The sequence below is a fragment of the Paralichthys olivaceus genome, chromosome 17 (assembly GCF_024713975.1).
Source record: "Paralichthys olivaceus isolate ysfri-2021 chromosome 17, ASM2471397v2, whole genome shotgun sequence".
NCBI classification, from domain to species: Eukaryota; Metazoa; Chordata; class Actinopteri; order Pleuronectiformes; family Paralichthyidae; genus Paralichthys; species Paralichthys olivaceus.
In genome coordinates this window covers 13,841,861-13,949,182 of record NC_091109.1, presented here as the reverse complement: position 1 = coordinate 13,949,182, position 107,322 = coordinate 13,841,861, and the positions used below count along the sequence as shown (strand labels likewise).

Sequence of the window (107,322 nt, the reverse complement as noted above, 5' to 3'; positions counted from 1 at the left end):
CATCAAACTGCGGAGGATCTCCAGAGTTCAGTGCATGTCTGAAAGCAGCTTTGGCAAGATACAGTATCTCATTGTTATTGAGAACAGGTCAATCCAGTGTATTGTTCCACTTCCCTTTCTTGTCACTCCCTGTGTAGCATGCTGAGCAGCAGATGGGGGCGGTGAGAGTAATCAATACAAATCCCCCCATTGGGAATGTAGGAAAACGGAGCCTGCTAGTGGGGAATGAGCAGAGAAACGTGCATCCATGCAGCCAATGGAGCGACAGGAGTCCTCAGCAGTGGCGGATGAACGCGTGTGAGGCGATCTGTCAGGGACGTGTTTTAATCAGGAGGATAACTCTCCCTGTGAATGAGAACAACAGTTGTCTGTCTCTCATTTCCCTCAGAGAACTTTTATATTAACTTTTACATTTCATAGACAGCAGTTGAGCAGCAGATAGGAGCACAGGGAGTGATCAGTGAGCGAATCCACCGACATGCTCAAATCTCTGTGACCACAGTGGAGCAGTTGTCACATGTTCACCTGTTCAGACATCCCAGCCTCGACATGTTTATTACGATAATGATGCTCTAAAACTGGAACTTAATCCCAGTATTGATTCCTTTGACTCTGACCAGCCTGAGGCCAATATCTCATTTGTTAGAGGAATTGACTGCAGGCTGTTCTGATGTTGACTGAGCCTGTGGAGTAACATCCAGGCTCATTTGGATCCATCAGCTCAACTGATTCTGCTGACGCGTGTGATAGGAGTGCAGCCAGAAGACAAGCTACCAAACTGCAAGTGACACACGCACTCCTGTTACAGCCGTCTTTTGAAAAGAATACACTTGAACTGTTTCTAGTTTCATCCTCGTCTTTTCTCTATCTTTACTCCTATATTTTTCACTTTCTGTTGCTATTCCTGTACATCTTCTTTTGTCTTTTTCTCTCTCATCACCTAGTGCTCACCCAAAATGTTTTTGTTTGTTTTGTTAAGCATCAAATCCACTAATCTTACCATAATTCTCTTTCATTCGACACGCCGCCTGTTCATCGCCGCTACAGCGTGCAGTTTTACCGTTGACTAGTTGCAGCCAATAAGGGTGCACATTCATTTTAAATCAGCTTTATCAAATTATCATCGACTGACTAATTCCACAGACACCTGTCGTCTGCCAGTCTTTTGAGAAGCTTGTTTTGAGTTCGAGGCATTTGTGAACGTCACACTACTCTACCTGGCGTCTGGACCTGGCTGTTACTGTTAAAAACTGATCCAATAGTTTAGGGGGGCTGTCCCCTTTGTGTTTTGGTTTTATAATAGTTAGATAGGATCTCTATTTCCATTTCTGGTTACTGTTTTTTTGTTGTTAATTAGTTAGCTCTAGGTTTCGGGTCCTCTGTTGGTTATATCTATCTCTATCGCCTCTGTCGTTCGCCTCAATTTTTTTATTCTTGTAATCCTAGGCCCAGTTTTTTGTTCAATGAATAACTTACATCTGTTTTTTATGTTCCCTTCCTCTTCTGAGCTAAAGGTTGAAACAATAAATCACACACGTGAAAAGTAATAAAGCAAATTCAGTTTGTTTTTATGAAACATATTGACCATCAATAGAACGAAATAGAATGCCGTTAATGTCATCACACAATGAAGCATGGCGATATCACAGCAGCTACCACTGAAAGGTGCATTTAGTAAAAAAATATAACAATAAAAATAAACATGTTTATAGGGAAAAAAAAAGTTCAAACTATACAAAATATTGCAAAAAGAGGTGCAAAAGGAGGTAGTTGTGGTTATCTTCATTGCAGATAAACCAGCTAGGATGAACACATAGTTTTCTAACTGCACTGTAGTGATCAGGGGATGGAGCTGTGCTATCAAAAAAACACCCGATTGACCAATCACAGGTCAGTCTCAGCTGTCAATCATTTTGTTTCTATAGCACCAAATAACAATTTACATCCAAACTTGAAGCATGAACACACCCATCCCTGTGATAAGAACTACATAAAATGACAGAAACTATCTGTCAGTTTGGTCCTTTTCCCCTCTGCTAACATGGAGGAGGCGGTGTTTATGAAATTCTGCAGTCAGTACTGTGTTTATTCTACAGTCTGTGTTTTTCAGTATAAAATACGTATTTTACTCTTGTATTTTTTTCTTAATGGGCAACATTCCAGCCCTCCAGCTCAATGATATACATTCATCACTCCCTGGTGTTTTAGAATTTTATACTCCATAAATTCTCAAACAAACTAACAATTAAAAGCCAGTGTTCAAACAATGACCAATGATGTGTGTGTAAGGTGGGGGCAGAAATCCAAAACAGGCATCTGAAATCCTTGACTAACAAGATAACAGAGAACTTGATACCTCGATCGAGTGAAGTGAGGATATCTGTTTTATTACAAGGGTGAACTGACATGTAAAGGCGACCCCTGTGTTTTAACCGTGCATTGTAAAGGAGAAAGTACGTGTTAGTCTGTCAGAGTGACCATTACATGACCCAAATGCAAAATACTCCCCTGTGAGTATTTCACATCAAAACTTTTCACACCAGCAGAGTGTGAATCTGTGACGTGTCCAACACTTACGAAAAAGGTTTTTTAATAGATTTGCATCAGCACATTCTTCAGGGAAGAGAAGGGATTCAACGTCATCCTGTGATTAGGATCTTATCTTGACAAAAGGTTTAGGTTTAGGGTAAATTCCATTAGAGAAAGTGAAGGAGAGCTGCTCCGCAGCACAGAATGTCGGTGGGGTAGTGGAAGACTTGCTGGGGTTGTTGGTTCTTTATCGCAGAAGGCAGAAATTTATCTCAGGGCTCTATTGACCCAGAGCAGCTTTTGGAAGTGTGACATGATGTAAGTTGTTGTGCAGCTTAAGCTTCTATTATGTTCAGTCATTTCCTTGATGCCTTTACTCTGAACTACCTTCTGAAAACATAATCTGTTGCTGTTATTGCTGCATAATTTTGATTGAAAGTTGTCATGGCAAAAACAACGCTTTGAGGAAATGTATTTATCAATGGCCCCAGTGTGTATGGAGAAGTCTTTTACAATTTGTTACCGCAGCCAATGGAGGAGTTAATCTTTTCTCCCTTATTCCTCTGTTTGTATTGTTTTCTTTTTCAATTGGATTATGCAAAAACTACAGAATGGATTTCCATGGAACTTGGTGGAAGGATGGAACATGAGAAGCTGTTGAAGGTTGGCATGAGACAAATTGGCAGAACCAAGTTTTTTTTTTTTTTTTAATTGATTTGACATTGCATTTTTACATTTTTTACATTTTCACAAATTTCCCTGAGAATATTTTTGCCATTCACCCATTCACACACATTCATACAGTGCATCTATTGGCAGCACTTTTTTTTTTTGTTCTCTGTTGCAATTCTGGGTTCAGCATCTTGCCCAAGAACACTTTGGCATGCAGATGGGAAGACTGGGGATTGAACTGCTGACCCTCTGGTTGGAGGAGGACCACTTCTGAGATTTTGCACTTTATCCTTTGAGCAAGGTTTGAAAAAAATAGAAGCATCTGTGTCAGAAGCCTGTTTCTGAACCTATTTTAAGTAAAATCTCGTATTTTTGAGTTGTTTTTAAAGATTTACATGTCGAGTAGGAAGCTATGGGCTGAGAGCCACAGACAGAGCAGGTAGTGAGACACAGACTGGCAGGTGGACGCAGTCGGCAGCCACAGCCTGAGGGTTGGCTGACATGAGGAAAGTGCACTGAATGTAAATATGCTGTGTGGAATCAAGTCTCTCCATGGACCAGTCAATAGATCATTCATATTTATAACCATAATTGAACATTCAGTAGAACTGGGATCTCAGTGCAGTAATAAATGATTCCCTGTGTCTCTACTTCTTCTGACTGACAGGATTCCTTGAAGGCTAATGCAGAGTGTAGTTTAATTCACAGAATCAATGCTGCCACTTATTTTTTTCTCATTTAATATATGTTGTCTCATCTTTATCAAACCTAAAAAGCAGCAGGGCAGCGGGATTAGAGTGCATCAGCAGATCTTGACCTCCTCTGCCTCTCCATCTACAGCTTAAAACACTTGTCTTCCCTCCTCTCCTCACTGTGTCACAGCTGAGGCCCGGAGCAAGCAGTGGGAACGAGAGGTCAATAGCAAAATGAGGAAATCGATGCAGTGAATCATTAAGCGAGATGTGGCTGCAGAACCCCCCTCACACGCTGCAGTGCTGTGGTGCCATGTGCAATCTCGCAGCCATTGAGCTCAGCGCTGCAGAAGCAGCACTTGTTAGGACATGGAGTGAGAATGCTTCTAGTACAGTCCATCCTGAGCAGGGTTCCATGTGGAGCCAAATGATCTGTGCAGGGTGTTGCAGAGATTGGACAGATTTTTCCAGGAGAGAGGAAAAAACTGATGCAGGAGATTTCTTCACGTGCTGTGTATCGTGAAATAATATGCAGAAGCACACCTCTGTGTCCACCTACATGCATGTATGTATTTGTGGAAAATATCATCGCGTGATGTCGCATTCCCTCCACCCATTACCCCTTGGTAATACTAACCATTCCCAGTTCCCCTCACAGGGCGCAGGGTGCAGCAGCCCTCATAAATCATTGACAAATGTCTGATAAGGGCTCTGACACTTGGAATCATCCTCCTGCAGCTCCACTGCTTCTCCACTGTACATCTAATGATGCTTAAATTCCACCTGCATTTCACTGCAACACTTTATCTGCCTGAGGGAGGGGATGTGGTCTTAGGTAAGTTGCCTGTGAAGCACAAGGCGGTAGTGTGTTTTCCTCCTGCGTCTAAGAATAGCCTGACAGGCTCTCTGCAGATCGACAGTGATGTATGGCTGTTAGCTTGCTGCTCCTGCTGCTGCTGCTGCTGCAACATCTGTCTGCAAGCTGAGGAGCAAGGACTGAAGTCTCTCTGCAACCTTACTGAAAAATAAACTGAAGTAAATGCCGCTGATGCAATCATATTATTTTTTCAATGATCGACTGTTTCACGAGTCCTGTGCTGTAAGAAATAGATGTGAAACAGTGATTATGCACCATCTACACAGACTCTCTACAATAGTCTTTTTTCAGTGTTGGGTGAACTTTCCCTGCAGTTGAAAGCATTTCAGTACAGAATGGAAATCAATCAGTGGACTCTAAACTTTCTGTTGTGTAATACATCTCAGAGAGTATTTCTTCATTCGTTCATTCAACTCTGTCACTGTATAAAAATTCAGTTTAGGAGAAGAACAAGTTTGCACAGCATCACCTCAAAGCCACAATGTGACATTCGCAGCAGTTAATCCCGCATGAACATTAAAGTTCATGTTGCCTGGTTACTTCTTAACATTTAACGGTTGTACCTTGTGTTTGGTTTATTTACTGGACAGGTGTCTAGCTCTCTAAAACATATGCTCCTCTAGGTCTCTGACAGTCAGCATGGTCAGATTACATTTGTCTGTTCCTCTTTCAAACAGTGGTTCGTTAGTTAAATCAAAATCATTTTATGGGATTGAAATACTGAAAAACAATAGATGCCTTGATGCAGTGTGTTTCGAATCGGACGTTGTATTCTGATGGGTTATCCCTGCATTTAATGGGCGCCACTAGCAAACCACTCCCCAGTGATCTAAGGGGTCTCGCAGGGTTAGATTGGACTAACATGTCTGTCAGGTGTTTTCCACTTTCTATAAAGTTTGGTTATAACAGTTTGCAATAATCACCTCATTCCTCTCCTCTTTCATCATTGATTATTGATCTTTAAGGATAATTCCACTTTATGACATCAACCCCCTGACCCTGCAGGTCGGAAACCCCTGGTAGTATTCTCTCTTGTCTGTTTTCAGCTTCACATGTTGAGTGGAAAAGCATAAAACAATGAAGCTATGGAGGCTGAAACTTTGCTTTATTTCCCCTCAAGCTGAAGGTTTTGTCTGCTCTGACAGGAAGTGATCTGCTCTGTAGGTAATGACTCTTTAATTAATAATAGTGAATCATTTGTTTATGACCCTGCACCAGTCCTGGGTCCGGAGGTTGGAAACCTCAGACTGGACTGTGTAAGAAACAGATAAGATAAGTTAAGATAACAACTTTATTGATCCGATACAGTCAGAAGGAGGTAGACAAATAACTATGAAAATAAATAAAAACTGAATACGTATGTAATCTATAACTGCAGAAATATTGTTGCAGTCATGTCTCCGTCTTGTGTCAGGCTGACTGTAGGATGGGGGGTTTATTGCAGTTAGAAAAAGTCACCACTGGAGGGTGTGCTTCTGTCCCTCACATCAGCACTGCCAGTGTGTTAAACCCATAGACTGTATATAGGAGTTAAGCCACACTTTAGAGATGAACATACAGTGAGGATTCACCCAGACCACAGCTTTGTGTCTGTAAAAAACACTCAGGTCTAAAAAAGTATAACACTTACTCAGTCAGTCCTGAAATCACCAAACACGAAAATGTGTTTGTGTTCGTTCAAACAGAGCCGAGTGCTGGAGACACTTCTGTCTTCCAGTTATACTCTCCTGTAACGGGCCCGACAAACAGATCTTTAATCTGCTCTGATGCCTCAGAAACAAACAATAATATCTGATGTAACTGAAGGAAATATTTTCAATGATTCTTTAGTTTCTTTTCATGACTAATACAACTAAACCTACTCCAACAATTTCTTCTTTAACAAAACATATTATATATATTTAATTGGGATATGATCCAAGAGTATCCATCCATTTTATTTATTGCTGAATCAATATTTGTGTCACTTTCCTTTTAAATAAATAATTTGTTTTCCATTTTTACTGTATTTGTTCTCATTTGTTTTAATTTTCATCATTTGTTTTTATGCTACTTTTGTCATTTTTAAATATTAATATATATACATATTTGAAACACCTCTTATTTTATGTTATATATGTTGTGTATCTTTGCTTTTTTATCAAAAGCAATGTGCCGTGTTAATCAATAACTTATTTAAACCTCACCCATCCTCAAACCTCCCTTCTGATCCCGGAGCTCTGCTGGACCACAGTCATTCACAGCCACATTTCATCTGATGCAGGATATTGAATAGATCTATTTTGCAGTTATTTGCTCGCAGACCTTCAGCGCTGGTCCAGCAGAGAGGGAATGAAACTAAACTACACAAAGGATTTGAGGAATCATTTTGTTCAAGTGTGACTGCTTGATTGCCGCGGTCAGCAGCACTGTAACCTCAGTGAGAACCCAGATCAACACGGCAAACAAAAACGACCCATATTAAACAAAACCACCGTTCTGAAGGGCCAGCAAAAGAAAATATCCAGACAATAAACTCCACAGCAGAGCTCATACACAGGAGAAAAATGAAGGTGGAAACTAAATGGCAGCTCTCCCCTACAGGGCTTCCTTCAAACCACCTGATCAATAACTGAGAACTGAAGTATGGGTAAGTGGTTCCAGCTTAAGCCCAACACAGTTTAAAACAGATGTAATGTCATCAAGTGTAGCTGTGGACAAACAGACAGGGACATATCAGGAGAAGAGACAAACATGCAGCTCCTCAGTCTTTCTATTGTCTCAGGTGGACTGAGTGACAGCAGCTTATCAGATGCACCAGCTAATAACATGAGGAGGGGGGATCCAGGACTTTCTTTCACATATGGGGAGATGTGCTGTTGTTGCAGCAGGGCTTCTGTCTCACAGTATGGGCCCTATGTCATCATTCTGTGTATGTGAGGTTCAGTTCTGTATTTCATTTTAACACAGTCACCGTCTTCGTTCCAACCTCAGTCAGTGTGAAGAAACCCAGTGTGGTCCAGCGTAATTCACTGTGGTCAAGTGTGGTCCACTCTGGTCCACTGTGGTCCTCTGTGGTCAAGGGTGGTCCAGTCTGGTCCTCTGTGTCCCTGTGTGGTCCACTCTGGTCCTCTGTGGTCCTCTGTGGTCCTGTGTGGTCCACTCTGGTCCACTGTGGTCCTCTGTGGTCCACTATGGTCCTCTGTGGTCCTGTGTGGTCCACTCTTGGCTACTGCGGTCCTCTGTGGTCCTCTGTGGTCCTGTGTGGTCCAGCATAGTTAAGGTTTGCTCTAATTATCAGGGTCATAGTTTTTGGAAAAAATACATTTAATTCATCCTGTGGAGAACAGCAGTTCGGGGCAGAATGGAAAATGATGAGTCAGCATGTCCATGACGGTCCATAACCCCCTGCTCTGCTGCAACCAAAAATACACATCCGCTTCCACCCCCCACCCCTCTTCTCCCTCTCTCTTCTCTCTCTCTCTCTCTCTGGCTGTATGCTCCTTCTTGGCGGCAGCTCTTCTGATATGAATATGAATGGAGCAGCAGTCAGTCACCTTCATTTCAAGTTCTTTTCAGAACAACAGCTCCTCCTAATATGTATAATCCATATTATGTTTCCCCCTCTCTCCAGTGCCTAATCATCCGTGACCAGTCTTGTAGAGAGACGTGCGCTCCATCAGTGTTGCTGCATTTCTTACTTGTCACCGACAGAGGTCATTGACAGATTACAGTTGTCTCGGAGACTTTTCTATCACAACATGTGCAGAAAATCACACTGGTGCAATGGAGACACCTGAATGTATCGTCAACCAAAGGAGTGGTAGAAAAAGGCAAAATGGATGAAAATGTTTTGTCGTCTTGTTTTAATTATGTCAAATCGTATTATGCATTCAAAAATTAAGTGATCGAGTTGGATGTATTAGATTGTAATTTTGTTTTTTAAAAATCAATTAGTGTAAAAGGATGTAGGAGGCCATTCAATGACAAGCAGTCCAGTCATTCAGCTGCTTTAAATGTATTGATTAGAATACATAACCTGGACTCAAAGGGAGGAGGTGATGTTGAATAAGAGACATTCACATCATTCACATCATTCTGGACACTGTTGTACTTTTAAATAATGTGTCCTGTCTGTAAGTAATGTGCACGTTGTATGAATATTGCCTTTATATGTATATTGTCAATATTGTGTATTATATCTTGTCAGTGTATTGCAATTACCCTTTTTTTTGTATTATTGTCTATATGTTGTATCTTTATGTTGTATTGTACATCACATTTGCTATCATACTGAATATTAGCTATATATTGTCATGTGTATTGTCTATATATTCTATTCTATTATATATTGTCTATATATTCCATCATATCTGATCAATATATTGAAATGTATTTTGACTGTAGTGCTGTTGTTGAAAAACCTCTGTGACCACTGCAGTGAATCAGTTCCACACGGAGCTCTGACTCCATCATTAGAGCACCAACTGTGTTTTAACCCACGGCTGAAAAACGCCCCAAACAAGTAACACTTGGTAAAAACTCCAGGGAGCAGCTGTGAACTACCTCCAGTAAAATTACTACGTAGATATTAGAGAGCCATTTTAAAAGAGTTACGTCTTCAGTAGGAAACAAAGGGCGTGGTCTTTGATCTGATCTTGTTCTGGGATTTGTTGAAAATGGCTGAATGTACACTTATCTCTGAAATAACACATATGCTGTGAGGCCCTGCGAGACCCCTGGAGACCCCCCCGACCTCACACGCTGAGAGGTGCTGTTAGAGGGGAGGTAACATACCTGATCAGTTCATCCCACTGCAAAGCTCTCAGACGACATGTGGTCTTAAATGTACTGGCCCGGAGAGGGACCACTGGCCAGGGGTCACTGTCCTACTGTGCAGTTTAGCAGGCGACCCACTTTTCTCTCTCTGATTTATTCCTGTGTGTGTGTGTGTGTGAGAGAGAGAGAGAGAGAGAGAGAGAGAGAGCAGCGGTGGAATAAAGCTGGTTATCCCCTCGTAAGGCTGCCAACCTCCTGCGTCATGTCATCACAGTGACAGACTAGTTGCCATAGTGATAATCTGTGTGTTACTTTGATCCCAGCGGTTGTAGACAAGGTGGAGCTTGTTGAAATGGAAGCAAGTGGTGGGGAGCTATTGATGAATCATTTTCTTTTCACGTAAACAGCCACAGCCCTGTGAACACAGTGTATAATAAATATCATTCTCAACATAACACCATTACCGAGTGTTTGACATGAGGTTGTGGCCGAGGGTGTAGAGTGGGTCGTCTACAGAGTATAGTCTTAGTGGTTCAATTCCTTGTATGTGAAGTCCACATGTCTAAGTGTCCTTGGACAACACTCTGAACCCCAAGTACTTCTGACGACTGTGCTGACAGCGTGTGCTGCATTTTTAGCCGTCCAGACTGTAAGAATAACAAAAAGGCTCTTGAGCTGCACTTATGTTTGCTTGACTCTCAACTTCTCCAGTAGCTGCTGCAGATGCCGCTGGGTGTTCAAGCTCTGTTAAGTCTGCATGAGTTCAGCTCTGTCACAAGGTTGTTGACCGTCGGCGTCATCATCTCGGTGTCACCCTCTGAAACTGACCTCGCCTTGGATTATTGTAATTCTCTCTTCACCACCAGAGCCCAAAGAATCTACCTCGGTTACAGCTCAGCTAAAATGCAGCAGCCAGCCTCTTCACCAAATCTGCTGAGAGGGAGCATGTGAATCTGATTTTAGCTTCTCTTCATTGGCTCCCAGTACATTTTAGAATTGCTGTTATGATTTTATTGTTGACTGTTAAGGCCCATTCTGGACTTGCACCTATACAATATGGATGTGTTGACACTAAATGTGCCTGATTAAAAATTGAGGTCCTCAGCGAAGGCCCTACTCAACATTCCACACAATTGCTTTTTAATTGCCTCTTATCCTTTGCCTTGAATTTTCCATTTTAACTGTGTTTTGAAAAGCTCTATATAAGTGAAGTTTATTATTATTATTATTATTATTATTATTATTATTATCATCATCATCAATATCGGGGGCTTTAGCCTGATTTTTTGTTTTTCATCAGAATGGAATCAGGGAAATAAAAATCTTTGGAAATTACACTGCCATCCAGGCGCTGTTCACTCTCCCTCGTCCTCCACAGGGTCTGGGAGCAGTTGAATCTCTCAAGGGCAAGGTCTTTCCCTTTTCTAGAGAAAGACATCATTTATATAAAAAAGCATTATCATTAGTTTCCTTTCTTCTTTTCTTTCTTTTGCTACCCTGTTTTTTCAAGTGCTCTAAAAATCACTCCCACACCATTGCAGGTTTATATAGAACATTCACATTTACACATTTACAAATCCTACACAGATTATACTGCACCTTCTTTAACACAAATCTAATATATTCATATTAGTATTTTTCCACCTGTTTGTTGTTGTTTGATAATTCTACATGGTCCCAAAACTAAAATTATGTAAAACAACAAAATATATTGCTATAATTACAATGCTGCCTTTGACTAGGGGCCTTATGTTTAAGTTTACCAAGCCAGACATGTTGGTCTCAACTCAGATCTAATTTTACCGCACACATACCTGTACCTGTACTGCAACATAGCAACTAGCTTGTGAACATATAGGCCTCCTTCACTACAGGAACATAACAACATGTAATATAAAGGTGCCAGCCATAAGTTTTCTCTGCTGCCACACCAGCATTTTCCACAGTAGCCCTGAGGCCATGATGCAAAGCAAGTACATGCAAATAGATACAACACGTACAACTGGTGAAAACATGTTCATCAAACTGAAAACATATGTGTGACAAAAAGAAAACAAATACAACACAACCAAATAATCACAACATGTGTTACATCTGCCCCTGGGACTTCTTCCACCATGCTCTCTACCTCTAGTTCTAGTTCACGTTCAACACAACCACATACTCACAACATAACCAAATACTCACAACATAACCACATACTCACAACATAACCACATACTCACATCACAACCAAATACTCACAACATAACCAAATACTCACAACATAACCAAAATACTCACAACATAACCAAATACTCATAACACAACCAAATACTCACAACATAACCAAATACTCACAACATAACCACATTCTCACAACACAACCAAAATACTCACAACATAACCAAATACTCACAGTATAACCAACAGACACAGACACATGGACACAAAGCATTTTTATTTGAATGTTATATTTTGGGGTGATGAGCGTTAAACACTCCCAACACAACTCTCTCATGATTGCATCATTGGCTTTCGAGAGATGCCAGTTCTCACACCCATCACAAAATAAGGTTTATCGAACGCAAATGTTTTTCAGGATCACCTCGATTCCTGATGTATAAACACAGGATTCCACGAATGTAAAATGAAATACCCATAAAGGAAGGAATATGCTCACACAGCGCTTCTATTTGTGTGTGTAAATGTTGGCGTGGTGTCTGTGTGTGTTGTGCTTGGCGAGACAGGCTGACGAATTATCCCCCATTGAGACGAGGTAATGAGCAATTTGAAACGCTGCCATAATTCCGCAGCGGCTTTTTGCATTTGGATTTCAGTCTGATCTGCAAAGCTGGATATGAAAACAAAACATCAACAGGGAAATTTGTCCCCCTGCTACTGCAGCAGTAGCTCGCACACGGCAGAGAGACGAGGGAAGGCTACTCAGGTACAGGAACATTATTTCAGCTCAAACACAGCGGGAGAAGAAGCTGAGCGTGCAGTTCTGGCCGTCTCCCGGCAAGAGCTGCGTATTGTTATGGAAATGAGAAGCGCATGTCACTGACAGAGGAGCAGAGCTGAGAGTGAATCCTTTGTCCCTCTGGGGCCACAGAGGAAGAGAGCAAATTATATTGTAATATATACATTATAATAACTTATGATCTGATAAGTCGTCAGCAATGTCACAGAGATATGTCTTTGCATGTGGCGATAGACATGAGATGTGTTTATCCTAGTTTAGCAAAGAGACTGGAGGGGGGGGGGGGGGGGGGGGGGGGGGTACATCCTGGACAGGTCCATCAGATGGTCCATCAGATGGTAAACAGGCAGTCACACCTACAAGCAAATTTACTAAATTGTGAGTGTTGTGACTGTGGGAGGAAGACAGAGTGCAAACTCCACAGAGAACAGTGCCACCTACATGTCAAAAATTGTTTTGGCCCAGATTGGGCCCACATCCAGTTCTTTTTGCCAGATCTGGGCCACAAGAAATGTATAGCAATACCACGTATCAACCAAATGTGCCCGAATTAGTTTGTGCAATTTGGGCCATATTCACCATTTACCACATGGGCCCCTTTAGGTTATTTCTTTTATTTATAAAACACATCTCCCAGAAGCTATGATGTAACCAGTGAAAACCTCTCCACTGTCCTGTCACTAGTCATTTTTATTAGTCACTCACATGTACTAACAATACTACCAATAAATAAGACTTTTCTAAACAATGTGCTTTAACACGTTTTTTTTTTATATACTCAATTGCAGGTGGTGTGTGTGATTTGTGTGAAATCCTTGTTATCCTGAAGAAGCTGTCTTCTCCAGGGTTGTTTTTGTGTTATTGGTTAAAGGACTCCGTACATTTCTTAGATTACAAACATAGAAAGAAGGGATAGTTGGGTCTGACCCTGCATGACTAACCTACCAGTCACCTCAGGCCTTCTTTCACTTTATCAATATCATGTTTTCCCTTCCATGAATACCAGAGTCTGCCTCTACCTCGTTCACATATTTTCTCTGACTGAATCTTCTTCCTGTTTCTTTGTGTAGAGCCTCACACTAAACAATAAGAGGACAAGTGGAGTGTGTATTGTATTTTATAAATGTTCTGAAAAGCATTCAACGCCTCTTTCCTGACGTGATGTCTGTGGCTATTCAACATGCAACACCAATTAATTTAAAGGCAGTTTGGGAGACTTTCTTTCAGCCTCTTTCTGAAAGTTTACTAAATCTGTCAAAATTTGTATTTACAACATGAAGGAAAAATGTTTCTTATCCACCGCGGCTCTGATAAACCTTGTATGAGATTGCTGCAACTGATGAAACTCACAGATACACAGCATTATCTCTGCCTGCTCGCAGGTTTGAAGCCAGCCTCTGAGGGATTAGAACATCATTACTGCCCTTCATGACTCCATCAAAAACATCCCACTGAGTGCTGGATCAAGAGGGAGGAAGTTGAACACAAAAATGATTAGGGAGTAGCTGTTTATAGAAGGATGTTGTGAATGCTGTAAATCCAGCAAGTGAACCATATTAATTGCTCAACCAGCAGATGTTTCTAGGATGTGGCATGCTCTCCATAGTCCACTTCATCAAGCTCCTGGGGCTAAATGCACTGTGTTAGACTCCAGTGCATTCTCTGCTTTTTCTAGCGTTTGCTGTGCTCTAATGAAATGCATGGAAACCACAGGCTCTTAAAAACACTCTTCACGAGAATCAGGACCACCATTGTTCTTTCTACTTATCATCCACGACCACAATATTTTTTTTACTCCAGGATCAATCTTTGACAGCCGTACAAATAATTTTGTAATCATCATTTGTAAATGGAAGGCAATGACAATCTATTTCCTCATTTCCTTTCCTGAGTCTGAGATTTGATGGGATATCATCACAGGATATCCCATCAAATCTGGGGGTCCCCTGGGGATGATAGCATTAAGAACAAAAAATACTTGAAAAATTAGTATTTACCAGACCTCTGTAGCCCCCTCATCTATATACTATAGCAGGTCGTGGCTACATTATCATTACATTTGAATATCTCAGTGGCGGATATGGAATTTTCGAAATCAGGAGCATTTTATGGGCCACGATTTTAACAGAGGGCCCAATTATTATATGTCCTACAACCATGCAGACTTCCTGAATTCAGTAAGGTGCACGCTCAGTACTGGTTGTTAGCCCTATTGCTTTGAGCAAAATCACACATCATTTAATATATTTTGAAAATTGTTCCTTGTTCAAGATCATTGTGTACTTCAAAAAATTGAAATTGTCATATATTATCAGTGTTAGCAAAGCTGTCTGCAGCTGCCTCCACCGACGAAGTTGTCAGTGTGTTGTGGAAAATCACGTGAGCTTTGCAGCGGAATCGATACGTTACTTCTTGCCTCTGTCTGCTCCACCCAGCTGCTCCACCTCTCGTCTGAATGAGGAGGATTTGTTGGTGTTGTGAACGAGACTGTGCAGAGAACCTGCGTCTGTGCATGTGTGAAAGGCAAACTGCGGGCAAGGTCTGGACAGCAGGTCATATCTGAGTATGGCTTAATGGACTTTAAGACTATACTGGCAGGACAGGGGAACTTCAGGGGCCAATCAGATTTCAGCTGGGGCCAGTGCCCCCCTGGTGTGGCCCCTGGGATCCGCCCCTGGAATATCTGACTGAACTGTCAGGGATGGACACCGTTAAATGAGAAAACACAGTGTTGAATAAAAAATATATAATTCTTAGTTGCTGTTTGTTTTCGATGCTCCCAGGGCAGTTTGTCAGATCTCTGTTATTAATGTTTGCTCTCTCATTAACAGTGACTACTTTATATCCCTAACCGTATTCATACCATGCACAAATATATTTAATTTTTCCGAGAGCTGACAACAGAGATTTAGATCTTCATCAGCTGAGACAGAAAAAGCTCAACATTTAAAAATGTGTCTTATATATTCTATATATATAAAATAAGATATATATATATATCTTAATGTACTAAACATTCAACCTCTGTCAGTCTAATGCACCATGGAACGTTACAATAATGACATGTGCACACAGGAAATCAAATTCCATGGCACTGATTTCTTTTTTTTATTTTATTTAAAACAACAACACAAAACAGTCAAGAATCATCCACATGCAGCTGAGAGGCTTTATCCTTCATCTGCCTCACCCTGACTTATGTGGATAAGTCCCACTTGTTCAGCACATTCATTTACAGCTTGTCCATTTCCTGTGATGAAGAGTGGCGTGAGAGAATCAGACCAGATGAGAGAGTGGAAGCTTCAGTGGAATAAGGCAGCGGGTCACACTGATGCTGCTCTCCAGATTATTGCTGTGATCTCACTCATGGTCATCGTGGCCTGGTCTGTGATCTCATTGTCATCGTGGCCTGGTCTGTTTGGAGGAGGGAGATCAGGAACGCATTGATGTGAAGGGCTGGAGAGATGGAGCTAAAATTGTGTGCTGATGACATCTTTTGAATTATAGTAAATGAATAAACACCCAATGTTTGATGCTCATTCAAAGAGTGATACAAGAAAAGAGTGCTACATGGTGAAGCAGGAGGAGAAAGTGACATAGGGACAGGGGGAGGTGGTGGGATGTGTGGAAGGGCTGGGGGTGTGGATTTGTTGGTTATATTGCCTAATCCAGGCAGCACTGCATCACACACAAACACCATCTGTCACCATTCACATTTGGAGTCAGCTGCAGGGGACTGGACGTGCACTGGCTGTTACAGGCGGATACAGGCGGGTACTGGTGCGTACTGGTGGGTACTGGTGCGTACTGGTGGGGAGGGGGAGGCAGGGCTGGGTCCGCACACCTCCCGCTGCAGCCTGCGCTCTCAGACCGGAGCGGAGGTGGAGGGTGGGGGCGGCAGCACCCTGGTGGTTGGGTGCGCTCAGCAGCTCAGGCACAGAGGAGCGCGCAGGACGCAGAGGAGCGGGCAGGACGCAGAGGAGCGACGCGGTGATGCGGTGACACATGTCCGCCTGAGCACGCTCTCACTGCGGCTTCCACTCTCCATTCACCGCGGGGGGACACAGAGCGGGAGGCTGGACACCGGGACGCCGAGAGACGCTGCAGCCGGACCACCGAACACGATCAACAATACCGAACCAGCTCCGGAGAGACCGGGGGAGCTCCGACACTGCTGGTCGGGGAGTCCTGCTGATCATCGCGCCTCTTGGTAAGCTCCATCCTGGCTCCACCTGTCATCACCTGCAGTGTTGTAGTGACTCATGTAAAGATCTGTCTCATACTGCAATCACAAATACCATCTGTTTTCATTGAGGCGATTCAATCAGCATTGTTTCCACTTTACCTTCACATTTTATTCTATTGGCCACAATAGAGGTGCTGGAAAATTCTGCCATTTCTTGTGTTTGCATTTACATATATATGTTTTTTTTTATTTTATTTATATCAGCCATCAAATATAATCGGGGCCTGTATGGAAAGCTCAGCATTCCCAATGTGAAACCCAATGCCTTAATAATGGTCCACATGGCCTGGGCGGTTTAAATGAGCTTTTTTTTAACCTTATTTGCTTGAAAGTTTCAGTGAGCAAACTTTTTCTCTTCTTGTATTATGTGACCTGCAACTAAAACCACGTATTTTAATAGTAATAATAATCACCACAATCATAATTATCATTATGATGATTATTGAAAAATCTGGGCTGATTAATATTATTCAGATCCTTGGAAATATATTTTATATATTTAGATCAATGTTCTTTGTGTAACAAATAGTCACAGTGAAGTTGTATCAGGTATATTGTCTTCACTATGAAAGCATTTGTATTCTACTGTACTTTCTTAACCTGGAGTAATCATTATACTGCAGGGCTTCAAGTTTTCTTCTTAACTTGTCTTAAATTCATTTAGTTGTTCATGTAATGAAACGTAGTATACATGCCTATATACTTATACATATAAAACACATTTGCTTTATGAGGTGTCATCTTGTTGTAAAATGTGTATTTCCTGAAACACGATTGCTTTTCCCCTCCACAGTGTGACTGAGGGCTTTTGTCCCCGCTGAGCCTCCGTAGCCATGGGAGAGAACATGTCCAAGCGGCTGAAGCTCATCTCGTCATCAGAGGCGGAGATGGAGGAGCGCTCGTTTCCAAACCGCTTCCCTGACTGGGACCAGCGGGTCGTCACCTCCAACTCAGGAGCAGACGGAGACCGCAACGATCCGTTCGACGCAGAAGGAAAGGTGAGAGCGTTTGGTGTTCCCACCATGTTTGTTTTGAAATAAGATCTTGCTAACAGAAACAGCAGCTAGCTTGGTAACACGCCTGCGCTCGTGGCGTAGTTTCCAACATGCTTAACATTAGAAGTGCATATGTTCAAAGTGACATGTGAGTGTACTGAAGTGTACTGATCAGAAAACACCTCCATGCTAATGCACTCTGGACAGGTGATGATAAACACACAGTGTTGCTACAAGCTGTTTATTCCAGTGTGTCACAGTAAAGTGTGTCCTCAGCACCACAGAGCTCACTGGTGATGCTTGGTTTACAGAGAAACATATTTCAGTTCCAGTGTCATTGTTGCCAACTTGAAAAAATATCTAGTGTTGAAGTTGCATGTTGCAGCTGAACACCCCTCACCTCACCCTCTCCTTCCAAACATGAAAAAGAAACTGTGGCAGCTTCAGTTGTCATAAAAACTCAAAAGGTGTTTAGTTTGTTCAGTCTGGACTAATGTCAAAAACATGGCGGCCTCCGTAGAGAGGGTCCCCTCAATGTAAATATAAAGTATTTAAATATAAAGGACCTTTTCTGGGGTAAAGAAAACTACAATTCATACAATTTAGATGAAATGAACTAGTGAAAACATCATGAGGATTATTCTACAATACATTTCTGCCAATAGATCCCTTTCACCTAAATCTTACACACTGGACCTTTAAATCCAGTGTCTCTGTGCTCATTGTTCATTTACACCTTGTTATTTTCAAAAATCAATATCATAGTATCTGTTTCACTGTCTGTTATCGTCCTGTAAAGTCTGATGTCATCCTGCACTCATTCTGCGTCCAGTGATAAGGCTCTTGGGAAGTACTAGCTCCCTCCATGTGACTATAAATTGAGACAGTGACCAGCGTGCAGGGACCTACACCGTCCCGTTCATCGGCTGAATCCACAGGCATGGGCGAAGGGGGGTGGCGAGAATTCTTCAACGACAGAGAGCAGGCTGTCGTCATGACTTTCCATGTTGAGCTGCTGGTTATTGCTAACATGAGGAAGTGACACACATTCAGCACTGTTGGCTTCAGTAAACACCAAAAAATATATGTGACAATTCTTCAATATTATGTTCCTGCAATCCTTGAGGCTGCAGATTAAGCACTGCATTTCAAAGACCATACTTTGTATGGCTTATTCAAATATTACTTTGTCTTTTTACTTATACTTTTTAAGGTTTATTTCATGCAAATACTCATTTTGTTAAATTTGTATCTTCTCAGTCATTGTCTGAAGTTAAGGAGTAATATATTTTGATGGTACAGCAAAATCAGTTCATTATTCAAACCAATGTGCAGATGTGGGACTTTTAATTTGTAATTTATTAAATTTTATACAGTATGTGTTACTGATTTACAGTGTGGGTATTTTATGGTAGCTCAATTATCAGACTTGAAATCATATAAATAAACAATTTCCCCTGTACTTTGTATACTCTGTTAATATTCGACATTGAACAACAGATATCATTGTAACCCTGCATGTCAGCTTGCCTTAAAATGCATCGACCACAACGGCTGCTATACGAGGTCACTCCAAATTTAGGTGCATGTGGTTTGACCGTTTGCAGACATTTTATTAGTGAGCATGGGGCCTTTATGTGATGCTGCATTGCCTGTTGTGTTTAGCCAGATGACCATGTGTTGGCATCCGTGTTGTACCAGTGCAGCATTCACATTCAAATGAATAAGAGAACTGAGTTTATTTCCATACATTGCTGTTGTCTATAGAAATGTGTGTGTATTTTTTTGCTGGGTAAAAGATGTTATAAAGAATAAAAAAATGTGGGTTCCAACTAGCACCTCAGTACTGTGTGTGCACTCTTATCTCATAAATTTTGGATATATTGTTATTTCCCACTTGGCATCTACGGCACGTCTGTCCATCCTGGGTTTTTTTTCTGAATAAAAAAAAAGTAGCTTGTCGAGGATTAAGGGTAGAAGATGGCGCACCTACTAAGCCCTATGAGTCAAATTGTGACGTGTGAATACGGGCTATACTTGATATTTTATTAATTTAATGTATGTTTGTCTACTAACAACTAACCAAAAGGGTTTTGTGGACTCAAACACTTCACCCACCCCTCCAGTGGTGAGTGGATAAAGAGTGAAATTTCATTATTCCGTGAACTATCCCTTTAAGGTATTGGGTCAACATGTGCACCATGTTGGGTCAACTTCAATGCTGTAGGGATGAACACCAGTCTTCTGAAAGATCTCCCCTCGTTTGGTGTTTTGATGATGGTGGTGGGGAGCGCTAACTCTAACCTATAAGTCTTTAATTGGGTTGAGGCCATAGAATAATAAAATTAAATAAATACAATCGAAACCATTCATTGAGTCTTTGTGCCCTGTGTCCAGGTATCTGCTTTTGCTGTGTCTTCACTGTTTTATTATGTTTTATGTTAATTACTCTCTTCTCTGTGACAATACATTTAGAGGGAAGTTAATTAATGCCACAATCCTATTCTCTGTTTTAGCACAGATTACAGATTGTATTTCTGTCCTTACATGACTTTTTGGTTTAGAATATGCATTGCAGTTAAATGACATCTTAGAATTTCTTGATCAGTGCATTACTTGTGGTTTTTGGCAGATTTACCATCAAAACTATAAGTAATGTTGAATTTCAGATAGAGGCTGACAATAGCAGCTGCTCATTTCATTAGTGCTATAGTAGATTTTAACTGGTCTTGTACATCAGATGTGAAGGATGCTCTGTTGTCATATGTTGACCTTCATAGAGGTAGAGCGGGTCAACAACTGACCAGAAGGTTGATGGTTCAATTCAATCAGGTTGGCCCCTCCAGTCCACATACCAAATGGTCTTGATGATCACTCAATGCTCTTTACACTACTGTTTAGTCATCCACCCATTCACACACACACATTCTTAAAGTGCATTTATATGCAGCAGGACAGAACTGCTAAATGTAGCAGAAACTAGCACTCAGGATTGGCGTCCACACAGCGAGGACATGGAGGCGTGTGATCCTGAACAGAGTTTTGTTTTTCATGTGTCCTGTATCCCTGCGAACTAACTTGGTTGTAAATGTTGTATTTGTAAGGTAATCAGCTTGATAGGCAAATGTATGTATTTTACTTTGGAGCAGATAAAAACTTTGTTTATTCAGTTTCTTACACTAAGGCTGTTGCACAAAAAAGTCAACAACAAATTGTCTCTCCTTCTACTGTCCCAAGCTTACATTTAGTCAGTCAATGGATCGGTCATTGACAGCAAGTGCATAATCTATGAACACACATTTGCCAGAAGCTGCACTTTTGATGATTTGCTTCTTGTCTTAATTTCATATCAATGTATCTCAAATGACAATATTTGTCAGTTGCACCTAACCTTTTAGCCCATGATGCATTGAGTGGAATGGAGAAATCAATTGCAGTTGGCAATCAGCTTGTTTGAGGCTGTTTGCACAGGACCGAGTTTGAGCAGATTGAAAAACCTGTTCTCAAGTGGTTCTTGTTAATTAATCAGGCCAGTGAATTGAAGTAAATGGGTGTTAAATCCAACAAACATCAACAACAACAAATATCCTGCTGTGTGCACCCCCAGACTCCCATAGGTGTTAGTTTGAGGAGGTGACTCGTAAGAGACACTGAAACCTCTATGGTTGCTGTGATTCATTCAGTTCACACTGTAGTCTGAATGTAAATGGGCCTGTAGAGGATTAATTATCTCCATATACATGATCAAACCAGCCTTTGAAGCACTAGCTGACCTATGCCGTTGGGTCTGTAAAGGGTAAATAGAGCCTTGTGTAAAATTACCTTATTAAACAGCTAAACGAGTTTGGGTCATAACCTGCCTGAAATTATTAAGCTTCCCATGTCTTACAGCACACAATGGACAAACACACCAGCAGGCTTTTTTAGAGCCCAAGGCAGATGTAAGGTTGCAGCTCATTGATTCATTGAGCCTTCTTAGATTAAAATCTTCTTTTTCATTTATTCGATTGATTTATGCAAAGCAGTATGGGGAGGTTGTAGGTGTAATGAGTAAAGGTGACATTAGTTTTTAGTCGTAGGAAACAATCTGCAGTTGATGTTTATTAATATTGATATTTATTAATTGTAATTAATTGTTTCTGCTCCTGTTTCTAAATATGCTCTCTGTCCTCTTTAGGTGAACGCAGCATTCCAAAAGAAAGTCCAGAGTAAGATCAAAGATCTCCTCCAGCAAATGGAGGAAGGCCTGAAGACTGCTGACCCACATGACTTCTCCACCTACACTGGCTGGACAGGTCTGTCTCCAGCACCATGACATGCCAGTTCCATGAGTCAGGTTCAACCCAGCACTTATCCCCAGTTTATTGACCACTGTACATCTATTCTCTTTCCCACAGGTATTGCCTTGCTGTACCTGCAGCTGCACCGGGTGTCCCAGGAGGCCTCCCACCTGCAGAGGGCACTTGACTATGTGAAGAGGGCCATGAGGATCCTGAATAGCCGCAAAGTGACGTTCCTGTGTGGCGACGCAGGGCCACTGGCAGTCGGGGCAGTGGTCCACCACAAACTCAACAACACTGCTGACAGCAAAGACTGCCTCTCTAGGTGAGTGGCTTCCACTGCGGATGCTGGTTGGGATGTGATCGTACACGGTATATAAAAATGGACTTGGTCTTCAGGTCTTGGAAGGGAGGCCGATGTGGTCAGTCAGTTTCTGTAGTTTCTTCAGTTTCAAGTCTTTTTCAAGACTGCATGATGTTAAGCTCCCATTTTTAAATAGAAGATAAAGGACCTCATGAATTGAGGCATGGAAACGTTGTGACTGATAGCCACTTCTGTCCAATTGGTGCAGGTTGCAGGTATAGGTGGGCATGCAGTATCATGTTAAAGCTCTCTGTTAATGTGCTTTAAAATTGGAACGTGGAAAAAAATATGGATGCTGTGGACAAAATGTGTTTTTGCGTTAAGAGCCTTTAAATGACACAATTACACCTGTTTGTTCCAGCATGATAAAGAAGAGGAAAGACAAAGGATTAAGTGTGACAGGCATATAAATAATTTAAAGGAGACCTATTATGCTTTTTCAGTCTTTCCCAGTCCTCTAGTTGGTTGCATGTGTTTTTTGTGAATCTATTTGGGGTGCATTGGTCAATATCCTAAAGTCTGCAGCACAGAGAGCTCTCCGCTCCCACAGTTAACACTTTTATCACCTTATCTTAGATATTTCTACTTCGACTTCCGCTGTGCATCAACGTCACAGTTTGCCTATTTGCTAAAGCACTTATACATTTTTAAACGTACCTGAACTCATCACCATAAACTCTCTTAACATGTTCGTCAGTGTCTTATTTTCTTTATTTTTGCGTCTGTCTCATATCGGACACACATGCACCTTCTCTGGAGAAAATCAGAGGATCTGCAGAGTCCAGTGCATGTCTGAAAGCAGCTTTTGTCTTCTTTAAACCATATTGTTGTGTATTATATGGCAGCCTCATCCCTATCAGTGATTCTTGTGTGTTTCTGTCAGACTCCTCCAGCTGCAGAGGTCAGTGCTGAGTCCAGACTCTGAGATGCCAGACGAGCTGTTGTACGGCCGGGCCGGCTACCTTTATGCCCTGCTCTACGTTAACAAAGAGATCGGAGCTGACACGGTGGATGAGAGCACCATTGTAAAGGTGAGACACCACATATTTATGGATTCTTTACAATTCCATTATTGTTGGCTTTGGTCTATTTTTAATCCAAGTAACACAAAACGATGGTTATTTTTTTACGTGTAATGTTCACATTGTCCAGGGTGTCATTCCCAAATTATGTTTGAACAACTCCATTTCTGTACTGTGAATTTTCAATTTATATTCAAATACACACTGGGACCAATTACTCAATTTCTACCAAAATATTATTTCCTGGGCCAAAGATTTGAGATATCTCTAATTTAAGTGTTCTGAGACTAACGGTTCTAGGTTCTCAGTGTTTCACTGTTACAGCATCTCAGTCTAATAAATAATGTTGTGGAGGTGAATATTATACCTGTGAAAGCTTCTTTATCAAGTACTGAAAAATACATAGAAATCTATGTTGTTTTCTCATTGCAAATTCTATGTTGTCAATGAAACAGGAAAAATTCAGTATCCATTTTCCCACCGTAGCTACAGAAGCAAAGTAAACGGACAAAAACTTTTACCTTAAAACCTAGTGGTCAGAATTTCAGAATGTTCTGCTGTTATTAGGGTTTTTTATTTTGCCAATATAATGGTCTTCTCCTAAAAAAAATGTACCTAGGAACCGACACTTAATCTATATTTTAAATATTCATTAATTCAGTCCATCCTGACTATGCTTGTTTACTTATTCTCAGACACACAGAGACACCGACTCAGCTGAGATATCTGACACGCACAGTTTATATATACATTTAGATTCTCAGTGACACATGGTTGTTGTTCTTTTTTTTTTTTGAAGCTACCGCCATAATGTCAACGCTGCTCACCAGATAATGATAGATACTCTTATTTAATGAGGAATATCATCATAGCTGTGTGTATTCATCCATTCAGGTCAGTCTGAATCTGCTCGCTGTCTTCCTCTATCTCTCTCTCCGCCTGCACAAATTGATGATTGTTGGGTAGATGTGGCCGAATGGGAAATTGTAGCACATCGCCACCCTAGTTGTCATGTTTGCTGGCTTACAATGTTATTTTTGTTTCTTGAGAATAATTCTTGTGAGCATATTTTAAGTTGGCATATTTTCAATTGAAGAAAAAGTTATTGTGGAAAACCTTTAACTGTCCTGGATGTGTGCTGTTGCTGGCCTAATGCTGTACAGTTTTGATTATTCATTTGGCCACAGGTGTAGGCTGCAGTTGGCAGATGTGGATATGATTTATTAATGAAGGATGTGTTATCATTTTGGAGCCAAATTAGGACATTGACTGTTAAGATTAACCTGCATACTGTAGGAAGATCACTGTTGTATTTATTCTCTGCATAATTCTGTGCTTATTTAAAGACTATCAAAGCCTATAACTGAACTGTCATTGTTGTAGCTGTTGTTAATTTTGTCGAAGGGTTTCCACTGAAACTTGGGAATGAAAGAATCGAATTTCCTGCCTTTTGTCGATAATCACTTTTTCATGTCAGAAAGTGCTTTATTGTTTTTCAAATTGAGTGACACAGCCATTTTGAAAGCAGTTCAATTTTTTAGTTTCAAAGTAGGAAATCGATCAGAACAAAGGTACCTGGATTGAAAATGTGCACAGAAAGGTTCCTCAGATAACTTAAGTCATTTTTCTCAGTGAGGTTGCTGTAATAACCAACTGCTCTCACTGAGTAGGGACTTGTGCGCACACACACACACACACACACACACACACACACACACACACACACACACACACACACACACACACACACACAAAGTTTGTTTCATTATCTCGCTCTCCATGGTATTGTGTATGTCTGTCTTTTTTGCCCACATAGTTTTGTGCTCAGGCTGGTTATATGCACTGGATTTTCTTCTCTGACTGACAGCTTGCAGAGTAGGTAGTGTCTCTCAGTGCTGAAAAGTAAGTTTAGAGTCTGTGTCTTTCCATCAGCAGATTGTCTAAGGTTTGGGTTCCAGCAGACGCTGTATGTCTGCTTCGTGACAGCACTGCAATATGAGAGAAATAAAAAAAACTGCCTTTGTTGTCTTCTGCAGCAAATACCAAAAGTCTGTGTTCTCATGGTAAACATGCCTCATTTTCTCTTCATACCACAACCACAACTCAGGAGCAAAAATCTAACTTAAAAATGTAAAGAAATAATAATGTGATACTTATCATGATAATTATTGACAACAACTGATGTGAAAATATCTTGATATCATTTTTGGTAATCATCCAGCCCTAGCATAATGATTTTATAATATAGAAATATGCCCACAGTGCATTAAAACTGCTTGGTAATTTATTCAGCATATATTTGGTGTATACTTCAGGCTAGAAGAGCATGTGGAACAGCATTTCTGTGGTGAGACAGACGATGTCAATAATCGTTGCTGTTAGTCTAACTTGTGTGGAATCTGATCAGAAGGCTGCTTTGTTTCAAACAGGTGAAATTACAAAGTATAAAAATCGATCAAAAATCAGTTGAGTTGAATCAGAACAATGTCTCCGGCAAACTGAACTGTAAAAGTATGCGGTCGCTTACCCGCAGCACTCCAGCTCCAGCTGATGTCAGCATATATACTGACAGCACTGACGCACTATGAGTCTGGGACTCTGTCGCTCCTGTCATCAGTTTGGATATTGTCCTGACTCTGTTCTCTTTACAAGCAAATGAAAAAAGCCTTAACACTAGATTCAGTTAGTTATTTTGACTCTGATAGGCCAGTTGTGTTCAGAGAGATGAGAGTCAGCCTCCTTAAACCTCTTGGTGCTTCATCCCACCAGCTCTGGTTTGTTTCCAGCAATTAATTAGCACAGTAAAGAGATTAATTTCCCCTAAATTAGATGTTCTTCCTTTCAGAGAGACGGCTGATTGCTTATTGAGTTGTGTGCTCGTCTGTGTGTGCTTCTGTCGCAGCACACGTTGTGAAGAATCATTTATAGGAAAAAGAAGGGAGCATTTGAGGTGAACAGATTGAGGTATAGATGTATAGGAGTGAAGGGATTTGTAAATGAACAAACTGGTTATTAATCTGCTATGTCATATTACTGCTGCACCATATCTTGCATGGGGACTAATTAAACTGCTGACTCAGAACCCCCCAGCCCCTACACCCACACATGAATATACATGCAGTGCACACTGTATATAAACCAACCAATGGAGTAAGGCAACAATCTCCACAGAAACCTTGAGGAGGGTTTATAAAAACAGCGGAAACTCTAAAATGTAAAAATGAAACCAGCAACCAACCAAACAGAGACCCCACCGTCTGGTCCTCAATCCACGACCAACAGTCCTTTTTCACTGCAGAGATTGTGAGATGATATAGTTCATAAAGACTTGTGTTGAGAATCACAAAGGAATGTTCTCTGTGTTTACGGACTGCATCATGTCAAAATGGCTGCTGTGATTAATGTTTGTTGGATGAGTGAGCTGTGTCTCAATCCGAGGGCCGCTTCCTTCAGAGGCTGAGTTTGTAGACTCATTACATCACTGCAGTGCGACTGGACTGTCAATTTGAAGGATCTGACCAATGCAGCCGATAAATGCACAGCGGAGGCTCCACCAGGTGGACCCGGCTCAACTTATCCAATGATTCATTGCGCTTCTGTGACTTAATGTTTTTCAAAGAGGTAATGGCGGCAGCAAGAGAGGTCACAAACGTCAGAAGAATATATTATTTAAATGTTACTACTCAACCGAACAGCTAACAGTAGACCTCTTCTTTATTTACCTCATTATGGTTGAATGTTGCCAGTTTTGCACTGCGACTCGCAGGTGTAATCAAATCAAAGAGTGAAAAGAAAAAACTACTGAAGGGAAATTTATTCTGCCCTTTCATACAAAAGGATGTATGTCCATTTCAAACAATGGAACCGTCACTGCACACATACTTCAATACATCCTTACGTTGGCATGGTTGTAAAGTAATATATCCACTAGAGGGCAGTGCAGCGTTGACTGTTTCTGACCACAACAAATAGGAAGGAGGAGGAGGTATGTATCTGGGTGACGTATCATCATTTGTAGTCTCTTACCAACTCTTAAGATCTCACATCAAACAGTTCCACCGCCATTTCTTGTCTGTGTCTTATTGTTGTCCTGCTTGACCTATCGTCCACACTGCTCCCTTTGACTTTTGGTGGTACTGCTCCGTTCTTTAAGGTTTCGACGGCTTTCAGAAGACGTGCCCAAATACGGATGAAATGAATGCAGGTTAAAGACAGACGGCTCTGTCCGTCTCCATGTACATATCTAACATTTAGCACAAATGTCTCAAGCTTAACACAACAGAATCTCCAAATCTTAACCATATTGTCGAATCAAACGTAATATATTTGAGGCTCTGAGGAGTTCAAGGGGAGAGGATGTTTGGACACGGGTTCTGGGCCTCAGTTCATTGAAACAGCATTCTGAACCAACGCATCGGATTTTCAGTTACAGAAAACAAAATGGGTGCACACAATTTTGAAATTGGCATGTATAGTTGGTAGCGCTACAAAGACCTCTGCTCATTTGTGTCAAATGTTGGTCCGTCAAGAAGAGATGAGGTGTGCCTGTGGTGGTCCCTGTTAGTGGTCCTTGTAGCTGTGGTTCTATGAGCCTTTGTGTGTAGTTGCTGGGTTACGTTGATGTGATTGTTCCGCACAGTCCAAATAATCCAAACTGAAACACACAATTCAACAATGTCCAATCAATTAGCTGTAAAATCTCTGGTCCAGATTTTCTCCAGTTTGCTTTTCACACACGCACAACACAGCGAGAGGTTCCCCGCTCAGATGCTTTCACAACAGCAATTACATTTTCCGCAGGATTCGGGTGAGGGGATCTGCAGCAGACAGAAGCAGCATGTCATATATTTATTGCGCTGTGTTTCTGTTGCCAGCACATTGACACTTGGTCGGCTTTTATCACCAGAAACTCTCTTGACATCTTGATCTACGTGTATGGCTCTGCCTTTCCAAGAAGCATTCTAAACCGCCCCCACTCACTTGCCGTGAAGCCTGTGGGGAATCTCCTGCTGTGCTCGTCTCTTTCAGAGTTTCTCTGCCTGGCACCCCAGTAGAAACTCTGTAGAAACTCAGGAGGCTTTCACTCAGACATTTGCACACACACATACATGTCCTCCAGAGAATCTCTGGAGTTCAGTGCATTTTCCCCAGAAAAAGACCCTTTATATTCAAATACCCTCTCTACGGAGGCCGCCATGTTTTTTACATTAGTCCAGACTGGACAAACTAAACACCTTTTGAGTTTTTATGACAACTGAAGCTACCACAGGTTCTTTTTCATGTTTGGAAGGGTGAGGTGAGGGGTGTACCTTTAAGTGTTCGAATAATATATTACATATTCTCACCACTGTGCTGCATAAACATGAACAAAGAACAAAAACTGTTATGGCTCCAACATTGACCCCAAAACATATGTTTTATCAGTGAGCTTATATTAAGCCCACACAGGAAAGGATCTTGATCTCTGGCTCCTCTTTTTAGCTGTTGACATTCTCAGCTCGTTTGTTCCTCTCAGGGTTTGCTTGACCTTTTCATAATGGGAGCCACTGACGCATGTGTATTGGTCTCAGTTATATGGACTCAAATTAGGGTCAAGAATGTTTTGAACTTGAACAGGAATGTTCACAAATAATTAAATTAATGAAATAAAAAGATCTGTGACACACAGTGAATTAAAATCTATTAATTAATATCATGTCCAGAGTTGAAACGTTCCTTTTGCAGTGCAGATACTTCACTTAATAGCTGTCCTAATCTTTTTTCCTCTCAACATTTTAAGAGCTCTTTACACATACAAGGTAAATCTATTAACTACAGTATGGGCAAAATACATATAATTCCACACATTAGAGGAGTGTTAAAACAGCTTCATATTTAGTTCAAATTCAAAAGACTTTATTGTCATTGCGCAGTCGTACTTTGTACACGAGCACAACAAAATTGTGGCACAGTCCTCCTCCTCGATGCCAAACATACAATTAACAAGACACAGTCCACTACAAAAATTGAAATAAAAATAAGGGGATCGCAGGACCAAAGGCATTTAAAGAAGTGGATATACTATCAAAAATAAATGATTGTACCGATAATGTACCGATACATACAGACAATATGCATAAGTTTTTTGCACCATTATAAACAGATATTACACTAAGTGTTTTATATTGGAGAAGTGCAAACTGTAGAGAATAAATACTATATGCCGATAGTGTGCAGATATATCTGGATAATATTCAAAAGTGTTTTTTTGCACCGATAATGCCCCAAAAGTGTCCCACAGTGTTAAATACTATATATGGTGATAAAAAGTGTTTGAGCAGAAAAAAATCTAACATCCCACATCTGGCCTAACAATGCTTGTGTTGCAGTAGCTCCAGTGAGTCAGATGCAACGTGACAAACACACACTGTGGACATCACAACACCAACAACAGCCTCCTTCTGTCTGCCCAGCTAACCGCACCAGTAGAGCCAATAATGCAGCGCTGTTGCTGCGAGAGATGTGTGAAACAACACCCTGTAAATCCAGTATGGAATGCAGCACCAAGGCCTCAAATCAGTTGGGCAGAGAGAAGGACCCTCTTGTTGATGTAGTGATGAGTTACTACGACACAACCTTAGTGTTTAGGCGGTATGAATATATTTTCTATTAGGAGGTGTTGGTTAAATGTAGTTTTTAATACAGATAAACAACAAGAGGCATCATATCAACACACTAGTGGAGGATAGTACAGCGTTTTTTTTCATTTACAGCAAGTTTGGCAGGAATTAAGATTTTAAACTGTATAAATGCCATTTTATAATGATGTCATCATGACTTCACTCAACCAATATGATGATTGGTAAATCTAAATACTGTAAGCTGTAAATAATGTTGAATCTTATTAGTTGCAAAAATTGATTACTATACTATGTGACAACATTTTCAAACTTCTCAATGAATGCCACCATAAACTCATAAATGATTTTGTAATCCACATAAGCTCTAGATTGTACGCACAATAAAGAGCGAAAGAGAAGTTCTGCATGCGAGAGAAATTTATTCAACACCACTCATGTGTATGCAGCTGAAATTGAGGTCTGATTGTTTGTGTGGATGGTAAAAACTTTATGGACGATTGTGCGAGAGACCTAGAGAGCACAAGGCAAATAGCGCAGCAGAAAGCTTTACAAAGAATCGATGGAGCAAAACACTGACTTAGAGATCTCTTATGTTATAATGGAAAGTGTCAATATTTTGGTTCATTATGACGCAAAAAAATAATCATATGATTGGGAATCATTTTCTGATCAGAGTGTATTTTTGTGTTGAACTAGATACCCTCACATGTAACATCCCCAGGGAGTTTAAAGACGAGCGCACACAGACAGACACACACTCTCTCTCACATGTACATCAGATTCGTGCTTAATTACACAAAGTCAAACTTCAATATAGGTTTTCATTGTATTTTCTCCAGGTTGAACCAGGTTATATTCAGACCAGTCACTTAAACCCTCTTCTTTCTCCAAATTTCAGGTGGTGACAGCCATTGTGGAATCTGGGAAGACCATGTCAGCGGATCAAAAGAAGACAGATCGCTGTCCTCTGCTCTATGAATGGCACAAAAAGCAGTACATCGGTGCTGCTCATGGCCTCGCAGGAATCTATTACACACTCATGCAGGTAAGAGACAGGAAGTGGCTGGGTGGGCTGGTGGGAGGATGGTTGTTTCTTCTGTCTGAACAGCTAGGTTTTAAAGACATTGTTCTTGAGATTAAAGTCTGGCCACTAGGTCATAGCAACGATCACAAAGCATGAGTAAGACCAAGTACGTCTCAATATGTAGACTACATACTGGCTGCCATAATATTGATATTGTGTTTTTGTTTTTGGGATTTGTTGCATTCATGGTTTTTAGGACCATGATCTTGTGATAAAGACTATCATAAATAATAATTAGATATTTTTCTCTTTATGATAATGTTTCACAATGGTTATAATGCTCAGATGTTCTTTTCATAGTTGATCCTGACCAATTTATTGGTTGGCTCATTAAAAATTAGCCAAATGAACACCTCAGTATCTGTTCATATTTGCTGATTCAAAAACATTTATTTTAAATGCTTAATGGTCTGTATTTATAAAGCGCTTTTCTAGTCTTGACTACTCAAAGCACTTTATAGCACAGTTTACTATTACAGAACAGGTAACACATCTCTCTCTCTCTGTCTTGCTCTCTCTCTGTATATATAGATATCTATATCTATTTAGATGTGTTTGTGTGTGTCTGTCTGTTGGCAATATATTGTTATATATTTTTATTAATCAGTATCTTTATAATATCTGCCCCTACAAATCCGTAGGTGTTGGGCTTGACTTCGTAAAGGGAATTTCTTATCTTAAACCCTTTCAATCCTAAAATTGTGCACCGATTCCGCTTCAGTATTGGTTTTGATAATAATGGACTCACTATGAAGTCCAGCTAGTGACATGAATCAGTGGCTCTGTGGTTAAACGTCAGTGGAATGTGGAATGTTTGGAGGGTCTTATTGTCCTGGGCTGAGAGCCAGTAGAGCTGTTACGTCCCACAGTCACGCATCACAGAAGTGTTGTTGGCTTCACTGCTTCGCCCTGAGATCAGCAATGGAGGTGGATGAAGTGGATCTCTACTTGACTTTAGTCTGGAGCTACTGTAGTATGTACTATGAATTCCTCTCAAGTGAGAAGCCCCAAAGTGGAGTAAAAGGTAACTTACTCTGCCGTTTAAATATTTCTTTGCAACATCGAGCGGCAGAGAGTAGAGTGAGTGACGTCAATCCACACAGTTCATTGTGCATTGTCTCTGTTCTGAACTCATTGGTACTGGAGGGTTTGTGTGTTGGAAATAATCCTATTTATTTATCATATCATTTTACAGTGCTGCTTCAGGGTTTTGAAAAGTTTTCTGATCATAAAGTCTGAATTTGAATGAGGGACATTGTGCACAGTCAGCTTCTTTCCCCTCACCAGAATGCCCCATAAAATGAGCCCAGGTATCTTACTATACGAAATGGATGCGCTGACCTAATGTCCACTTGTCACTGCTGAGTTATGTTCCAGCTCTGGCTCCACTGGGCAACCAGTGCCCACCCACTGCTATTCAAGCCAGTGTGACTGGATATGTGACGTGAAAGTCTTACTCGCGGATCACGTGTGGCTTTTGTCCCCACTTCGATTTCACCAGATCTATTTTTGCAGAGAATTGATGCATGAAAATCACAATGTCTTTAAATGTTTGTGTTGATTGACAGGTGTAAAGATTCTCATGTTACTCTGTTAGTGTTTGTATATTGTTTCACCTTCTGGTCCTTGATGCATCAAGTCTACATTAAAATCTTCTGCATAAGACATCAGCTGCTGCCTGAGTTCTCCTTTCACCAGCTTCCATAAAACTTCCATAACAGTTACCATATCTATTATAAGCTAGAAGGGTGCTCAGAGAGTGCATACCTCTGCCGAGGCTTTTATGTTAAAGAAAGTGGGGGGAAAAAATTAAGCTCTCTCCCCAACTCAAAGGCTGCTTGGAGACATTTCAATCAAACTATCAACTGCCTCCACACCAACACAGGTGTTTTATTGATAAACCTTATACATGGCCATGCAAGCCGGTGTGTCTTCAACAAATATCCATGCACCTTGAGAGCAGGGGGATAATAAACATAAACAGTCTTTATACGATAGAGAACAGCAACCACCCACAGCAACCAGAATGCAAGACAACCACCTCAGGGGACATAATGATTAAGGGTCAAGTTTTTCTTGATCAGAGATCCAATTAAAAACAAAACTGAAATATAATCGAAGAGCTCTCAAAGAAATCAAATGTGTCTGTCGTTCTGAGAGGCCACATGTGAAGGCGGAGTGAAATGACAGCCATCACAGAGGGATCTTTTCCCCTCTGTGATAGCATTTAAATGTAGCTTAATGGCTATTCCACACCCATCATGCAGTTGTGTTGAAGTGCTCTGACTGATTGATACTTTTACTCTCCTGTCTCCTCTTCTGACTCAAACTGCCTCAACATGATAAAGATTAAAAGGAGGTATCACATCATGGTGCCAAAGTAGGATGATAGAGTCAAAGTGACCAGTAAAGAAGCTCTCTCTCTTTCTTTGTCCCATTTAAGCCAGGAGCAAAGGTCCAAGCAGACGTCCTATCTGAGTTGGTGCGTCCCAGCATCGACTACGTCCGCCACAAGAAGTTTCGCTCGGGGAACTTCCCGTCATCCCTGAGCAACGAGAGCGACCGGCTGGTCCACTGGTGTCACGGAGCACCGGGCGTCATCCACATGCTCATCATGGCTCATAAGGTGAGACAGGCTTATGGATTGTAGTGTGTGGTTCACATCACATAGCACATGTGTCTGAACCTATACAGTCTGAACTCACCAGTGGGCTAAGAATAATAAAGCCACGTGTTCCATCTCAAGCACGTGAACAGCGCTGGCCCCTTGTGGAAAGGCTCTGCACTACATGGACGGTGTGTGAAGTCACTGGCATGTTGAAATGTGTAGAAGGATTTTTCATTACTTCATGAGACGCAGACGTTATCCTGTCATCGATGAACGTGACTGCAGTTTATTACAATGCTACGTGTGACTGACTGAACACCAAGTCTTTCATTTCATTACACACACACAACACACACACACACACACACACACACACACACACACACACACACACACACACACACACACACACACACAGCAGTAATGCTTTGTAGGCTACTTTGTTCGCCTCTTGGCAGTTAAACAGCCACTTGGCATCTAATATGCTGCTATTGTAAGATTTCTCATTCCTCTCACTAATGCAGAGGCTCTTTGATAACACACAGTGGAAGACACTATGACTTCACACTGTCTCACTTTGAACAATTCTGACAATTCTTGCTGCAGGAGGATTTTTAGTGGCTGCATTTTCTCAGTGGAAAATCTTACATTAGCTGAAGTGTGTACCTGCGAAACGTCAATGCAGCCTTTCTGTTCCTTTGTTTAAGATACAAGTTTCAAAGATGTTTATTGTCTCTATACTCTGGTGCAGTGAATTATAATTTGATTTATAAACTTTTAATCAATACAGAAAAGATGTGATTTTATGTTGTAATTTGACTCTCTTTATCTAGTTCTACATGTTTTATTTCTCTTTTTTAGTATTTATTATAAAGTTTATGGTTAACACATACACACAATGCTGACATTTGCTGCATTTCAGACACGAGGCTTGGTTTTATCAAGGGAACTGACGGCACGGCTCAGAGACAGAATCGTTTCAGGGGCAGACTTTCACAAGAGCATCGTGAATGTATTATATTATTATAGTCTATTACAAGAAGTGGACTTGAAATAAATAGCACAGACTCGAGAAGCTTGAGAGGCCTTTGTGGTTTTGGTCATTGGACTTTCTTTACAGAAAAGGGTATTAACCTTTTTCTTTTTCATGGTCAAAATGGAAAGCCAGAATAAAAGATTGTTTGATTTTCATTTTGTACAGCAAAACTTTGGATTACATATCATCATGGATAAATCTGACAGAGAATATTACTTTGTTTTCACGTTGTACTTTGCCAAGGAAGATAATATTATCTATCTCCATTAGTTTCAAATCAACACATGTATGGCAGTCATGCAGTTCTCAACAGGAAAGCAGAACTCGACATATCACCTGTCTTAGAATATAATTTGGCTTTCCTTATTTTTTTTTTTTTTTACTTCTGTTGATTTCAAATAACCAATATTTTTTTTAAATCAAATAATTTTTTTCAGCTGCGTCTGACAGGTAATCTGTCAGCTCTTTTTTTTTTTTGCTGTGGATTGGATTTATTATCTACTAAAGAGTCAGGCATGACAGATCTCAGGATTTTGCGCCACACATGGCTTTTGTCCCTCTAACTTGTTACTGTGACCTGCTGAGCAGACCCATTGAATTGAATGATTATATACTTTAGGTGGCAGTAATGCAACTAAACCTATTATTAACCAAGAAGAAGAAGAAAGTGGACAGTTGGAGGAACAAATATGGAACATGGTCATTGGTTCAGTGTTATGAATTTGTCAGGTCTGTCAGTGTAAAGTCATTGCTGCTCTTATTTACATCATTTCATCCCAAGAACATGTATGTTGTGGTTGTTACAAACTGCTTCTCCGTCCCTGGTTTTATTCGGCTTTATATGTGTCTGTCTAGATCTTTAAAGAGGAGAAGTACTTGAAGGAAGCTGCAGAATGCGCAGAGGTGATCTGGCAGCGCGGCCTGCTCAGGAAAGGCTACGGCATCTGTCACGGCACCGCCGGCAACGGCTACAGCTTCCTTACTCTATACAAGATCACCCAGGACAAGAAATACCTGTACCGGGCCTGCAGGGTAAGACAAAGCATCAGCCAACATAGATTGAGCTAAAACACAGGAAAAAACAACTTGATAATATCCTATTTTAGGATCAGCCTTGTTAAATTAATATCCTGATGTGTTTCACATGAAAGTAATGTGAGAGACAATTGAGTTGATCAATCTCATGGACATGGGTCGCTGGTCCAAAAAAGGAATATACTGTATGTTCTAGCCTTAAATCTAGTTTCTCTTCTATGATGATCTGATTCCAGACATTGAAAAAAAGATTACATTAAAAAAATAAATAGATATTTGAATAGGCAACAATATCAATGAATCCATTTACTATTTAATCTACAACACAGATAATGTAGTGATTGGTTTCTGACAAAGATGATGAATAAAAAGGACATTCATTTGGCTCTTTTTCGTTTTCAAATTGGCCATCAACAGTTACATTAGTGTTTTATGCCAAGTCAGTGCCAAGAACTCTAAAGCAGTAATATTCAATATCAATTAACAGTCAAGGTATTATTAATGGTATATGGTAACGTACTGAAAAGATTAGAAAATAATAAGATGCATGTGTTTGTTTAACAGCCTCATAACCTGCTGGCATCATTATTTTACAAAGCAGTATTCTTTCATAGTTTTCTAATGGGACCAGCAGCCTTCACACAAGTGAAGTGTGAAATTAATGATGTCTGTTATGAAAACAGCAGAAACACATTCAAAATATAATTTTCCTCACCATTAGCTACTCAAAGCCTTAATGGTCTAGATACTATTAACTTGATCCAACTCTCCAAAATGGGGCAGATGTGGTGCTCTGGATATGCTGTTGTCGGCAATAATTTAATGAGGTAATTATTTGAGGTATAATGTTCCTCCTATTTTCCCAAACACATACAAATGAATGTCTATAAACATGTTTTTACATTCTCTAGTTTGCTGAGTGGTGTTTGGACTATGGCACCCACGGCTGTCGCATCCCAGACAGACCCTACTCTCTTTTTGAAGGTAAAATCTTTATTATTATTTATCTATTATTATTGTTTCATTATTATAATAATAGTAATATTGATATTTCAAATTTGCACCAGAAAGACTAATTCCTGGAACCTCATCATTTAAATCGATGTAGAAGCAAACCTGTTGTTTACATTGCAAACATTTAGTCTCCAGTTCATTTTAATCATACAGCAGGCTGAGTCACTTTGTCTGTGTGAAGGTAGAGTGGCCGAAAAAAAAAATCACGGTCTAGTTACTGAATATTGAAATCACTCCCATATTATCCCACTGAGACTGAAACATTATATATGAAACACAGTATTGTGGTTCATTCATGTGTCACTATCAGTGGCTCTTTCATCACCTGTCTTTTAACATCCAGGAGATGTAAGTAAACTTGCACGTCTCAATCCCTTGCTGCTGCACTCGACTGCTGTTTCCACCTCAATCTCAGCACAAACTTTACTATATACGCCCAAATAAATTCTGATGTAAGTGTTGTAATGATTTATACTGAAATCTGACATTTCAGTTTTGTTATGTGCTCATATCCTCATATGTGTAATACTGTGGCGGAAAACTATTTTGTAGTTGAAAAGTGACTTATATATACCTGTCTGAGCCTTTTATGACATGTCCATCACTTAGATACTGTCCGAGGACTTATTTCCTGTCTGCTCTATCTTCAGAGGAAACATACACAAATAAGTTTCCTGTGTCTTAATTCCTGTGTCAAACTGCGCCTACAGAACCAGAACTGGCTCAGACAACAGTCTTAGTTCTCCAATATAAGAAGCTTGCATTTGGCTGTTTTCCATCAAGGTTTTAACTGGCTTCGGTTGCCTGCAGGTAAACAGTTCACATGAAGAGCAAGAAGAAGCAAGCAACACATTTAATGAAGAACATCAGCTTTTTAATTTACATGTTTTCATATGCAGCTGTATATAGAACTTATGTGCAAATGAAATGCCATTTGGACCCTAAACAGCTACAGCTGTGTGTGAAATGTTCAACTCGTGTGATGAAAGAAACTGTCAGACTGTAAACAGTGTGCGGAGAACAGAAGACAGTCTGGGCCTGAATACCAGCTGTCTGCACCAGAATCCCCAAAATATTGTCTGTTGCTCCCAGAAGCACTCCAACCTTCATTTGTTTTTGACATCGTTAGGTTTGAATTTTATTAGTAAATGTAAATTATGAGTATAATTGGATGTGTTTTTCCTCCTCAGGTATGGCAGGGGCCATCCACTACCTTTCAGAGATGGCGAGCCCTGAAACTTCCTGTTTCCCTGCCTTTGAACTTTGACCTGCCAACTGACAGGACTGAGAGCGGTGAAAGGGGGACAGGGACAAACCGTTTTACTGAAACACTGGGCAGGGATATATCTGTGTTATAGCTTTTAACTGTGTTCATCATTGATTAGTTAACAAACTGGACTGAAGCTATGGATGAGACGGTAACTGAGCAGAGTGCAAATCAAAAAAATGTCCAGAAAGATAAAGGGAAGATTCTTTTCGGACAAAACTACAGGTTGAACGTTTTTGATCCAAAAGCAGCAGATGGATTGATCATTTTCCTCTTCTGGACGGTCACCTGCTTCCTGTGGGCCTATCATAGGAACTATGTGGGTCCCCTGTCATCCTCCTGCAGTGTACGGTGTTGAGACATGGACCCCATGAGCCCCCTCTAAACCCATTAGATTATTGCCAGGTGGCACGGACACAGAGGAACACACTCTAAGCCCCCAGCCTTTAATATCATAGCAACTAGGCTAAGAACAAGGGTGTGTGTGTGTCTGTGTGTGTGTATTTGTGCTTTTGTCTTTGTGAGGACCAGTTTGACCATGAGACCCTACATAGTGAAGACATTCTTGCTGGTCCCCACAGTCTGCAGCAGAGCTTCTTGTTGGACTTAAAATAGCCAGAATATCTCCACACTACTGAATTCCTCTGACCCTTCTTTTCAACAATGTCCTCATGTTTGGAGTCTTGGACTGTGTCCATTGGGGAGTCTTCTTCAGTACATATATATCAAGGAAAGGTTATTTTGCGACAATTATCATAATCGTGTTATCGTCCAGCCCTAGGTGAGAGTTCGGCTAACAGTTGGGTTCTGGCCTTGTGTTGGTTAGGATAAGGAGCTAGGCAATATGTCAATAAGTGTCCTCAGAAAGATACAAGTACCTGTGTGTGAGTGTGTATGTGTGTGTGTGTGTGTGTGTGTGTGTGTGTGTGTGTGTGTGTGTGTGTGTGTTTTTGTTGGTATCTGCCTCTGCATGCTCACTGTAAATGGTTTGTGATGCCTCATATCTCAGTGTCAGTGTAGTGATTTTTCCTCTCGCTGTATTTGTAGCCGTGCTGTTGCAGTTCTCTGGGTATTTGTCACATCGTGGGAAAAGGGGGAAAACGTTTCTCTCTCATCTTCCATTCTACTGAGAATGAGAAACCAGCTTTGTGCTGTTTTTGTGGAGATGACTACACATGAATGTGAAAGCCGCGGGGTCCCAACATAAAGAAAGTCAAACATTAACTGTCAGTTCACGACACAATATTCAGACTTGTTTGCTAACGTTGGCACAGATTTTCATGCAACATTACTTTTTGTGCTTGTTATTCACATATGTGCTGAGTCACGAGCAGATCGTGCACACTCACTGTCTTTTCTGCATTATCCAACAGAGGGCAGTGTGATCAGTGTCTCTCCTTTAAGTTTCCAGTGGTTGTGACAATGATTGTTCATATCGTCAAAAGTCAACAAATAGTCTTCAAACGCACTATAAATTGGATTTGACTTGAATCACTTATGGAGTCATGGAGGGGATGGCTAACAGAAGAAGAAGTCAAAACAGACACATGAAATAAGTTTGATTTAAACTTGCAATATCCAAAATGCAGTATAACAAAAGTAAAACGTTGATGTTGTGAAGTAGCATGGGATCATGGGAGTTCCAAACCACCATTGCCACAATTGCATTCAGCTTCTCCCAGTTCAGATTCCTTCAGTGTTCACAGTTCAACACGTCTGATGTAAAAGTGAGAAGAGGTACCAGGAAAAAGGCCTTTGTTTTCTATTGACATAACATCTGCAGAAACCTGGTTAAGATAGCTTCTAGCTTACAGCATGCTTCAGCTTTTGCTTTGGTATATACACTTGAATTTGGGTACAAGTGTTTATATTATGACTTGATGGATTAAATTTTTTTAGCGAGGAAGAGTAAAGGCCTTAAAGCCTTCAATAACTTGTTTCTTAAAGGTGCTGACTTTGTCATTGTTATTTCACTGGTATTGGCACAATCTTTTAAGTGTCGCACCCACCAGATGAGCACATCTGGTGGCTGCACGTTCATGAGGCTTTGCTAAAATTGAACAAGACACGGAGGTGTTGAATATTGGCCTATAAATCATTTGCTAACCTTATGACGGCCACTTATGAACATTAATATGAGCCCAGACAGTTATGCCCCCAACTTAACTGTTGTGTTTTAGGAACAAGACAGGAGGCAGGTGTGTGCACAGTCTTAATAATACTTATGATTATTGAGTAAAATATATGTTGTACTGATCATTCAGCATTACGTGTGGTCACCACTGGAGCATTGTGTAAAGCATTATTTTAAGTTTGAATTAGCTATTGTTAGCAGACATGATTAGACCCACATCAACAGCCAAAGTAAAGTTAGAATTGACGTGCACCTTTATTTTTATGTTTGTGTGTTTTTTTAAACATATTAGAAATTAAGTTGGTGATCAAATTCATGACTGTAATTATACTGCTTTTTTAATCAGCCTGCTCACATCAGGCATTTGAATCAGTTTGATTTAATCAGGGCTGTGTTAAAGCTTTGCCTAAAAGTGACATATGGTGCTCTGAGTTTAGATGCTTGCCATGGTTTCAACATGGAGTTGAAATGACGCCTGTACATAATATCCAATAATTCCGACAGCACATGAATGCACATAAATGCCTAATTCTCTTGCATAGATCTTGTGATGAATGTCATTGCATGAGGATAATGTCACATGTCGGTGTTTCCAGGTTCCCTGGTCCTGTTCAGTGTGTGTGATGGTGAATCGTGTCCTGGTCCCAGCAGAAGGGGGCATCAGTGGAGATGTGTTCAGTGTTTCACCTTTGCCCCCGTGTATGTATTTGATTTGAGCCTTGTTGTCATGATATAAATGTGTGCGTTTCTTTTTTCTTCATTAAGCTTGTTTGTCTTAATTGTTCTTATTACTTTCCTTTTGGCTCAGTGGGGAATAAAACGAATAGAGCACCTCTGCCACTCATTTCTGGTTTTATGAGTATTATTTGACAGAAAGTGAATGAAGATGGTCGCATGTTGTCATTGGTTTCTCAGTTCTGTGTGCAAAGGGGCAGACATGAATTGGATTTCAAACCGATTCAGCAAATTAAACTGAGAAACCTGCAGTCAATGTATTAATATGTTGCTTTGGGTTGAACAAACGACACCAAGTTCAGTCATTAGTCGGTATCATATTTTATCAGAAGTGAAGTTTATTTACATATTTCACAATGTATAATGGTATTATAAATTGAAATACTCAAAGAAGGGAGGACACAGGGTCAAGATGCTTTTGCAATTGCAGAATCTGTTGCATAGTTTGACATGATCAAACAGAATACATTTTCTAATATTGTGCTATATGTGAATTACAATATTAAACAGCCAGAGACCGAAAGAGACTCTGTTGCTGCAAATGATTCTAACACAGAGTCAATACAAGCTTGGCTGTTACATCCACATCTGGTGCCACAAGGGGGATTCCACTGGAGGACAGGCTGCAGTTATTTAAATGTGACATCCTGGTGGGAAAAATATACATTTCAGATTGTATGTGACAGAAAAAGTGATGTCAGAAATTAATTTAGATGAAGTGCTGATAAGCAGGTGAAAATCAGGTTTATAACTATAGGCCAGATGACTGCACTTAAATTTGCTGTTGATCCTGATATCCTGGTTCTCGATAAATGAATTTTCAATCTAATTCTGCCACTGATATTTTGTGGCCTTTTCCTTTTTACTTTACTCGATTCTAAGCCATCATTTTGACAAATCAACTCAAATTTGTAGCATCTCATAAAAAATAAAAAAATCATGAGAAACCTTCATAATTATGATAGTATGTAAATTATGATAAAATATATTGTTTTTCATAATTATTAGACACTACAGTTTTAGGTACCAAGTCACAGTAAGAATAAATATGACGTACATATTAATTAAAAACTTTTTTTTGTTTAAGCAGAATTTGTTCTGTAAAAATGATGAACGCTTGAATCTATTGTATCCACCTACTTTCTTTCTTTAATGAGTTTAACTTCATTTAGCTGTGCATCTCACACAGTAAACACACATTTCCATTAAAATATCAATGTGTGGTCTTTACTGTCAAAGCCTGTTCTCCAGAGGCTGTTGAACCTGTCATGGCCACCAGATGTAATTGAAAGTCCTCAGTCCACCCTTAGGAAAAATAGGCCTCATGCAAGAACCAAGCAGACCAACAGTTTAGTGTGACATGTAGTGGTGACAAAAGGGAACCTGTCAATCTATTTTTCTCATATTTACAACTTTCTCTTAAAGTACAAGTGAAATCCATCTAGAGATATTTTGCCTTCACAGAAACAAACACTTGTTTGACTTGAGACTCCTAATTCTAAATTCAATTCAATTGAACCTTTATATATATATATGTGTATGAATGTGGAGTTTAAATGCACAGATATTAACAGTAAAATGAATGTCTGGTGCTGTGTGATGTGTGTCATAGCTTGCTGAGATTCTTGGATAAGGCCCATGGTGCTTTCAGAGTGGTTGGTGCTTGTTGAGTGAGCGTGGCGATCGGATGTCGGTGAGGACAAAGCTACGGAAGCTTTCTGTTAAAACTACCACATCGTCATCATCCAAGTATTTATCGCAGCGCAAAAGTCCAAAAGAGAAATAAAGTCACTAATGACATCACTGGAGTAGTCGTCGTGTCCTTTAACAAAACATCACTGTGTCCATACTGGAGCTGACATGTTCAACCTTTTTACAAACACCGTGGAAACAAGTCGTCTCAAGATTCTCTAAACAGAAGCAATAAGGAACCATGAGCAAGCACATGTACAGTCAAATAGAATTAAAGAGATAAACGTCATGTTTGTTCATTCATGTCGTAGTTAGGACACATGACGTTTTGACAGAGGGAAGATTTTAACTTCAGTTGATTTGAGATTTCATTTACATTATTTATCCTCCTCTCATCTTAGCTTTCACCCCGACAGTCAAAATCATTTCCATTCTCAAAAGTACAGAGGTTTGATAAAAATCCTGAATAATCCAGTATGAAAATGTGTTTATTTACCATGACTTCACACTTTTGACTCAACTGTACTGCTCTTTTATTGTGTTGCTGTTTTGTGGCTGTTTGTCAGTGTCTGTCTGTATCTTGTTTTTGTCTTATTTTACCAGATTGCCTTCAGGATTTTATTGTATTGTATAGTATGAAAATATTTAAGCTTCATGCCGCTGAGTAATCCAGATCCAGGACCAGATACTAGTAAACTGCAGAACTGCTCGTTAAATGTTTGTTTATGTTAAAAATGGAGCTCATCAGAAAAAAAACATTTTCCTGATGACTTTAAAAACAGGGGCATGATTTATTTAAATAGATGACTCAGTGCTGCCACTGGTGGCCGAACGGTTTATTCCCAAAATTGCTCGTGATGAAGAGCTGGATTAAGAGTTACACTGATATTGTACAAGTATGAAGCTACAGCAAATAGCCAGCTAGGTTAGTTTAGCATAAAGATAATCTGCATCTCAATTCAGGGGCTGCATCCTTTGGAGGACGCGGTCTACCCGGCCCAATGGCCAAATTGAAAAGAGTCTTGTCTGGTCTACAGACGATTTCGGCGTCTGTCCCATCGTTATGACTGTTGACTAGCCACAGAGCTGAAGTTGGACATGCAGAGATAGTTCCAGTGTCCCATGTGAACCGTTAGTTGTGTGAATAAGTTGAAGCAGGATACCTGAGCATCAGTCTCGTCACATGCCAGAACCAAATGTCACTAAAGGGCAGTGAGTCCTGACATAAATTGCTCTGGGAAGAATCACCCGGTGGAGAATTACTTTCTCGGGAAAGGAAGGACGCATTTGAAGGAGCCTTCAAATAGGACAGCCTGGTCGTGCCGCTGAGACTCTGTCTGTCTTCATATGCAGCCTCTAAAGAATGCAACCCCTGAACTCAGACACAGCAACAGTGTGGCTCTGACTGAAGGCATTAAAAAAAAAATGAGCCTGTCAACAAAACAAATTTCAAAAGCAGATCTGTGACACAAAGATCTGAGAGTGGTCGTGCAGCCGTGGGTCAGGACTGCGCACGGTTGCTAAGTGGAAACTCGTGCTAAACACGACCACAAAGCGCACGTGTTGGAGCGGTGGATGTTGGTCGGCAGTGACGACAGCCTCTGAAGCTGCCGCCGCCTTTTTCACCCCACGACAGGAAGTCACGGACGTCCTGTGGAGAGCTTTTATCTGCTCTATATTCAGCAGCTGTCTGAGAGGACGACTGTCGCTCCCTCAGTCAGTGTCACTCACCACAGAGACACTGAGTTACTTCACACCAACCAACAGGTGCTCGTTTGAGCACCTCACTTGATCTCAATCACCATATTGAACTCCACTATCAAACAGAGGTGTTCACGATAAATCACACAACACCAGGGGGCGATAATGAAGAAATTGTTGTTGAGTAAGATAAAATAAACATATTTTACTACATGTTTTACAATATGAAAATGCAGCCTGACTAAGAGCATCATCAAATAATTTAATTAATATCATTTTTTTATTTTATTTTAAGAAATGTACATAAAATCCTGATTAAGTCCAGTTCTTATCATCATCCGTTCAGTTTGGCTCCTCTCTCTCTGATTTTTCTAATAACCACTTTGGGTTTGGTTTGCCTGAGCAGAAACAACTCTACAGTTATAAGTTTGAGATGTTTCAGCAACTTGGAAAAGTGAACATCACAACTTAAAGGTGAAATCAAGATGATGTGAAAGACTATTAAACCAAACAGAAAGTGACAGAGTGGAGCAGCTCATTCTGCACAGTGATCTCTAACAGGCGAGCTTCGGAGAAATGAGCTGAGTGACGTTGCCCTGGGCCACTCTGAGCTCGCTCCGTGTGCGAGGCTCTTGGCACGTAACACTCATTGATTCAGCAGGAATGTCACATGAGCGATATGGATCAGTGCTGCGTCTCCTACAGCAGCATCACCATCGACTACAACACCACGCTCAGAGAGCAGGAGAACGGCCATTTACATTCACCCCTCTCCTTCCTCTGTTCTAGCAAATATTTGAATGTGATTTCATTTCAATTTTAATGCAGAAGCACAAGTGCATGATGGTATGCCACTCTTGTGTGTGTCTACTATTAATAGAGTAAAGACCCTGAAACCCTTCTGCTTACCACAACCCTGCACTGTATGACTGAGACAACATACAGTGCTGCACAGAAGATTCAGGGAAGACGCATTCATAATTCAGGAAAAGTTGAAATAGGGACCTTCCATTTGAGGCAAAGTGTTTTCATCCACCTGTGTCTTTGCTCAACTGGTGTACCGTCATGTATCTTGAACTGTTTGTAAAACAACTATCACTGCCCGCAATTGAAATCCAACAAAATAAGCTCATGCAGGCTTTTTGAATGGAGTGAGGCCGATCTTAAATCCTCGGTAACGTGAAAATGATAATGTCAAAAGACTTGTGTCAAAAAAACTGTTGTGGCAAAGTTTATAGTACGCTTACATGGACACTATTAATCTGAATATTGACTGTATTCAGAATAAGACATTATTTAGATTATGATGTTTACGTGATATGCGAATGGAATATTATGTTCATATTCTGTTTGCATGTTAAGGAGCATAACCTGATTATGTAAATATGTCAATACATCCAATGTTATTCAGCCCGTTTTAAAACCACAACCTGAAATAGTTTATTGTACGATGCTAACGTTTTTACCATTTTTGGTGTTTTCTTTCTAATTTTGCTAAACCTACAACTCCTTTCTATTTTTTCCTCTTGCTCACAAACAGGCAATGTTACATCAAGCATTTGGTAACTGCTGTAAAATGCAAAATGCTGTGAAAACGTCAATAGTAAAGTATAGTGCAATTAAGACATGTACATGTCCACATATCTAAATTAAATTAATGCTTATTCCAAGTATGACCTTATTCAGGTAAAGGTAAATTAATTGATGTCCATGACAACGCAGTCTCTGACTCTATCTAGCTATCCATCGAACCAAATCTTCGACACTGTCAAAATGGTTTCCTGTTGCTTGTACATTAGTGAGTCAAAGTTTACTAAAGCTGAACTCTAGGCTGAAGAATTCTTGCAGACTTACTGCTCCCACAAGCAAATCCAGTGTTTCAACAACATGTGGATGTTATTAATGCTATAAGGCCCCTGACATGCAGTAACACTCCCGAGCTCAAACAGTTTTTCTGCAGCATACATGATCAAACTCTGCTAGTAACACAGGACTAATGGTGTTGCTGGCTTAATGCCACAGAATGATGATGACTGATGATCATGTCATCATTTTTATGTTCCAGAGTAACGTTAGGGTGAAAACCAACTCTTTTACACCGTGAGCCATTAGTGGTGGACCACAAGTGTCATTTTCATACGCAGGAGCCAAGACTTTGCATTTGACACTAGAACAAGAGCAGCACGCCATCATCACATCTCTGCATCGCTGGGTCCATGTCTGATGAGGTCAACGAAAAGCCTTAATCAGTGCAACACTCACTGCTGTAGTGGCTCATTATATCGTTATGTAACCGGACGACATATACTGCAATAAAAAATGCATCAAGAACTCATCATTTCGTAAAAAGCCCAGGCTGCGGTAAAATGCTGGATAGAAAGTAAGTCAGTGTCATGCGTGGAACTGGTTTTAAGAACCGTTGATGTGTTTCTGTAATAACTTTAAATCTAAATTATCCAACATAATGAGTTTGACAGCCATTGTTCTGCACAGGGAGGGTGGAGGGGACAGGTGGTAGTGGGTAAATCCAAAATCTTCACCCCAACGGGTCCATCATCACTCGTCCTCGGTTCCACAAGGCCGGCACGCTCACTGTACACACGGATCCACAACAAATCAAAAGTAAATGAGTCATTCGAATGAAGCAGTGTGCATGTGTGTGTGTCTGTGTGTGTATGAGGGAATGTGTGTGTTTGTGCTTCTAAAGTCCGGTTATTGTGCCTTTTGGTCTTTTCCACAGAACAACAGATTGTGTTTTCCAAGTTTTACATCCAAAAAAAGAGTTGCAAACATTTGGCAGGCTTCTTCTTCCTCTTCATCATCTTCCTCGGATTCCCCCTGTAATTCAGCTTCTGACCCCATTCTTCTCTCCTTCCCTCTTTCTAGTCAAGTTCGATCTCCTCAGCGGACTGCAGACGCTACTTCTTGTCGCTGTTTTGAAATATTTGTTCGTAGGACGGTGGTGGGTGGTTGCAGTAGGATGGAGGCGGAGGGTAGGAGCTCATCATCATATGGGCAGAGCCAGGCTGTGCTGCGTATGCTGGGTGTGTCATGGGGATCCCTGGGTCACCACCCGTCATCCCATTGACCCCGAAGCCCTGCATACTTCCTGGCTGCTGGGAAACTGGAAGAAAATAAGCCAAATGGTTAACATTTAGTGTCAGATTATAATCTAAAAGATTTCCGTCTGGCTTTCTTTGTCAACACCTGTGATTACTGGTGGTGATAGCAAATGTTCAGCCAAGTGCACATGACAAGTGTATTGACCATCGGGGGCAGCAAACACCCCTTGAGGAAGTACAAACCTGGCCTGAGATCTCACCTCAAGGCCCATGTAGTCTGTTAATAATAATAATCTCATGAATGAGGAAGGAGGAGAAGGAACTGAAGATGAAGATGTTTCTATTTGATATACTATGACCCCTCTTTGTCTATATTGGCTTTAGAGTTCATTCTTGAAAGTATGCAACTCAGAGAAAATGGAGACTTGAACATGATGTGTTGAATATAGTCTCGACTGTTCCGTCATACTGCTGCTACTGCACGACTGACGCTGGAGGTTTGGGGGTGGGCTAAGAAAAGAAAGTCTGAAAAATAATAGGAAAAAATAAGTATGTGTCAGAGGGAGATAGATAGTTACTGTACATTCAGCTGACCAGTGGCCTCTGGGAAACTGAGCTGTCTGCAGACATGCAACTGAACAGAAGCTGTTACAGTGATGAAGTATAAGAAAACTGCAGAAAAATCCATTGACTTAAAGGTCCAGTGTGTAAGATTTAGGTGAAAGGGATCTATTGGCAGAAATTTAATATAGAATAATCCTAGTGATGTTCTCACTAGTGTGTTTCATCTAAATTGTATGAATTGTTGTCCTCCACAAAGCAACAATGTGCATGCCCAGTGTATGTGAATGTTCATGGGATATGAGTTTTCAGGTGTGTTAGTATGTATAGAAATAATTCTTTCTGATACACAAGTAAAATCATTTATCTGGATGAAGACTTTTTCATTTTAGAATGTTTTAAATCTAAAACATATTAGCGTGGAAGTAGCACAGAGCACATCTTTTTGTTCTGTTTCAGTTTGTGGATATCAGTATCTGCAGTAATGTTTTCCAATATAAAATTGTGTATTTTACAGAATAAACAATGCAGAAAAGATGTGCATTTATATTTCCATTTTATGCACACAATTATATATATATTTTTTGAAATAGCAAGCCTTATATGCCAATATATAGTGATCTGAATTTTGTTTTAACCATATCTGTATATCTGTGAGAAAAACATAAATCATTTACTTTTATAAATATTTTATTACCAATGATCCAAAATGTGAAGATAAATATTTTCCTCATGCTGAATGCCCTGGCACATCCGCTCACCCCCCTCACCTCCACCACAGCACCTCAGTCTATCAGAAAACCTTGAGAAAATCCTGTTGTATCTAGTTTCCTTCAGAATAGACTTTGACTTAGAGCTTATTATGGAGTGCTCCATTCAATTTCCTGCTTGGCTGACTGACACAGAGTGAAATTCCATTCTTTTAATAGTGACACAATTAAAGACTTTATAGTAAGATAAGAGTTTTGAGTCTGCTGTACTCTGCAACAACAAGTCTCAAGTTTTAAATGGAACATTTCAGGCCACAGTGCTGATGAGAACAAAACTGAGGTTTGATTAGTTTGTAAGTTATTCAGTTTAAAACTAATTCACCTCGGCAGTAGAATATAAAACATGGTATTTTGAAGGAGAAATAAAGAATAATTTGAATAATGAACAAATGTCATATGCTAAAGATGTAGGCTCTGTGTTCAGTGTTTACCACACAGTTGGATTTCATCAGCCTCCATCACATCCATTGTCTTGAATCCTCCTTTTTCACCTTCACAAAAGAGATTTTTTAAAAACCTTGTGGTGAACATTTGCCTTATCTATCCAAATTAAACCCATTATATTCAAGTCCCATTATTCTACAGCACCTGCTTGTGCACACATACAAGGGCTTGAGAATCATTATCACAAGACATGAGGTCTCTTAGTGAGATAGGACCACCTCCTGTGAGTCTGTGGACATTTTGTTTACAGCAGCAGACACATATAGATTTATACGTCATCCTTCAGGACTCTAAATTCTTCCTGTAGCTTTCCATCCATGTCATCAAGTGCAGACTGATGCTTTTCATTAATCAGACTGTATATATATATATCCATCTCCATTTCTCAGCAACATGGCCAGTAGCAGCCGTACCATCTCCTTCTGGATGTGGACAGACGAACTGATCTACTGACATCGGCTTGTTGGCTTTTCCACCTTTGCAGCAAAGACTTAAAGGAATGATAATGAGTGAATATCAAAAATGATATTCACTCATTATCTAATCAGCACTATGCCGATAGAGGGGTTAGACAAAACAAAACACTTTTGGAGTCCCAGAGGTAAACAGCGTTGCAGCCAAATCCAGTACAATTGAAGTAAATAGAGACCGATTCCTCAAATGTAAAAAAAAACAACAGAAAGAAAAATGCCTCCGTACTGCTGCTTTGGTGTCATGTAAGTGTCTGTAAGCAAATTTTACTTGAAATGTTGTCATTTACATCATGTTATGAGCTGACATGTCCCAAACAGAGGAGGATATCAGAGGACATTTAGGCTAAAAACATGGTGCAATTGACATTTGTCAATTGTCCAAAAGTGTTTTGTGGACTCAACACTTCATCCATCCCTCCATCGGTATATTTGTAAGTAGATAATTAGTGAACATTCATTTTTAGGAGAACTATCCCTTTAAAGAGTTTAAGATAATGCATATGAGTATCACAGACGCCCTCCTACAAACTCAACATCATCAAATATCACAGAAATGATCAATAGATTTGATCATTAGATTTGAAGTTTCATAACAGCTCCAAATAATAATATTGCACATTTGATTCGGTCGAAACCTTCTATTTCGATGAAATTTCTTTTCTCATGAAAGAATCACTTTAATGAAGGAAATGTTTGATGGCTGCTCTATAAATAGATATTAGAAGAAATGAGGCTAGTTAAGAATAGACCTCATCAGATAATGTGTCATATTATCTGTGTCTGCAGTGTCTAAACACAGACGTGTTGTGGATCACAGCAGCTTCCATTCTGGGAGACAAAGATAATAAATCACCAAAACACTGGTGTAAAGAGCTGTTTTGTCAGTTGCATTGTTTTCTTTTTTGCAACTGTGTAAATGCTTCCTTGAGGATCATAATTCTATTGAGAAACCTCATGCTGCTGCTCTGACTGAAAGACAAGTACTTCAGTCAAGAGTGTCTCACCTCAAACTGGCAGATTGAGCTCCAAATAACAGAGAAATACATCAGACTTTATCCTTATTAGTTCAGTTCCCTTACAATATTACAACTCCTTATCCTTTATAAATCTCATTTTTTTATTGGTGTGCTTTGTCCTACTTCTGATCTTACCGTCTATTTTAATCATTTTATAATATTTTGTTTCAATTAGTATTATTTTTTAAAATCTTTTCTCATGCATTACATTTTTATTTATGTGCTCTATTGCTGTATAGTCTTCAAACTGAAGATTAACTATTCAAAATTAAATCTTATCAAATTTAATTAAATTGTTTCTTCTTGTTTGGTTTTAAATTAAATTAAGTTTTAAAATGTTCATTTTTAACTTTTAAAGCACCCTATAATTGTGTTATTACATAAATAAAGTTTTATTATTCTGTGAAATCTAAAAAATCTTAATACAATGAGACAAAGGCTTCTGTGACCTGGACTCATTGAACAACCCGGCAGAGTGGGCTGACTTAGCCTTAGAGTACCTGGTGAGGTGACAGGGTGCCTGGTGAAGGAGACGTTGAATGCTGGCTCGTCTCTCAGAGGGGACGGATACATCCGTCTGCGGATGAAGAAACCAGCACCACAGCAGAACAGCACCCCCATCATCAGCAGCACCCTGTTAGAAAAAGAAAGGACCTTTCACCAACCCAACATCGTGAGCACACCAGTGTCTGTCCAGCAGGAGCAGAGAGGACAGGTCAATCTTAGGCTGGGTTTTAATTCAGTTTAGGAGTTGAATGATTATCTTAATGCTTTGTGAGTCTACATCCACACTTCAGGCCAATTAATACCAGAAGTTAGAAACGTACATGGAAACAGACGGAGGCTTCAAGTCTGAACTTTGCTTTAATTTCGCTGCTGCAAACATGATGAACGTAGCAGAGATCGACAGTTCATGAATGTTGGGGAACGTATGAACCAAATTAACCGAGCAAGATTAAGTCTGTTAGAGGTTCTAAATGTTGGTGTCGATACATTTTGGGTTAATTGAACCACTCTATGAAGCAAAGCAACTTTTTAAAAAATGCACAAAATATGACCTTAGTGTCTTTATACCTTAGTGGCATTTTAATCACTTAACCTGAAGAGAAATCACTGGAGCTGTACAAACTCACCAGAAATACCATAGTCTCTGGATGGACAGGGCTCTCACACAGCAGCGAGTCCCACAGCAGTCCTCATAGGAGCGGCATCTGAAACAAAGAGGCACAGTGAGCCATGTGGTTCAGCAACAGGCAAGGGGAGTTTACTGGTTACTGGTTTACTTTACACAGAGGCCATCAGGACAAACAAAGGTAAGACATGAGAAAAGAAGGCATTTAGATAGAATTTACAGAGTTAAATTGAGAATTCAAAATCACACCGTAGATCAGAAATGTATTTTGTCCACAAACTGATTCAGTGCTTTATAAATCTACAGTAGCATTTTGACAATAATTCTTTGACAGACAGCGAGCCAGCGTAAAGATCTGGGAGCTGGAGTGATATCCACTGTCTCTTTGTTAATGAGGACTCAGACATCTGAGTTTTGAATGAGCTGCAGCTTTACGATTGATTTTAAACACATCATTACAATATTCAATTTGTCTGAAGATAAATGCATCAACATGATTTTCCAAGACCTTCTCTCCTCCATATGCTCTTAAAGTGGTAACAGGCTGATTATGAAAAGACAATTACACCATCAATCTCCAAAGAGAAAATTCTGGAAGAATCAATTATTGATTTATTAACTCCTTGTGATAAGGTAATGCATATTTGTGTGTATAATTATGGTAATTCAATTTAGTTGTTTTCCATTATCTGAGGTAGTGGGATGTTGAACAGTAGAGACCCATGGATGGAGACTTGTGGAACTCCACATAATTTTTGTCCACTCAAATGTGTAATTACCAAGTTGTCCCTGTCCCTGTCTAATAACACACAATAACACAAACCCAACAAACTGATTAAGACGGTTCGATCTTAGTCTTCCCCCTCTGCATGCCAAAGTGTCCTTGAGCAAGACACTGAACCCCAAATTGCTCCATTGGCTGTTCTCATAGAAAAATAGCTGCCCATAGATGCACATGGACACATGAACAGGAAAGTACAGCGTGCATTACCCACAGTTTGCCACATGAGGTTTCTGCACCTTGCAGACAACCTTGTGACAGAGAGACGTTCCAGATTAAAAAATTCAGTTGAGCGACACAGACCATATGTCGGAGAGGAGAGGTGGGTGGAAAAGAGGGGAGAGAAGAGAGAGAGAGGAGGGAGGGGGAGGAGAGGGGGAGATGAGGGGCTTCGTTGGTGTCACTGTGCTTTATACAAAGGAGGACGCAGAGAGGACACAGCCAGAGTCCCATCTCTTGCCCTGTGACCATATCAAAGGCTCTTACACTTAAACATATGTGTGAGCAATTTGAGGTCATATGTCATGAGTTCGATCAAAACTAAACTGGAGTGAATTAATTACATTTAAGGTACAGTGTGTAGAATTTAGTGATATCTAGTTTTGAAGTTGCATGTTGCAGCTGAACACCCCTCACCTCACCCTCTCCTTCCAAACATGAAAAAGAAACTGTGGTAACTTCAGTTGTCATAAAAACTCAAAAGGTGTTTAGTTTGTCCAGTCTGGACTAATGCAAAAACATGGTGGCCTCCATAGAGAGGGTCCCCTCGATGTAAATATAAAGTATTTAAATATAAAGGACCTTTTCTGGGGTGAAGAAAACTACAATTCATACAATTCAGATGAAATGAACTAGTGAAAACATCATGAGGATTATTCTACATTAAATTTCTGCCAATAGTTCCCTTTCACCTAAATCTTACACACTGGACCTTCAACATGTGCAGAGCATTAATGCTTCCCCACTGAATAAGGTACATGGCGAGGATCCTCTCGATGTCCCAGAGCTCTGACGTGCTTCTATTCTCCTGTTGCTGAGACACTGTTTCAATCTGGAAGGAAGTGCAGAGCTGGTGAGGTGAGAAAGTCTCACTTTCAAGTTGCAGATAATTACTTCCTGTCTTTACACCGTGCAGGACGCACTGAGGCTCACTGTAGTGCACAAGCAGACAGAGGTGTAATGTAATGGTGCCACAATAATCACATTTTCTGCTTCGTAAACTAAACTTTTAAAAGTTTCATCCTGGAAGCCAAATATTCAGAACAGACACCAACTGTGATTGATCAGTCTGTGGAGAGCAACAGAAAAGCTGCATTAATACAGCTGAAATAGTAACAAGGTGTGTGTGTGTGTGTGTGTGTGTGACAGACGACTGTGGATAACCACCATGACAGCGCATACCTCAGACTCATGGTGCTGTCTGGCATTTCAGCAGTAGACCTGCGTTGAGTGTCCCTGGAGTCCCCCGGGCCCAAAGCATGAAGTTCAGTCGAATGTTTTGCATTGAGCCACATTGACAACTACTCCTGCTTTATTCACTGCCTGTTTGCATTCATACATATTCTTAGTAGCTCCTGGAGGTGAGGCAGAGAATTTAGAATACATTCCAATCTGTGTTTTTCAAAGTTTGAATCGGTGGAACCGCAGGAGACCCTCATTTCAGCGTTACACGATCTCTCATCCTGACTTCGGGATATTTTAAGTGATTTTTTTCTCAGGAATTAACAAGTAAAAATGATAGTTTAATGTTATTTATTTGCATGCTTTTATTTGCAAAGGGAAAAACTCTAGAAAATGAAGTGATATTTATTTATTCACTCATATTACCTGTGTCATATCCGTCCAAAAATCAATCTTTCATTTGCTGACCATTATGTCCTCAGACAAAGAGACTGAGACACTGATTTGTAAGAATAAAATGAGAAATGAGGAGTGAGGCTTAAATTCCTCCAGCTAAGACTCTTAAATTTGGTTGCAGCTAAAGCGACGCAGAAAAGGCAGATGTGGAGGAAAAGATATGTTAAGAGTCTTACAACAGGAATTAGGCTAAAACCCTCTGAATGATGTGGTCTGGGCTTGAACTTAACAAGAGACATTCCACTCTCTTTTCTCTGTGTGGGAAATGAGAGTGCTACAGTAAGGAGGGTCAGTGTCAGGGCAACAGGCTACATCTGTAATGTAGTCTCATGGGTTCATAACATAATGTGATCAGTGAGGCTGCACCAGAACAAAGACTGTCCTTGCTGATTACCATTTAATGTATATGTAGATTGTGCTGCATCAGAAAATGGATGGAGCTCCGGAACTAATAAATACTTGTTAAAAGTAAAATTGTAATGACTTTGCTATGAGTCACTTGTTGCGTACAAAGGAAAAAGAAATATTGATTCTGAAAGCGTCTGAACGACCCACAAAGAGAGCGTCACACCCAATGCCCAAGCTAAGGGGGCTACTTTCATATATGTTTGGAATGATAACTCATGTGGGGGCCTGTGTTTATACTTAATATACAGTCTTCCCCACAAGCTGCGTACAGCCCCGACAACTTTCACTAAGAAGACAGGAAGCTTGTTGCCTGAAAGGTGAAATCCAGGCCAAAAGTTTTCAGTTCACTTGGTGCAGTTTGTAAAGTTTAACAGCTGTGCACCGATTTTGACATTTTGACAGTAAAGCAATGTTACTAAAACCATAGGCTGAATTAGGGGTTGATAAATAAAGGTTTCTCATGGAGCACTGCTGTGATGCATGATTTCCTCATACAGTAATATGGTTTCTTCTCCATCTTTAACCTGAAACAGAAAGCTGTTTGCCGGAGGCCGGAGGAGGAGGAGAAAGAAAGTAGGAAAGAGAGGAGGTTTCTCCTCAGAGTTGTTTTTCATTACTAAGGTCATCTCTCTTCACTGACACTCTCTGTCTCTGTCTTTTCGTCATTGCAGCTGAAGCTGTGGCCGGCAGCCAGGAAGCAAACTAAATTGAGGAAAGTTTGTGGGAGAAGCCTGTCGTCTGTCTTATCAGTAAAACACCTTGGACCTCATTCACCAACCGTTCTCAGGCCTATTCTGCCTTAAACCCACTTAAAGAGCACATCTTACGCACGCTTGACAAATGCAATCATTTTGTAAAATAGGCGAAAAAAGAAAGAAAAGAAGATATTGGTGAATTAGGCCCAATGAGCTTTACGAGACAGTTTCGATCTCAATAACAATGTGTTGAAATTGGTCATGAACCCACTTAGATTTAACCAATAAGTCTCACACAGTCCCAACGATGGCAGGCAAACCAGACCTTTGTTGTCATGGTTACAATAATAAATACACAGAGTGTAGCAGCAGGAAACCAGACCTTCACCATTGTGATTACAATAATAAATATGCAGTCCAGCTCATGAAACTGTCAGAAAAACATGGTTATAGGTTGTGGAGCAGTTATGGATAAAAAACAAAAGAGCAAATATTCACTCTCCAAAGTTTTATGTTGTTTTTATGTTATGATATACTGTGTATCGTATTAATAACAAACTTGAAGTATCTGCTTCATCGTGAAGCAAATCAGTTTTCAACGGATCTCTTGGTCATCCATCACCTTGTCGGATGAATGTGTTTCAGTCCGTCTCCACACATCAGGCCGTACAGCCAAACAGTGGAGTATCAAATGTCTTTGTAGTTATAAAGATGGACAGACACGGCTTTAGTGTGCAGACTTTTAGTTTCATTGGTTTAAAGTTGTGGAGCATTGTGGTACTTACATGAAGTAGATGGGGTATCCACCTTCAAAATACCAGCAGTATTTTTTCGCCCCTACACACTGTAACAGAGAAGGACAGATTATTAAAGACTGATGCTAAACACACATGCATTGACCAGAAAACAGAGAAACACAACACAGAATAGATGCTAGTGCTGGAGAAAAAAAATTGAATGTTGTTATATCACATTTATATGTACATTCATTTTCAGCCCTTACTGTCCATCCATCCATCATCTATACCGTTCATCCTTTGAGTCTGGGAGGGGGGGGGGGGGTCTGCTTATTGGCTCAAAGTCCACATTCTCCAAAACCCACTCCTTTAACATCTCCATTGATGGCTGCCTGGTCCAAGTCAAGCCCTGGTGTAATTCTGGACATTCTCCTCTTTGTCTGCCCCCGTATCAATATTATCTCACACTCTTCCAAAATAAACTCTTCCAACCCCTCCAAACCATCCAAATCCCTGCTGCTGGGATCATTACCCACTCCAGATCTACAGACCTCATCAAACCACTCCTCATCCAGCCTCACTGACTTCCACTGCAACAAAGGAATCTGAGCTGAGCAGTAAACATATTATACTGCTCAGCTTTAAAACCCTCCATTACCTGCTGTACCTTCACTATCCATACACCTGCGCTCTTCCTCAGCTGCTCCTCTCTCTGTCCCCACATTTAAACTTAGTACTGTTGAGCTGCTCTGCACCGGTTTAATGACACAGACTAATCATAGTTTGTTAAGATCCTTCAAGACAGGAGGTTTTTCTGGGCCTCTTTCATGAACCCCGTTCTGGTATGAGGCAACATAAACAGAAAATGGACTGCAATGTTCACTGTATGAATGTATGGGTGAATGTTGTTCTGTAAAGTGCTTTGAGTTGTGGAAAAGACCAGAACAACTCTTTCTAAATCCAAACCATTTACAGTCCAATCAACGTCCTGGCACTTGTGTGTCCACTGGATTTCCACTGGACGGTACATTTTAAGATTACGAAAAAGAAGCTGGCCTCAATAAAGATAACTCTCTAACTTCACACAGAAATACCATGCAAGGCTATGTGAGACATTTCAATCCTCGTAATAAAAAATGGTCCTATAGGTGTTTTACGGGATTACGTGATGGCCTCTGACTACATGATAGTCCTGGTTCTGCCCTGCCTGGGTTTTTCTTTCAGAGGCTCTGCTTGCCTGACTCCTCCCTCCTCATTGAGGAATTGGCCTCACCTGCTGGGAGTCTATATAAGCTGGCAGCTTCAAAATGGCTCTCTCTCTCTCAGTTCTCTATTGTTTTGCCTGTGGCAGTTGAGTTTTTCTTTATCCAAAGAGTTGGATTGGTGGGTTTGATCTGGGTTATGCAATATATGGCTGTGGGGACGAGTGTAGCTGAGTAGCTGTGCCATTTTCTTGGCTGCCTGGCATTGTTTGATTTCCCCAGAGCAGTCATCTCACAAGGAGAGGGTTGCAGTTTTTTTGTTGTGGTTTGGTTATTTTTATGTGTCGTCCGTGCGGCTAGAGCTATTAGCTCAAGAGCACCCCGAAGTATTGGAAGGCAGTTAGGAGGGGGCGCTCCAGAAGTCAATCTCCCTGTGCTTTTGTATTGTGACTCAAACCATGTGATTTTGCTCTCTCTGGATGTGCTTGATGTATTTGTTTGTATGTATTGCATATGCTCTTTATATTTTATATTTTGTATTTTATATATTTCTTCTTTTTTTTCTTTTATATTAGTAAGCATAGTTCTTTGGTCGGGCAGTTGCAAAGTAAGAATTTCATTATCCAATAATAAACCGCTGTGTCTGTTATTGTGTATATAACAAATAAACATCTTGAATCTTGAATCCATTGCTGTTTCTGCCAAACCTTTGGAGGAAGCTGAGGCTCCAGTAACTCCAGTGGTTTCAGAGTTTTTTAGTTGGACACTGACATTTGATCAATATTTGCAGCTAAAGGAGAAAAAGTAAAAATAGCGAAGGAGAGATTATAATTTGAGTTGGAGCTGATAAGGGAAAGCATAACATTCACTGAAAAAAAAAGGGAATCTGCAGGTTTTAAAATTATAAAGGTTCACTGACATGAGAAACAGCAGAGATCCTTTACCTAAACTTATCTCTCAGCATTATCAATCTCACTCATCAAAACCAGGAAGGAATAAATCTATAGTATCATATTGTTTTGTTGTGGAAATTGCAACAGACCAACAATAAGATGCATAGCAGTGCTCTCAATGAGGATCCCCCAGCATCCTCTGAGTCTGATCCCCTCTCCTCCATTACTGGCTCCATTTCACAATACACAGAGCACCAATGCTGACATGCTGGAGAGCGCCTTTAATGAACTGCCTTTGAAATGATCTACTATGAAAAACATCCTGCTTCGTAAGTGACAAATGGTTGTAAGGCTTTATCACTCTGGGTGCTGCAAAGACGGAGGGAGTGAGGGACAGACAGAGAGAAAGACAGAGGGGAGGAAAGTGTGCTAAATGAAGTGGAGGACACTGCAGGGATGTGTTGTGCTTCAGGGTGGGAGGCAGCACGCACATCATCAAGTTCCATTAAGATGGAGACATTTTTTTCAAGGATAAAAAATCTAACTTGAGTCTAAATAGCAACACCCACATTAGCACAAATACATCACATTCACTATGTTTACGCCTCCTGTCCATCCGACTGCAGACACTTTTAAAACTGATACTTCTGGAAATGATGAAGGCCCTGTTTAAGTTCCAGGGTTGTGCTTTTGTCTGAAAGAGCAGAAACTGCACAGACATCCTTCGCTTGCTTCCATGAGTCTTCGAGCTCCTTTCACGTGACACTTGAACAGAAAAAAAACAAACTACATCATCCTTGACTCCCGGTGGCGAGCATTTCTAATCTTCTCTAGCAGCTGATGTACAGTCAGAATCTCTTTTGTACTTACCCAATGTGGGTGAATTGTCATGTGATATGTGTACATATAGACAGATTGTTTCTTATATAGATCTAAAATGCTAGTCTGAATGGAGAGAAACACTAGTGTGGACATAGTCTTGATCCAAATACACGCATTGTACTTCATTGGTTGTGAAGTTGAAATGACATTTAGTCATATCATTTTCTTCTGCTCTGAACTCATTTAATTCCTGGAGGTGATTAAAAAACACTCAGGAAATGAAAAGTAGCCCAGTGAACTGATTACAGTTTTCTTTTGGAGTATCATCTGCAAGTGCAGCAACCTCTTACTCCCTCAGAGCAGCTCTCCCCAATTACATGAACAATGTCAATTACCACTGACTTCTGGTTAGAGGATGACCCACTCTACCTCCTGAGCCACAGCCTCTGTCTGATTCTACTCTTAGCAGTGGTTTGTAAAAAATGCTTGGATGTTGAGTTTATAGTTTTGTGTGGCCTGTGCATCATATGTTGCTGTAACTACAGTATATAACTGCTAATAATCGGACCTATGGGAGAATAAAGATGTGAAAATTCAAGCAAATCATAAAAGAAATAGTGATTTATAAGTGTTTTCTATATTTCCTTTTATTTATGCATTAACTGTGTTATTACATAGACTGTATACAAATTTGCAATTTTGTTTTTAATCATTTGATTTTATTAAACAGGGCGAAACTGAGACTGAGTCACGATTGGTAAAGTGTAATCAGTGGGACCTCATTACCGTGATTGCTAAGATGGCAGCGTTCATCTGGGATATTTAGGCTTCATTTCTGGATTGTGGAAATAGAGATGGAGATTTATTATTTACTGTGGATGTGAATTGTTTTTCATTGTGATGTCCACCAGGGAGCATCACAGGCCTGTCAATGGTAAATACAATCACTTGTCATTATCTTTATGAAATTGAGACTGGCAGTTACCTTTGTGGTTTTAAGAGGTGGGTTGTACTACAGGAAGTTGTACAGGCAGACAGAGGGTTTTTCTTGCCGTAGTCCTTGGTGAGTCGTAGCTAGTTAGTGCTTGTCCACCCTGCATCAGTGCTGCTATATTGATTTGCCCTTCAGCATTTTAAAATGATATATTATGAAAGAATATTTGAAACCCGTATTTAAAGAATATTTGTGTGAAATCCTATATTTGCCCAACAGCTATCAATCTAAAGTATTAATGATGTGTAAATAAGTATGAAAAGATTGGAAAACCCAACCTGAAGCAGAAAAGAAATTCTGCTGCTAATAGAACAGGAACCAAGGGAAGAGGGAGGAGTGTGATTGCCAGCAAAGTTACTTACTTTTTGCACCCCTAATAAATTAAATTAGCATATAAGAATGTTTGACTTTTTCTCTTAAGTCCAATCGTCTACAATCAGCAGTGATACACAACATGTCTGACACAGAGTGGAGCGCAGAGCTGTGGGCAGGTTGTTTTGGTGGCTCCCAACATGTCGACACAATGGCTTATTTGTGAGGCTGCTGGTGGAGAATGGGAAGATCAGAGAAACGCCTCCCATCCCCTTTCACTCAGACAATGTACAGTACATCCACTCTATTTGTCCAGACTGTGTCCTGTTATCCCATCCACACAGGAAGCGTGTAATTTAATCTTCAAAGAGCCGCGATCTGAGGAGCAATAAACCAATCTGCTCCATCTTTTATTTCAGAGCAGCTGGATTAATGAGCCTGATTAGAAATGACGGCATCAACATTAAAGTACTGAAGTTCTGTAATAAAAAATTAAAACATCTAGAGTTGGATAAAAGCAAAGTGATGCAGATATAATGACAGTCTGTCTGTATATAATGAGAGACTATAGTAGGTCTCAGAGGCTGCATGTATGATAGTGGTGCTTTTAGCTTCATGCTATTTTCAGTTTTATAACATACTCATGACATGCATGAATATTAAACATCTAACTTTACTGTCTTAGCTTGCTAACATTTGCTAATTACATATTTAATGCAAATTACCGCAGCTGATGAGAATGTCAATTATTTTGAAGGTATTTGGTCATAAACCAAAGCATTGGTTTGGCCAATGAGAGGATCACCAATGTTATTACCTATCATCCAGAGGGGGATGTATTGAAGTGTCACATAACTCGGCAATCACTTCAGTCGTTGTAGAAAATTGCAGAATGTAGTCGATGTCAAAAACAATCTGCTGATGCTGCTGGATGAAACCATAAAGAACATTACCAATTGTTCAGAGATTTCTAATTCTAAATCCAAACTGTTGTTGGAGGCATCATGGGATCACCAAATGTATTAAGGTTTATGGGGAGCATGGCTGTCTGCACCAGAATCTCTGTTGAGACATTTTGCTTACAACCAAAAAAGTAAAGTCGTGGAGATACGTAAGAGAAAGAGACAAGGGATCATCAAAGTGCTTGAAAAGTATCATCGATGCCGAGGCAATTCTCCTCGCAAACATGCATGTCCTCAGTAAACTACATTTTCATTACATGCGGGAAAATATAATAAATAGAGTATAGATGTTACTAGAGCAAAGATAAAGAGGTCAACAAACCAAAGGCATAAAACAACCCCTATAGGAACATAAAGTTTAATTGTTGTGCTATAATAAATATTTCAAAGGTCCCAATGCTATTAAGGTGTATGGTCTTGATCCAAATATCCATGTAATGCATATCATCAGGCAGAGCTATTACACAAGGTAATGGATAAGACCTACCTAAACTCACCATTAGACATATTTAAATGGGCACTAATATTCCGATACAATAGTCAGACTAAGACACTGCCATGAACATTTTCTGAATTGACCTGAAGAAGTTCATACTCAAAATAAGCAATAATGTAATTCAGACATATGGAGCATTCTAAACTTAGACACATTATGTAGATATGTATACGTCTTAATATCAATATGACATTTATTTCAGCGTTTTACACGTTTTTGCAATGTCAGCATATGGCAGTGACCAACTGCTTAACAACACCTGCCCTGGGTTCAAGTGTAAACAAGCAGAGGGATATAGTGTTGATGTCATAATCAGACTATACCCTCTGTCATGTAAATGTGAATATGAATAGAATAATCAACTAAACATCATATGAAGATAATGTCTTATTCAGAGTCAACAAAGTCAACATTGCTGTCCATGTAAACGTAGCGACTGACTTAATGCTCGTGCCATCCATTTCTCTTCATTTCTCTCTGTATTCATTTGTTCTGGCTGCAGTGAAGTGCTAATGCTGGCCTCAGTGCTTCTGAAGCAGCACAGCCTCTGATGCTAACACAGCCCTCCTCTTGATCTAACAGTTGTACATCAAATAAAACACAAATATGTTCTTGGACAAAAATATGGAAACACTCGCTTTATAGAATGATTTAATTCGCCATTTCTTGACTTGATATCCATCTACAACAGTCGGGACCTAATTGTTATCCAGTCCCCTGCACTCTGTCAGCAGTGGTAACTGCCCAGCTCTGTTCATTGTCTTCCTCTAATTAGAGCTCAGTGAAAGCACTGACAGGAGAAGGAACTGTCTCTCTGTGCTCCCACAGGACAAAAATGGCCGTTACGCAACCGGAGTGTTTCCCTGCTTTAAAAGCAGCTCAGGATGTGGTTCGACCAGAGGATATTCAAAGGGGTGAATAGTCCAATGATTCTACCCTGCACATTAAACCTTTAAAAGAAGCAGGTGTGTGTGTGTGTGTGTTTGTGTGTGTGTGTGTGTGTGTCGATGAGGAAGTGCTTCGCCTTTGAAGATGCAGGGTGGTGTAGATGAGATTGTGAATGGAAAAGGGTCAATACAGAAGCTCCCTTTGAAAAGTCAAACATTACTGCATACCGCTTTGCTCCGATGCCGAGGAGTGGGGGGATTTAAACATACAGGATGTTTTTTTAAATAGATTTAAATCATACTGCATACAAATCCTGATAATGTCCTCTTATTATCCTGGGTTTTAAGACAGATTATAGGCTCTTGTCCAAACGGTGCCAGGAACAAACTCTAAATCCATAGGATTTTTATACTAATGACCACTTTTCTGGCTATTGGTCTCCCTTCTATCCTTCAAAATCAATACTTCTGCTTTACTCTAACATTCTGTTTCATCTCTTTGACTCCTCTGCATTTCACTCCTTTCTTTCCTCCCCCATCCATCCATCCCTCCCTCTCCTTCCTGTCTCATTGATCTCTGCTGACCGCACAGACGACTCTGTCATTAGCGAGCAGCAACAGGCCAACAGGCATCATTTGACTGTCAGTGTATGTTTGGCCTGATGTGGAGACGACAGTGTGGGGGAAAGCAGGGGGGAGGTGTGATGTACAAGAACATCTGTTAATCTGCTGGTCTGCCTTGATGTGTTAGTGAGCAGTTGTTTCTAAAGGTTTTAATGCTTAATATTGGTCAAAATATAACATTAAGTTATATGTGGTGGTAAGCTTGTTCCGGGACCATCTTCTACTAAACGTTTTTAAAAACTTCCTGACCTTTTTTCCCACACAGTTTTAAATATACCACCGCTGAACCTTTGCTAAAGAAACCAATTTGGAACCTTTCTCTTTCAGTAACTACAGACCAATCTTGGAACTGTCATTCTTCAACCAAAGGTTGTAGTAAAAGGTCTTCTCAATACCTATCATGGAAAATAAGTGTTTCCAGTCTGGGTATGGAGCACTGCAGGTCTGAGACAGCACTTGTTCAGATTACAAATGACCTCTATGCAGACAAAGGTCATTTTATTTTTTTAGATCTAAGTGATGCTTTTGATACTGTGAATCAAAGCATTCTTTTGTAAATGGTCCGTATCTAGAATGCTTTTCTAGTATTGCTACCACCCATTCACACAGTTCTTCTTTGTGTAGTACTTTTTCATCATATATTGTCCCTCAGGGGCAATTTGGGGTTCAGTATCTTGCCCAAAGACACTTGGCCAAGCGGAAAGGGGGAGAAGGGGGTCAAACCGCTGACCTTTTAGTAACAGGACAACCCACTCTACCTCCTGAGCTACAGAGTCTTGGATAGGAATTAAAGGTATCTTTTAAATTACTACATTCCTCCCTCTCCCACAGACCTGTCTCAGTCACTCTTGATAACTTTGCTTCCTCATCAGCTGATCTGAGATGTAGTGTCCCCCTAGGCTCTGTCCTTGCACCCTTCTGTTTTCCATCAACATGCTGCCTCTTGGCCAAGTCATTCAAAATCCTGATGCATTTTACCATTTGTACCAGACGACTCTCAGCAATATTTCCCAGCATCAATAAACAAAGTAAACACAGATAAACACAGCTTATACACTACATACATCACCCAAACAATCTTCCAGGGGGATTTAAATATAAATGTAACAGTGACCCTGAGAGCTATTTTTCTCAGTTCATAGTACTGAGAGCGATGAGCAGTAGATAACTGTCATCATGTAGTTCACTCCTGTTTCTTTAAGCTCAAGGCAATCTCGAAAAACAAGTTATTTTTATCAATGTTTGATTAGCAAAACATTGCACACGCCCTTCTATCGTCTCTTCCTCCATCATCTTCAATTCACAAATTGAATTATCACTGGCATGACCACATTCCCCCTGTATTTGCCTCCCTACAATGGTGAAGTTCTTAAACTGAGAGATGTTAATCACATGGACATGTTATTCACTACAATAGTCACTCATCTTTAAGTTTTAAACTTAATCTTTCTGATGTTGAAGATGACCAATGAGATTCAACCGCTCACATGACGCACACTTCTGCGTCCAGATCAGAATCTTTCTGAACCCGTCCGAGCCGGAGAGAAATCTAACAGAGCCCGGCCCCGACAGGCTTTGAGTTTTTTGTGTCTGAACCTGACCCGACACTCATGCAGTTAATGTAATCTGCGTTGCGTTTGTGTCACTCGTCCCTGACACAGACGTGTTGCTTGTTTTCCCAGATTACCGAGAAAAAAAAAAAAAATCAGACCAGCCGAAGTGGCTGACCTGACTCAAACCCAAATATCAGCTTTGCACACGATACATGAGCCTGATATATCACGAGTCAGGCTCAGCCATCAATCATGACTTCTCAGACCGGTTTTTTTTACATCAATTAACTCATTAAAGCCAAAATTAACATAAACACGAACACTTGAACACACTTCAGGGGGATATGAACAACCTAAAATGACAAAAACCCATCCACTAACACTAAGGGATGGTGTTTCCAACCCCTTCTAAACCCAGCTTCTAATATCTGAATGTACTTTATTTTATATATTCCCACCAAAACAGTCTGTGCTGCAACGAAGAGCATTTATATTATGGCAGGCTTCTTTTAGTGTCAAACCTCAGGGTGGGATTGCACGGGAGGAATCTGAGCTCACAGTGTCAGTGTTTCTAAAAGCCTTGCTCGGCAGTGAAGTGACCTATAAAAATCATAAAATACAAAAAATGACATTTAGTGTCTTCTGGGTTTGACTTTGCAGCAACTCAAATACCATATGTAACCAGCAGCAGCTTGAAAACAACACAATGGCAACTGACAACTTTGAACAAAGGGAGCTGCTGAGTTAATAACCAGGAAGCATATTCGATCTTATTGGTATAAAAAAACAGCAGAAAAAAAATATATATATATATTTTATATAAATATAAAATATATGCCTGTGGGATGCTAAGAAAACCTCAGACATAGTGTTTTCTCTGCAGCAGTTTTTCACCATCCACATGTATCAGAGAATCTATGGGACGATCATCAGGGAAAAGAGAAAGTCAAAGTATCTTTTCTGCAGACAGTTGATTTTCTGCTGCATCTGCTGTTATTTTTTTTCTTGCCTTCTGCTCAGAGCTTTATCTCCAACAATAACTGCACTTTTTTTTCACATTTTCTGATACTGTTAAATAAATTTAAATATTATCATTAGTCAGAAAACTGCAGAAAAGGAGATGATTGGAAACAGTGACGTAGACTCTCACAACCCCTTGCTGATTGGGTGTTTTCAGCCACGACAGATAGTCTTCAATGATTCGTCAGGCTCCTATCACATGACCCCGTTCTGGAAGAAAGATGAGCAGGGGGTGGAGCGGGTCGTCCTCTAACCAGAAGGTGGACAGTTTGATCCCGGTCTTCCCCGTTGCACATGCCAAAGTGTCCTTGGGCGAGATACAAATTGCCCCTGAAAGCTGTGCTGTTCTCATGGATGCCCATAGATCCACTGTACGACTGTGTGTAAATAGATAAATGGCAAAAAAACCTGGGGATCAAATAGACTTGTTATGTCCTGCTCCTCCCTTCACCTAAGTGTTAAGCATGTTCTCTGTGTCAGTTAGTTGGTTCAAAAGAATCTGAACATTGCTATTTAATGACTCAGAGTGAAAATTAACAGTTTGTACTATACATCACCATTATGAGCTGACCTGAAAATGAATGGCTGCAAGTGGTTACCATGGGAATCCTTTCCATCCATGATATGAACCATGTATTATTTATGTAATAGCCTACTTTATTCATGTAATTTACACAAAATACAAATATATATATAATGTTTTACTCACAAACCAAAATATCCCACAATACTGTGGTTGATTTTGATTATTGAACTATTGCAAATTATTTGTAATGCATCGCTCCTGTGTTCAAGCCAGATCTCTGCATCAAACGTGATTTCTCAGTTTTATTATAGCTCATATCATTTGCAGCATCTTAACAGGAAGTGAGTTGTTCAGTCGGCAGGTCATTCGTCATTTTATATTACTTTTAACAAAGATACACTCAAATGGCCACTGTCCCAGCCACACAATACGCACTAGTTGTACATGATCCTGCCTTTATTTAACAAAGAAACAAAAATATGGAGTGGGTTGTAGGGGGCAGGAGAAAGTACAACAAATATAACACTGGGAATCGTGAGTGATTTACTGAGTAGACCACACACGAGAGGCGGTTTCAGGAGGTACAGTGAGTCGTCCTCTAACCACAAGGTTGGCGGTTTGATCCCAGTTTCCACATGCTTGAGTGTCCTGATTGGCCCAGATTGCTGTGCCAACAGTTAAATAGAGAAAGTGCTGCACAGAGAAGCACTGTATGAACGTGTGTGTGAATGGGTGTACTGCAAAGTGCTAGACGGATGGATGAACAGCACCCGTCTGACCACCAGAGATTAACGGTTTGAGTTCACTGTAAATCCCAGTGTTATGGTTGACAATGTTAGAGTGTAACAAAGTTTGGAAAGCTTGTAAGCCCTGAAAGAGGACGTTCATCGCTGTGGTGAGTTACAGAACGATCAAGGTCATAGTTAAAAGACACTTGAGGGACATCAGCACTTTGAGCTCTGTCTTCAGTCTTTCTGTTCTTCCTGTGTCGGCTCGTGGGGCATTAGTAGAATATTATTCAGTCCAGCAAAACAGAAACAACACAACCAAGAACTATTTGTGGTGTAGAGAGAAAACACAAGGAACACTGCTGAGCACATACAATGGAAAGCCTCTGGAAAATAATGCAGTCACACCCTGAGTGCGTCTGTGTGATGTGTGCATGTGTGAGAGAGAGAGAGTGTGTGTGTGCATGCATGTGTGTGTCACACTGACATCCCTTTTACCTCCATGCATCAGACTGAATAACTAAGCTGCTGAACTTTAAAAGCCATAATACACTTGGTGCAGCAAGGTTGATGCAAAGTACAACATAGACAATTAAATGTGAAATGCAACAGACATTTTCCCTCAGTTTGAGATGTGATAACTGACCACTGTACAGAGAACACACCAGTTTGATTCCGGCAAAGATATGTTCTGTTCTCTGGTGTCACCCCCAGCTTACACATCTGCTCACATCTTCTTTTTGACAGTATTCAAATATTCCTCAGGCTCAGATCTTTTGAATGTGCACAAATAATCCAGCTCAGAATATCAGTGGTCCTTGCCATGGTTAATTTCATTGCTGAGCTGCTTCAGACAGACGTTCTGCCTCTTTGACACCAGGAACCAGACAAAAACTAAAACTCACACAAATACAGACATACTCACAAACCTTTATTTAATCGGGTTCATAAAATACCACTGTGCTGTATACGTGTAGGACGTGATCAGACTCAACTTGCCATGAACACTGTTGCAATTGTTTTTTAATATACTAATATATATTTATAATATATAAATATGGAAATTGTCACTGGATTTAAATAGCAATTCACCAGCAGTTATATACACAGCGCTTTTACCACCACATACTATTCCTACACCGTCAGCATAGCCAGGTTTCGTATTTTGCCCAAGGATGCCGACTGGAGGAGCCAGGCATCGAACCAACAACCTTATGTTTAGTGGACGATCCCCTCTACCTCCTGGGCCACAGACACCATTGAATAGAAAATGCTGATCCTGAATAGAAAAACAATAATCATCCATTTCTGCTCATTGTCACAACACTGAGAAAGCATTTAAATCTGTGTGGTGTATGTTCATGCACTGGAGTTCTGCACAATGGCTGGAAACCACTGTCATTAGACCTCATATCACTGTGTCAACCCAATCGATAAGTGTTCGAGTTCATACTGTCGATCGTCTCCTGTCCAGTTTGAAAGCGCTGTAATTTTCTATGGATAAAAAAATCAAGGAAAACTCTTATTATCCTGAAAATAAGAGAAATGACATCAATATAAACCTGCCTGGCTTGTAAAGCACACATCGAGTCATAAATTACAAATGTACTTACAATGTTTGAGTGTAGACCACGTTCATTATAAAATCTTTAGAAAGCAATTGTTTTAGCGCTACAGGGGCCGTTACACCAAACAAGACATAAAAAATGGGTTTTCCTCAGTCAAAGCTCTTGAAAATGGCCCGAAACATCAGCGGGCTCAGTTCAGATGCGCAGGCCGTCCCGAACCACTTATCAAAGTGAACGCAGCACAAGGTCCAAGGGCTGGATTCCCCCTAGGCCGTGTGCTCACATTCAAAATGGATGTGCTCACTAAGTCAGCTGAATGAAATAAAATAATAATGCCGTGAGTTAATAATACATGAACAGACATGGAAGTCAGCGATACGGGACTGACAGGAAGAGAGGAGACGGTAACAGCGTCGTGCTACCATCACAGAACCTGGAAAATAAAAGTACAAAAAATGACACATGCTTAACATGAACCATAACTGAACATTACACACAGTTATGAGGAAACATTCTGTGGGAGCAGAAGTCACAGAAATGTACGAAACATTTGTGTTGGACGAATAAATAAAAATGTGATGGGACAAATGAAAATGAATAACAGTCGCCTACAATCGGATTCAGCCTCCTGCACATAATTTCTACCTGCTGTGTGAGTGTGTGAGTGTCCTGCAGGCCCAGTAACCTAGAGAGTGATAACAGGGTCTGGGTACCAAGACAAAGGATGACAGGATCCCAGGTGACTCTGGGACTTGTTCTCCTCTGATGCTCTCACCCAGCAGTGTTTCACCAGAGGTTAAAACTGCAGCGTTCTCCAGTCCTCTCCTCTACATGCACATGATTCCAGGAGCACGACCTCCTCTCTTATCTCTGTTTTTTGTCCTCGTGCTCTCTGCAGGCACTTGCATCACAATCGAGATGGCAGCCGATCTAAAAGTTACGATTTCATTGACGTGCGCTGTTTCTCAGTGGATCACACGCACGCCGAATTTCACAGAAGATGTTATTCGTGTTAGTAAAGCCACAATTCGTCCTCGAGGATGTGCGACATGTGCGCGCTGATTGAGGGAAGATTCAATTGCGTGAAATTGTAATCGAGTTTGGCACACAGCAGCGCCGGGGACACAATACCGAGGCACATCTCAGGTTGCAGAGCGATAACCTCCAACAAAACCACTGACGATCTCATGACCTCTCATCCACCACAGCTCTCACACACAGGACCCAGCGTAACAGCAGCTCTCACCTCCACAAAGAACCAGAGAGTCAGCGCCACACCGGCCACAGGATTCCCCATGTCCCCGCCGGGAGGAGGGTGAGAGCCGAGCTCCGCTTCTGGACGAGAGGAGGGCGAGAAGAGGAGGAAGAGGAGGAGGAGGAGGAGGAGGAGAGATCGCTCCTGTATCACCACTTCCGATTCATCCCGGTGTCAGAGACGCATCACATCCAGAGGGTCCGACACGGAGTCGCACGGTGACAGGACCCCGCAGCCCGGTGACGCTCCCACGGCTCCACGGACGGAGATTGACGGTGTGATGGAGTCTGCGTTCGTCTGTGATGCTGCTTTAATCCACGCCCCTTTCCCAGCCTCCCCCAACCCCTAGCCGCCAACACACTTTCAACATATCTCAATAATAATCATCATCATTTATTCCTACATCTGATCTTTCATAAAGGTTTTTATCGATATTTTAAATTCTAATATTACTTTACATTCTCTGGTAATATTCTGAGTTCCCTCATTTGGATTCATTTTGCGTTCAAACACAATATCTTGCCTTCTCTTGTAATATTTTGTGTTTCCTTGCAGTATTTTGCACATTGAGCACACAAAGACATTATTCACAGTTGGTGGGAAACATATTCATCATTTTACGAAATGCCTGTAGAAATGCACCGGTTATATAAAGTGCATAAAATCAGTATACATCCTAAAAAGCAGTGACAGAATGGATCATACCTTTAGCCAAAGCAACTATGATTTTATTATTATTATTGAACTCTGAACAGGTAAAGAACATTTTAGATTGAACAAAGGTGGAGATTAACCAACAGTTTTTAAATCGACATCAATATAAGTGTAAATGCACTTATTAAAAACATAGCAAAGGATTGTCAGTTTTTCTAATCTGTAATCTGTCCATCTACTTTCTCTCTTTCCTGACAGTGTTGCAGAAATGCATGTGTTCTTCACCTTTTCCTGGTTCAGAGGTGGACATGGGGTGTTTATTATCAAGCTTACCTTGTTTAACAAAACTATGTTTCTGTTGCTGTACCAAATGAGGGGGAATCCATTATTATGTCACATCTCTCAGTAGTAAATACAACAATATGTTGAAATAAAAATTATGTTATACAGTTATTAACTATTTTAATACAGGGACTTATATTTCCTAATGTAGACTGTGTTTCTATTTTTCACCAAGCATAAAAATGAGTTTTATAAGACATGTTATTCCGTCTCTGTATTATTGACTTTCTCTGGATTTCCAACCTCAACCTGGTCGTTTTCTTCACAGGCTTCAGATTACTGTCAGTTCAGCTCATGCAGACACCTCATGTTAACACATATTTCCTTTTGAGGCTGTCCGAACAGATCAGACACAGTATTTCATGAGTGAGACACTGTGTGCTGTATTATCAACCCTCTCCTCTAACAATTCCTGCTGATTGACTAGATATGTATTTACAGTATTATAGTATAGTAAAGTATATGTTAACAGTACTTTAGAGCTATCTGTTCTTTTCTCTAAGCTTATAATGATCCTTGAGAGTTTCTCTCTTGATGCTTGTGTGTATTTCATACTGTCGGTCAGCTGTGGCACGTAATGGGGCGTTTTACATTCAGCACCACGGACAGCACCTGATCAGACACAGGCAGCTGAGACAGGGGAGACAGATGCTGTGTGTGTGTGTGTGTGTGTGTGTGTGTGTGTGTGTGTGTGTGTGTGTGTGTGTGTGTGTGTGTGTGCAGCCGTGGATATTTCGATGGTCCAACAGAGCAGGAAGCGTGTGGTCTGGATGATTTCACCCACATCTCCAGGAAAACCACTGGGTAATGAGGCCAGAGTGACATCACGTGAAACACACTGGCCCAAAAAGACGTAGCTCCATAAACAGGGACAGGTAGCACTATAGTAATATTAGCAGTTATAGTAATCCCTGACAGTGAGAGCGTCATCAGACACAGCAACAGCACAACACCAGGACCCTGAAACTGAAGCAGATATAAGTGGAATTATTATTATGACGGTTTTGATTAACATTAAAATCAAATTTCAAAGAAGCCCCTTTTTCACTTGAGTAACATTTCATAAATCAGACATGATCTGTCTGAAAGATAAGATGAGATAAGATAATCCTTTAACAGTCCCACAATTTTACAATGTTACAGCAGCAGAGTCAAAAATCAGTTAAGTAATCATAACTAAACATGTAATACTTGTAATTGAGTAGAACTAAAATATACAGAGTAAACTGAATATTTGCACAGAGAATTGCACAGAGAGAACTGAATATGGCAGAGTTAAAAAAGTTAAGTTTAAAGTGCGGTATATTGAAGTCTGTGGTTTTCTGCAGGGAGCAGTTAGTCTTACAGCTGCAGGAAGGAATGACCTGCGATACCTACCCTTTAGCTACTTCGGGAGGGGATATGTCTATTACTGAAAAAGCGGCCCAGTACTGTGATGTGTGTGTCCTGCAGGGGGCGGGACTGGTTGTCCATCAGGGACGACAGCTTCTCCATCATCCGCCTCTGTCCCACCACCTACACTGGGTCAAGGGGGTATCCTAAGACCGAGCTGGCCCTCCATATCAATCTGTCCAGTCTCCTCCTGTCAGCAGTGGAAATGCTGCTGCATCAGCAGTAAGATGCAGAAGAGTGAGTCCACACCTCTTTTACCTCTAGACTTGATTCTTGTAATGTATTATTCTCAGGCTCAACTAGTAAGTCTTCAAAGACTCCGCAGCTTGTCCAAAATGCTGCATCGCATGTCCTGACAAGAACCAAGAAAACAGATCATGTTCTTCTGCATTAGCTTCACTACACTGTCTTCTTGTTAAATCTAAAATAGAATATCTAGGATCGATCCAGGATCGCACACGTGGAAGGACAGATATGGGCTCGAGCATTTGCAGAGTGTTGAGTCAGTGAGTTGCTGCCAACGTGGGAGGTGTTATCCAGTCTTGTGAAATGATTGTAGTACTTTCTCCCTGGCAGCAGCACTGAATGGCTTGTTTTAGCTGGACCATCACACACATAAGAGTGTTGGTATTTGTCATCACCTAAGTGTACAGACACAGATTGTGGTTAGAAGTGCAGCCTCTCTTAAAGCTGTGGTTATAACACTACTGTCACGCCATGTGAGTCTGTGTTCACTATTGATTTCAGTAAGGTAACTTCATGAGAGAGTGAGTGTGTGTATGTGTGTGTGTGTGTGTGTGTGTGTGTGTGTGTGTGTGTGTGTATCCTCTGGGGGAGAGACCCTGGTGTGAGTGTGTGTATGTAATGGAGGGAGTGAATGAACACATGTAATACAGTATAATGAGAGCCATCCCCCTCTCCTCATACACACACACACACACACAGCATGTACCACATGTGCGATAATAATGGCTTGAATAATGGCTTGAATTTATATAGCACCTTTCACAGGACCCAAAGACGCTTTGCATATTGTTTGTGACGACAAGACAGAAGAGAAATGAAAAAAAGAATAGAAAACAGGATAGAATTTAGCAGCAGGGTGGAGCATTAACTGAGGCCAAAGGCCTTAATGAAGAAGTGGTGCTTAAGGAGAGATTCAGCATCTTTTTGAGGTGGAAGAAAACAAATTCGGTGACGGATTTGAAGGAGAAGGTGGAGTCAAGAATAATTCCCAGGTTGCGGACGTCTGGGGAGGGGGAGATGGAGCAGCCGTCGATGTTGAGGAGGAGATCTCCAACCTTCAGGAGCAGAGCCTGGGGGGGGCACAACCATGAGCTCTGTCTTACTTCTATTCAGTTTCAGGAGGTTTGATGGTATCCAGATTTTTATGTCGTGCATGCAGTTGACTAGTGACTGGGGGGGAGCTGAGCAGAAGGATGAGTGCTTAGGTAGAGGTGGGTGTTGTCTGTGTAAGAGTGACTTTGCCTCAGTAGATCTTGTGTTCATTGTATCTGTAGCATAGGAGGTATTTAGCGATTGAAGTGCGATATAAATTCTACTCGTTGAAGAGTCGGTGTATCTATATTTGTGAATACAGCTGAATTGTGACAAGGTCAGTTGTGTCAGTGCTCAGATTCACTGCTCCTTCTCTGCGTGTTCATATGAAATATTGATGTTTTTAAGCAAACTAGGACGTAATTATTCATTCTGATTCAAAACATTACAAATGTTGACTTCATCTTTGATGATTATTACCAATTAGCCAATAATCAAATCTGCTCCTTCCTGTGCACACCACCGGTTTGAGCAGCTAGAATATAAATCAATAAATTAAATATCAATTATTGGGCGTTTCGAACTGAACTGAATGTTGAGTAGGTTTTTCATTTTGGCTCTGACGCGACACTGAAATGCGCAACACTGCCTCACTTTGTTTTCTGTGCTGAGATTAGATTTGAGTGTGGCAAAGAAAAGTCATACCAGACTTATTGCAGACATAAAGAGAAAATACACCACTACAATAAAAACATGTCCAGGGCTTCAACAATATTTATTTGTATAGCGCCAAGTCAGAAAATACATCATCTCAAGGCACTTCACAGAGTAAGGATCAACTAAAGGTAATGTCTAGCGGAACCAGACTTATTGTAGATGTAGATCTGCGTGGACTGGTTGGGGCGAGCAATGGAGGAATAGCGGAAAGAGGGGAGGAAAAGAGGGGAGAGGTGAGAGAGGGGGGAGGAGAGGTAGAGAAAGACGAATAATAAACTGTCTAACTGACTGGTTGTTATAATGACACAAGTAAGAGTGATATTTATGGAAGTAATGTTGTTATTAATGATAGCAGAACCAGTTCATAATAACAATGATCATATTAATAATAATAATTGAGAGAAATTATTGTAGGGATTTGTTTTTGGCGAGCCAGCCCTCAGATTCCCAAAATATGTCTCGTACAGAAAATTATTAATTTGATAAGAAACACAAAGTTAATAATGTTATCTGACATTTCTGGTTCTTGAAAGAAACATATTTAGGAACTACATTAATCTACAATCTACTGAGAATTACACAGTGCAACACAGGCAGCGCGCCAACATTTTATCTGGCTCACCTTCCTGTTGCAGTCAAAAGGGATTAGCGCGTTCGAGCAGTAACCATTTAAACTGTCCCCTGATGTTCGCTGAACAAAGATCACAACACTGATGTTATCCAACAGCAAAGCTAAACCCGGTGATGTTGCAGTAATGAGACGGACATCTGTAACCATGGTAACTGTACACACAAATGGCTCGGTAGACACAAGGGAACATTTTATTTTTGTCAAAAGAAAAAAAAACTAAAACCACTTTTTCTGTAGCGTAGAGACGGCACTGCATGAGTATCAGCAGCAGAGTTAATGACACACACACACGCACGGACGCACACACACACACACACACACACACTTTAACAGTTACCCGCCTCATACTTTCATCTGTTCCATTTGCAGCAGTGTCCCCAGACAAATGAGTCCTGATGTAGTAATTACTGGGTATCAGAGGATGTAAACACTCCAGTGCATGTCGCAGTAATCTTCCGCACAATCCAGGAAGATTACTCAGCTCTTTCACATCTTATCTCAGAGGGCTCTGCTACCATTGTAAAGGACCAACTGCAACACATGAGCACACGAGAGAATGGAAACCACTTACAATTAATCAAGAGAGCACTAGCCTCCTCATGATTCTCCTTGATCTCCATTTTGTACGACAATAATTTATGATGCTGAACATAAACAACAGCTGATTACATTCATGTTGTCTTTTAACAACCGTGCGAGTTGTGTATTAGATGCTTTATGAAGTGTGATAGTGGTACTGATTCATATTCTTGTACAATTAAATTGAAATAAAGAAATACATTTCAAATAGAAGAGGCATTTTAAAAACAGCTCACTCATGCCGACTGGTCAGATGCTGAGGTGAGGAACGTTTCCTCCATATTTCTATTTTCTTTTCACACAGTGCTCAGCCACAGTAGTAACATTGATACTGTTGTTATTGATACTGCAGGTGTAAATTATGTTCCCTGGAAATCAACTCTCACTCAGCTCCCGAGACAGATAGCAGCTGTGTGTTCCACTCTAAATATTTCATATGGTTTCATTGAAATAACTTGTTAAAGCCCGAAGAGGCCAAATCGCTAAAACCATATTTCTCACAGGTTCAAAGATGAGCAATGAATAGAGAGCTACAACAGTCAAATCTCAAACTTTATTAATGTTTTACATCAATGAATTAGACATACATACAATCAATTAGTGGTTTTTGATCAATGAGTTCTCTAATGCCATATTGCATTAGAGAAAATGAATTATTATTTTGCAGATAGATCTGAAGGTGTCAAAGAATCCACATGTTTTTGTTGCATTAGAGAATGTTAACGGACACAGCAATAACATTCACATTTTTACTCTCTGATGCATTAAGTTTATTTCAACTGTCTACTGCAAATGCACTCCTACAGAGAGCAGTGACCTCGACAGCAGAGAGCTAAGAATGTTCTTTGTGTGAGATTCTTATTCACATACATGAGTGTGTACTTGAGGGGCTGTCATGAAGAACAACCAAGAAAGTGTTTCTCACTAGAACTGGTTCCTGAGATCGAGCCCAGCCTTGGGGACATGTGATTGTTACCTAAGGGACAGAAACTTCATTCAAACACAAGGCGGACGGAGTCAGCTCGTCCCACTTCAGGACACTTTTTTTTTTAAACATTTTACCATTTTAGCAACAGAGAAGCAGAGCAAAGATCACGTGGTTACGTCGTAACCTTGGTTCTCTGTAAGAAGAGTCCCTCTCTCTCCGCTGTGTGAGTGTGGGCACAGAGGAGGCTCAGAGCACCTCCACCTGGACCAGATGATCAATCTGTGCAGCTGACGGCTGTTAGCTGATTGGTCCTCAGGTACAAAAGAGAGGGACGTGAGTGGAGCTCACACAGACTGAGCTGCTAGAGGCCACAGGAATTGTCACTTTAGGTTGTGTTGAGTTTATGTTTTCATTGTTGTTGGAAGAAATACAATGTTAAAGCCTGAATGCTTCGTCTTTGTTGTGGTGAGACCCTGGTGGCATTGATTGCCACAGCTACAGAGATAGTGGAGAGTCTTAACAGAACAAGGAGTTTGAAATATATCTGTTTCTGTTCTGTTTGTTTGTAAGAGAAGACACTTGTTTTGCCTGACTGAAAAAAAAAAAATCATCTCCTGCCAAAAGGTTTTTTAATGTTGGCAACCACTGTGTGTAATGAAGCCTATGTCACCATATTCTGGTGCAAACACAAACTACTTCAATGGAAATGCAGCTAATTTATATTTCTTTCTCTCTGATCAGCCAAGTGTCTGTTTCTATTCCCCGAGCTTTTAAAATATATCCTAAGAATAAGGCACATTGTGGTGTGTTGCATTGAAAACAAGACCTGTTTCATTTATACCACAGCTGATTAGTTCATATCTCACATGCAGTTATAATAAGATGCATTGCCATGAGACTTTGCATGTGAATGATAAAATTAGCTGAGGGCCAACGTATCTATAAATTTAATCAGTGTACTGACGTCACCGTGAAGTGTTTATTGTACATTAATGTTCCTGTGACTTCTAATGGCACCATGTGGTTGATATCTTTGTCTTAACATGTTTAATTTGCATTCAATTATACTGGAGGTTTTATTTTATTTTTCATTTTTGTAACATTATCAAATAGGGAAACATAATTAGTTTATTTTTATTTATTTTTTCTCTTTTATTCTATATATTTCTACATAGTACTCCCTTCACTTTTTCATTGGTAATCTGTTTTAAATTTAATTGAATCCAATATTTTGTTTCCAGTCAAATACCTGCAAAACTACTAATGACATTCCCATCAGCCTGTTGTCTGTAACCAGGGGAATCCATTCGCCCTCCAGATGTATTCACAATGCTGATGAGGCTGCTACATCAGAGCTGTGTGCTGATGTGAAAGTGTAGTACACCCTCCAGCCAATTAGAAATAAGAATCAGGATGTTGTGTTGCTATGGTACAAAGGAAAGAGAGCAGCAGTGATGCAGCAAAGTCTCCCGGGGGAAGGAGATTAACATGCAACACATTAAGGAAGACATCCTGCAAACCAGAAATTACAATGATCATGGAAGTATCAAATGTAAAGTGAATGGTTGATGATACGGTTGAGAAAAATGAGTGTGAGTAGAAGCAGGTGTCTGATAATCTGGGTAGAGGTTTCTGTTTTTACCCAGAAGCTCAGCAGATGTCTCTGTACCACTCGTCTGTTGTTGGGGGGTTTCTTCTGTTGATGAATAGTTTCATCTGTTGTTGAGTTGTTCGCAGTCTTTGGGTTCATCTATTGACCGTGTCTACAATACAATATTGTTTCTTCCCCCACGCTCATCCTGAGGCTGCCTCTGTGGGTGTTGTAGGAAATGTAAATGTAAGTTTGCTGCTTCAGTCTGACCTTGCGGCTCTGACCTCCCTCCAAACATTAAAACTGTACGAAGACACGTTGAGTGTGTGTGACTATGAAAAATGTAAACCACAAAAGGAGGCTGGGAAACTATTTCTCTCTATTTTGATCTGGAACATCAAGCAGTTTTAGCTCAAATGAAACTATGGAGCACTTTACAGCCGTCAAACATTAAAGCTACATTTGAGATGATCTTAAGTTTCTCTCCTTTTAGAAACAACTTGATAAGATCATGTCTGTCAGTGTTGTGTTTACATCTCCTGTTACATCCATTTAAAGTCACTGAGCATTGTGAGCAGCTAAAACTCCACATGGCCTCTAATTTGAGTCATTGCTGCCATCTGGTGGTCATCTAGTTGGCATCATTTGCACAAACAGTGCACAAACACACACACACATCTCAGCCACATGTCATGGTCTTCCTCAGCAGATGGAGTTGATCACTTGGTGCTCATACTGGATATGAGGAAGGTGATAACCCATGTCACTGTAGCCAGATGTGAAATTCCTCCTTCCTGTTCAGTCCACTGACTCCTGATGACATTTGATGGGCGTTCTTCTGTTTCCTGTTATTCTCGGACAGTTCAGCATCAATCAGTTAAAAGATGAAGGTCAGGACATTGAACTGACGGCTTCTGAAATGTCCACTATTTGGATCTTTCACAACAAGTGGTTTCTCAGATGTCATGAAGGGATATTGATGTCGGATTTATATGTATCTGCAGCAGTCTAAGTATTTTAGTTGTAAGCTGCAGAAGTACAAGGTTTATAATTGACAGGTGAATTTACAATGGAATATATCCCCTATATAGCTCAATCACAATAATAATAAAAATAAACATTATTGTGGTTTTATTTGATATATTATCATTGATTTCAATACTGGATTGTACTGTACAATATACTGCACACACACATATATAAAATTCCTACTTCATAGTAGGGTTTGTGTTTACACAAGAGTGGAAGAGTGGGTTGTCTGTTTTCTTAACGTGTGTATTATATATATATATATATATATATAATTTGTGTGTGTTAGTCTGAAATGGTCTATAAATACAGACTATTAACACACACACACACATATAATTCCCACTTCATAGCAGGGCTTGTGTGTACACACGAGTGTGTTGTCTGTTTTCTCACTGTCTCTGTGCTGCTGTAACATGTGAACTTCCACACGAATGAGAACTTGTAAGTTACTCTATAAACTCCATCTATTCAAATATTAGGTTAAAAGTGGAAATTAAAATGTGAAAATTCCCAATATGATAATTTTCTACATAATATCTAAGAATTTCATGAAGGTAAATTATAGAACTGAGTTCAAACCTTGATTGTTATGAGTGATAAAACATTTGTGTTCAGGATATGATCACATGACATCAAAACTAGATTGCTCCAGCAAAAAACATGAAACAGTGTGCAGCTACCAATACACACTCAGATCACAAATGATAAGTACAATCCTCAGCAGGCTCTTGAAGTGTTTATTTACAGTAGGGGACATTCATGAACAAATATTTTTTCCTTTAGTAACAGAGCTCACTGTTTCATAGACACAAATTTACAGTTCAGACCCAGTGGAAATCTGGAGTCTACGTGTACACATTTAAAACTATCTGTCTTTATTGCTTGAGAGAAAGCTGACACCAGGGAAGGTCAGTCCTTAATGTGAGAGTAATACTGTATGTGACATGGCTCTTTAAACAGTTTATAATTCTTAAAAACAACATGTTCATCAGTACACAGGATTAGAAAACTCCAAAACTTTGTCTCAGAGATATTTGCAATATAACACAGAAAAACCTGAAATAAAACAGCAAGAGCTTAAAATAACCAAATATTATCTCCAAGCATGGCACCAAATACATAAGATAAAATAAAGACACCAACAGGATTGAGTTCGGAGCAGCTGGTCTTTGAAAGCAGCGAATATGAAGAAGTGGACAGAGATTAACACAGATTTGGCTTCTGGATTCAAATAAGCATGAAAAAGGTTCTTCTCACTGTTTATTAATGAGAGTGTCAGACAGTCCCTCGGTCATCAGTACACATGCACATACACGATGACTGGAACTGTAAGTGAATTCTATATAACATGTGTGCATATTATTTCCAAGAGGCAAAGCAGAGCTCTCAGCTTAAACCAACACCTCCAGCACTATTAATAAATTAAGCAGAAAAGTTAAACCGATGATGTAGAATCGCTGGCTGGAGTTAGTTTGTTAGTTTCCTTCAAATTGAATCGTCTTTTTCCACCAGTATTCAGTGACATTTTATTTCCCAGAATGCCCTCTTCCTCCTCATCAAAACATGATGGTTAAATTTCAGCGTTCGCCCAATGAACACTAATCAGCCACAGCATTGAAACCAGTCAGTCAGTTCTGATGTTGTCAGTGTGACCGTGAACACCAAGAACCCTCTGTTCCGATTGGCTCATTTCCAGCACCTGAACTAGGTGCACTTGTCATGAACTAACACGTTTGAGTTAGAACAGTTAGTTTCTGTTTCCACCTGAGTTTCTGTCACTGGTTTATAGTTAATATCACAAACCTGTATTAAAGGTCCTATATGTAAGAGAAAGAATGTGTGAGCAGATGGTAACATAACTGTAAGTCTTTTAAAATTAGCATTGGTTGCATGCACTAGCTTGTTGATGTTGACATCAAAGTACACTAAGGAGTATCCCCCAGCACAAAATAAAACTGTCTGCTCTTTAGAACCTGTTACTTTGTTGGTTGTCATGTAGATTTTCTGTCTGCCTACTATCGTCTGTTTAGAGCTGCTGTTGGTTTAGGAGTATCATCGTCTCAGGTCCCACTCAGTCCAGTAACGTTATTAAAAAAACAAAAGCAAACATTTATGTTCTGTGATACTGAAACATGAATAATGAAAGATGAGGGTTGCAATGGAAATGATCACATCAGTAATAATCCAAGTTTAGTGAGTGACAAAGCTTGCTATCTAAGGCCAACATATCATATATAGTGTACCAACATCACCAGTTTACAAAGTACCAGGTAGAAAGCTGAAAGCAATGTTACACTTCATAAATCCTGTATTTTAGTCGCAAATGTTGTTTCTATCAACATGATGCCATCGCGGCACTATTATTGACTGATGCTCAGGATACTCACTCATACATGTGACCAACTGGTTGACTGAAGTCCACTTATTATGAATATTACACAAAGAACCTTTTTAGGAGAGCTGGGTACAACCAATTTGCTGCCAATTTGTCCTAATGGCCACTGGTAGTATTACAACAACAACAAAATAGCTTCAGCCTTTGTTAGATTGGTCTATGAGAGACCAAACGTCCAATTATTGCACTACTTTGGACTGAAAGTGCGTTGATTGCAATGGTAATATAAGCTTTATGCTGAGGTGGTTTCTCTTTGTAATGATGCTGTCAGTGTAAGAACAGCTGCCTGCGGACCCAGACCCTTTTATTGTATATATATATTATACATGCATTTCTTGTGTGACACATGTAAAACGGAGACAGTGCACCTGCCTGTCACTGTCTCCGTACATTTATGATTAAGATTCATGTAGACCACCATATGCTGCCCTATGAAAACAAACTTTCAATTTTCAGAACATTAAATGAACTGATAAAAGGATAAATCAGCTATTTTACAGCATGAATATACAAATCATTTCGTCAGAAGAGCGAGACAGCGCTCCCCGCCCTCTGTGCTGAGAGTCTACCTCCGTCCTGAAACACAGAAACTGAACCAACATGTTTATCAGTCTGTTTTCTCCTCCTCTGTTTGTCTGTGGGGGAATCCAAATGTCCAGACTACCCTCCTGCTGCAGGTGTAGTCTCTGATCATTATGCCCACATTTTGCAACCCTATGCCTGTGACCCTTATTAGAATAATACTATTAATATAAATGGTAAGGGAAAAAAAGTAGAAGTAGTTTAGATATTATTTTCTTAACTATATAAAGTCGATTTATCTGTTGCTATTGATCTTTTGGTCATTTCACACTAATTTGCAGATGTTGTTGTTGTTGCCTTTTTATTTTTCTGAGAGTGTTTTTGCCATGACAACTGGACTACAGAGGAAGTTTTTGCCAACGACTAAAAGCTCCAGAAGAACTACTAAACAGATCTGGTGGTGATATTAGCATCATTTCTCATATAAAAATAAACTTTGAATCTAAGTCAATGTGTTGATTTTTGTATAAGTTTATTTATGTAATGAGGCTTTATATTACACACAACTTGTAAATTTACAAACTGCTTAATCCATTCAGAAAAGGGGAAAAAAAGATTTGGGGAGTTTTGGCATCTAATGACGTCTGAAGTGGAGTCATGGAGCTTTGAAATGCACCCTGGGGATTTAAAGGCGGGCAGTCCAGGAAGGTCGAGTACTACAACAGCAAAGCAAATGAAATACAAGTGAAATAAACCTACTGTCGCCCTGTTAGGATGTGGGAGTTGGCGGGAATCACTCAAGGAGATGCATTATGGGAGAAATAAGTGAGTAGGTACTTAAAACAAAGAACTTAAATCCAACTTCTTTAAATAAAATCAGTTTGATTGTGCAACAGCATCGGATTATACATGTACAGTATATATGGAGGAGAGTTTGAATAAACACAAGCTTTGTTACCGTGACAACAGCAACATTTCCTGTGGGGAAATGGGGTCAGTAGATGAACTCCCCAGGGACCTCCTGCAGGGCACTGAATGGCTCCTCAAACTTGAAGCGTTTGGAGATGGCCTTCTGCTCGGCGGCCAGAGCCTCCTTCTCTGAGGTGGACGACTGGCGGCACTGACCCAGAGTGTAGGCAGCCATGACGATCAGCTCCTCTGTCACTGGCCGTTCTTCCTCCTCATCCACAGCTGTAGTCTGGCAGCTGGGAGTTTCAGGACTACTGGTGGTGCTGGACACCTCCTGCTCCGTCACCGGGAGGATCTCCTCCACCGTCTGGGTTTCCTGAGTCTTTGAGTGCTGAAGCCAGGGGTGTGTGAGACACTGCTCCGCTGTGGCCCGATCCCTAAAACACACACGCACAGGAATGTAGCTACACATCCCAAATTCTGCTTTGGTTCTGCATTAATACATGTTTATCAAGCCTTCTGCTAAAATAGCTTAAATGTATTTTCTCACCATACACTCTAAAGTTCTCGATCTGAAAACCAAGATGTCCACTAGGGGTCACTAAAGCTTCACAGTTACTCATCTGACCTCACAGCACTGCTGTTGTGATTAAGGTGTATTCTATGTCAGAAGATATTGTGACTGCAAAATAATGTTTTCAAATGTAGCTCAGCAATAACTACTGGTCAACATTAGATTTCTGTCACATCAGGAAAAAAAAAAAAAAGCATCCATATCACGTTATAATGTGAAAGGTTTCACATTCCAATCAGAGTAATGTACCCAACCAGCTACAGGATACTTTTAATTAAAACAAGCTTTAATAAATCTGGGATGAAATGGGAGGAAAACCACTGCACTCAATGTACAGTAGGCAGTGAGACCAGTGAACCATGAACAAACTGCAACGTCTAAAATACATTTATACTTATTATACTTTTTCAATAGGTTCACTCCTGTGTAGTGCAAAGTCACCAAAATCATCTTCCTGGTCCGACTACCACCCTAGTAGTAAACTTTCAGTGAAACCATGTTATAAAGTATTGTTTTTTAATTTTTCGGGTGTGACAGCAATATGCTTCTGTGGTTTAACTTTAGTCATTCATGTTTTTATGTATGATGTATTGTAAGGTGTCCTTGGGTGTCTAGAAATGTACAGTGGAATTATTTTCATGATTCTTCTTATTCCTATTCAATGTTATTGTTTCATAAATATGTATATGGTTAATTTGGCTGCATTAAAACACACAGAGTGAGCAGCAGCAAGAGGAGACTGAAAGAAGGTTCAGACCATCTCCCTCCCTCTCTCCCTCCTTCCCTCTCTTCCTCTGACTCTCACCAATAAATGTATGTTGTGTGTTGATGCCCTAGTAAATATAGCTGTGTTGTTTAGAGATAGAAAAGAGAACAGAGCAGGAGGTGGGGCCCTGACTAAACTCAGTCAAACACACTGACCTATCCTCTGCCTATTGGTAGTAAGTCAACCTGTGGTTGCATTAATGAATTTTTGCCTTTTTTGTTTTATTAGTAAGATATGATATATGTTCATGGGTGACGAGTGAGGTGTAAACTGACTGTGGCTGTTTGAGGAGCAACATCTGGATGAAGGACAGCGCTGCCTTGTCCAGCTGCTGCAGCTCCTCCTCCGTGTAGCTCACATTGAGCTGGGAGATGTTGAGAAACGTCCCCTGCTTGTCCTCGCCCAGGAATGGTGAGATCCCAGTCAGCATCACATAGGCCAACACACCGATACTCCTGAAACAGACAACATGGAGGAGAGTGCACACAGGGTTAGGAAGAACACAACCGAGAAAATATAAAGCAATCACGAAGCAATGGAAATAACTCAAATATCATGAGAAAATTGCAAAAGTTAAATAACTTCAATATTCAAAGAATAACAATGTATGACACATTGTTAAAATGACAGATGGTGGCAAATAGTATTCACCCATAAATAAAATAAGACAGATAAATTACTTAAAATTGTTAAAAGATTCCAGACACAATGACTAACATCACTGTCATTCTGTCAGGTATTCTTGTTAAAATAAAACAAATTAAAATGTAACTATCAAGAAACCTCATTGTTAACAGACAATTACAGTGTCTTTCCCTTACAGTTAAATTCAGTTTTTATCTGTATCGAAATGAGGCAGTGACAGTTAAAGTCTGGATCTCTGTGGTTTGCCTGTGAGTTGCTGTGAGCTTCAGTGTGATTTAAAACATTGTTAACACATTCTACAAACTTCTACAACTCACTTCTTTAGATTAAGTTTGTGAGGGAAACTGACATTTCTACCGGGAGACAATATAAAGGTGGGACACCATTGCTCCTAAAATCAAACCTTCACCCTTTCAAATACACAGCCCAGTGTCCAGGTTCAGTTTAAGACACTCCCCATTAAGTTGACCTCATCACCAGAAAAAACATGGTTGAAAAGATTAGAGTTTTCTCACCACATATCTGTTGCTGTACTTATGGGCTCATAATTCAGGATCTCCGGAGCTGGAAAAATAACACAAATTATTATTCGGAATTACACAAGTTCAAAAAGTAAACTGGGTCATGGTTTGAAGTCTCTGTTCACCTGGATTTGAACGGTTTGTGTCTGTGTGTGTGTTATCGTGGTCATTAAGAGAAAAAAAAAGTGAAAGACAAAGTTGTAACCATGACAGTGAACGTATTTGAAATAAGGACGCTGCTGCAAAGAAGCAACACGTTTTCAAACATGGACACTTCACAAATGTCTTCACTCCTGTGGCAGAAGGTCTTATACATACACCACAGATTCAAGGTTGGGACATCAAGAACAAGATGGTTACGATCAACCAAAATCTCCCCTTCTGTTCCTGAGGTACAGTGTTGAATAAAGTCATATAAGTGTTTTTGAAGAACATTTTGATGTCACAGTGAAGTTGACCTTTAACCTTTTGGGTATAAAATGATATAACTTCATAATTTTATTCTAATAGACATTTGTATGAAACTTACCATAATTAACATATGAATTCTTGAGTTATGACCAAAAACTTAATCTGTAAGAGCTTCCAAATTTGAATAAATTCCCTGACGGCGTTCCAGAGATAATGCGTTCACCAGAATGTGACAGAGGGACAAAGTTGGCCTGGTGATTGTGTGGTAGAGCGACTCACCAACATACTCCGGGGTCCCCATGATCTCCCGGAGCTCCTGGTGGCTGCAGACCATCCTGGACAGGCCGAAGTCCACGATCTTAATGTCACCCAGAGGAGAGCTGCTGGTCAGCAGGATGTTCTGAGGCTGGAAGGACACAGCACACGTTACACACTCACCTCACACACACGTACTGTGTCTGTGCCAGTCAAATGTGCACCATCTAATCTTCTGTCCTTCATGGACTTTGTATCAGTGTTTTTTAAGTTACACCACTTTCCTGGTTGTTAGTAATGTTTTCATATATTTCATTTGCACATTTGAAAGAATTCTCCAAACACTGTAATTACTGCCAACAGCCCTGCATTGAGATATTTTGCCCCTAATACATCAACATGTGAAAGATAAATGATTTCACTGACAGGACAATTGTTAGAATATAGATGATTTAATCTGTCTTTTTTTCTCCTGAAGTTTCTTGACTGGTTGTAACTCCTGAGTCCTCTAAACCCCCCAACATCATTTTATTCACAAAGGATAGCATTCTGCTTCTGGCTTTAGAGACTCCCTTGTTCACAATGTCTTAAAATACTGATTTTATAATACATTAATATCCACATCATTTTTCATCAGAACATTTCAAATATTAAAAAATGCCCATCATAATTTCCTAGGGGTTAAGGTTGGTGCTGGGTGGATGATCTTTAAAATAAATGGAACACCACACTGAGCCTCCCTCTGCCCCATTCTTCAGGGCATTCTCCCTGAAACACGTCTTCACCTCAACCACTTGCCTCAACATTCATTCCCCTTCCTCTAACACATAACATTTTATTAAAACCTTTAAATTAAATGCTGTTGTGTCGTGGTCCTTTTATAGAACTAATTCCTCATACTGAGCAGGAATGGGCAGAGACCTTTGCCAGGCTTTAACAACTCTGAAATGTTAAAATGATCTGGAATCTTTATGTCACAGCAGCAACATTTTACCAGAGGATGAAATAAGCTTTAGCTTGACTAACTGCTGAAGGTTTGAAGATCACTGAGGAAATGAGAATTGTGTGTGTTCTTCTCCACTGACCTTGAGGTCGAGGTGGACTATGTTGTTCTGATGGAGGAAGGTGACTCCCTCCAGGATTTGCCTCATGAGCCTCTTCACGTCGTCCTCACTGAAGGCCTCGTCCTCTGACACACACTGGTTGAAGATCTCACCTCCAGCCGCACTGCGTGACACATAAGATGAGAATAACGTGATCATGTTCACTTGCCACTTTGAAAGTCTTCAGTCTAAAAGGATGAGAGATCATTCAGGTTTGCTGTAAAGCTCCACCAATCATTGTACAGTGTCAGGGAGGCTACAGCCAGGGTAGGTCACCAGTCTCATACAGTGCACACACATACATCTACCTGTGATTTAGAGTTCTCACTTGACCTAACTTCAGTGTTTGGATTGTGAAAGGAAACCAGATAGTCCGCCTGAAAACCCAAACTACAGCTCTGGTTCCCTGTTTCACCACACGCTCACCAAAATGATCATGAAACTTACGTTTATGTCCAACTTTTTATGGTGAATACCACAAGACACCATGGGAAAAAAAACACTGTCTCGCCCCAATGTGTGTTTTGACTTGCTGGAGGTGGAGGCAGAAATAGAAGAACTCCTCTAAATATAGCAAACTAATTACAAGCTTCTCTTGAATGAGGCCACTTGTACTGTTGACTGATCGCATTCTTATCACCTCTGACATGAGAAACCAGGGCTGCGAGAATAAAATAAACAACAACATGAACATTGACTCAACCTACTATCAACCGTGAAAGTACTGGCCTTCTTTGAGCACCTTTAATTTCCTTTGACCTGAGATAAACTCTTGACGGACAAATTCAATCAGAAAACTGAAAAAGAAAAAGAGGGAGGGCAGTCAGGAATAGACAAGGTGTCCCCTCAGGGTGCTGGTGAATTAGGCTTTATCTCAGAGGAAGGTGGAGAGGGGGAGGAAGAGGAGGGGCGAGGGAGAATGTTGTGGACTTACAAGTTGATAAAAAGAGCCTTTGACCTGACTAGTGAAAATCAAAACATAAGTCTGGAGGCCGCACCTGATGCAATTCAAAGAGACTATAATCTGGCTGATCATGGATCAACAACAGCTTCTTTGCAGAGTAATTTAATTGTTTGATATCTTTTTATTTGGGCTCCTTAATGTGTTTCTAAACTTTTAAACTGAGGACCACATGTGCTCCGCACCTCAGTTTAAAACATGCCCTCACTATTGTGCTGCAAGCAAGTGTGCTTTGAGATATGTTTCTATTTAACTTATGTCAAACTCATATAAACTTGTGTTACTAAACATAATTACCTGAGTTAAGCCAGATTTACATAAGCAGATGGGGTTAAACCATAGACTGTGGGTTAAACACACCAGAACTGCTGTGACGACACTGAGCTAAACCCTTAGCCAATGTTTCTGCTAAAGGGGTCAAAGGTTGATACACACACATACACACACACACTTTGTTTCACCCTCTATATTCTCTCCCTTCTGTTGTAGAGCCATCAGACCGGCTCGTAGGTAATCATGTTTTTTCTATTGTAGCTGTTGTGTTCCTGCTCACAGTAATTGTGAAGATGGCATGTTTGGTGCACTGAATTGGGCTTCCCGGAGCCCAAACTTCCTTTTCGCTACATTTTGTTTCAGGTGCCTCTAACTTTCCTCTTAGTATAGAATGATAGATCTATGTGTGTTTGCCAATGCAAGTACAATTTGTCAAAAAGTCAACTACTATGGCTAAATCAGTCCTGACAATGCAAGGTTTGGTTTGTGTGGCTGAGAAGGAAGTATCGGAAGCCAGAGAGTATTATGTTTTAAAATCAGGTCAGTTGACGGAGATGTGTGCGTGAAATGATTGGTTTCTAATCTGTGTCACTGTTGTGCGCACACACACACGTGGCTGCTCTTCGGCACGTGCGTCTAAGTGTTGGAATGGCATTTCATTCCTCATAGGATCAGACAGAAACCAAACCAAGTTGGCAAACAGAAAACAACAGCTACAGACTCCCCATGTACCTGTCACAAACAGGAGCTTATCTCAATACCAATGCGTCTCTTAAATGTTTGTTTTAACTCCAAGTAGCAGAGTGTGAAACCATGTATTGCCCTTTAAATCCATTTGCCAGGACACTTTAAAGTGCAGAGCGTAGTATTTGTAAGTATTTGTTGAACTGTGAGACTTGATGCACCAATCAATTTAACACAAAAACCCCTGTGACCGAGAAGCCTCACTAAATGGGTCATTCACCACCAGCAACAGACTCACAGCTCCAATGATACGGTCCCTGACAAAAGCAGAGTTTTGCCCCTGAACCCTGACAGTGGCTTTGAAGCCCAGCGAGAGGTCAGGTTCAGCCAGTCACAGTTTGATTGGCGAGTTGCTGATGCAATGAATGAAATCAGTGTCCGCTCAGTGCTGTGGGAATGGATCACTTCGGCTTTGATCAGCCACCCGTTACGCTCAGGCCTCAGATAGTTTTGGTGAAAAAATAATAACATTAACGTCAGCTGACCTAATTATTTGACCTGCTTCAGTCATACCATAAACACATGAAAACAATGAGGGGTGGGAAGGGAAGGAAGCTTTGAACTGGAAGGCAGGGAAACTATAAAAGTCCCAAATATTCCTTTATGAGTGAGTCTCTTTAGGATTCACAGAGAACAAGTGGAGAGTGCAATCTCAATCAAGGCAGACATAGATGCTCTACTAGTGGAGGAAACCTCTTGACAAAGAACAGCAGAGACAAATGTGGGACAGAGAGAGGGGGAGCGATAAACTCAGAGTGAGGTCAAGTGAATTCCTAGAAGTGGCCCTCCATATTGGACTCATCATGTATTCATGTCCAGCAAATTGGAGTTTCCCATGAGGTAATGGCTCCATTTACTGCTGAAAAATAGCAACATGCAATATGGTAATATATTCACATTTGTTCAAATGTCCGATATCTGACATCACCACTTAGTATGACAAGACTGTGATGGGCCCTCGGGACATAAATTAGATGTGGACTCCAACTGAGCAAATCAAGCATGATCCATGACTTCCATTTTCTCTCAGAGCCCAGAGAACATACCAATATTTATAAACTGGAATACAAAGCAAGTTATATTATATGGCTAGAAATACAATTAATGAATATCCACAATATAATAATTAGATCAAGCATTCTTATTTTACCTTATAGTTTGTATTGTGCTTTACTCGTTATTATCAAAAAGTCGGAGAACGTTTTTTAAAAACATATACTTAGAGGTAGCTGTCAATTATGACACATGGCTCGAGATGTGCCACGTAAAATAAGTTCTCATACAAAAGACCAGTACAAGTTGAATGCAGCATTAAAGACAAGCAGAAACAATCTTTTATTTCAAATGAACAAGGTTAAGGTTAACAAAATAAAACATACCGTATATTAGCTTTTTGATCACCTAACTTTATTCAGCATAATCACATGGCTACCATTTCCCTCTGATGTCATGCTCAGGGTGGGAAGCTACAGTAAGGGTGATGTTAGCTGGGAAGTGGTTGAATGCTATAGCTGTTGTCTATTGGTAGCTAACGGGCTATCAAATAAATTGTTTTACCTTGGTGTGACTTGCAACCTGCACCATAGCAGAACAACATCACTCTGTAATTATGACATTGGAAATTCCCATCCTGAGTGGGACATCATTGGAAAATGGCCACATTGTGAATTGCTGAAAACTAGATGGAAGGATGTGGTATTGGTCAGACAATAAATATTAGTGCAGATCCAGATCAGGGGGTGGATCCAGGATTTGTTTTCCTTCAGTTTAATAATGTTGTGGGATCGTGTGTTTTTTAAAATTCATGTAAGGTGTGAATCTCGACATATTTAGGGAACTGATATCAAAGTGTGTGTGTAATTTGGAGTGGCTTGATTGAATTTAAGAGGACTGTTGGTGGTGCACGAGTCTACATTTTTCCTACATCAAAACCAATAATGACTATATCACATTGTTAATTATTACAATCAAGCCCACCGATAGTGTAACTTCAGTAACCATGGGTCTAACTTAATCGCAGACAGCAACATTCATGTTTAAAGGACCAGAACTGTTGTTGTGGTCGAGCCAATAACTACACTGACTGACTGTTTTAAATGGAACCATGTATATATGATTCATTCTTAATCACTTTCATCAACTGTTAAATAAACACTACACATTATTTATTTTGGTCTGTAAGAATTTATAAAACCGGACACTGAAGACCTGACTTATCCTTAATGTCATTAGCAAGCTGATGTTGAATAAGTTAATAAAACAGAATAGCTCAACGGAGTCCACCTGAACCATCAAGTCATTCCTATGTTTTGTTTATGCACTGGGACTCTCTCTCTGGGTGAGCGACCTTGCTTTGGCTGGTCACGAGCGCTCGTGCGCCTCAACTGACATAATAAACTCCCAGCTGGAGCTCAGCCAGCAATGAGGCCATGGAGCTCTCTATTGCTCTCATTCATTCTCTCTAGATTCCTTCATCTCTCCGTTTAATTGTTCTCTCCATTACATTTACACTATTCTTGGCTCTGTCTTTTCCCCTCCTCTCTAATTTTTCTCACTCTTCATCACTTCCTTTCTTTCTCGCCCTACCAGCCTGAAAAAAAGCTTTAGGCCTTTTTGCCTATTTTCCTCACTCTTACCTCCTTCCCTCCCTCCTTTCCTCCCATCGCGGCATGAATAGATTTCTATGTCAAGTTGACCCTCATTTGCAGAATATCTGCCCCCTCCTTCCTCCATTCATCCTTCAATCCTCCTTCATTACCATTACCCCACTGCCCGAAATATCTGTCAGCTGTCAGACAAATAAAAGATGGGCAGAGAAAAAGGAAAAAAAGAGTATGTCGTCAACGTCCCTCTTCAGAGAGAATGAAAGCATTCTGCTCTACTTCCTTTCGAGAAAAAAAAAATAACACAGACGAGAAATGCTCTAGCGGTCCATGGAACACTCGTGTGATTCTTATGGTGATGACTTGAATTGAATGATCTCATACCTGCAGATTGTTAATGAGTGTTTCTCTTTTATTTCAACATTTAAATGACAAATGATCCATTCCATTGTCTGCATCAATAACAGCAGATATGGATAGTGGTTAACACTTCCAAATATATGAGCAGATTTGATGAAATTTAGGACAATGAATAAATAACACCATCAAAATTGTAGTGTCTTTCTGTGTTAGTATGGTCTGGTCTGTGTGCGTCTGTGTTGACTGTGTGTGTCTGATGAGGACCACTGTCCTCACCCAGGGCAGCAGTTAATTCTGAGATTATCCTTTTAATGAACAATGGCTGGGATTAGGATTATGGGCTGAGGTGGGGGAGGATTGGGCCAACTGGAGAATTTAACGGGGCATTTATTGGATCTCCTTAACAGAATAGATTGCATTGTATGCCATGTGCTGCTGATGGCAAATCATTCTATATAGCGAAAAAATACACGTAATGCGGACAATATCTTAATTTACTAACAATTTACATTAAACAGGCGCTCCACTGATTTTACTCAGAGGCAACAAGTGGAAGGAAACTTGAGCTTGACATTTAATAGGAAAAAACACTATAACACCATGATTCACCCAACTTTACGAAAGCGCAATACTGAATCACCACAGGAGTCAGTAGTAGGAGGTACATTACAGATCATCCCATTCAACACAAAGGGCCACCTGGCCTCCAGTGTCAACAGAGGAAGTTCAATATCACCACCCATGTTTCACTTTTGTGTCATTTATTAATGGATGCATCCTTTCAGCACGTGACACACCATTGAAAGTGCAGAGCTGATTTCACTGCACCGATATAGTATGTGCAGAGGTCAAACGCGACAGATGACAGCTGATCCAGAATGTGTCAATACCATCTAATCTGTCGGACTCTGACGGGGAGGGAGTTCTGTGTGTCACATGGAGAGGGATGCAGGCAAAATCCAATATGGCATGGAAAGGGGGAGTAGACAGAGGGGAAGTGAGGGAGACCTTCTTGATCAGCCCGGTGTGACATGAACTGACATGCACACGTGCACACACACACACACACTATGGGAACCAGGTCAAGCATAGTCTGGGCAAGACCAGTGGAATGAGATCATCGACAACTGGTGTAGCTACTGCAGTCAACACCATGCAGTATCACATGCATGAGTGTGTGTGTGTGTGTCTCACATACTGGGTCAAAGTGAGCTTTGCTCCAGTTGGTCTTTTTTCACGGTTACTAATGGATTTAACACATCAAACTGCTGTCAGTGTCTGTCTCCTTCACCTCTAAGCCTGGGACACAGGAAATCCAATCCCAGAGAGAGAGAATGTGTGTGTGTGTGTGTGTGTGTGTGTGTGTGCACAAAGGCGAAGCACATTGTTGGAATAGCTAGTGTTTACAGGAGTATCAACGTTCGGCCTGAAGCTCTGTAGAACTCAAGAGTGCTCTGTTCCCTCTCATACTTTTCTTTTGAAATTATCACATTGACTAAACAAAGACAGTACAGGAAATGAACACAGATAAAACAAATCTCAGTCTGAGACAAACATTTATGAAGAATACCCCTACACATAAAGTGTCACAACCAATAATGACAAGCACTACTCATAGAGAAAGACTAAAGGACCTGGTGAACATACAGCAGAGAGTGAAAATAAATGTGACATTATTTATCAGGCGCTCCAGGGAGGATGGTGATGAGGAAAACTGAAAATAGCATTCAGACAACAGAGGTTTTATTCACAGGAGAGATTTCGAAAAGTTTTGGATCCTTCATTAATGTCATTGGTGAAAACTGTGTTTTTCCTCCTTTTTGGAAATGGAGGATAATTTCACCCAGAATTAAAACAGCAAAATATTACAGAAAAAGAAAAACAATTTTTAAACTGTTTTAATTGGATGATAAATAAGAATGAACGTTTTTTGGGGGGGGTAAATTTAGGTAATAAAATGCATAAATCACTCACCCTGGAGTTCACTGTTACAATTGAGCTTAAACAGTTTTTTGAGCATTCACAATTACCACTGGTGTACTTGAAAGATTTTAAGGAACATTTATCGAACTATTTGACAAATGTTCAAATCTCAGGTTTCTGTGAGTAAAGTGTATATATTGGATACTCACAACTCCAGGACCAGCACCATCTCAGAAGCCATCTCGTAGACCTGGTGGAGGTTGACCACCCGGGGATTAACTGTGGCCAACTCAAGCACTGCAATCTCATGGATGATCTCCATCCGGCAGTCCTGGCCTTTCCGTCTCTTCCTCATGAACTTTGCAGCATACTCATGGCCCGAGCATTTCTCCACACACTTTCTGACAACGGCAAATTTCCCCCTGGAGGAAAAGATGAATGTCAGTGGTGTGTAGGCACTTGCCATGTGTAATTCTGAATGCAACAGGAGGAACACTTGCACTTGTTGCGTATATACCAAAGTTTATTTTTATATGAAAGACCTTCTAATATGCCACACCTCATATTTGTCGAACACGCTAGATAAAGTTTATCATAGTTTAGCATGTCCCATGTTTTAGAGTGATGTGTTAGCATGCAAACATTTGGTAATCAGCACTAAACACAAAGTAAGATTGCCCTGTGAACATGCCTGCAGTGTGCTATCATGCACACAATACCAAACCCCAGTGAAAACAGTGAAGAGCACACATTAAACAAACATCTCCCTGGCTGCAGAGAACTGTATGCTTGTCGTGCTAACATGCACAGTGATAATGTCATCTACCAATGTTAAGCCAAATTCTGCTTTCCTGCAGAGGACGGTAAAAACCTGGATGTTTGACAGGCTGTGAGAGAGAGATTGTATCTCTCTCTTTTTCAATCTCTCTCTCTCTCTCACTCTCTCTGTACCTCTTAAGCACAGAGAGTGAGAGCGACAGGGGGAAGCCACGTGCTACACACAGTTCTACAATGAAGCAATGATGCAGATCATCTAGTAGGGGACACTGATTTTAGTCCTAAAATCCAAAAAGTCAATAAAAAAGTCTGAGCTAAAAAACAGTGTATGATCTGTAAGAAAGTAAAAACGTGTAAAAGCTACAGATCTGACTGTAGTTTTGTCCAATGATGAGCGGTGCCTGTGGATATTGTTGGCAGCATTTCCATTCCTCTTTCCACCACGACAGACTGGCCTGACCCAGTTTTATAGCAGAGTGGAAGGTGGTTTCATGTGAAGACCACAAAGTGCTGTGTGCACACACATGTGAGCTGCCCAGGGGAAATCCTCTGAAAGGCAGCTGGTGATGGAGATGACAGGCCCACATCATGTCTTCCCTGTGGCTACTGTTGGCAGTCAATGCTCCAATAATCAGCAGCAGCACCCCGGCTGAAGCCGGACCAGTTCATAGCCAAGATGAATGCACACTGACACGTCAAAACCTTCACGGCTTCTTCTAAATTTGGCTCTGGATTTCTCTGTGGCATGACGTAAGGATTGGAAATACAGACATTACAGTTTGTCGGAAACACAATTATAATTGCACTGTTGATTGCACCTACTTTCTATTGACTAAGAAAGAGTAAATGGACATCTCCATGTTTTTACTTGGTCTGTGTGCCACCTAGCAATAATAATGTAAACCATCCAAAAGATTTAATATAGGGAAACAGTCAGGAGGCAGCTACATAGAAAGCCTTTGCCACAGTTAGTTAGAGTGGAAAGTGAGAGATTATTATGTTTAACATTAATTGAATCATGTAAGCAGGATCACTAAATATTAAGAGGAAACACTGATATTTAAATGAAAAACTATACATATATTATTAATGCTGCTACAGATCTTGGCATGTAAATGTATTTTAAATAAACAGCATTTTTTAAGAATAAATACAGTATCATCAAACATACCAACATTCAAAGATATCAATGTTTCCTACATTTCTAAAACTATTTGAATATAAAGGTCAAACAAAATCTGTTAAATGTTTAAATTTAACTTTCACCTCATGTCATCTCTTACAATTTACATGACAGCTAAGTTGTTTTCATCTCTTCCACTTGTGACTCACACGACTCACTCTGTCTGAAAGCTTTGCCTTTTACAATTTAAATTTTAGCGTTCAACTACTTTTGAGTGTTATACAGATTAACTAAGAAACTCTGCTGTTTAAAACTGAAACTGAAATGTGACACGCTTTCAGTGAGTACATCAAATTAAACTGCCACTTCCCAATTGCTCATTTTCAACATCAAGTAGTTGACATTTCACTGCCAACCACAGCAATAAAATCAGTATAACACGCCTAATGGTTTTCACTGCAGGGTGAAAGTGCGGAAAGAGTGCAGAGTTCAAGAAGATCTTTATGGTCTTTAACTTTTTATCTTAAAACACCCTGCGTTACATACAGCAACACTCATTAAGACAGAGGGAATCCCAAAATATACCAACCCAAATCAAGGATTTTCACTTTAACAAAGAAAAGTATTATAATAATTCAGTGCTGCAGGGGCAGTACAAACATGTATTATGATTAGAAGAGGCTGGCCTGCACAACACACAAGACAGATCTCTGTGATAAGAATAATTCAAATTAACTCTTTATGAGAGTTCCAGCTAAGAGCGAGAGGGGAAGCTGTGAGATCAGACCACAATGAGAAAGACTGTAGTAGCCATAAAGGTCTTGTGTCAGGGTACAGGGCATGACGAGCAGCTCTGGGCCTGAAGCACTGCACTGAGCTGCTTCATCCTCAGCTGGCCTCATGTGAGAGTCATGGGGCTGAAGCTGCTGGAAGCTACGGATTCCAGCAGTGAGAGATGCTTTTGATTACGAGACTTGGCATCACAGCAGGGACTTGTAACCCATCTATTTATTCGTGAAACTGGCTTCTCCATTGAAGTGAATTTGATGAACCACATTTGATGTTATTGAGGATGTGAATGATGGCGATGATGAACTTTGAATTAAATTGCGTGAGCATAGTTTTTACTAGTTACTGACTTTTGTGAAAAACAGCTAATCAATTCCCATGATCTTGATAGATACAAAAATTACAATCACTTTGATACTTTTGTCTTTATAAAGTTGTTATTACATAAAATACCTTGTGTTTGGTGCCATTGCTTTATTGTAGAGCTGTGTACAGTGCCATCTGCCCCGCTGTCGCTCTCACTCACTTACTCTCACACAAACACATTGACCTGTTTGTAGCTGGCCATCAGCAGCACCAGGAGAAATCCCATCAAGCTGGTGGGCCATCAGAAAATCCTTTTTTACCAATCACATCAGACAGCAAAAACTCATTATAGCACCTGCCACTTTGAGGGTGCACATGAGAGCGTGACGGCTCATTAATGTCACCAGGCTCCCCTCATGGCATCAGTTTGCCAAACAGGCACTTTTACTTTTCACTCCAAATCCTCTGCGCCTCTGTGCTGTGACTCTGTTGCTCCAAATAGATAGACCTTGACATTTCACTGATCATCTTTAAAAGTTAATTATACCGCACCAGGTAATATTCCTCCTATACGTTCACTCTCTCACACACACGCACCCACGCACACACACACACACAGATGAAAACAATGCATTGTATGGCTGTCCTGGAATGCAGGGTAATTATTAAAGTAAGAATTAAGTTAGGATTTTTCTTTTTCTTAGTTTTCATGGTTTAAAGAACTCTGGAGACAGTGTGTTTGAGTATGGGTGTGGCTTTGCCTGGGATCAGTTGAGAGATGGTGTTTGGTTTGGGAGTCTGGGCCTGCTCTTTAGAAACCATACTGGGCCACCACAGCCTTTTCTAAAGCGGCATCAGCACATTTCCAAAGCCAGCAGCCTCATTCACAGGCTACACCCTGAAAGAGATGGCTTTTGTGTGTGCGTGTGTGTGTGCGCATGTGTGTATGTGTGTGTGTGTGTGTGTAAACAGACCAAGCCAAAGGTGGTGGCATGGTTACATTTAATGGAAAGAAGCTGTCTAATGGATGCAGTGGACGGCTTTGAGAGGTCAGAGCCTAAAGCCAAGCTGCAGCAGGGAGCCTGACAGTGTTCAGTGTGTATTAATACACTCATACTTTGCACCAGCTGTTCAAAAGCCTAAGCATGGCCTAGTTATAGTGCAAGTGTTTACTAACTATATGATTTATGCATCACTGATTAGCTCATACAATCTTTTATAGAGCTTAGCTTTTACAGTTAATATTTACACTGCAGAGTTCACCTGCTTTGAACTATGTTTCCAGGTTTAAACCCTCTATCTGCCCTGCTAATGTGCCCTTGAGCTTTTCTACATTGCACTACACATATTTTGTAGCTGCCCATGACTTTGATGAATATGATGAAGTCAATTTAGTCTGTTGTGGTATTAATGGTGCAGGGTAATATACTATAAATAAAAAGTTAGTTGCACTTATATGTAGCACTTACAGTCTTTTTGAAGCTAGTTGTACTTACGTAGTTCTTGCTGTTCCGGGCAATGCACTTATTGCTTTGGATAAAAGCACTAGCTAAATGATATGTAATGTAATGTATGATTGTACTGCTCGATCTGCTGTGCCATTTTCTTGATTCCTTTTTTAAATAAGGTCAGTGTGAAATCTGACTTTTGGTTCGACATTCTACCACCAACATGAAAGCATATTTGGAAATCAATATGTTAACCAATAAAAGGAGTCACCAGAGTAAAACCCTGTAAAAGCTCATACAATGTGCCAAAGTCAGGCTACAGGTATACTGGTATTCTCTTTTGAGACGTTTTTAAAGTCTATACTTGTTTAATTACACCAATATTGACGTTTCTGTAGTTCTCTTTTCTATTATTTCTAAGCAGAATTATAACGGTTACAATTATAAAACGGCAGAATTATAATTGTAACGGTCTCCAGAATTGATGTATAAATCACACTGAATGAAATCAAGACATGTTTCTGTACCATTTCACTAAGATATGACTCCAAACTACCATTTTTGATTCAAATCCACCTCATACAGTATCTCTTCATCCCGTGTCTGTGGCCTTTGGTTAAGTCAATGTCTATGACTGATCCCATCCTCCATCAAATGCCAAGATGATTAGTACTATTATAGAGTAGCACAGTGAATACTTAATTCCACACTTTCCCTGTCTAAATGCTGTATTTCATGCAGTAGAGATGTGTTTCCATCCACAACAGTACATGGGCTTAATAAAAACCATGCCAGTGAATCCCTGGTTCTCACCATGTGTACTGTGGAGGCTCTCTGCAGGCTCATAGCCAGGCTCAGTGACAGGCAGCCAGGCAGCCCTGGATGCATTTAATGAAATAAAGATTTTCACTGGCCTGGGGCCAAAAACTCCCACTGCCACTACTTCCCTCTGTGCACAGCAGGGCTGGTTGGCAGCATGCATCCTCCTTTACTGTCATCAAATATGTTACAGGCAAAATGACCGCAACTGAAAAAAAGTTTCAGTTTATCAGAGTGTCCCCAATAGAAGCTTACAGACAGTTTGCAAATGGGTACGCACGCATCTGGGAGTAAAACATTTACACGATTGTTGTCAAAGTTCAGAGCTGGATCATGTTGTGCAGCACAGCACTGGGATGTGAAGCACATTTCTACATGTCATAACAGCCTATTATTTTCACAAAAAGGCAGCTGTTTGCTTTCAAGCTTTTATACATAATGCTAGCAGCAGTGTTGATGATACATGAGGTTATTCACAGTTAGCGCCACACTAGACTCAAATTTTAAATTGATGTTTAGTCTGCAATTTCAGTGTAAAACCATCCACAGACTGTGAACAGATCGTATGAGCCAGCAGCTAAATCTGCTCTCTGAGCTATTGGCTAATTTTGCTTTTGAGCAAGCAGGATTAATTAATGAGACAACCTCATTGATGATTTCTTCATTGACTCAAAAATGTGTCTGTATAGTCAACCATCGGTATATACTGTAGGTTAAACATTAGCTTGGATTCTATCAAAGACAGCGGGTAAAGACTATAGACATTAGCTTATGAAAGGGAACATGCTTTAGATAAACTGTGATTGGTGATCTCACCTGTCACTGTTTTTTAATTAAAATTCATAGATTAGATTATGGAAATATTCAACATCCTGATATTGTGCTTGTACAGACTGATGAATATAGTGATCTTTGTCATGAAATGGAGATGATGGTACAGTACAGTACTAAAAGATTACAAGATTAGTAATCAAGCTTGGCAGGGCCTTACAAGTGGGTGTGGACAAATGTATCTATCAAGTTAGTTTAAGGACCTCCCAGAATATAATTTAATTTTTGAAGAAAAACACAAAATATTAGCAAGTCCTTGTAAATTAAGGGCCTAATCACTAATAAAAAATAATTGTGTTGTGTCAACTTTTATCAGCAAATGTATTAAAAAAATAATTGAACCTTATCCATGACATTGGGTTCCTGGCGTGACATTCAGTCACGAAAGACGACCAAAGAGCTCTACCGAGGACCATATGGGCTAACAGGAGAGTGAGCATCTCTGTCACTAAGACCCATTATAGAAAAAGCTTTGGGTCTTAACCATATGCAATTCAATTTCCACTTCACCATTGTCGGAGTCAGTAAAGGAGCTTGACTGCAGACCATCTGGGACTCCCACTGCAGAGACGTAATGGAAGGTATTACCTTAAACTCCCCCCAGCTGTACCTTAACCCCCAAATGGGCGACACACCCAGCCAGTATAATGTGGGGCAGACAGCAGCTATTTCATGCACTGACAAATTGTTCTTATTCTTTTCACCATATGCAGTTTCCTTACTTCTTCTGGAATAGATTTTTCTTTTAAGATGATTTCAGCAGTCAACTCACAAATCTCACATCATAGTTTAACAACAAAGTCGAGGTACACTCAGCTGCATACCACAGGAAAACTGAATAAATGCATTAATAAAGCCATCATAGTTTTCACTCTAACTTGAAATTGAAGAATTTGAAATAAAAAAAGGATGGGTTGAAAAAAACTGTCCTTATCAATGTATATATTATAATTTGTATTAATAAGCCCTGTATGCTTGAAACTGCAACCTTTTACTGACAAAGACATATTGTGTGAGGAGAAAAGTTACTTATAATGCTACTGATAAAAGCAAAGCTCTTTTAAATGTTTTATGTTCCACTTTAGGGATTGAGTTTAATTCAGGGTTTTGTTCCATTATATACAAATAATTGGAAGGATCTAAAATGAATGGAAATAAATGTTTCTAGATATTTACCAAGTCCAACACCAAAATAACCTTTTCAACATGAGAGGTGGCAAGTAAAGGTACTTAAATGTTTAAAATTAAAAGTGTTTCAACATTTGACTGAGCACAAACTCAGGGCTGAGTAATTATTCACTGGTGCTTTAAAAGCTTCTCACATTTTATTGCATTGAGTTGGAAGAATTGTATGACCTGTGAAAGTCAAGCACTAGAAAGCAGCTCGTACTTTTAACTGAAGATTCTTTTGCTAAATATTCAGTGTTTTAATTTTCATGGTCACTTTATTGCATGGTGCTTTCAAGAGACTTCCTGTCTCACAATTGAGCAGCAATGTAATGTCTCCATTTTCCATGGATTTAATTGCTGCTTTGGTTAGAAACCTGCAACATGTATCTCCTATAATAACCTGAAAGTTCGGTTTTCTGAAAAAGACCTGTCCAAATTTCTATAAAAGGTCAAATAAGATGTCTCTCGCTGGATGAGGACAAGTACTTTGTTAAAATGCTTCTAAAAGCCTCAAACAAATCTCAAAGCTTGCAAGTTTTAACTGCTTTGGGGCATTTTTCAGAAAGACAAGAGAGAGGGGATAGCATGAGAAAAAAAAACAGGGGATGGATTCAAACCAGGGATTCTGCCTTGATACATGATACGCACCTACAAAGGTGTAGTAACGGACGACCCTAGGAAGTACACACTAAACTTTGTCCAGCTGTTCCATCTGTAATCTTAACTGGTGTCGGTTGAGTGAATGGCACTTTTAATGACATTTGCTTCAGAATTTTAGTTCAGGGAAGGCATGGCATCCCTGATATAATAAAGTGCTGTAAAAGCTTCTGCAACCTGGCTACAGAAATGGGCTCTGGTTATTATCAACTGATAAAGGAAGAGCAAAATGGATATGAAAGGTAATTATAAAAAATGTTTCTCCTTTCTCTTGATAGCTGCGTTATAAGTCACGACAATAGTCAATGTCTTCACTAATCAGAGGAACTGATGTATTGTGAACGTACAAACTGAGGTTTTTGTTAAACCTGAACATGTCCCTTTGTGGGCACAGTGAGGAAGTGAGCGGGCCATGTAATATCCAGGAAACTTTGTGCATCAGTCCACAAATAGAGGGAGGTGAGCTGCGTCTCTCTGCAGCTCAGTGCGGAAATCTCACCATGGACACCGGACTTCAAACTTTATAAATACAAACACTGCTAGAATGCTGCGCTACAGGCAGAATGTTCTGCATGCCTGTTTCATGATCATGCACTGAGAGAGCCCAGTGTGGGATAAAGGGACAGACAGTTTTACATAAAAAGAGCAGATTCAATTTCAGTGGAATTAAAGGTAAAGCCATATCAATTCAGAAAATTAATCAGAAATGATTATGCTCATAGTCCAGGTAAGAACTCATTAACAGCACAGAACAGTGTATGGATAACGTTTACAGCCAAGCCTTTAATCTGAAAAGGCCTCATGAATGGAATTCCACCACTGACTTCAGAAGGCTCAGAGAACCGGCCAAGAGTCAGCCAGGGACTAAACACAAGTGGTTTGGCCAAAGCACGGCAACCCCTTCATGTGCGATTACACAGATTTACCACCACAAATATGTCCCAGCTTAGAACAGCTTCGGCATCGTGTGGAGAAAAGACAAATCACCTGAGTTGATTTGATTCCAAACTATTTTGCGGGACCACGATGCTGCTAACCCAACATGAAGGTGGAGCTATAGCCCGGCAGCAGCTGAGGACGATTGTCTTTCAGTTATGTCCTGAGCTTACGAGAAAAGGAGGCACACTGATGTGACAAATCAGTTTTGTGTCGTCATTCTGGTGTGGCTTCTGGCTCTGAGGATTACAATACCATGACTGCTGTTGCTGCAGACGTCAGTCGAAGAGTTTGTCACATATGGCACTGTAGTTCCTGATTTTATTTCAAATTTGGCCGTGTGTGTTTTCAGTTTCCTCTGTTGTTTGCAAGCCACCAAACAACTTTTGAGCTCTGTGATTGATGTGGAAGAAATGTTAACTGCGATTCATAGTTTACGTCTTCCACAGGGGCCAGTTGCACCAACTGGTCTTTTAATAAGCATGGTCCTAACTGTGGTCATGCAAATACCCTCCTTTATAAACGAGGGGCTTGACGAAAGTAAGAAAGATCACTGATAGTCCCCGAGCCAATGCTTTCCCAGTAATATATGAAACAGTTCTAATTATCATCCATCTATTGATTATCCATACAGCTTCCAGGATCATGGGTAGGAGAGCTGGAGGATTACTATTCAGGTTATTGTTATTTTGTAATATTCTATTCATATAATTTATGTTATAACCAACAATTGACATGTGTACCCCCCACAGACACACAGACAGACACACACACGTATTGCCAGTGATAAAATAAGAGTTGATTTATATTGTATTGTATAAAAATCTGAATAGGGAGAAGGAAACAAAGTATTCCTTACCCTCAACACTGTTATGAGCATGCTTACATTAACACGTACAATTACACAACATGATCCCGAGCAGCACCTCGGTGGACATGAATGTCAACACATGTACTTGTGCCAGCTGATCCGTTTACTTCAATGCTGTAGATCCGAGTAGTACTGCAGATTAATGTAACCTTTCATGTTGTTCTGTGGCAGCTAATCGCAGTCACAATGTCACGTCATGCGATACAAAGCCACCCACTCACCCACACACACACACACACAGCCTTCGTTGTGGTCCTCAAAGACTTGCACACACACAACTGTGTAGCAGGAGATCGTTGGCTGGAATTTCCTTAAAAGAGCCAAGTGGACGCTCAGCACTTATCACTAATGTTGCTTGTGGGTCAACACACCAGCAAGGCCACAGTACTGTTATCTTTGCCATGAAGCTGAGAGAAAACCAGTTTACACTCACAATGTGACCAAAGTCAGTCTGTGGGTGATTGGTCATGCACGGAAGAAGCATATTCTTACCAAAAGGGGATTGGCCTTGTGACTTTGTTAGGGGCTGTATCCCAAAGCAGTTGATCATACAAGACGGAGGGGATTTCCCCTAATTATTAACCTTTGAGAACTTCTGTGAAACATTAGCTGTTCAGGTGGGCACAGATCTCTGGCATCAAACAGTGAGCTGGACCTGACATTTGAAGAACCAAAGCCAAATGGGGATTTGTTAGATCTGATAATATTTTTATAAACCTGTATTCACCAGTACCGACAGACATTGAATAACAGATGCCAATCCTTCAATCAGCTGAATGCAATACCTCGCTTTTAATGAAACTGCTTTAGAATCTAGATATTAGTAGTAACATGTGTATTTCTGTTAATGAAAGTCAATGCAATTCATCAATTCTGCAAAATCAAGCTGTCGAGTGATCTGAAGGGCGAAATGTAACTTTGCAGAATAGGATGTTGATACATACAATACAAGATGTGATTTAAAAGAATGTAGTAAAGAAGAAGCAGCTGAGAAGACACGTGTCAACTGTGTCTCTGTCAGATCCATTCACACTCATCAGGTGTGGATCCAGCAGCCTGGCACACAGCCTGTAGTTCCGGAGCCAGCAGCTGAAAATACATCCATTCAAACACCAGGACCCGAACTAAAAACTTCTCCATTAACAATCAGAAGTCATAAATTCTGTTACTCATCAACTACAGGACAATAACTGGCTCTGAGGTGAGGGAGTTGATCGTACCTTCCGAGCTCTTTGCCGGGGATGATGGTGTAGTGGTCGGTGAACGGCTGGTTGTTGATGGTGGTCTGGATCTCCGTCAACAAGCCGCTGGCGCCGCGGCTCGGGCTCGGTTCTGCCGCCGAGCTGTACACGCAGCGGCCCCGGCTCCTCGAGTCCCCGGCGCGGGGACATTCGGGAATCATGGCGTTCGTTTGGCCCGGGAGCGGTTCGGTTCGGTTCGTTCGGCTCGGTCCGCGTGGAAACTTGAGCTAACAGGGAAAGTTAGCCAACGGACATTCAACGGCGAGTGTAGAGAGGAACGGAACAGCAGCGCGACGGAGAAGTATCAGCCCATCCGCATTGTTCAACGTGGAGTTAGATGACGAGAGAGTCCGGCTCATGTTGGATGAACTCCTTCACTCAGTACTTCTCCTCTTCTCCTCTTCTCCTCTTCTCTCCTCTTCTCCTCTTCTCTCCTCTTCTTCTTCTTCTCCTCCTCTGTCACGGACCTGCTGCTGCTGCTGCTGCCGGGCTGTCGGTTACCATGGCAGCTCGTGTTGACTGACAGGTGCGCTGACCTATAGGATGGAGGACAGCGGAGCGCTGTGCCTCGTGTTGGAGGAGGGTCCACAGCGTGCAGTATTGTCCTCAATGAAACTTTCAATGAGTGAATACATGAGTACTTAGAAAGTAATAATAATATACATGTCTTACAAACATCGTGGTGAAATGATAATCATAATCATAATATATTTATTTTTTTACATGAATCTTATTTGAGCCTAATTGTAGATAATGATATTTCAGTGATATTGTTAGAAATCAGGCAGTCTTCTACTCTACGGTGGCCCAGCAAGCTCAACAGACTGCAAATTAAATAAAAGAAACCAAGCAAATAGAAAAGACAGGAGCAAATAAAGAAAACAGAAAACACTGCAAGCTGTATGTGTTGTGTCTTTTTGCAGCGCATGTGTCATCAAATAGATGACAAGTTATTTTCTTAATTTGCATGTGTTTTTTTCTATTTGCATGTAGTTTCTTAATTTGCAGTGGGTTGAGATCTCTTGGCCACCATACAACTCTCTCTCTCTCTCTCTCTCTCATATTCTGCAGGTATCTCTGACTCCAGATCTGCAGGATCCACATCTGACACTGCTCATCAATTATCATTATTAATAACAATGATGATGATAATAAAAAAATGATTATAATTAATAATAATAACAATAACTGGTGCTGCTGTTATTTATAATAGCATTGCATCAATAAATATCAATCTATTTATTTTCATAATAACAACTAGTCTGACAGAGCTTAATTAAGACAGCTTCACAACCATTCCATATGCTAGAGGTTAGCTACAATACATCCTCGATTGTACATTATGTACCACGTGTAGCAAGGTTAAAGTGTATGTAATAGATCATTCTTCATGAGAGTTGGTTCAAACAATATTCAAATGACGAAGGAAAAAATCTAACCTCCTTGTTGCCTGGAAACAAATAAATGTGAGCCTAAAGTGGCATACTTGCAAAAATAGCAAATGTGGCCCAAATATCCTAAAACAAATGTGGGCCTATAGGCAAAGTTTAAAGTGAATGTGAACCTAAAGTGGCTCATGTAGTATTTGGTGACTATAGCAAATAGTACAAAATAGCACAAAACTGCATACTTTGTGTGACCTTGACCTTTGAACACCAAATTCTATCCAGGTCATCCTTGAGTCTTTGTGAATGTTTGTGCCACATGAAATTTTATTCCCTTTGTGTGAAGGTGCTCAGTCTTGCTCTGAGTGGTGAGAGAATCAACTCACTGCGATCTGGTGTGTGTGGCTCTGATTGCTGTGATTGAGCCCAGGTGTGGGGAGCCTTCATATCCCCTGAGTCTCCAGCGCCCGGTGCTGACTCATTGTCTCACCTTCAGAGGCAGTGAGAGCTTCTCCCTGTTGTCGGTGTGTCTGAAAACACACCACTAAGAACTGTGCCTGTAGTTTTCCCAGTGAATAAGTTGGTGCTGAAGAGTTTGCTGTGACTCCAGCCTTCGCCTTTCATTTAGAGTTGTCTGGGTCTCCTGGACAATTTTAGTTTTTAGTCAGCTGCTTGGCAGTGGTGGTTTTGTTAATCATTTGTGGTGCATTGTTTCTTTAAGGAAGTCTGTAGTGGCTCTATACAATTTCAGTGTTTTGT

The 107,322-nt window shown here is 40.4% G+C and overlaps 3 protein-coding genes across 4 annotated transcripts; 1 reads left to right on the top strand and 2 right to left on the bottom strand.

Annotated features, from left to right (window-relative positions):
• The first annotated feature begins 16,224 nt into the window (after positions 1-16,224).
• lancl2 (LanC lantibiotic synthetase component C-like 2 (bacterial)) lies at positions 16,225-41,039 on the top strand. The gene is made up of 10 exons (XM_020101419.2): positions 16,225-16,700; positions 17,530-17,734; positions 21,909-22,026; positions 22,129-22,336; positions 23,259-23,406; positions 30,916-31,062; positions 33,545-33,727; positions 35,601-35,777; positions 36,692-36,764; positions 37,985-41,039. Exons 2-10 carry the CDS (start codon positions 17,570-17,572, stop codon positions 38,059-38,061), a joined length of 1,296 nt encoding a protein of 431 aa, XP_019956978.2. The 5' UTR covers positions 16,225-16,700; positions 17,530-17,569; the 3' UTR covers positions 38,062-41,039.
• A 206-nt stretch (positions 41,040-41,245) lies between these two features.
• vopp1b (VOPP1 WW domain binding protein b) lies at positions 41,246-70,399 on the bottom strand. Its single transcript, XM_020101420.2, has 5 exons — positions 70,093-70,399; positions 56,308-56,366; positions 51,783-51,860; positions 51,150-51,283; positions 41,246-47,447 (listed from the first exon to the last, which is right to left on the bottom strand). Exons 1-5 carry the CDS (start codon positions 70,141-70,143, stop codon positions 47,242-47,244), a joined length of 528 nt encoding a protein of 175 aa, XP_019956979.1. The 5' UTR covers positions 70,144-70,399; the 3' UTR covers positions 41,246-47,241.
• A 12,278-nt stretch (positions 70,400-82,677) lies between these two features.
• Positions 82,678-105,689, bottom strand: stk17a (serine/threonine kinase 17a). Of its 2 annotated transcripts, XM_020101375.2 has the most exons (8): positions 105,158-105,689; positions 94,420-94,632; positions 87,329-87,470; positions 86,268-86,394; positions 85,572-85,620; positions 84,687-84,866; positions 83,121-83,508; positions 82,678-82,878 (listed from the first exon to the last, which is right to left on the bottom strand). In XM_020101375.2, exons 1-7 carry the CDS (start codon positions 105,337-105,339, stop codon positions 83,157-83,159), a joined length of 1,245 nt encoding a protein of 414 aa, XP_019956934.1. In that variant the 5' UTR covers positions 105,340-105,689; the 3' UTR covers positions 82,678-82,878; positions 83,121-83,156. The 2 variants fall into 2 exon arrangements, with proteins under 2 accessions (XP_019956934.1, XP_019956933.1); XM_020101374.2 differs by having other exon boundaries at positions 82,678-83,508.
• Positions 105,690-107,322: the final 1,633 nt, after the last annotated feature.

Excerpts from the sequence above, each read along its gene's own strand:
- lancl2 (XM_020101419.2), top strand. The coding sequence starts at position 17,570 with ATGGGAGAGAACATGTCCAAGCGGCTGAAGCTCATCTCGTCATCAGAG. Across the intron at positions 22,337-23,258 it reads AGCAAAGACTGCCTCTCTAG|ACTCCTCCAGCTGCAGAGGT; the intron begins GTGAGTGGCTTC and ends TGTTTCTGTCAG. Across the intron at positions 31,063-33,544 it reads TCTATTACACACTCATGCAG|CCAGGAGCAAAGGTCCAAGC; the intron begins GTAAGAGACAGG and ends GTCCCATTTAAG.
- vopp1b (XM_020101420.2), bottom strand. The coding sequence starts at position 70,143 with ATGGGGAATCCTGTGGCCGGTGTGGCGCTGACTCTCTGGTTCTTTGTG. Across the intron at positions 56,367-70,092 it reads CTCTCTGGTTCTTTGTGGAG|TGTGTAGGGGCGAAAAAATA; the intron begins GTGAGAGCTGCT and ends TCTCTGTTACAG. Across the intron at positions 51,861-56,307 it reads GGATACCCCATCTACTTCAT|ATGCCGCTCCTATGAGGACT; the intron begins GTAAGTACCACA and ends TCTTTGTTTCAG.
- stk17a (XM_020101374.2), bottom strand. The coding sequence starts at position 105,339 with ATGATTCCCGAATGTCCCCGCGCCGGGGACTCGAGGAGCCGGGGCCGC. Across the intron at positions 87,471-94,419 it reads ATGGTGCTGGTCCTGGAGTT|TGCGGCTGGAGGTGAGATCT; the intron begins GTGAGTATCCAA and ends TGTGTCACGCAG. Across the intron at positions 85,621-86,267 it reads GGGGACCCCGGAGTATGTTG|CTCCGGAGATCCTGAATTAT; the intron begins GTGAGTCGCTCT and ends TTATTTTTCCAG.